Source organism: Saccopteryx leptura, chromosome 3 (genome assembly GCF_036850995.1).
Source record: "Saccopteryx leptura isolate mSacLep1 chromosome 3, mSacLep1_pri_phased_curated, whole genome shotgun sequence".
Classification (NCBI taxonomy): domain Eukaryota; kingdom Metazoa; phylum Chordata; class Mammalia; order Chiroptera; family Emballonuridae; genus Saccopteryx; species Saccopteryx leptura.
Window position 1 is genome coordinate 291,251,770 of NC_089505.1, and position 144,179 is coordinate 291,395,948.

The following is a 144,179-nucleotide window of genomic DNA, read 5'->3' on the forward strand; positions in this document are numbered from 1 at the left end:
TGGCGGGGACCAGGGGCGGAGTCGGGGCGTGTCTGGGATCCTGCTAGGACTGGAACTGGGGACAGGTGCACCTGGATGCAGAATGCCTCAAGCACACTACCCCGTCTGAGTTGGGTGGTGCGGGGCTATGTTCTCCCAGGCTCCCGCTCGCTCTTCATTGTGGTCCCTGATGCTATGTGTGCGGCCTACAGGTGTCCTCGTAAGAGTGCTCTGTTGACGTCAGGTTGTAGCTCCAGGGCACGGCCTGAACCTTTCTTCCTGCCGGCGTTCTGCTATTCAAGTTGGATTCAGCAGAATCCTCAAGTGTATTGGAGGCCATAGTGAGCCCGTACATTTTCTAGTAAAAAGGACCAAAAACCCATACTAATTGGTTAGGGTCCACCAAATCAGTGAAATTTAGGGATGCTGCGGTCCATGGCATAATTTTTCTATGTTCTGTTTAAAAAAGAATTGTGTCTTTTAAAATATATATTTATATTACTTTCATATTTAGATCTACGATGCAAATGGAGTTAATTTTTTTTTTTTTTTTTTGCGTGTGTGAGATATAAGATCAGTGTTTATTTCTTCTTTAGTGTTAACCGATATCCCCAGGATCATTATTGGAAGGAAATAAATAAACAAACCTTTTCGTCATTACTCAGTCTGTATTAATACTTTCGAAAAATTAAATTACTTTGTATGTGTGGATAGTTTTTGGGTCTTTTTATTTTGACTCATTTGCCTATTTTCTATCTTTGTGCCAATAAAACACCGGTTTAATAACTATAACTTTATAATACATTTTGTTATATAGTAGTGTAAGTACTTCAGCTTTTTCAAAAATTTCTTGTCTAGTCTCAGTCTATGCATGTCCATATACATTTTAGAATATGCCTGTTAATTTCCACTCAAAAAAATCTGCGACATTGAAATTGCATTCAATGCATAGATCAGTTTTGGGAGAAATGACCTCTTATTAGTTCATGAATGTGGTGTAAATAAATATTTAGGACTTAATTTCTGTCAATAATGTTTTATGTTAATATTGCTTTATATCACATCTTTTGATAGATTTATGAGTATTTGATGACTGATGCTATTATAACGGTTTTTATATGTCATTTTCTATTTATTTTCTCAAATAAAGGTATATAATTAAATTTTTATATAGACTTTGTATTCAGTAACCTTATTAAATTCACTTAATTTAAATAGTATGCCAATATATTTCTTTTAGATTTTAAACATACACAATCATGTCTTGTGAATAAGGACAGTGTGGTTCCTCCATTTTTAATTCATATGCTTTTTTTTTTTATCCTTTATTGCAGCAGTTTTCAACCTGTGGGTTGCGACCCCAGCGGGGTTCGAACGACCAAAACACAGGGGTCGCCTAAAGCCATCGGAAATTTCCGCCGGGGTCGCACCCCTGCTTTATTGCATTGATTTGGACATCCCACGCCATGTTGAAAATAAGTGGCAAAAGCAAATATGTCCTTGTTTTATTCCTAATACCAGGGGAAACATTCAATTCTTCACTTTAAGTGTAACATAGGCTGCAGTTTTTTCATAGAAGGCCTTTCAGATGAAGGATGCTCCCTCTATTCTTTCTTTGCTGATAGTTTTTTTCCCTCAATCAGGAATGGATGTTGAATTTTTTAAATGCTTTTTCTGCAACTAACAATATAATCGTATGATTTTTCTCCCTTTTGTTATTTTGATTAATTACATTAACTATTCCCCCCCCCCAACATCCACCCTTCCATTTCTGAAATAAACTCTATTTAGTCTATATACCATCTGACTCAGTTGGCTAATTTTGTATTTAGGATTTTTGCATCTGTGTTCATAACAGAGACTGGTAAGCCAGCCTTTATTTTAAGTGACATATTTCTTCTTATTACAGAATGCTTTTGAAAACCAGAACTTCTATGATTAGAATTGTGCTGTAGGGCAGTGGTCCCCAACCTTTTTTGGGCCATGGACCGGTTTAATGTCAGAAAATATTTTCACGGACCGGCCTTTAGGGTGGGATGGATAAATGTATCATGTGACTGAGACAAGCGTCAACAGTGAGTCTTAGACGGATGTAACAGAGGGAATCTGGTCATTTTAAAAAAATGAAACATTGTTCAGACTTAAATATAAATAAAACGAAAATAATGTAAGTTATTTATTCTTTCTCTGTGGACCGGTACCAAATGGCCCACAGACCAGTACCGGTCCGTGGCCCCGGGGTTGGGGACCACTGCTGTAGGGTGTTCACTTTGTCGAGTGGACAATGTGGAATGGATCTGCGGCACAGGCTGAGGGTGGTGAAGGAGTAGAGCAGGGGTCCCCAAACTTTTTACACAGGGGGCCAGTTCACTGTCCCTCAGACCATTGGAGGGCTGGACTATAAAAAACAACAACTATGAATAAATCCCTATGCACACTGCACATATCTTATTTTAAAGTAAAAAAAACAAAATGGGAACAAATACAATATTTAAAATAAAGAACAAGTAAATCTAAATCAACAAACTGACCAGTATTTCAATGGGAACTGTGGGCCTGCTTTTGGCTAATGAGATGGTCAATGTCCGGTTCCATATTTGTCACTGCTAGCCCTAACAAGTGATATGACGTGCTTCCGGAGCCATGAGGTGTGTGTCCCACATCACCGGAAATAGTACTGTACGTGAGCGACGCAGTGCTTTGCGCCACCATATACAGCAGGGGTCCCCAAACTTTTTACATAGGGGGCCAGTTCTCTGTCCCTCAGACCGTTGGAGGGCCGGAGTATAAAAAAAACTATGAACAAATCCCTATGCACACTGCACATATCTTATTTTTAAGTAAAAAAATAAAACGGGAACAAATACAATATTTAAAATAAAGAACAAGTAAATTTAAATCAACAAACTGACCAGTATTTCAATGGGAACTATGCTCCTCTCACTGACCACCAATGAAACAGGTGCCCCTTCCAGAAGTGCGGTGGGGGCCGGATAAATGGCCTCAGGGGGCCGCATGTGGCCCGTGGGCCGTAGTTTGGGGACCCCTGATATACAGCATCCACATCCTGTGCCCCTCACACTGACCACCAATGAAAGAGGTGCCCCTTCCGGAAGTGCCCGGTGGGATAAATGGCCTCAGCGGGCTGCAGCTTGGGGATCCCTGGAGTAGACTCGTGGAGTAGGTAGAGCAGAGGCTGCATCAGTTAGGTCAAAGTGGAAATGGAATGAATTCAGTTCCTGTTTAGATGCAAGTGTCACTTATGAAAAAGAAGTTAGAAATGTTGCTTTGAACTTGGAGAAGAGTAACAATAATGAGTTGACGGGTGAAATCTTTATGTTAATCATCACCATTAAGATGCTTACAAAGGAACTGAAATTTAAGATATTACAAACGCATGGATTTACACATGTGGTTAGTGTTAGTGTGTGAGTGTCTTTAAGTATAAGATTTCTTTACATTGCTTTGGAGTTCATTTTTAAAGCTATTTCAATTTACAATCAGAAAGATACAGATAACCTAATATTGGCGGATTCCTTAAAAAGGGAGCAATACTCCCACAGCACACTTCCAAAGGATTGAGCTATTTCCTCCTATCCACCAGGTGGCGACTAAGCGACACGCCACCCTCTGCCGCTGTTTTCTACGCAGGCGCAGTCTCGGGGCGCGCACGCCACGGAGCCCGCGAGATCGCAAGCACGTCTGGTAGCTGAGGCTTCGCAGCCGTACGTCACCCCGACACTGAGACCGCATCCATGTGGAAGCTACTCCCAGACGCGGGCTCGGCCGGAGGTGAGGCGGAAGGGAGGTAACCGAGGGCCGATTTCCGCGCGACACGCGGGTGGGAGTGGGTCTGAGCAGCGCTTCCGGCTCGGCCACGCCCCTGTTGCCATCTTCCGGCGACGGTGGGCGTCGGGCACGTGGTACGGGGTGTTAGGCAAGTCGGGCGCGGGGCTAGGCTTCAGGTGTGGAGGCTATGCTGTCCTCCGAGTCTTCCGCGCGGCGGTGCCCGGTGCCGCTCTGCGGGTACCTCGTTATGGCCCGGCCGCTCCGGTGACAGCGGCCCTTGCGGGTGGCTGTCCGCCCACTGAGTGTTCAGCCTCACGGGCGGGTTCGCCCGTGAGGAGACAGGCGCTCAGTGTGAGCAGCAGAGGCGGCGGGCGCCTGGGTTCGGAACACCTGTGGAGCTTAGACGTGAACGCGGTGAGGGTTCACGGTCCTCAGTGTGGTTTTTCACCTTCCGCGTCCTTCAGAGAGGCTTCGCTGGAACGCCACCAGTTCATGTATGGGTGCACCGTTCACATTGAAACAGCAAGATGAGCATACTCCGTTGAAGTACTGTACCTGTGCCGTCTGCACCTGCGCGCGTGCGCTCACCAGTTTCCTCTGTGATCCTCCCAGGGCCGCACCGACTTTTGACGGGCGCTGAGTACGAGGTGGGAAGGAAGAACTGTGGTATCCTCATTGAACAGGACAAGTCCATCAGCCGCAGTCACGCCGTGCTGACCGCCAGCTTCCCCGGGACCAGTGCGGTGTGTTCCTTTGGTGCTTACTCCACTTGGGGCCAGGGTGGTCCCGAGTGCCTTGCCTGTGGGAGCTTGTAGGAGCTTGCACTGTAAAAGCTGTTACAGAGTTTTTTTATCTTTTAACTTTTAATATCTTAGCTTAATTTTTTATTGACTTTTTTTTAGAGAGAAAGTAAGGGCAAGAGAGAAGCATCGGTTTGTTGTTTCACTTAGTTGTGAATTGATTGGTTCTTATTTATTTACTTATCTATTTATTTTGGGTGAGAGAAAGGAAGATAAGCAGACTTCTGTATGTACCCGACTGGGTGACTGGGATCCACCCGCAACCCTATTTGGGGCGAATGACGGAGTATACTAGGCTGATGCGCTCCAACTGAGTTATGGCCAGAGCCACTGGAACAAATCCAGCTACTGGCTTTGGGAAGGGAATAGAGGGAAGAGGGGTAGAGAAGCAGATGGTCACTTCTCTTGTGTGCCCTGAAGGGGAATTGAACTCTGGAGTCCAGGGGTGGGGATGCGCTCTATCCAATGAGCCACCAGCCAGAGCCAATTGGTTGCTTCTTATATGTGTCCTGACCACGGATGAAACTCCCAACCTCCGCAGATCCAGATGCTGCTCCAACTAACTGAGCTACCTGGCCAGGGCAGCTGTTAGGTTTTTGTTTTGTTTTATAAGTGAGAGCAGGGGAGGGAGGGAGGGAGACTCCCACATGGGTTCCTACCGGGACCCACCCAGCAAGCCCTCTATAGGATGATGCCCTGGCCATCTGGGGCCGTGTTCCCTGGAGCAACTGAGTTATTTTTAGTGCCCCAAGGGGGATGGCAGGGAGCCATTCTTAGCACCCGGGCAATCTCCCTCTAATTGATGGAGCCATGGCTGTAGGAGGTGGGAGTGGGGAGAGAGAGATGGGAGGGGTGGAGAAGCTGATGGTCACTTCTGTGTGCCCTGACCAGGAATCAAACCCAGGACTTCCACACACTGGGCCCAATGCTCTACTACTAAGCAAACTAGCCTGGATTTTTTAAATGTTAAAAAATTAAGTACATTTCAGTGGCCATACCAGTGGTGTTTGTTGGTTTTTTTAATAATCATATCTTTTTATGTCTTTGCACTCATTGCTTTCTCATTTGTTATTCACATCTCATCAACTTTCTCTTTCAGACTGCTATTTTCAAGATTTTACTTATTGATTTTTAGAGAGGAGAGAGAGAGAGAGAGAGAAAGATGGGGGAGGAGAGGAATTGGAAACATCAAGTCATGTTGCTTCTCATATATACCTTGACCAGGCAAGCCTGGGGTTTTGAACCAGGGACCTCAGCATTTCAGGTCCATGCTTTATGCACTGCACCACCACAGGTCAGGCTGTTTGTTTAGTTATTTGAAGTTCCTTTCCCAATATTTTACATTTATTTGAATGACTTAGAAACTCAGAGGACATAGATAACATACTTATATTTATTTACTTAAATGTTCAGCCTGGGGATGGAGCACTGAACAGATCCTTAGGCCTCCTGCTCTAAAGGGTTGTGCAGCCCTGTAAACCGGGGTATTTCCAGTACAAGGTGGGTTTGCACACTGGGAACCTATTTGTTTTATTATGGAAAACAGGTGTTGCTTGTGCCCTACAACTCCTTTGAATGGCTTTGACTTGAAGTTGGTTGGTTGGTTTAATTACAAGTTTGGGTGTCAAAGGTACAAAAATATATATACAAACGGCTGTGCTGGTGATAATACTGATTGTAATAAGAACGAAAACCCATTATTTTTAGCAAATGCATATCAGCAAATATTCCATCTGTTCAGTGATATTTAGGTTTTGTGTCTCTGTTCTTATAGGTATAGAAAAACACTGTTGAATATTGACTAAGTGGTAAAACACTCTAAATTATTTGTTGACTTTTTTTTTTCCAGAGTCAAACACTTGAAATCCCCATCTTGACAATAAAAGATACTTCCAAATATGGCACCTTTGTTAATGAGGAAAAAATGCAGAATGGCCTTTCTCGAACTTTGCAGACAGGGGATAGAGTTACTTTTGGTGTGTTTGAAAGTAAGTTCAGGTAAGAATTTTTAAAATTAATGTACAAATAGAGTACCTTATTTTATACTAACCAGATTCTGAATTCCCACTCAGTACAGTCTTGAACTTTGTACCACTCACATGTATCAGTGGGCTTTGTCAGTCACAGGAAGTAACAGAGGGAGGGAGAGTTTGACTGGGCCCTGGGTACCTTGATTTGGCACTGGTGAAAATATAATGTTAACTTGATTGTTGTTTTTTCTTAGTTGTAACTTCAGATTTAGACAATGATGATTTCATTATCCAGAAAGTTTAGTAATACATAAAAATTAAAATAATATGTGTTATGTGAGCCTCTAGATTAAAGTTCTATAAGTTGCCATTTCTGTACTTATGATAATTACTTATGTAACTCATTTACAGAGTGGAGTATGAACCTTTGGTTGCATGCTCTTCTTGTTTAGATGTCTCTGGGAAAACTACTTTGAATGAAGCCATATTGCGTCTGGGAGGACTTACTGTCAACAATTGGACAGAAGAATGCACTCACCTTGTCATGACATCAGTTAAAGTTACCATTAAAGTAAGCTGAATGACTTGTCACGTTAAAATGCATTCTATGAATTTAAGCTTAGTCATCCACTATACACAGTTGTTTTCAAAGTCATTTACTTTAAATCTATTACAACTATTAGTTGTAGATTTCTATATGCCAACCCCATGCTTTTGTATCCCATTTAGGGTAGAATGGCTTTTTGATGACATATTTATTATGTGAAACAACAGAAGCACATGAAATTGTATCTCACATTTTGACTTAGCATTTAAAAAAAATGACTTATGTTTTCTGTTCCCCAAGTTTACACAGTGGAGCAAAGTGACTAGAGAGCAACTGCCAGTCTTCAAAATTACTGTCTTCTGTCTCCTCATTAAGTCATCTTCCTCTACTCTCAGTCATCTCTTGCTCTTTTATTTGGTTTACGGCCCTAATCAAAAATACTTTTAAGCCTGACCAGGCGGTGGTGCAGTGGATAGAGCATCGGACTGGGATGCGGAAGGACCCAGGTTCGAGACCCCAAGGTCACCAGCTTGAGTGCAGGTTCATCTGGTTTAAGCAAAAGCTCACCAGCTTGGACACAAGGTCACTGGCTCGAGCAAGGGGTTACTCGGTCTGCTGAAAGCCCGTGGTCAAGGCACATATGAGAAGGCAATCAATGAACAACTGAGGTGTTGCAACGAAAAACTAATGATTGATGCTTCTTGTCTCTCTCCATTCCTATCTGTCCCTATCTATCCCTCTGTGTCTCTGTAAAAAAAAAAAAAACCCCAAAAAACCTTTTAAGTTCTTGTAGTTTAATATTACTCTAATGTATCTTCATAATCTAGAGATTTTAGGTATGTACCTTTAGATGATACTGATTATTCATTAAAACAGGAATATATTTTGGTATGCCTTCAGATTTTGCATCTTGATCAGATTTGGTTATATCCAAAGCTAACTGAAGAAAGATACAGGGAGATGATTTGTCTCCTTTTAAACAGGTTGATTATGGATATGTAGCATTGTTTTAGGTTAATATCTGTAGTGAAAAGCAACAAATGCTAAGATTCCTTTATTAGATAATAGAAAAATCTTTTGGTAGCTAATATAATTAAATCAGAATGTATGTATTATAGTTACAGAGGTGTTGTAGAGAATGACTTGCTGCTCAGATTGAATCTCATGTCAAACTTGTATCTTGGGTTATCTCTGACCAAGGATCATGTTATCTTCGCAAGTTTATGAAATTGACATAAATTTAACAGTACTAATTTATGTCAGTACACTCACAGATAATAAATTCATATATCAAATTGTCCACTTACTAGTTTGCAGTAGGGATGCATGCACCATTAAATGATCAGAATATTTATGTGTGGACTCTCAGAGAGCAAGGTAGCTGAGAAACAGAAAAGGTAATCATGACCTTGCTTGGCAGGTGTGAAATAGCCGAGTCTGTAACAGACCTGGAAACTAGCACCTGTTCACCAGAGCATACACTTCCAGTGATGGGTCCAGCTGCCATCATGTGGCTCTTCCCATTAGCAAGTCCTGGATGTATACCAATAAAGGTTTGCAGAATTGGCCTTTTCAATATTTCTGATCAATCATGTTCCAAAAAAAGGAAAACTTGTTACTTTTGGGATAAAATTTCCAAAAGTACAGGTTAGCTTATCTTTTTAAAATTGTTGAATATTAGAACAACATAAAACTTAAAGAATATTCAGTTCAATTTTTATTCTCTGAAGAGGAAACTGAGGCAAGAACAGTGAAATCCTTTGCCCAGGATTACATGTTTTGGAGCTCACTCGGTCCACTATGGAATTGCACACTTTTACTTCATACAAGAAGTCAGTTATTTCATCTGTTGGTGTCTTTCAGATTCCATTGATACCCCACCTTGCTCGCTCATATTTAGGGAGTACCCCATGGTTTTGGAAGCATACATAAATACATTCTTTAGCTGGATTATTTTCTAGAATTATGTTGAATCCTCTTCATTTTCTTGCCCATGATAGTATTTTCTGATATTTCTCAATTTTGTGGCTGTATCTTATATGAGACTTACCATATAATGCACTTGCTACTGAGAGCTCCTACCCCATCTGTAGATACTTATTTTGAGCTTTTACCCAACCACAAGCAGTTACTCCTTTGTTTACTTCTGTGAAACTACTTTATTCCATATCACAGTCTGTTGGAAAGGCAGTTAGATAAGAAGGTCTTTCCTCTCATGTTTATCTCTTGATTCTGTCTTCTCTAGGGCAGATGTTACATTACCTCAATCCTAACAGATACAGTACTTTGTAGCATTTTAATGGTTTTGAAATTGGAATACATTTTAACACTGATTTATATTTTGTCGTCTTGTTCTACTTCCCCCAAGAGGTTTTTAAGTTAATTATTTTAATGGGTGGGTTTTATATGATAATTGACTACATAGTGATTTGTATACTAAATTAAGCAGTTGACCGAACTGACTTCTTTTTTATAGATTGTGGCTTCTTTATAGAGAGATAAGGAGGGAAAAAGACTAGCCCCTTTGTAGTCTATAACTTTCAACTCTTTAAAATAAGCTTAGCCGGACTGGTGGTGGCACAGTAGATAAAGTGTCGACCCTGAATGCTGAGTTTACCAGTTTGAAATCCTGAAGTCGCTGGCTTTGAGCGTGGGCCCTTCAGTGCAGGGTTGCTGGCTTGAGCAGGAGGATTGTCCACACAACTCCAAAGCCCACCAGCTTGAGGCCAAAAGGTCTCTGGCATGAAAAGCCCAAGGTTGCTGGCTTGAACAAGGGGACACTGGTTCAATCCTCATCAAGGCACATATGAGAAGCAATCAATGTACAGCTAAAGTGAAAGCAACTGTGAGTTGATGCTTCTTACCCTCTCTTCCCTCCTGTCTCTCTCACTCTCAAAAAACCCATTTTTTAAATGGGTTTAATAAGCTTAATAAGTAAATAAATAGCATGAATATATGTATTCACACATGTTCTTTTCTTCTTTCTAGACAATATGTGCACTCATTTGTGGATGTCCGATTGTAAAGCCAGAATATTTTACTGAATTTCTTAAAGCAGTTCAGTCCAAGAAACAGCTTCCACAAATTGAAAGGTATATTGTGTACTTTAAATATAATACAATGTGACATATGAAGAATGATAGCACTAATTTAGGTTAGTTCCCTCTTTAATGACTGTTTCAGTATGTAAGGTTATAGTTCAATTTTATTGAAGTTTTTGTTAATATGTAAAAAAAGGTTCTCCACGTTTTTTGTCAGTTGTTTCTTAACAAGACAAATGTTATTTATGTGCCACTATTTAAAGAAAAACATTGAAGGACAGTGAATGGTACAGAGGTGCCGTCAGTAGAGCACATGGGCCAGTGCCACGTGCCCTGCATGTGGACACTCCGGTCTGTGGTGCAGAAGCAGCCTGTTCTGCAGACACATGGTACCAGGGCATCAGTCACACCATCGGGCCTCACTCAGCAGTACTTGACCTGCTGATGGTTTAAGTATGCACTGTTCTTAGTGTAGTATTGGGTTTTTTAAGTAATAGTATTTACAAAGCTGAGCACATTGCCTGGAATCATAGTAGGTGCTTATTGAAAGAAATGTCACTAAGTACAATATTTGGAAAGATTCATAATAGCTTTATTTGCTTATTTGGATGCCTTGCTAAATTAGTGATCCACCAGGCTAAAGGATATGGTATTTTTTTAGTAATGTTTGAAGTAATACAAACTATGGTTGAGGAGAAAGATACTTGGATTTTGTGTTTCAGATCGCATGGTTAAAGTTCTGGCAGCTAAAATGGTAGGTGTTTTAGTCATCTTAGCATAAGACCATGCTTCTTAAAATACATGTCAGTAGATTATCGTCTATATGGAGTAATAGAATGACAGTGTTTATAAGCTCATTTTATCTCTATAAGATAACTGAATGTTTGAAGAGATTAGAAAATCTAAAATATTATTCAAGTTAAGTATCATTAATTTTAAAACATTACTAGCGAGTATAAGCTATTTTGCCTAGTGCAGGTTTTTTTAGGGAATTTTTTTTTTATTTTTATTTTTTTAGAGAGGAGAGAGAGAGAGAGAGCAAGGAGAGAGAGAGACAGAGAGAAGGGGGGGGAGGAGCTGGAAGCATCAACTCCCATATGTGCCTTGACCAGGCAAGCCCAGGGTTTCGAACCGGCGACCTCAGCATTTCTAGGTTGACACTTTATCCACTGCGCCACCACAGGTCAGGCCGAATTTTTTTTTTTTAAGACTTGATTTGCCTGACCTATGGTGGTGCAGTGGATAAAGAGTTGACCTGGAATGCTGAGGTCATCAGTTTGAAACCCTGGCTTCCCTTGTCAAGGCATATATGGGAATCGATGCTTCCTGCTGCTCCCCCTGCCTTCTCTCTCTTTCTCCCCTCTAAGGTAAATAAACAAATTTTAAAAAATGACTTTATTCATTTTAGAGAGAGAGAGAGAAGGGGGAGGAGCAGGAAGCATCAACTCCTATAGTGCCTTGACCAGGCAAGCCCAGGGTTTTGAACCGATGACCTCAGTGTTCCAGGTTGATGCTTTATCCACTGCGCCAACACAGGTCAAGCTAGGAATATGGTAATATACATCTCCTTAAAGTAACTGAAAATCAGATTTTTCTTTTTGTTTTTATTTTTCATTTGGGAGGTCTCTTGTATTTTATAATCTGGTGAACAAATAATATAATGTTTTTTGACTCTGGAAAGCAATTTTCAGATTTAAAAATAGTGGATTACAAACTTGTTTTGAGTTTTAGGCTCTGTAAGAACATGCTCTTTCACTTGTGCACTCCCAGCTTGCGTGGCACTTCAACAGTTATATTTTCCCCTGAAGCCTGTGTATGAGCCTCCGCAGGGCAGGGGATTAATCCAGTAAATAACCACCCTTGTTACAGATAGTGAAACACTGTTTTTCTGGTTGACCTGGCAGTGCAGGGGACTGGGGCTTCCACTGCTGAGAATGTGTTTCATGGTCTTAGAGATTTTAGAATTAGTTATCGATTCCTGCTTATTGTTCAGAGTCTCAGATGGTTTTGACTTTAGGTTCAGTGTAATATGTTTTTTTTTCTGGCTTCAGTTTATGACTTTATTAATTTACATAGCAACGCTAAAATATTTCTGCCATGAGATTGTTCAGTAACTCCTAATTCATTGTTAACTAGAAGAGACCATTGCTCTAGCCCACATTTGATGATGGCAATTGATAATAAAATTTTTAATATTAATTTAAAATACACAGTTTTTTCCTTCATTTATTCCTGCACCTGTTAGGATCCGTTTGACATGCTTGCTGAAGACATTTAACTGCATGCATACTTAACTATTAAATAGAAAAAAGGTTACATTTGAGTGGTAGGACAGGTTACAAAGGGATATAAAATAAAGTCATATGGTTTTTTTATTACACAACTACCTCCTCTTTTAGTAGAAAGCATCATTACTAGTTCTGGATTTGAATTAGGAAGGCATACCGCAATGTTTTCCCTCATAGAAGGTCTCACCCTTCTTGGTGCAGTTATGTCTGCAACACGGCACTGTCACCAAGAGACGGGAAGACGGTTGAAGCATCCTGTACCCGACCTGATGTGTGAGATCTCGTTTTCCTGAACTGTCATCAAAATACCAGAGAAGATGAAGTCAGTGTTAGAAGACTCCAATTAAAAGGACTATTTCATTTTGATAATCTAAACTGATAAAGGAAGTTCATTAAAATGTGTATATAGCTGAATGTAAGGAAATGATCCCTTAGAAAGGAGAGGGAGTTACCATTTATCTGAATTTTTACAAAGTTGCAGATCATGGAGTACTCTGTAAGTTACTTTATTTCAGATTGCAAGGTTAGTTTTGGAAGAGAGGCCTTGCATTCATCCAGAACTTGCTGGATGTGCCAGCAGTGCAAGGTTCTGACCTGCCTGTGCTATGGCCGTTTCTCAGGATGTTTGCAGTGAGAAAGCTTGAGAGTTGAGGTAATAGTTCCCTCCCAGGACAGAGGCCATGCCTGCTTATAGACTGTTAGAAAACTGGTGGATTCCCGCACTCGGTATAACACACCCACTGTGTGTCCCTTCAGTGACATCCCCGGGATTTGTTTGGGGAATAGACCTGCTGTAAACATGCTGAGTCTCGCTGCTTGCTTTGTCTCTGACCCAGGAGTCTTGTGTCTTCTTCCAGCATCCATGAAACAGGAACAGGTTAACTTAGTAGCTTGTTAGACCCAACAAGCCATTATCCTAAAACAGTCTCAGTAAATAAAGGTTTAGAAGCTTATAGAGTTGATTTTACATCAGGCGTCCCCAAACTGCGGGCTGCATGTGGCCCCCTGAGGCCATTTGTCCGGCCCCCTGCCGCACTCCCCGAAGGGGCACCTCTTTTATTGGTGGTCAGTGAGAGGAGCACTGTATGTGGCGGCCCTCCAACGGTCTGAGGGACAGTGAACTGGCCCCCTGTGTAAAAAGTTTGGGGACCTCTGTTACATAATCAATTAAAATTCAAGGCAAAGAACTATGGCCCTTACTAGGAGTTTTTTCCTGGATTTAGACCTCATATTTATAAATTTGGATGGCAGCCTGACCAGGTGGTGGCACAGTGGATAAAGCATCGGCCTGGGATACCGAGGACCCAGATTTGAAACCTTGATGTGCTGGCTTGAGCCCAAGGTCACTGGCTTGGCTGGAGCCCCACCTTCCCCATCAAGGCACACATGAGAAAGCAATCAATGAACAACTAAGGTGCCACAATTACAGGTGGATGTTTCTCATCTCTCTCCCTTCCTGTTTGTCCCTGTCTCTCTCTCTCTCACTGTAAAAAAAAAAAGTTTGGCCTGACCAGGCGGTGGCGCAGTGGATAGAGCGTCGGACTGGGATGCAGAGGACTCAGGTTTGAGACCCTGAGATCGTCCACTTGAGCACAGGCTCATCTGGCTTGAGCAAAAAGCTCACCAGCTTGGACCCAAGGTCTCTGGCTCGAGCAAGGGGTTACTCGGTCTGCTGAATGCCCGCGGTCAAGGCACATATGAGAAAGCAATTAATGAACAATTAAGTTGTTGCAATAAAAAACTGATGATTGATGCTTCTCATCTCTCTTCATTCCTGTCTGTCTGTCCCTGTCTATCCCTCTCTGTGACTCTCTGTGACTCTCTCTCTGTCCCTGTAAAAAAAAAAAAAAAAAAAAAAGAAGTTTGGCTGTCAATATAATTCAAGCCTTTTACCTATCACCTAAAAAAGCAACATAACAAGTAGTTCTGGAGATTGTGAGCATATACCTGCAGGAGTGGTGCAGAAATAGCTGTAATTTGTTTGTAAGTTGTGTGAGAAACCACCAAACTGCCTTCCAGAGTGGCTCCACCAATTTGCATTCTTACCAGCAGTGAATAAAAGTTCCTGCTGCTCCATATCCTCATCAGCACTTGGTGTGGTCAGTTTTCTGGATTTTGACCGTTCTATAGGTATGGAGTGGGATCTCATCGTGGGTTTAGTTTGCGTTTTCCTGGTGATATATGATGGATGTGAGGCACGTCTTTCATGTGCTTATTTGCCATCTCAATGTTTCTTTGTAAGGTGTCAAAGTCTTTGGCTCATTGTTTGTTTATTTATTTTTAGCGAGAGAAAGAGGGACACATAGGGACAGGCAGACAGGAAGGAAATGAGATGAGAAGCAGCATCAGTTCTTACTTGCAACACCTTAGTTGTTTATTGATTGCTTTCTCATATGTACCTTGACTGAGGGGCTTCAGCCAAGCCAATGACTCCTTGCTCAAGCCAGCGACCATGGGGTCATATCTATGTTCCATGCACAAGTCAGCGACCTTGGGGTTTAGAACCTGGGTCCTCCGCATCCCAAGTCGACGCTATCCACTGTGCCACTGCCTGGTCAGGCTTTACAATTTTTAATGTAAAATTTTTATTGTACTTGGGGATGTAAAAGTACAACATAGGGAATGTATAGTCAACAATATGGTAATAACTATGTATGGTGTTGGTAACTGTGTCTGAGGGATCACTTTGTATAAAGTATGCGATTGTTTACTGTTGAAATTTAGGAGTTATTTGTATATTTTGGATAACAGTCCTTTATTATTTGTCTTTTACAAATATTTCAGTCCATGGCTTATCTTCTCATTCTCTTGATACTGTCTTTCACAGAACAGAAGTTTTTAATTTAAATGAATTCCAGCTTATTATTTTATCTTTTATACCACGTCTTTGGTGTTGTGTCTAAAAAGTCATCTCCATATCCAAGGTTCTCCAGGTTTTCTCTTGTGTTATCATCCAAGAGTTTCATAGTTTGGCGTTTCACATTTACGTCTGTGATCCATTTTGAGTGAATTTTTGTACCTGGTGTGAAGACTGAGTCTAGATTGATTTTTCTGCACGTGAATGTCAGTTCCAGCACCATTTGTTGGAAAGACTGTAAGCTCCATTGTACCGCCTTTGCTCCTTTGTTGAAGATCCGTGATATAAATGTGGGTTTGCTTCTGGTCTGTTCTCTCCTACTGGTCTGTTTGTCTATTTTTTCATCAGTTCCACACTGAATTGATTACTGTAGCTTTATAGTAAGTCTTGAATCCAGGTAGTGTTGGTCCTCTGCCTTTCTTTTTTTTTTTCAGTATTGTTGGCAATTCTGGGTCTTTTACCTCTCCATATAAACTTTATAATTGGCCACAAAATAACTTGCTTGTAATTTTGTTGGGATTATTTTTTGAGTTTATAGGTCAAGTTGAGAAGAACTGACAGCTTGACAATATTGAGCCTTCCATTATCCATGGACATTGGTAATTTTTGCTAGAAGGTAGAGAGATAAACTGAAAGGCTGTCACCTGTGAATAACTTAGAAATATCTGAGTATGTAGAAAGTTGAAACTGGACTGCTGAGAAACTGAAGAGTTATCTGTTGATTTTTTCTCTATTTTCTTTCTTTACCTCATTTCCATGGATGATTAAGATGTTTTTATAGCATTATGTTAAAGAGGTAAAAGATACTTTTAAATCTCACTTTGGAAATTGTGTTTAGCCTGACAACATAAGTCTTAATTTCCTGAATTGTCTTCAAAGAGATTTATAGCAACATTTACAGTAGAAATTCACAGAATTGGACTATGGACATTATTAATACATCTTGGTTGCTAGGCAAACACAAGATACTGATAAAATTTAATCTTTATGGGTGATATCTCTCTCAGCCTTTTGTAACTCATGTAACTTGAGCCATATATATTTAATTGTATGTTTTTATGATTGGCTACCCTTAGATTATATATTTCCAGGAAATTTCCGTGGTACCTGTCACCATATTTCTACAGAACGCATTTAGATACTTTCTGTCATTTTGTAACAGATAAAAACTTTTTAAAAATGATTTATTTAATGGTATTATGGAAAGCCTTTACAGTGTCTAGAGAACTACTCCATTTGCAAATTTATAATGACATAAATACAAAATAATTTATAATTAGAATATAGTTTGTTTGTTTGTTTTTTACAGTTTTTACCCACCTATTGGTGAGTCAGCCATTGGGAATAAAAATGTTGATCTGTCAGGACGGCAGGAGAGAAAACAGATCTTCAAAGGGAAAACATTTGTATTTCTGAATGCCAAGCAGGTAATGTTATAAGCTAAATTTTTCTAAAGAAAACATTACACTCTAGGACAAATTAGTAATGTTTTTAATAGTTTTAGTGCATTTTCTTTTGAGATTTTGTATAGAAGCGTGACATGGAATAAAACAATGTCAGGCACCAGCACTAGTCCTTTCTTCATGTATATGATTATAATTCTTAACATCTGTCAGTTGGCCTGTTAAGTTTGTATAAATATGTAAGTTCCCCAGTCTACAGACTGGTTTAAATTCTGACTTGTTGGGTTAGTAAACAGGTATTGAAATGGGGGTTTCAGGCGGCCCTGTCAAGGGGAGCCCTGCCAGGCGGCCCCACAGACCGTGTGATGTATGGGGGGATAGGAGAGGGGCCTGCCTGGCGGCCCCACGGACAGTATGATATCTAGATCCACAGAGGGCCCCACAGGACGTGTGATGTCCAGGTCCACAGAGGGCCCCACAGACCGTGTGATGTCCAGGTCCGCAGGGGGCCCCACAGACCATGTGATATCTAGATCCGCAGAGGGCCCCACAGGCCATGTGAGGTCCAGGTCCACAGAGGGCCCCGCGGACAGTATGATATCTAGATCCACAGAGGGCCCCGCAGGCAGTGTGATGTCCAGGTCCGCAGAGGGCCCCACAGACAGTGTGATGTCCAGGGGGATAGGAGAGGGGCCTGCCTGGCGGCCCCACGGACAGTATGATATCTAGATCCACAGAGGGCCCCACAGACCGTGTGATGTCCAGGTCCGCAGAGGGCCCCACAGACCGTGTGATGTCCAGATCCACAGAGGGCCCCACAGGACGTGTGATGTCCAGGTCCGCAGAGGGCCCCACAGGACGTGTGATGTCCAGGTCCGCAGAGGGCCCCACAGGACGTGTGATGTCCAGGGCTGCAGAGGGCCCCACAGGACGTGTGATGTCCAGGGCTGCAGAGGGACCCGCAGGCAGTGTGATGTCCAGGTCCGCAGAGGGCCCCACAGACAGTGTGATGTACAGGGGGATAGGAGAGGGGCCTGCCTGGCGGCCCCACGGACAGTATGATATCTAGATCCACAGAGGGCCCCACAGACCGTGTGATGTCCAGGTCCGCAGAGGGCCCCACAGACAGTGTGATGTCCAGGTCCGCAGAGGGCCCCACAGACCATGTGATGTCCAGGGCTGCAGAGGGCCCCACAGACCGTGTGATGTCCAGGGCTGCAGAGGGCCCCACAGACCGTGTGATGTCCAGGTCCGCAGAGGGCCCCACAGACAGTGTGATGTCCAGGTCCACAGAGGGCCCCACAGACCGTGTGATGTCCAGGTCCGCAGAGGGCCCCACAGACAGTGTGATGTCCAGGGGGATAGGAGAGGGGCCTGCCTGGCGGCCCCACGGACAGTATGATGTCTAGATCCACAGAGGGCCCCACAGACCATGTGATGTCCAGGTCCGCAGAGGGCCCCACAGACCGTGTGATGTCCAGATCCACAGAGGGCCCCACAGGACGTGTGATGTCCAGGGCTGCAAGGGACCCGCAGGCAGTGTGATGTCCAGGTCCACAGAGGGCCCCACAGACCGTGTGATGTCCAGGGCTGCAGAGGGGCTTGTGCAGAGGGGCCTGCGAGCCAGGACTTCTCTCAGAGTGCAGCTCAGTGCATCCTCCCAGGAGCAGGACCGTCTACTCAGCTCTTTCATTTTATCCCCATCACACTCGTGCCATTTCTAGAACATACTCCAGAAATTAATGGTGGCTGTTTTTATTATTTCTCTTCTTTTTGTTTTTAGCATAAAAAATTAAGTCCAGCAGTTGTTTTTGGAGGAGGAGATGCTAGGTTGATAACGGAAGAAAATGAAGAAGATGATAGCTTCTTTTCGGCTCCTGCAACTTGTGTTGTTGATGTAGGAATCACAGATTCGCAGACCTTAATTTCTGAATCTCAGAAAAAATTGATTCATTCAATTATGGATACACTACAAAGGTACTTTTTATTCTTTATTTGTAAAAAATATGTAGGTAGGAGGTTTTATATATAACTTTTGTTGCACTCTACATGACAATGAAAGTGTATATAAAATATTTATTACAAAGCTTATATCGTATATGGTACTTGTATTTTTTTAAATAATCTTTTTCTATTCATGGATAAGATTATTCACCTACAGTTTTGACTTGTATTTTAATGTTTTGAAATTTGTTTTATTCTACCTGGATTCTGTTTATACCAAACCTCTACTGATCAGCCATCTGTGTTGCACCCATACTGCATTAGCACCTTGGTGTCCAGCAGGACGGGCGCTGCATTCTCTTCTTCAGAAGCTCCCTGGCTGCTCTTGGCTCTTTTATTTTTTCGTATACATTAAAGAATCATTTTCAAAAACCTTGCTGGGAATTTGATTAGGAATTTCATTGAATCCACAAATCCATTTGGGGAGAATTAACTTTTTATAATTTGCCTGTAGAGATCTTAAATACCGTTTTTTAGATATTCCTAGATACTACATGTTTTCTGGTAGATACTGTATCTGTGATAATGTAAATATATGGTATTTCTCTAAGTATGATTTCTAGCTGTTTCCTGTTGGGTAGAAATCAAGTGAAGTTTAGATACTCTTCTATGTTGCTGCCTTGCTGGACTTCCTTGTATTTCTAATAATTTACCTATGGTCTTTTTTTGTATAAACCATATCAGTAGATAATGACATTTCTTTCTATCCTATTTTTAATCCTCATGTCTGTGATACCTCCCCCTCTCCATCTCTGTTATGTGCTCACTGGGCCCTTCCAGGCAGTGTTGAATGGGAGTGGTGACAGTAGTGACATGTGTCTCACTGTTGAATTTAACAGGCTCTTCCACTATTTCCCTATCTAAGATGATGTCATGTCTGTATAAGAGTTATTAAATATGTATTTTAAATGTTATTTTATACAGCCAGTCTTTATAACTAATATTTGTAGTATATAGTTTTAAAAACATTAGTAGTGCAATAAAAATTCTAAGTAGGTATATGTGGTCACTTGTTTACAATACTTTGTAAAAAATTTTTTAGTATATTACTATTATAATCACACATACAGCTGAACTGTTAACTCAATCAATTCATTCCAAAAACAAATGTTAAAGCATCTGAGAAATATCTTGCAGTGAGTATTAAAAAGTTTTGTAGTTCTTAAAATTTGAGGTGTAGTTTCTACATAACATTATATACTAAATTATTTTTGTTACATAAAGTTAGTCATTCACATTATAGAATAACAAAATTCAGGTTCAATAAGATTCATTCACTGACATTCAGCTCATGCACAGTTCTTTGTGCTTCTGTCCCCCTTCCATTCTCCCTGCTGCTGCTTTCCCAGGTGTTCTCTGAGAAGTTTAGTTATAGTCATGGGTCTGCTTATTACAATCTTTTTATTGCTTCAACTGGGTATTGCTCTTTCTTATTCTGAAAGTTACAGAATTTTAGAACTGAAGGATTTGTATCCTTTACCCCAGACCTTTACAGATGAAATAGCTGAGTCAGTAAAACGTGTGGACTTGCCCAGTCTAGCATGGTTCAGTGAATAAGCCCACAGGCATGTATTTGAGATTCCCTTCTTACCATAAAATTGCTGTGGCTTTTGCGGAGAAATGGGGTTTATTCAGCTTGACATCATCTTAATGAATTGGGTAGTTGGAATCTTATCATACTTAAGCCCTTTTATTCTAACAGGCAGGGTCTGAGGCCTATTCCTGAAGCAGAGATTGGATTGGCGGTTATTTTCATAACTACAGAGAATTACTGCAATCCTCAGGTTCAACCCAGTTCAGGTAACCAAAGCATCATTATATTGATTCTCTAACAACTTTATTATGTAAACTGATGGTAGGCTCTATACACATTATTCTACACTTGTCAGTGATGACCATTTTTAATGTCCTTTAAAACTCACCTTTTCGCCTGACCTGTGGTGGCGCAGTGGATAAAGCGTCGACCTGGAAATGCTGAAGTCACCGGTTCGAAGCCCTGGGCTTGCCTGGTCAGGGCACATATGGGAGTTGATGCTTCCTGCTCCTCCCCCCTTCTCTCTCTTCTCTCTCTCTCTCCTTTCTAAAATGAATTAAAAAAAAAAAAAAATTAAAAAAAAAAAAAAAAAACTCACCTTTTCCATTCAGTCATTTACTTATTTGATAAGTGTTTGTGTCCGCTCATGCTGGGTACTATCCTAAGTGCTGAAGATACTGTGGTGAGTAAAGTGCACACTTAACCTGTTACTGGGAACTTCGTATTCGAAGGTCAGGATTCAGACAGTTTACAAGTACATAGACAGACACTTCTGTCTGTCAGGCCAAGTACAAAGGGACAGCTGCAGTGCGGTGAGGTGATCATGACTGAGAGTGGGCTGTTTAGATGCTGGTTAGGAGGATCTCACTGAGGATGTCACATGGAGCCTCAGGTACTCTGCGTGATGAGAAAAGGCAGCATGGGGGATTTGGGGAACAGGATACAAGGGAGGAGGACCCCATCACGGTGGCGTCTGTGGAGACAGGACTCCTGGGCTGAGGATGGGGTTGGGAATACAAGTGGAAAGCCCTCATGGTGGCCAGATGGGGGCGCTGGTGCCTTGGACTTGCGGGGGCAACAGTGGAGAAGCAGAAGAGTCAAAGTATGTTTTGGAACTTACCTGGGGAGGAGTTGGAAACAGCTTGTAGCTTTTGGCCTGAGTCACTGGTGGCTCTGGAGCCATTTCTGAGGTGAAGGGTGCATGCTGTGGTCAGCTCAGTGTGGACTATCACAGCCTGTGGACCTGGAGACAGCAGCTTGCTCCATTGTGATTTAAAACACATTTCCTGCCTGACCAGGCGGTGGCGCATAGGATAGGACGTCAGACTGGGATGTGGAGGACCCAGGTTCGAGACCCCAAGGTCGCCAGCTTGAGGGTGAGCTCATCTGGTTTGAGCAAGGCTCACTAGCTTGAGCCCAAAGTCGCTGGCTCGAGCAAGGGGTCACTCCGTCTGCTGAAGCCCCTCCCTTCTCTCCCCCCCTCGTCAAGGCACATATGAGAAATCAATCAGTGAACAACTAAGGAATTGCAACAAAGAATTGATGTTTCTCATCTCTCTCCCTTCCTGTCTGTCCCTATCTGTCCCTCTCTTTCTCTCTGTCTCTCCTACACACAAAAAATAAAAAAATAAATCTAAAACACATTCCCCTACTTTTCTTGAAAGTGAGCGTGGTGACCTGTCATTCCAGCTCCTCGGGAGGCTGAGGCAGGGGGAGCACTAGAGCCTAGCATTCTAGACTGTAGTGTACTGTGTTGATCAGGTGTCCATAGTAAATTCGGCATCACTATGGTGGCCTCCCGGGAGTGGAGGACCACCAGGTTGCCTAAGGAGGGGTGAACCGCCCCACGTAGGAAAGGAAGCTGATGGTGCTATCCTGATAACTCACGTATTCTTCGTTTGCTTTTGGGCCTAGATATTTTTCTGTGTGTTCTCCCTAGGAACTCTCTCATCTCTTTGTCTGGCTCTAAGAGCATACATTCTCTATTCCTGTACACATTCATTTTTCTGTGGTTGCTTGTCAGCAGTTAATTGGATTTTGGATAAAGGAGGCAGCATTACTTCATCGTGCACCCAGGGGCTTTGTTTACTGGTGCCCCATTGAATGGCCACCGTGGACTTGGCCAGTGTTCCTCCTGAGTGGCTATACCTTGCATCCTGGTGTAAGCTGAAAGCAGATTAGGAATGTGCTAAAGTAGATTTTGGAAGGAGTGAGCCATTAGAGCCATGTGACCAGGAATTGATTAGGTGTGTAGGTCATTACTGGTAATGATTAGTAATAATGACAACTATCTCTGGAGTTTGCAGAGACTGAAGGAAATGATTTACATTGTCATCAAAATTTAATCTGCAAAACAAACCTTTTAGATAGATGACCTCATCTGCACTTTATAGATCAGGGAACGGATGTACAGAGAGGTTAAGAAATTAGCCAGAGTCACGCAGCAAATCATTGGGTTCAGACTGACCCTTAGTGAATGCTGTCAGGATCTCATTGCTCTGCAGGCAGATGGCAGGGACTCTGCTGCTTCCAGCTTTGAGAAATGGTGGTCTGGGGGATGGGAGTAGATTGAAAAGGATAGATGGTAAATGAATTTGATAGGCTAGTATTTTACTATGAATAAGACTGCTCATTCACATGATAACACTGCCTCTCCTGGGAGCACACCAGGTGTGTTTCTGTCTGGATGTAGCTGACCTTCAACTGCAAACAGTTGTAAGTACTTGTGTGAAGTTTTCAATATGTCCAAGTAACTCATTTTTCTCCAATTTTAATATTTAGAGTATTTCTACAAAACTCATGACTAACATTCCCAGAATTCACCCAGGGAGTTAGAAGCCTTCTGGAGAGAGCTGCTTCAGTGTGAGAAGCACACTCCAAAGCAGTGATTTTCAACCTTTTTTGAGCTGCGGCACATTTTTTACATTTACAAAATCCTGGGGCACACCACCTACCAAAATGACACTCTAACACAATACATATTATACATATAGTTAATAATATAGTTTCTAAATGTATTTATACTCACTTAGTGTGAAACCTGGGCCTGTTTCAATGAACACAAAAGGGATATCCTGGCAGGAATGGTAGAAAGATACACACGAAGCTCTTCCTCAACAGTTCTCAGTCTCTCTCTGTTTTTAGTTTTTATCACAGTCAAGCTTGAGAAGCTCAGCTCACATAGATATGTGGTTGAAAATGGGAGCAATGTCAAAATAGCTTTGTTGGCCAGAATAGGGAACTCCTTGGCAACAGATAACCAAAAACTGTCCAAAGGAAGATCAGCAAACTTGAGCTTGGATGCATTGTATATCACCCTCTGCGGGACGTCTTTTAAAAAGAAAAAGGTCAAGTATCTATATTAACCAGATGAGGCTGAGGCTTCATCTAGTGGTGGCAACATTTACCTCCAGTCCTGACCAGGATTAGAAATCAGGACCATGGGGAAGAGTAGCAGCTTCAACTACTCGCCAAGGCCACACAATGACAAGTGCGCGGCAGCCCCGATTGGGGACCTTTCTGGGTATGGATGAGAGGCGGCCTACTATTGGTTCATCGCTAGTGGTCGGGATGAATCCTAGAAGGTGATTGGTCAGTGAACGTTCCCTGTGCCTCCACTCCTCCTGTTGCTGGTAGCTGGAGGGATTGTGAGGGGAATGTTTATGTTCTGATGGAGGCGGCTGGTGGCGGGCTGGATAAATAGCCTCTGCGGGCCGTAGTCTGGGGACCCATGTTTAATTTCCCACAGCACACCTGACCATGTCTACGGCACACTGGTTGAAAAACACTGCTCCAAAGAACCATATTCTTGGAGGAACTGCACAACCTTCAGAAACAGCATGCGCTGTAGCTGTTATTTTGTTGACAATGGATTTCTGTTCCGTTACAGAAACAAACAAACCCATTGAATAATTTCAGGCTTTTAACAACACAACAAAAATGTGTGAGAACAAATAGAATCGTTGAGTCAAAGTGAGTAGCTCCCCTGGCCCAGCACCTTGTGTGGACAACTGTCCTTTCTTTTTCTTTTAGAAAACTAGTCCTCAGCTAGATAAATGCTTCAGAAAGATTTTTAAATGCAGATTCACATTCTTGGTAGTTCAGAATATTCTGGGATGTGGCCAGGTCATCGTGATTGGTTTTTTTTCTTGGTTTTATGCTCATGTTTCTCATACAAATGCCACGAACCACTGGGTTAGACTGTCTAGGGAAGGACTGGCTAGAGAGGAGCCTCCTTTTATGTGAACAGAGGAGACGCTCCTATTACAAGCTCTAGTCACTCCTCATTCTGACAGGAGCTGAAGTTCTCCGTCTGCAGAGACCTGCTCCTACCTCTACCACAGCCATACCGCATGTGAACCCTGCGTCTCTGTCTGTCCTGAGGCTCTGTATTGCCCCAGTAAAGGTCCTGCGTTCACATTCATCTCTGCAGTTAACATTTCACTTCGGCATCGCAGTCTCCCTCCCTTTAGAACCTTTTCTACTCATCATCTAAATTTGATAAACCATTCAGTAACTCCCTAACCCTCTATCTTGTCTTATGAGCCCTCAAGAGTTTAGCTACAGCCTGTCTCCCCTCATCCTCACCTTTTCAGATACACCTCCCTACAGAACACATGTGTTGTGTGGCTCATAGTGCCCACCTGCTGTGACCTTGCTCATTGTGGTCCCCGTTCCTGGAATACTAGCACTGCTGTGTTCCAGACATGACCCCGTCCACACCTGCTCATCTCCTTCATGGAGTTTCTGAGTTGTTTTCTCTCCCATAACTCTCCCCCAAGTCAGAATTGATGATTCTGTTTCCCATGCATCAGCAACCTATTTTTGCATTCCAGTTAGAGCTTCTTCCTCCTTGTAACATGGTTCCCATGGCTTTCAGCTGCTGGAAGGCTGAGCTCTCATTGGTTCCCCTGGCAGCACTGCGCAGCCTGCTTGTTTGCAGGACGCACACAGGTTTACCTAACTAGACTAAGTTATTAGTACATGAGATTATCTTTGCCAGTGTGGTGCAGCAAAACGTTATCATCCGCAGTTGGAAATTTATGGATTTATGGCCAAAAGGACCCTAGAGGTCATCTCATCTGTTGTTTATTAAAAGGTAAAAGAGCTCAAGGCCAAGAAAAGCTAAGGTCCCAGAGACACTTTATGGACAAGGCAATCCTAAAATTTGGGTCTATAGATTAGTACCTTTTCTGTTGTATCATTTCATATAGAAACAAGGTCATAAGGAATGGTCAAAATCTATATTATAATTAGTAGCATTACTTCTTGTACATAGTTATAGGGAGGTCTATGTGGGTTCCAAGTCATAGACATCTGACTTAGGTTTTTAGAAGAAAGCCAGTTTAAGGGGGACAGAGAGAATGAATTTCTACTTCCCTGTCTTTCCTTCCTTTTTTTTCTCACTTTTCTTCTGTATTCATTTGTTTTCTTATTCAACGAGTATTTATTGTACATTTGTTATATACCTGTAATTATTCTAAACACTGGAATAAATAGCAGATCAGAGCACATCCCTGCCTTCTGACATTTTTAGTAAGGAGAACATTGTAAATAGTCTTATGGTTGACAAACATCAGTTATTCTGGGTCATTTGATTCCAGTTATAAATGTTTCTTTAGGGATTATATTAGCGTCTGTAAATATTATTTTTTGCAAACTTCTATGCACGCAAAAATGAATGTTAGGGATAAGTGTGCTCAAGGAAATGCCAGTGAGCTTCTAAGGTGGTTACATAAGGACAGTGGCAGAAATCTAAATATCTGAATTTGGAATCAGTAGTATACATTTATTAAACACATCCTATGTCATGAGGACCTAACAATGATAATTTAGCTTAGACACTTAGTAAATGCCATTTAAAAAAATTTCCAGTTAACCATGTAATTCCATTAACTTATTTATTATTTATATCCACTGTATAAAAAACCTTGCTCAGACACTGGAGACAGAGGAATGAGCAGGCTCTGTCTAAAAGGAGGGTAGCGGGTGAATAGCGTGCATGGTGAGCAGTGGTGGCCCTCAGACTGCACAACGCGTACTGGGCACATTTTTACAAGTACTCTCACACGTCAGTTCATTTTGCTTCAAAGCAGCTTTTTAAGAAAGTATTATCATTTCCCCATTTTCTAGGTGAGGATATTGCAGCCTAGAGGGGTTAAATAATGCAGGCCACACAGTGGAGATGAGTGTGTTGAAGTTAATGAAGTGATAATGTATGGAGTGGCGTGGGCACAGGGAGCAGAAAACATTTGCAGGAAGGCGAACTGAGTTAAGTTGTTCTCCCAGTAAATACGGTGATGAAGTAATTGTGATTTTCTGTTAGTGCCCAAAATTTGTTTGAAACTGTTTATGTATTTTTCAAATAGTGTATTCCTTCTAATAATAAAACTTGCATTGACTTTGATTTGTGTAGATGGTAGGGTAAGTATACTTTGTATGGGGAAGAAATTTAATTTTTTTGGTCTATTGACTTTAAGCATTATTTGAATTAGGATTTAAGTTGATTGTTTTTATTTGTTAGTAATACTGTACTGTGAACATGTGATGTATCTGTAAAATTATTTAGTCCAGATAAGCTCATCACAGATGCCAACAGGCTGCCTGTAGGCCATTTCCTAATGGATTTGTTGGCTCCCCTGCCTAGAAACAGCTGTGTGTCTAACCTGTTAAATTCCCTTGGCGTGACTCAGTCTAACAGTGTCAGTGACCAGGTGTCCTTCTTGATTCTATGGTTGTGTTCTTCCTTCCACAGAGTGCAGGACAACGACTCCAGGGCCAAGCCTTTCCCAAGGCTTATCAGTCAAAGAGAAGCTCCTGCTAAGTGCCCCCCTGAACACCATAACACATGTAGCTGACACAGAGTCGGAGCAAGCAGACACGTGGTAAAGCTTAACTGTTAACAAACTGTCATTGTGATTCTGTCCAATTATGTTCAGTACCTTTATCAGGTCATCTCTTGGGAAAATAATATTTTAGAATAGGGATCAGCAAACTGTCCTTAAAGGACCAGAGAATAAATATTCCTGGCTCTGTCACAGCTTCTGAACTGCCATTGCAGCCAGGAGCAGCCACAGCAGTACATGAATGAATGAGAAGCTGTGTTCCAGTAAGCCTAGGTCACAGAACAGTGGCAGGCCAGGTCTGCCTGCAGGCCATTGTGGGCCCACCATCTGGTGATCAAGTTTTTTTATTTTGTTCCTTGCAGATGTACACGGAAGGCTATAAAGAATTATGCAGCTTTATTTGTGACAGGTGAAATAAGTTTGAAAGGAGTTTGTGTTATATGATGTTGCTTGTATTTGAGCATTACTTACAATTTTGGAGATATTTCATGTGGCCACCTGGCTAATCTAAATATAATTAGTGTATTTCATTTTAAATAATCCATAATGACCTTTTCATACTGAAAGATACCTATGATATCACTAGATATGACCACATTACAGTTTTTCTGCACCATGTTTTATATTGACACCAGATAGAACTTTTTAAAGAGAAACTATTATTTTGAAAGTTACTTGAGTGACAGCTTTACTTGTTTTTCTGTGAATTAAGAATAGCAATGGCAGAATCTATTCAGCTATACATTGCAGAACTGCACACACACATACGTGTATGGGTGTGTGTGTGTGTGTGTGTGTGTGTGTGTGTGTGTGTATAAAATATTTTTCTGACAGTCTAGACTTGAATTTTATTGTAGAGACTGCTATCTGGCTGGAATATGACCACATCATGTTATCTAAAGTGATCTGAATACCCTAGTACATGATACTGGAATAGTGGGAGATTTTTCTTGTTGTGTTTTTACAATTTTAATTAATTCTTTTTGTGTGGAAATAATTTAAGAGTCTTAAACCAAGCAAAAACTACAAACGATTACCATTTAATTTACACTAGGACAGTAGGAGTAATTTACACTACTCCACGTTTGCTTGGCATGTTTCCTGGCAATTGTGCTCGGGGAGGTGAAGAAAAGTGTCATTGGTCCTCAGGGAGTGACGATGACACAGGAGTTGGTTTCCTGGGGGAGTAAACACAGTCGCTGAAGGTCTAAGGTTAAGGGTATTCTAAGACTATGTGTATTACTATGTATAGGACTTTGTTTCTGGATAAAGTGCTTTGAACTTGATTACCTTACATTCTTTCCTTTTGTTACAGTATGGATTTGAGTGAAAGGCCAGAAGAGATGAAAATCTCTAGAATGGAACAGAAATTCAGACTGCCTTCACAAGAAACATCCACTCTAAAGGAACCCGCCCAAGTAAACTCTGGTAATAAAACTGCAGTCTCAAATGCTCTAGTTAGGACGAAAATCCCAAACTATCAGCTTTCACCAACGAAGCCTCCAGGTATAAACAGAGCTAGAGATCAGGCTTCCCAGCAGCTGCAGGCCAACTCCATCCTCAACTATTTCCAGCCATCCTCCAAGAAAAGGTACTTCTTTACAACAGCTCTGTGTCTGAGAAACTGATGTTAGTCATGTACTTTTAGGATGGCGTTTAGTCTGGAGAGCTGTGTGTGGCCTTCGACCTTGCTCCCTACCCTTCCCTCCTGCGCCCAGCCTCTCGCTGTTCCCTGGCTGCACTTGTCCTTCAGCTGCCTGTGTGCTTGCCGGCCTCTCATTCCCATCAGGTGATGCCTGCTCCATCAGTGCCCTTGCCGTTCCTAGTGCCTCAGTGTCTCCTGGGTCTTCACATTCACGAGCTCTGTCTCATTTCTGAAAACCTTCCCTGGACTTGTTTCTTCCTCTTGTGACCACCTGTTGTCTTTTACAGTCACTGTTACCCTTCTCAGAAAGGGAGGTGATTGTTGCAACTCCTGTTTCTGCATGAGATATTCTAAACCAGCAGTTTTCATCTTGACACAACATCCTTGAAAGTAACAACGGCATTATTACCAACATGAGTGGCCTGTTGGTGGCACGCAGCTCCTGAGCCTTCCTTCTCGTGTCCCTTCTCGGTAGTGTGCCAGTGGTTACTCTTTGGCTCTCTCCTTCTTTGTCCCCTTGCCCCTTTTTTGAGGACTTTCCCCCTCCTACTGCTTTTTATCCTTTGTATAATCTGCCTGCAGGGATTCATGACATTATTATAGATGGTCAGTACATTGGGCCCTAACTCATCCTTGAGGCTTCGCTTTTCCACAGGAATTTCCTGCTGTTTTCCCAATGATAGTCCTGAAACCTTTCCTTCCCTGTGACTGAATGTATATTTTTTTTGTTGTTAGAAATTCACTTTGTCAAAATCTTTGCCTTTCTTCTCTGCCCACCCCCAAGAACCAGTAGTTTGATTTTATTTTCAGTGTCTTATAAATTCCTCCCTTTCTGTCTGTTTGTGTTGCTAGCTCTCTAGTTCAGACTCTGACTACCTACTTCAGTTACTTCCAAAACCTCTTGATTGGTTGGTCTGTCCAGTGCCCTGACTTAAGATTAGAATTACTAAAATATCACCTAACTGTTCCAATGCAGTGTGAACCCAGGAAACTCAGAACCCAGAGACCTGAGCTTTTGTGTCCTCTAGGGTGGGCCTTTGTACAGTGTAAACGAATAGTGGTCATTTGGTACAGTGTTGTTAGAAAACGCTTAGTCATGTGTGCACAGGTCACATGCAGTGTGCAGTCTATACTGCGTTCTGGATCAGCCCCTCTGACTTACTGTCTGGGATCCAGCTCATTAACCCACCAGATTTCACCCTGAGGTGCTCCCACAAGTTCCCTGCATTATAAAGTGAGCTGTTGTTTTCTGGCAGCAAGTCCTTTATACAGTGTGTCCATAAAGTCATGGTGCACTTTTGACTGGTCACAGGAAAGCAACAAAAGATGATAGAAATGTGAAATCTGCACCAAATAAAAGGAAAACCCTCCCAGTTTTTGTAGGATGATGTGGCAGCATGTGCGCATGCGCAGATGATGACGTAACACCGTGTATACAGCGGAGCAGCCCACGGCCATGCCAGTCGAGATGTGGACGATACAGAGGAAAGTTCAGTGTGTTCTGTGGCTTGCTAAATTCGAATCCATGACCAAAGTGCAATGTGAATATCGGCGCGTTTATAACAAAGCGCCACCACATAGGAATAACGTTACTCGGTGGGATAAGCAGTTGAAGGAAACTGGCAGTTTGGTGGAGAAACCCCATTCTGGTAGGCCATCAGTCAGTGACGAGTCTGTAGAGGCTATACGGGATAGCTACCTAAGGAGCCCTAAAAAATCTGTGCGTAAGCCCACATCGAACTGTACTGAATAGGTATGAAACTGGGAGAGTTTTCCTTTTATTTGGTTCAGATTTCACATTTTTATCGTCTTTTGTTCCTTTCCTGTGACTGGTCAAAAGTGCACCATGACTTTACGGACACACTATATTGTGTTATATTTTCCTATTCTTCTTTCCTCATTAGTTTGTCAGCTATTGCTAATTCAGCAAAGATAGACATCTACATGTCGTTTTAGCTGTGCAGTTGGTCAGTCCTCTCAAAACAGTAGAGTAGGTATGAATTATGTACTGTTTTCAGGTGCCTTTTTTTAATTTTCAGGGTTGTGGTTAATTATAAAACTGAGAATACTGTGAATTAAGTGCGGGAGGGGTGAATATTGCCAAACTATTAAATTACTTAGATGTGTTCATGGTCTGTTCTTGTTTTTCCTCTTCTTTTTTAAATTTAAGGGAAAGGGATAAAGACAGCCAGGAGATTTCTTCGTGTAAATCAGCAAGAATGGAAATGTCCTGCTCTCTTCTAGAACAGACACAGCCTGCCACAGCCTCAGTGCGGAGAAACAGGGAGCCGCATCTGTCTCAGCATGGGCCTGGGGGGAAGAGACCAGACCACCTCTGTACAGATACACAGTCAGCATCCACTGTGGAAAGTTCTGCCAGTAAAACTCTCTCTACAGAAAGACTAAGATCAGAAAAAAGGAAAATCCTTGATTTAGACATAGAAAATGAAGTATTGGAAGAGTTATTTAAGAACACAAAATCAGAGTTAGAAACTAAAGTGAAAATTGAAAAACAAGAGGAAGATGTCAAAATTAGAAAAATGCCAAGATTGGATATAGAAACAAATGGCTCCTTTAATGATGAAACAGTACCAGAAAGTTGCAAAATATCCGTAAGTAACATGTTTAATGGAAAACATTGCAGATAGAAAATTAGAATGTTAAAAAGTAGTTTAGATGTTTGTGTTGATAGTATGAGCATCCATTATGTTTTCTTGAAAAAAATGAGTATCTTCACCTTGTATTAAGAATTTGAGGGTTGCCTGACTGGGTGGTGGTGCAGTGGATAGAGAGACGAACTGGGATGTGCAGGATCCAGGTTCAAGACCCTGAGGTCACCAGGTTGAGCACGGGCTCATCTGGTTTGAGCAAAGCTTATCAGCTTGGACCCAAGGTCGCTGGCTTGAGCAAGGGGTTACTCGGTCTGCTGAAGGCCCACAGTCAGGGCATATGTGAGAAAGCAATCAATGAACAACTAAGATGTCGCAACGAAAAACTGATGATTGAGGCTTCTCATCTCTCTTCGTTCCTGTCTGTCTCTGTCTATCCCTCTCTCTGACTCTCTCTGTCCTTGTAAAAAAAAAAAAAAAGAATTTGAGGGTTGATAGGTAAATGTTAAAAATACAGAAATTCTTTGACTATATAATAAATGACAGCTAGTAAAGCTATTATTCATGATTGTTTAATAGATTTCTAGTCTATACTATTGTATCAAACATTTGGCCATGACTATAAGTATAGGAGATGCCTAATACAGGAAGTAACGACAGAAACAAAGTATCTACTCAATAAATTTTTAGGATAAAACATGTATAACATCAGTAGGAGTTCTTTTTCATTTTGATCTTTAATGTCCTATTTTTATGCATGTTGATAATTGTCTTGCCCACTTTGTTCTAAAAAATCTTTTCATACTACTTTCTGTTTTATGCACCAGTTAAGTCACCTATCTGTAGACAAGTTAGCACATTAGATGAGAGCACAGACCTCATGAAATCAAAATGTCATGTTCTTATTTCCGATCTTGGTCTGTTAGCCCTGCTCCCATTCATGACTAGGCATGATCCTCCCTCCTAGAAACAGCTACAGGTTAAGGACAGGATTCAGTAACAGGATGAGGATTAAGTGGTTGGGAGGTATAGTGGTTATTGAGAACATGATGGGTATCATGCACTATATGAGTGAATAACTATTATTGAAAGAAAAAAGTGGCATCCTACTTGGCCTGTATATTGGCATCTTCACATGAGGGAGAGACTCCCCATTACTATTTCTCAGGAGTGGGTCCCAGGCGCCCTTGTGTGGAGCAGCTCCCTCAGCACCACCAGGTGAGCTTTCTACAGATGGCTTCCCAGACCAGAGCCCGGAGGTCCTGCCTCAGCACAGTGAGCTTTCTTCCCAGAAAAGCTCCCTTTTTGTATTAGTTAGATTTCCTTTGCGGTTTTTATATTCTAAAATCGGTGGCTTTAATAAGACAGGGTAATTTTTTCCCTCTGAAAGAAGCCCAGAAGTAACGACAGGAGGTGAGCAGTTCCATGCTCTGCGAGAAAGCTGCCTCAGCCGGAGGAAACACGGCGGAGAGAGGGCAGCATGAAGCCTTTCCCCTTGCATTCTCCCCACTTTCTAAGGAGCTTCATCGGAAGCCCTACTTGATGACTTGAGTTATTGGCCAGAATTTAGGCATGGTCTACTCCACTACCCATCCATACTTCTCCAGTCTCCAAGAGAGTCTGGGAGATACTTTAAGTTTGGCACATGGTTGTCCCTAAAGTCCCTAAGGAACTCATCATTGTAAAAAGAAAGAAGAGAGATACTGAGACACCTTCTAGCTGGATTGAGGACGTCAGAGACCAGGGATCTTTTATTAGAGATTTAGATTGACTGTCAGTGAGAGATTAATTGAACCAAGTGGTAAGGTATCCTATAGGTCACTGAGCAATTGCCACCACAGTGGAGAGCCAAGTTGTTTAACGTGGCATGTGGCGAATACAAAGGATGATTTTGTAGCCAAGTTCACTAAAATTATGTCTCCATAGAGTGGAGTTCATTCATCTTACGCTGTGAATTTACAGTGTCACATTAGCTCCAGCCTGTTCCAGAACCTGTTCAGGCTTGTTAATATGTTAATCAGGAGTCCCCAAACTACAGCTCATGGGCCACATGCGGCCCCCTGAGGCCATTTATCCAGCCCCTCCCCCCATGGAAGGGGCGCCTCTTTCATTGGTGGTCAGTGAGAGGAGCACTGTATGTGGCAGCCCTCCAACGGTCTGAGAGACAGTGAACTGGCCCCCTGTGTAAAAAGTTTGGGGACCCCTGTGTTAAATGTTTAGTTCTGTTACTGTGGCCTCACATTTGGGAGTACATTTGCCTCGTGCTACCATTTCTTCCTGTATTTGTTTCTAACATTTTTCTGATATGTTTTTGTTTTCTTTCTCTTGCCATCTTGTCCTGTTACATATGTTAATCCTTTTTTAATAGCCTTTTTTTTCCTTTTCCTTCAGTTCTTTCTGATTGGTCCACTGCTCAGTGGTCACATCTCTGTGTGAAATGGTTGTGGTTTTAGTCACAGAACTCTTTGGTGCTTCCTATACAACTGCTAATTAATCTTCCTAACTATCTCCTTTGACTGCTTTTTCTCCCAGGGCTCATGTCACCAGGAAGTAGGCATTAGAGCCAGGCTGGGAGAGACAGGAAGTGCACACCAGGCCCAGAGATGCGGGACCATTAGGTCTTTTGTGGACCTGAGATCTTTCACATTAATGCCAAAGTTTACATGATAGGTAATATATTAGGGAATATTATTTTCTTATTTTATTCTGTAGCATAATTTCCTTTGTCCTTATTTTACTATTTCAGAATTCATGACATTCTGAGTAAACATGGTACAAAATAAATATATTGCATAGACTTTTGGAGAGTGAATAGCAATTTGTGGCACACCTTTTGATATGCTGAAAGTTAAATCACTGTATTCTAGCACTGTAATTTCTTAGTAACAAGCTTATTACAAAAGTATTTTTACTTTCAATGTAAGATAATTTTTAAAATCTTTTTATTTTGAGGTAATTGTTGATTTATGTGCTGTCATAGAGAATATATAGAGATTCCATGTACCTTTTACCCTGTTTCCCCTAATTGTAATATCTTACATAACTACAGTATGTATCAGGGAATTGATGTGGGTACAATTCATTAACCTTACTCAGACAATGTAAGATCATTTTTAATTCTTTCATTTTTGTCACTTAAGAATTTAAAATGTCTGAAAGTCCTTGTGGTTGCTTGTGGATGAAAGAAATTGTACTTGCCCTGGCCGGTTGGCTCAGCGGTAGAGTGTCGGCTCAGCGTGTGGAAGTCCCGGGTTCAATTCCCGGACAGGGCACACAGGAAAAGTGCCCATCTGCTTCTCTACTCTTCCCCCTCTCCTTTTTCTCTCTCTCTTCCCCTCCTGCAGCCAAGGCTCCATGGGAGCAAAGTTGGCCCCGGGCACTGAGGATGGCTCCATGGCCTCCACCTCAGACGCTAGAATGGTTCTGATTGCAGTGGAGCAATGCCCCAAATGGGCCAGGGATTGCCCCCTGGTGGGCATGCCAGGTGGATCCCTGTAGGGCACATGCGGGAGTCTGTCTGTCAGCTGCCCTCCACTTCTCACTTCGGAAAAATACAAAAATTTTTAAAAATTTTAAGTAAAAGAAATTGCACTTAATATTCCTAGCTTCAGAAGTGATTATCAGAAAGAATCTTTTCATTTAAACATATTCTGCAGTTTTCAGAAGGTAGATTCCTTAGTTATATTTCGGAAAACCAATTTCTAAAGTATGTTGATGGTAGAGCTGCCATTTTCCTGTTTGGATGTAAACGTAGTCTGACATGTACATGAGAGTCTCTCTAAGCTGAAGTAGAAGCTATGGGCTAGACCAGGTGTGGCCAATGGTTTTTGCCCCCAGGCCAGATTAGAAAGAAAACTTTTTTCACAGGCAGGACGAAATATTAAAATTTAAAAATGTTAAATACAAAAATGATTCATTTAAGTAAACAAAATTTTATTATGTAATTTGTTTATGAATAAACGTGAGTGAAAAAATTTTAATATACACTATTATTTTAATTAAAATATAATTACATACCATATAAATATCCAAACTGTATCACAATCGAAACAATATTTAATTAATAGAATGAGCTTGAAGGGATTATAAGGCAAATAAAACAATTATTTCGTTTTACAGACAGCCTGGACACGTTTTCAGTTATCAACTGCAGCTATTGTCTATGCTACAGTGCCACTTGATTTAGCACACTTGACTACAAAAATAACGAATCGTTTGACCTTGGGTGCGCACTGGCAAACTCCGCCTAAAAGAATGTGGGTTTCAAATCGCCACTAAAAGTCAAACAGTTCATACCAAGTACAGATGATTACAAAAGTTGTAAATCTTTATAATGGAATTTTTTTAAAAAAATAAAGAAGTATCACGAATCCATTCGACCAATTTATTGTAAGTTAACCCTAGATTAGTCACACGCGGAATTCTTTTCCACATATCACTATCTTCTTAAATATCTCGATTTCCAATAATCAAAGACGCTTCCGCTTCTGAGTAGCTGAGATTTTAAAGTAGCAGAGAATATTAAAAATTTAATCACGGGCCGCATGTTGGCCATGTCTGGGCTAGACACTCCTGTGAGCTCATGCTGATGTAATTGACAGCTGGGCCTGAGCCTCAGCCTTACATTCAGTCTTTAGCTTTCATAAACGCAAACATGTCTTGGCACCCTTGTTAACATGCCTCTTCCTGACAGCACCCACTGTCTGCACAGTAGCTCTCTTTCACCTCATTCCACCTCCTTTTCCAAGTTAAGCTTTCCTCCCCTCCAGTAACTGTAGCACCTTCCAGCGCCCTCAGTCCTGGTACAGCAGGCAGCAGGGAAGCCTTGACGCACTGAACAGGTTGGGACGCTGACAGTAGGAGGTGTTAAGTAACTTGTCAGGGTGGTTACCCTGCTGGGGTAAATTCGAGTGACTGGGGTAGGTTGTAGTGTCTCTGAGAAAAGAAATAAAACCTGCTCAAGAGGATGAGCACATCTGAAGGTGTGGGGCAGGGTGGGGAGAAAGTGCAGGGAGTGAAACGTTGGCTTTGAAAACAGCTGGCATTGGGAGACAGCTGTGGGAGTGCTCAGGAAAGGCACCTGACAGACTGGGAGTAGACACTTCCAATCTCACCACTGGTCGACACAGATGTGAAAACTGTCGTCCCTAAGCAAGTGCAAAGTGCTCCTGTTTCCCTGCCCCTTCTTTCCTACTTTCTTACTGAAATGTTTCTTAATTTTTATTACTGAATCATTGAAAATTTGATGTAAAACAGTCTGCCCTCTGTTGTATCCAGAGGGATTGTAGTTTTCACTGAAAGTGTTAGAAAGCCATCTGTGTAAATACGCTCTAGAGCGCGGTCTGGGTACATGAATGTGAAGGAAAGTATGTACAAGGAGGTCTCCAGTTTATTACAGAGAAACAGCTCGAATGATTAAAGTAGCCCTGCTTTCTTTCATCAAGGGTGATTTAAAGTTCAGTTCTAAACAAATTTAGACAGGATCCCTTAAAAGTGTTCTTATTTTTAACTGTAAATGTAATATAAAATAATGTAGAAGTATAGAAAATAAAATGACAATTTGTTGATGACCCTGTCTGCGGATAACTGTAGTTATATTTTGTTGTTTCTCTTTTTAAATCATGTTTTCAAACTTGGAATCCACTGTTAATGCAATTTTATAGCCATTTTATGTACTTATATTGTGATCATTTCTCACATTATTAAATATGTCTTACATATATAACTTATAGGAACTTAGATAGCTTCCAGCTCTTTGCTCTTATGACTAACTCATACTACAGAACGTTTCTACATATATTTCTATTCCCATCCCATCATTTCTCTAGAAAGGTACTTGAAAGTCAAATAACTGGCCAGAAGCATAAATATCTGCGTTTTTCAGAAAGGTAACATTTTATAACTTTTCTGAACAATATTTTTTCTTTAGCAAGAAAATGAAGTTGGGAAGAAACGTGAGATCAAGAAAGAATTACTATGGTCAACAAAAGAAGAACTGTCTGTGAGGAAATATTTTTAATTTAATTTTTATAAAGATTTTACCTATATGGATCCATCATCTCAGCAGTTTCTGTCAGGGTACATTCTTGGGATTAATTATTTCTCTTCCTATATTTTGGTCTCATACCTCCTCTGGAAACAGGGAGATCATATAACCATAATATAGCAAAAAGAGCATGGAGAAACGCTTGAGTATAATTTCCTGCCTCTGCTCCATCATAAGTGACCTTGAACAAGTCATTTTTCACATTTATGAACCTCAGGTCTTGTTTATATAAATAAAATCAAGTTGACACTCTTCCAACAGGGCTGTAGTTTCTATCAAGTCGAGTAATGGATTGAAAATCTTCTAAACTCTACAACACAGTATAAAAGATTAAGACCATTGTTATTTCGTTAGAGTTCCTGGTTATAGGCTGATCAGATGAACCTTTTCTTTTGATTTTTCTTTTTTTTCCTTCTTTCCCTGACTTTATCTTAATCCTATTATCAGCTTTCTTATGAAAATACATAAAAGCAGTTTAAAAAACTGGTCAGCCTGAACAGCTGTAGCAATGTTGATGTGTAACTGTCAGTAACAAATGATACAGTCTCAGTGTGCCACAGAAAGGGACCTTCAGGCTGATCTGGTAACTATTCATTCAGAATGAAAAAGTGGCTCTCAGTTAAGAAGGTAGTGTGTCTAGAATTAATTATTGATTTTCTGAGGTGTCAGGAATAATAAAAAAATACAAATTACTAAATCTAAGAAAGCTTAAATATAGTAGATAAGAACTTGTGTAATGGATTGTATAATAATCTTGGAGTATGGTTTTAGCAGACATTGCAGACAGTACTGAGATTTCTTGCAACATGATAAATTGTTTGTTGAGATGATATTTATTAAAATAGGCTACTAAGTTAAAAATACTATATGGTTTTTAGCCTGTGATAGGTTAGTATGTTATAAGTGTTTCTAAAGTTATAAAGTACTTGAACAAACAGTTTTCTGGTTTTGAAATAGATATAATTTGATTCCAAATACCAGAGTTCAGGTGCCAGAAATAAACCTTTTTAACTGTTTTTTAAGGTATTTGGACTTCTGTTTTGTAGACCCCTAAATGACAAGTAATTTTTCTTTTTCTTCTGTCCATCCCTCTTACCCCATGTAAGAGCAATGACAGGCTTCAGGATGACGGGGAGATGCCTCCAGGGAAGGTGTTACTGACTGAGTTTAGATCGCTGGTGGTCAGCAACTCTGCCTCCAGAAATGCACCCCATGTGAGTGATGATTGTCATCCAGGAAAGAATTTCAAGAGATTCAGAAAGGTACATATTCCTCTAACTGAAAATATCACAAGTGGGCCGTGTTTGAAATGTTTTTAGAAGTGCTGTTGATACTAACTAGTAATAGAAGCAATTCATGTTGAAAACTGACGCTGTTACTTCTGCTTAAAACATGAACTGACAATTAATATATGGAATACCTAGAATGAAACAGACTTCATTAAGACTGGATTCTTTAAAGTTTGTATTTACCTCGTTTTTCCAATGTAATCAGCAGGCATTTGGCTGTACTGATAGAGTCCTTTCAGCCCTAATACTGATCTATGACTACCTGAAGGGATTCTTTATGAAGATAATGGGTTTGTTGAAAATACGGCATTCAATAAAAAAACTAGGCATTTTTTTATTGCGTGTATATCTAAAATAAAATGTGAATATGTACACTGAGTATCACTATCAGACCTGAGTTCCTCCTCTTTTAGGAACTGATAAGATCATTGTTTTATCCATGTGCTTAAAAGAATACTTCTGACCCAGTCTATTTTTCTATGTCTGTTCTGTGATGTTTGCTTCCATCTGTAACCCTGCTACTGACTGCTAGCTTTTGCTTATGCATTTGATGAGAATACAGTAGTGATTTTTTTTCAAGTGGTTTCTGTGGAAACAACTTATTTCTAGACCATGATCTTTAAGATTCTGGCTTTGACCATGAGGTATTGGAGCTTTTCCCTCTAATATGAGCCACTATTAACATTTCTCAGTTTAGTTACTTTTCTACCTACATGGCAAACGCTGCAGGGTTTTAAACTCCGTAGAAAAGAAAGCATCTCTTCTACTGAGAGTGGAAGATGGGAATCTGTCCATCACAAGGCTTGCTTACCCTTTCCCAGCCCACAACCCCAGCTCATGAAGAGCACGGGCTTTCTTGTCGCCTGCTTACTTCATGTTCAGTATCCTGTTACAGAATCTCATTGTTAAATCACATTCCAGAAGGCATACTATTTTTTGTTAATGAAGTTACCAAAGGAAAAGTAATACTCTTCACTGTTGGCACAGGGTGGTGAAGAGATATAAAGCAGTATGAACTTGTGGGAAGTAGTTTGGAAAAAATTAAAACCCTTAAAGGTATTAATATCCTTGACAAGGAAGTTTTTTGAGAGTAGAAGAGAAATTCAACCCAAAATTTGTAGAAAAGATGTTTAATTTGAATAGCTCTAATGAGAGAATTTGTCTGAGATTTTTTTTTTTAAGTGAGAGGAGGGGAGATAGACAGCTTCTCGCATGTGCCTTGACCAGAATCCACCCAGCAACTCCTGTCTAGGGCTGTTGCTCAAATCAACCAAGTTATCCTCACCACCCTTGGCTGATGCTCAAACCAGTTGAACCACAGCCTGCAAGAAGGGAAGAGAGAGGAAGAGGGGTGAGCGGAAGGGAAGAGAAGCAGATGGTCAGTCTCCTGTGTGCCCTGACCAGGAATAGAACTATTTACTGAGCCATTGCACCTGAGGTCTCCTTATATGCCCAGATCAATGACAGTTATATTTGTACTTTTAAAATACGGGATAATGATGGAACCAAATTTGACATTTTCTCTCCAGTTCCTATATTGGAAATTTAAATGTCCATAAATATTAAGGGTTTATTACTCCTTAAATACAGCATTACCAGTGTGCTTGTTCTGCATTTTCACATTATTTTTTAAGTACTTCTTTATTTGTAAGCAATTAAAATTTCAATTAAAAGTATAAACTGTTGCCTTCTGCAACATCTCTTTCTAGGGATGTATAAATTAGAAAGTTTGACTACTTGAATATTCATAAGGACTAGAAAGGACTTAAGCTTTAAAATCTTTAGAACACAATATAATACCTTATTGTGTCTGTGTTCACCTTGAGTCACTTTAATTGGATAATGAGCTAAGGTCATTTTTGAGTCAAACCTCCAAATTCAAAATCTTAAATTTTCTTGGAACATAAATCCCAGTTATGTATCTAAACCTGGGTATAATAATAGTAAAAGAATAGGGCACAAACTTGTGGCTCTAACAGTTACTGATGTCTCACGCACTGTCAGTGGTACCACATACACATCTCTCTGTGGACTGCCTGCACTTACGGTACATAAGATTTACAATCCTGGCTTTTTTAAAGCCTTTACGTAAATGTCTTAATTTGATAACGCATTTACCCTTCTATTTAACAGGTTGCATTTCCTGGAGCAAGACAACGTCCACAGGTCATTACAGGATCAGCTCTAATAGCTCATAATGCTAGAAAGAATACGGAGTTGGAAGAGTGGTTAAGGCAGGAAATGGAGGTGAGTAGGAAGTGAGACCTGCTAACTTGTTGATTTGCATTTTGATTCCCTGTAATTTCCTTAGAGTAAATTCTTCTTAAAACCAGACTTAAGTGACCTGAGGTTAGTTATTCAGGGAAATTCCTGAACTACACAACATTGAGATTAATTTGTGCCTTTCCGTCACACTTTTTAAAAGGACTTACAGATTTACCGAATTTTTCGCTCCATAAGACACATCCAACCATAAGTCACACCTCGGGTTTTAAAGAGGAAAATAAGAAAAAAAAAGTTCTGAACCAAATGGTGTGTTAAAATATTTGATAAAATACCATATTTTTCGCTTCATAAGACACAGGGGCATTTTCACTCTACTTTTTTTGGAGAAAAGTGCATCTTATGGAGTGAAAAAATACGGTATTTATTTTAAAAATGGGACCTAACAAATGAGTTAACTTTGCATCCTAATGTAAAAGGAGAAGAGGCTTAACTAAAAGAAAAAGAGAACTCACAAAAATTTAAAAAGAAACTAAAGGATAACTATTAAAAGGATGACTATATAGTCATTGAGGAATAGGCATTACAAATATGTCAATATAGTGAAAGGACTGGGCTTTTTAAATTTAGGAACTGTCAATAGTTCTGAGAATCCTCTTTTCTTGAATATTACCTTTTTTCTGTTTTTTTCTAATGTCTCTTTCTCTTTCCTTCTATATTTACTTTAAAGAATTTTATACTGTTTTCAATAGTAACTGCACCATTATACATTCTCACATTCCCATCAACAATGCACAGGTTCTAACTATCTAGCACTTGTTCTTTTCTGGGGGGTGGGTGTTTTTGTTTTTTGCTAGTAACCATCCCAGTGGGTATGAGGTAGTATCTCATTTGATGTGCATTTATTTCCCTAGTGATTAATGATATTGAACATCTTCTCTTATGCCTATTGACCATTTGTATATCATCTTTTGAGAAATGTCTATTCAAGTCTTTTCCCATTTTTAATCAGATATTTTGTTGTTGAGTTATAGGAGCTCTTTATATGGCCTGGATATTAATCCCTTTTCTGATATATGACTTGCAAATATTTTCTCCCATTCCCTGGGTTGCCTTTTCTCTTTATTGATTGTGTAATTTGATGCACAAAAGTAGTCCAATTATCTATTTTTTTTCTTTTATTGCCTATGTTTTGGTGTTGTATCCAAGAAATCATTTCCAAATTTGATGTCAGGAGGTTATAGTTTTGTTTTTTTTAAGTGAGAGGAGGGGAGATAGACCCCTGCATGCTCCCCAACCGGAATTCACTCAGTAACCCCTGTCTGGGGCTGATGCTCGAATCATCCAACCTATCCTCAGCACCTAAAGCCAATGCTCGAACCAGTCGAGCCACTAGCTGCGAGAGGGGAAGAGACAGAAAGAGAAAAGGGAAAGGGAGGGGAAGAGAAGCAGATGGCCACTTCTCATGTGCCCTGACCAGGGATCAAACCCGGGCTGTTCAGGCTCCAGGCCAGCACTCTATCCACTGTGCCAACCGGCCAGGGCAGGAAGCTCTAGTTTTAGCTTACATTTAGATCCTAGATTCATTTTGAGTTAATTTTTATATGCAGTGTTAGGAAAGGTCTAACTTCATTATCTGTGGTTATACGTTTATACTTTGGTTTAATGATACTTGAGTACAGCCTCTGGAAGGTGGGGGGGAGGGCTTTAAAGTCAGTTTTATACACAGCTGCTTGCTGAGGGAAACTTATCTTAATGCCCCCTTTCCTGGGTGGTTGTTACTGATTTGTCTCATTTTTCTCCAAAGAGTCTTTCTAAGTTTTGAGAAGGTAAGATAAATTGTTAGGTATTATTAATAGTTGAGTACTAATGAGCTATAATGTTTAGTTTAGGTTCTCAAGGTTTTTATTAGGAAAACTTTTCAAATACACACCAAGTAAAGAGAATAGTAAAACAGCCACGCACAGCTTCGGCAAGTGTCAGCACTTTGCACGTCTTGCTTTATCCACTCCATTTCCAAACTGCTTTTCTTTCTGGAGCATTTTAAGGCAAATCCCAATCATTTTATCATCTCACTCATATTTATATGCATAATGCAAGCAGAGAGGTTTCTGATCAAATATGTATTAGAGCTTTTCTGTGCACTTTATACTTATATAATCAATTCATACTGTTTTAAACCCTACAAGTAGGACCAGCAGCATAACTTTGATATTGAAATTGCTTTAGAGTTCTGTAAGTACATACCTGCTTTATGTTTCTGATCATTTCTGCACACTGTTTTCCAGTTCAGGCCTTTCCTCTTCTCTAATCTGGTTTGTATTCCATTTATTCATTGAGTTTTCATTTAACCTGTTACAGTTTTTCATTTCTGGAAATCTGTTTTACTCATTTCTAAATATTTTTTGTTCCTTGCTGCTGTTTTTAAACTCCTCTTATATTCTTTGCTGGATGATACCAATACCTCGAATATTTGTCACCTATTTCTGCTAGTTCTCCTTATGGTGCCTTGTTTCCAAGCATATACTCTGTGACCTATGAGTGTGTACTCTCATTTTCCTCGGAACTTGATCAGTGGGAATCCCTGTGTCCTGAGTTCAGGTTTATTTCCTCCAGAGAAGATATGTTTGTGTTTGGTAGTCTTGTTCTACCATGAGGCCAGTGTAGTCTCCACATTGGACGTTTTGGTCACCCCGGTGGTTTATGTGTGCTTGGCTTTGAAACCTGAGAGAAAGCTTGTCTCATGCACGATGTGAGAGTTGTTATTTTTCCCTTCACCCCATGCCAGGGTCCAGGACAGGTGTGTATCTTTGCCTTTTGTGTTGTGGAGTTTACCCCTTTGTCAACCTTGACCCCGTCTGGATTTTCCTTCATGTTGCTCCCCACACACACAGACGTCAGAGCAGAGCCCCACTGGTTGTGCTACATGGGAACTTCTCAGGGTTTCTATTTTGCTTTATTGTGGGTTTCATGTAGGCATCAACAAATTGTTTTCTAAAATGCTTTTATAATAAAAAAATTGTTAGGAAAGTCACTCAGAATATCGACTGTCAAAGATGGAAGAATGGAGTCACATCTTCTCTTTCTTTCTTGAAACAATACTTGGCTTTAGTAGTTTATAAATGTGCATTCCAAAGAATCATGGTGGTTCACAGAAGAATGAAGAAGCTAAAATCATACAGCCCCACATTTTCCATTTGATGATTACGTGAACGGTACAGACATCTGTTGACGGAGGGCCTGGGAGGTAGGGCCAGGAGCTGGGAGGGGAGTGGCAGGAGGAGGTGGCGCTGACCTGCTGCCTTCGCGGCCCTGCGCACCCTCAGCACGCTTCACCCCCTGAGCGCCCCTACGGCTTGGGTGTGAGAAACACTGCCGGCTCCGAACCAGTGTTTGTGTCCATCTGCATGTTTTGAATCTTGCAGCTGTTTTTTGGCCTCCTGCTGTGAAGATCAAGGTGTGTGTATGTGTGTATTTATTTGTTCCTCCTCCACCTCTGTCCTCCCTGTCAGGTGACCTGCTTGCCTGCAGTGTCCTTAGCCCAGAGTCAGTAACAGTCAGTACACCGCAGTGCGTCTCCTTGGTCCCTAGCGCTCAGCACGGTGTGCTCCCCTGCAGACACAGCACTTCCATCTCAAGGAACTTTTCTGATACACCTTTAACAACAGTTTTGTATTTACTGGGTTCTCTACATTTGAGACCCAACTATCCTCTTAGTAGCCCACTTTTAAATGAAGGAGGGCACTGAATAGTTGTTGAGTAAATGGTCCTTGAAACATGGTCAGGTGTGGGAAGAGGAGAGAAGAGGTAATCTGGGGATTGAGGGAGGGGCATGGACAAAAGCAGAGGGAGTCACAGGGCATTTATTAGTGGTGAGTCTGGGGTTTTGTGTGTTTTGTTGGTTCTCCCCTCTGATTCAGTTGTGACTGGCATGCGGGGTCACAAAGAGGAGCGGAGAAGCAAGGGAGCAGACAGGAGTGGCTGTGGGGGGGTCTGTCTGCTCTGGTCAGTGGGAGAAGGCAGCTGGCCAGGTCACAGCTGGCCTTCAGGAAGGGGCCCTAGCACAGGCTTTGCTGGCCCTTACTCTGGAAGGGCTTTAGGAGTGTGGCAAGTTTGAGCTTAAAATTGCTTTGTGGGTGAAGTAGGTCAGCAGTGTTGTAAAGTATCTAAATCCACAAATCCACTGGTGTTGTAGAGGCACGTAGTCCAAATTAAGTTTTTGAAAAATTTTATTAAAGGAGGAAATTTATTAAATATGCCGGCTGCATATGGCTGACACAGGGCAACAGACCCAAATTGTGCAGCCCCCAAAAACAGTTCAGGGGCTGTTTATATACTCCTAATTATACATGGGAGGGGAGAAAACCTGACATCACACATAAGTTTATACCTTTTGTTTAGAGATACATACATTAATTACATGCTTTCAGGAGAGGAAGGGTGGTTTCCATAGGGACAAATGCCTGCAAATGGTCCATTAGCTCAAGAAAAGATTTAATTCCTTTCTCCCTACACCTGGCTAGCCATTGACCCCTCCCCCATAGGGGTCACAAAATCCTTCTGCACGCTTAGCCCAAATTAATAAAATGTTCTTTAAATTTCCTAAAATATTAATATTCTGTAGCGTTTGGCACTTGACAACAGCAGCAGCTTCTGAGCCCTAGTTTGGGACAGTGAGGAAGGAAGCTGCTTGACCTGGAGAGCTGCTTTGGTCAGAGGTGGAGTGCGTATTGCCTGCTCAGCCCCTTCATCAGAGCTGTGACCTCAACACAGGTTTCACCGAGTGCAAGGGCTCTGCTGGGGACAGTGTTCGGAAACTCAGCAGCCAGCTTCCACGTCGCTGCCTTTGAGAGCAGATTGGCTGGTCGGGTTGCTTTATTAGAGGACTTTGCAGTACCCTTGGCAAAATGGGAGGGGCCTGTTGACGGGGGAGACGTAGAGCCAGAACTCGACCTGGAGCCTGCCTGGATGTGGAAACCCAAAAGTGACTGGACACCAGCATTGTGGTTCCTTAACTGCACACGCATCATTGAGCAAATGTTTGAAAGTATGTTAATCTTTACAGGTGCAAAAACAACGTGCAAAAGAAGAATCTCTTGCTGATGAACTCTTCAGGTAAAGTTGAATTTCAGCTTTCTCATGAATCTTAGAGAGATGTTTATAAAATTTAGTTCTGTTCATAGAGATTAAATATTTCTTTTTCTTCTGTCCTTAGAAATAAAGACCTAGTTCCTTTACCTACATATTTTTTAAAAAGTTGATTGATTTTAGAGAGACACAGAGCAGAAGGGGAGTGGGGAAAAGAAGCATTAATGTATTGTTTCACTTAGCTGTGCACTCGTTGGTTGCTTCCTGTACGTGCCCTGACCAGAAATCGAATCCACAACTTTGGTGTTTCAGGATGATGCTATAAATGATGGAGCTAACTGGCCGTGGTCAAGTGCCTTGTGTTTTTGTGTTTTGTTTTTTTTTAATTCATTTTAATGGGGTGACATTGATAAATCAGGGCACATATGTTCAGAGAAAATGTCTCTAGGTTATTTTGACATTTGATGATGCTGCATTCCCATCACCCAAAGTCCAGTTGTCTTCTGTCACCTTCTAACTGGTTTTCTTTGTGCCCCTCCTCTAAGTGCTTTGTTTTTAATGTTGCTTTTTACTACCTGAGCACCTCTCAGTTGGGTTTACTAGGTAAGGTTTCAGAGTTTGGGGTTGATTTCAGATGTACCATACCACACAGGATATTTAAAATTTGTTTGGAGGCATTCAGGTAAAAGAAAGTTACTGAGCTGGGTGAATTTGGGTGATACATTTGTGAAATTTTCACATCTGAGTGGAATTATGAATGGTTTTGAATTAAGTAGAATATCAGACCATTTGTTGAGTTTTAATTGGCACATGTATAAAAACTAGAGGCTGAATTAGAATTTCAAAGCAGGTTCTTGTGGGAAGTTTAGTGGAGTTATAACGCATAATTACAATTTAACTCTGATTTAACATTTTTAGCATTTTTACAGGCCCAACAAAGCTTAAAACAATTTGCTCTCACTCATAAAATACTCTATTGTAGGTAAATAGTGGATATACTGGATAGGGCAGAATAACATTTTCCCAAACTTACTTAAAGCAAAATGCAGAGGGTAATAAATTCTTTAGTCTGTTTTACAGCTGATTTGATTCTTTAATTTTATTATTGGCAATATTAATCATTGGTCAAAATGTTGACAAACAGTGCTGATTTTTCCTAAGTAGGCAAATGAGACGGTCTATTTGTCCAGCTACATTTGTTTAATTGCTATCGGAGAAAATTTTGTGAAATAATTATATTTGAGGCTCGTTATTGGTCTTTTGTGCAAATGGTATACTTTAATTTGGGGGGGTGGAGAAACTGTTTGAAGCCATGCTCAATAAATATAACCATTAATTTGAAACTTTTTAAAATTTATTTTAGTGCCTTTTATACATTTTGTTTGTTGATGATTCTTTATTTTTATTAAATATTCATCAAAGCAACATTGAAAGGATAAGTGAAAGTAAAAATATCAGTGCTTAAATACATGATTCCAGGGATAAAATTGGCACTCTCACTCTGTTTGCTAACATGTGACAGTATTTTGAAAGCCTTTAACTTTACAAGTGGAGGAACTTCATCCTTTATCCCATCTTGTTGAACATGTTTCTTTCTTTTGCAGATACAATCCTAATGTCAGAAGGAGACGATAACTGAGGATTTTATAAAGGAGGCCCGGAAAACATTTCTTGTCAAGCATTACTTCCTTTTTCCTCAGGATATAAGCATACAGCAAATACAGGGATTATGTTACAAATATTCTGTGACCTGAATTTGTTAAATAAAATGCATAAGCCTCCATTTCTCTTGTATGTGAAAAGTAGTGTGGTTTCTTGTTTTCAGTCGTTGTCATCTTACCTCTTATGGTAATTTTTTCATTTTTCAATTTGGTTTTTATTTGTTTATTTGGTTTTTATTTGTTACTGAGTAGCATAGTCACAGTTCATAATTCTAAAAGTATAAAAGGGTAAGGATTAAAATGTCCACGATACTCATTTCTTGTGAGTCTTTCCAGATATTTTTAATGTCTGTTCAGATGTCTGTGCCTGTCATCTCTCAGTGACTTCCTGTAACAGGGACAGCATAACACATGCAGGGCTCTGACCATTGCCCTTTCTTACTGCACAGACTGGAAGGTCATAGGCGCATTAGAACATAATTGTTTTTCTTTTCCATTATGCAGTAGTCTTTCCTGAGCAGAAGTGACTTGGATGAAATGGATTCAGTGGTGAATGTGTTGCCATGTGTGTAGTACTTCGTCGAGCTTGTGCACAATGAGAAAGAAGGGAGAGACCTCTGTGGTGGTCTCACTGAGCTGGGTGTCCCTCTGTTTTTGAGAGACCTGGGTTTTGTATCTGTAAAGTACAAATGGTAAGGTTGTCTTCTACCTTGAAGGGAGATGGTAAGGAAAACTGAATGCCTTTCCAGTTTTGTAATATAGCAACTTAGTGCATTAGAAGTGCTACACAGTCTTTCTTACCACTCTGAGGACTGGTGGGTCATGTCCTAGGAAGCAGAACAAGGTTTAGATACTCACTGAAAGTTTCCTGGGGTCACACAGGTTCTGCCACCCTGAGCAGCCGGCCGTGGTAGGCTGTTAGAGCGCAGCACGGAGAGTGACCCATAAAGTGTTTGTGCCACTGCTGGGCCTCCATGAAAGAGGCCCTGCTCCACACTCAGTGTCCGGCTGAGATACTGCACCAGTCCTCAAAACAGATGTCACTTCCTTTTAGGAGATAGTTTGTAAATGTCTTAGCTTTTTCTTGTTAGTGTTTTTGTTTCATTAGCCCTTCAAGTTTGTTTGGAGTTTTTTTTAGATTTATTTTACATAGAGAGAGTAAGTGTGGGTGTATGTGTGGCAGGGGGAGAAGCAACTCATAGCTGCTTCACTTTACTTGTTCATGGGTTGCTTATTGTATGTGCCTTGACCGGGCAAGCCCAGGGTTTTGAACCAGCGACCTCAGCATTCCAGGCCGACGCTTTTCCACTGCGCCACCATGGGTCAGTCTCAAATACTTTGTTTAGGAAATATTAAATATGTATCATATGCAAGACATTGCCTTCCACACACAGAAAGAATCCAAACATTAATGAGCAATGGGTCTCTACTTTCTAGGAAGTAATGCTCTGAGTCTTTAAAATTCCCATTTAGTATGTTCAGCTTAGAAGGCATTGCTGAACAGGCAGAAGTCCCCCCCCCCCCCCCCCCCCCCCCCCGCTCTGCATGGACTGCACATCTTCCCAAGGCTGTTGGCTCTGCCCTCAATAATTTGAGTCATAGCCCTGCTTCGGTAGGTCTGCACCTTCCCCCTGGCTCTTGGGGACACCTTTTTCTAGGCCTTTACATGTTTTAGGAGAAAACGGGGGAGAGGTAAGTTACTACCTCCCTTTCTTAGTTAGATGAATGGGAACTGCTCCCACTGCAAGCCTCGAGCTTCAGGAAATGGGGTTCAGCTCAGCTTCCTGATAGCAAGGAGAAAGTGGCCTGCCTTGGGCCACAGTCTCACCATGGTCCATTTCCCAGCAGTACTTGGGGAGTGCCGCCTCCTTCCCTTCCTCCAGGCATAACTCCCCGGAGCCTCTTCTCTCCAGACTGCCTCTGGGTCCACACGGAAGCAGCCTGCAGTTGGCCACTCTCCTGGACATCTATCTCCATCTGCTTATTTGAATGATGGTGATGATTTAGATTCCTTCTTAAGAGATTGAAGCAAGGTGAGACTTAAGCAAAGCCTTGTCCCTCAAGTTGAACAGGCTGCCTGTGTGACTTGCTGTTGACCAGTAGTGCCCTTTTTGTCAGGCTGACAACTGGGAGTTTATAAGCCTAATAATAATGGTATTGAATCACTCTGCTTCCTTTTTTCAGAGGATTATGTGGGGGTAGCATTTACTGCTCTAAGCCATGCAATTGAATGTCACTCAGATCTCTGCCACTACAGGCTAGCCTCCCAAACTAGGAACAATATTTCTAGAGTGGGTTTTGTCAGTAAATTGCAAGACCTTAAGTGTGGGCCAGGAGGTCTGGGTTTTATTTGGTAGGGAATGGGGAGCTGTGGAAGATTTCTGAACGGGAACTTCAAAGTCACTATGTATAAGGTATATTAAGAAACAAGATAGAGACATTTCCATAGTGAACTCTAGTTGAAGTAAACAAATAATAAGTATTTTAAGCAGGCAAGGGTTTAATACAGGGGATCAGCTGCTTAAAATATCTAGACTAGGAGCAGGTTCTAGTCTGGGCTTTCCAGGAAAACTCCCAGAACTGGGCAGAGCAGATCTTTCTGATTACTTCTAACTCCAAGGCCTCTCTGGGGCCATGTTCAAGAATCTGTCTGCACCCTAGATCCAGGCAAGAATTACCTGCTGCAGCTGCTCAGTTGTCTGGAGAGAGGAGTGGGCAGTGCTGCAGGGGAAGGCATCTTCCTGCAGCTCCCCTGTGAGCAGGACACACCTACCCATCTTCCCTGTCTCAGCAGAATGCACCTCCCTTCAGGCGGGACTCCCGCTGAAGGAGTCAGAAAATGTTTTAAGATTCTCAGCCTCTCTAGGAAGTGGAATGGGATGAGGCGATCTATAGTTTCTAGTATAGGCATCAAAACAGACGTTAAAAGCCATCAATAAGAGATTAAAATAGTGTAAGGGGTTATACAAACTTTAAATGGTGATGGGGGTGACACCACAGCAATCATGGACACGGTTTATTGATTGCTGCAACAGAGCCATTTGAGTCTCTGGATGGTCTTGCTGCGTAATGAGCAGAAAAGCTGATGGAATATATCTGGGCTCCATTCTTCAGGGGAGGAATGTAATTAATGGACAGGTTAACATTGGTCCCTGTCATGTCCACAGTCCCTAAAGAAGACTGCCCTATCTATACCAGTATGAGTTCTCCTGCCTGTAGATATTGGTGGTGTCACAATTTTTTCTTTTTATCCCTTATCTGGATGTATAGGAATGTCTCATTCTGATTTTAATTTGTGTTACCCTGACAACAATAATTTGAGTTATAGAAGTTCTTTATATAGAATATGGATATAATTATTTTGTCATATATACGTATTGAGAATATTTCTCCTAGCCTGAATTTTATTTTCATGTTTTACTCTTTTTATGAAATTTTCTTTTTTTTATTTTAATTTTTTATTTATTCATTTTAGAGAGGAGAGGGAGAGACAGAGAGAGAGAGAGAGGAGAGACAGAGAGAGAGAAGGGGGGAGGAGCTGGAAGCATCAACTCCCATATGTGCCTTGACCAGGCAAGCCCAGGGTTTCAAACCGGCGACCTCAGCATTTCCAGGTCGATGCTTTATCCACTGTGCCACCACAGGTCAGGCCGTTTTACTCTCTTTTTTTTTTTTGTACGATATCTTTTGATGAACAGATGCTTTACATTTTGATAAGGTCAAATTTATCAATATTATTTTGATGTTTCAGTATTTGTTCCAATATCCAGATTTCAAAAATACTGTTTTAGTCTATAAACTATATATATATATTTTTTTCTTTTTTTTTTAAAGATAAGAAATTTTATTTTATTATTTTTCAGAGAGAGGGATAGACAGGGACAGACAGACAGGAATGGAGAGAGATGAGAAGCATCAATCATTAGTTTTTCATTGCGCGTTGCAACACCTTAGTTGTTCATTGATTGCTTTTTCATATGTGCCTTGACCGTGGGCCTTCAGCAGACCGAGTAACCCCCTGCTGGAGCCAGCGACCCTGGGTTCAAGCTGGTGGGCTTTTTGGTCAAACCAGATGAGCCCGCGCTCAAACTAGCGACCTCTGGGTCTCGAACCTGTCCAATGCTCTATCCACTGCGCCACAGCCCAGTCAGGCTATAAACTATATATTTTTATATTTATGTCTGGTGCAGTGTAAATTAGTTTTGAGTATGGTGTGAAATCTGGGTCAGGGTTCATACTGTTATCTCTCTGGGTGGTAGCCACACAGCCTGGGGCACTAGATTTGCACTAGCTTTTTCAGAAGACACCAGCGAGCTGGAGCAGTTAAAGGAGAATGAAAAGATGACACCTGCTGGTCTTGGAGAGCATAGCAGTCTGTTGAGTGCTAGATTAGCAACTGAGGTGCCACAACTACGAGTTGATGCTTCTCTTTTCTCCCCTTCCTGTTTGTTTGCTGTAATCTTGTGGGTTTTGTGGCCACAAGCCCAGTTGGCTTTCAGAGCTAGGTGTTTTGGGTTACTGTCCCTCAAGGGGAAGTTAAAAGTTGGGGCACTAGATGTAGGGTCAGATTTCTTTCAGAGGTAATTGTTCTGTGTGTAGCTGTAGATTGAAGAGCACATTGTAGGAGGTGAACTCAGGAGCCTCATATTGTTATCATCTTGGACCAGAATATCCCTTCATATATCTTGAAACTCAATGTGCAAATACATTCAAAATTGGTTTGTCTTCCTGGATTGACTAAATCTTTTTTTTATGAAATACTTCCTTATCTCTGGTAATACTTATGTTTGAACTCCCCTTTCAGGTTGAAGTTTGCATTCTTTTTCTATCCTTTTATTTATAACCTGTCAGTATTTACTTTTCATGTGTCTCTTGTAAACACCATTATTGTTGCAGTTTATGTTTTACCTATTATGATGATTTTTGCATTTAAATTGGTGATGCCTAACCATTTACATGTTATATAATTATTGATGTGCTTAGATTGAAGTCCGTCATGCTTTTCTCTTTGTTCCATCTGTTCTTTTTTCATTTTCTGGCTTCCTTTGGTTTAATCAAATTTTTTTAGTGTGCCATTTTATTGCCTCTATTGGCTAAGCTACACCTTTTAAACTTTTTTTAGTAGTTGCTGTAAGGATAAAGTCTTTACTTCTTGCAGTCCACTTTAAATAAATAACATACAACTTCCTGTATAAATGTATAATATGTCTTACAAATATGTACTTCCAGCTATCCCATTATTTACATTATACTTATATATTTTACTTCTACATGTCCTAAGAGTTAGTTTATTAATTTCTTCTTTAAATTGTTTCTGGTTAAACACTATTATTTCCCTTTCTAGAGTCACTTAGATTTTAAATAATTTAAGGAACTAGAAAAATAATTTTTATTTATCATTTCTGGAATTCTTTTCCTTCATACAGATATGTTTTATCAGATATCATGTACCTTCAATGTGAAGAACTTCCTTTAACATTTCTTACTGCAGGTCTGTTACTAATTTTTCTCAGCTGTAATTAAAAGATATTTTCACGGGACATAAACTCAATTTGACAGGGTTGTTTTTTGTTATTTTTATTTCATCTGGTTAAAGACACTATTGTCTTTTTTATTACATTTTTTTCTGGTCAGCTTATTCATTCTTATCTTTGTTCCATTAGGTGTCTTATTTCCTGTTTTAGAAATTTCTTATCTTTGTTCTCTAGCAACTTGATTATGGTGTACATACTTGTGGTTTCCTTTGATTTATCCTGTTTGCAATTTGAGTCTCTTGGATCTGTGGGTTGCTTTTTATTTTTTAAATCAAATTTGGAAATATTTCAACTTGTATTTTTCCACATATATTTCTCTGCTGCGGTCCCTCTCTCCTGGATTAAAGCTATACGTGTTAGTTAGACTATGTGTTATTTATCCCGTCATTGAGTCTGTTTTTATTTTTTGATCCTTTTAACTCTGAGCTTTAGTTTGGATAGCTTCTATTACTTTGTCCTCAAGTTCATTAATCTTTTCTCTGGTAGAGTCCTATATTCCTATATATTTTTTACTCACCCAGTGAATTTATTTTAGAATGTATTTTTCAGCTGTAGAAGGTTCATTTATTTTCCTTCTGAGAGTCACCACTACTATCACTCATTGTTAACCTTTTCCTTTAATAGTTTTGAACATACAGGGCGGGAGGCAAAAGTAGGTTTACAGTTTGTATGGGAAATAATACAATAATTAATAAATAATACAAGAATAAACTTTTGAGTACTTACAACTGTAAACCTTCTTTTGTCCCACCCCTGTATTTACTAACTTTTAAAGTTCCTGTCTGTTATTTCTAACATCTGAATCTATTCTGATTGCTTTTTCTCCTGGTGATGTAACACTTTCTTCACATCTAATAATTTTTTATTATGTTTGGATATTGTGGTTGCTTAGAGTCTGGATTTGGTTGTCTTCCTTAAAGATTGTTTCGTGCTGGCAGGTAACTGGCATCAGCTTGATCTTCTGAGGCTTAGTGTTAGGCTAGCATGGATTTAGAGTAACCATATTCCAAGGGCTAACCTTTTTGGATCTCAGTTCGTGTCTGGTGTTCAGCAAGGTCTTGATACTCTGGCTGAACAGAACTCCAGTGTCTTACAGCAGTGGTCCCCAACCCCCTAGCCACGGACAGGTATCGGTCCATGGGCCATTTGGTACCGGTCCCCAGAGAAAAAGTAAATAACTTACATAATTTCCATTTTATTTATATTTAAGTCTGAACGATGTTTTATTTTTTAAAAATGACCAGATTCCCTCTGTTACATCTGTTTAAGACTCACTCTTGACACTTGTCTCAGTCACATGACACATTTATCCGTCCCACCCTAAAGGCCGGTCTGTGAAAATATTTTCTGACATTAAATGGGTCTGTGGCCCAATTTGGTTGGGGACCACTGTCTTCCAGGACGGTTTACCTTCAGAAAGTTCTTTCAGCCCCAGCTCACAGTTACTGATCTCTGCATGGCCCATGGTTTGTCCCCCTGGATTGTTTACTTTTGAGACAGATTTAAGGACATCATCATGCTGATTTCTGGAGCTGCTTCTCAATGCAGCTCCCTCCCTCCAACACCCTGCTCATCATACTGCAGCAGGCTCCAGAAACTGTCTTCTGGTGTTGTTTGGAAAGTGGCCTCAGGCAGAAAGTCAAGATGATAGTACACCTCCCCTCTCTTAAAATGCAGTCCTGGGTTGCTGTCCATGTTTTTGTTGTTTGTTTTTTTTTTGCCATGGTTGATTACAGTAAAACGCGTCTTAATTACCATTACTCTCAAAACTGAAAGAAGGCTGTTCTTTTAAATTTGAAGGTTGATTTTAGTTCTTTTCATGGTATAACTGTTACTTTTCTGCCCTGCTCCTTTCCCCAAAACACCATTTTTCTTAGATAGCCTGGTTGTAGGAATGTACAGAGACATTCAAAATCAGCACGTTTAATCTTACTGCAATGCTCTTTTTCAAGATAGGTTTAGCCACCCCAGCCCCCTTTTCGCCCCTGGGAATATATACAGTGTAGCTTAAAAGACTATGCTCTGTTCTGATCAAAATGGCCTTATGCAGTATGCATCCCTATAACCAAATTAGACTTTTAAGATGATGTCTAAATTGTCTAGTTTTGTTTGATTCTTTGTCTCAGTATTTCACAGGCTGGGACATAAGAGCTTTCATTTAAAACCAAGATTAGAAGAATTTTTCACCATTTCCTATTGACTACATACTATTTTTAAATACTTTTCAGTCTTTTTAAAAATCTGTTACCTAGATTTTGATTCCATGGGAACATTTAACAATGATAAACTTAGATTCTCAAAAAACTTAAGTTGAATGGCTAGCATACTTAACACTGCCTAAAATACTTAGAGGTGACTTAATCTTATTCTTGTGTACTTCTTTTAATACCCAGATTCTTTCCTAACCTATGGTGGCACTGACCTGGAACACAGGTCACAGGCTCAAAACCCTGGGTGTGCCTGGTCAAGGCAACAACAGGAAGCAATTCCTGAGTTAATGCTTCCTGCTTCTCCCCCTTCTTTTTCTCTCCCTTCTCTAAAAATCAATAAAAGAAAATTAAAAACAAAAGAACACCAGAGATTCTGCTTTTTAAACATTCTTTCAAGAGCTAGACTTTGAGGATGAAGGAGAAATGCCCACATCATGGTAGGACTAGTCAAATACTTAGTGCTTTGTCCTATCCCTGAATAGGTAGTTGACACTGAAGAGTAAGGAGAGATTAGAATTCTGGGGCAGAAATAAAGCAGCTGAGAGTGCAAGAGTATACAGTACATCTGATAAAAGGCTTTCATGTTCTAAGTAACCCAGGACAGCTAGGTGTGAGAGGGAATTGAGAAATGGGGGATGACTAAAGATGAATCTATTCACCAGACTTAGGGCCTCCTGGTACCTTTGTTTTCCTCGAATTATTTTTTCTTGATTAATGACCTCATCACAAAAATGATATTGGGTGGGTAAGAGCAAACTTTTGAGCTTTTTTTTTTTTTTTTTTTTTTTTTTACAAAGACAGAGAGAGAGGGGGATAGACAGGGACAGACAGGCAGGAACGGAGAGAGATAAGAAGCATCAATCATTAGTTTTTCATTGCGCGTTGTAACACCTTAATTGTTCATTGATTGCTTTCTCATATGTGCCTTGACCACGGGCCTTCAGCAGACTGAGTAACCCCTTGCTCGAGCCAGCAACCTTGGGTTCAAGCTGGTAGGCTTTTTGCTCAAACCAGATGAGCCGGTGCTCAAGCTGGCGACCTCGGGGTCTCGAACCTGGGTCCTCTGCATCCCAGTCCGATGAAGAGCAAACTTTTGCAACAAGGAGATGTCAACAGTTATCCTTCCCTAACCATCTTTGTAACAATGTCATTTCAATTTAGAAATGATATTAAAACATCCAGTCCAACTCATTCAGAACTCAAGAGAACTGGCCAGCGAGAGAGGGCTCAATCAAATAGTCAGGATATTACAGCATTTCCAGTAGAGGTGAAATTAATTTCAAACATGTTACCATTATAATAAAAGGATCTCATAATTTCTAAAATTATTAATCAGATGAGTTATCAAAAGAATTTATCAAAAACAAGTAGTTGTAAATACAAGTATGTTCTAACCAATTATATTTTAAAGTAAGTTATGATCCTGTTGAGCACATAACAAAGATGGACAAAAAATACTTACACTTTAGTCCATTTTTAATACTGGTAAAAATTAATTAGATCTCAATGAACACATTCTTGATGAAATGAATTCTACCAAAAAAGAAAGACATTCAATTTGCCATGGAGAACTTCAGAGGACTTTTTTGTCTAATACTAAAAATTCTGGGGATTTGTATGGAAATACAGACATTAAGAATAAGACCTGTGGTGGCACAGTGGATCAAGTGGCAACCGAGAATGCTGAGGCTGTGGGTTTGTAACCCTGGGCTTGCCTAGTCAAGGCACAGACGGGAAGCAACCACTACGAGTTGATGTTTCCCCCACTTCCCCCTGCCCTTTTTCTGTCTATACTGTCTCTAAAAAAAATCAATAAAAATAAAATCTTTAAAAAAGAACACCCTAAATAAAGACAGCACATACAATTCAATAAATAGCCACAGAATGAGCAGCTGTGTCACCTGTGAACAAAGTAGTCTTGGGAATGACAGATTTTAACCTTATTTTCAACTTTAATAATTCTGGCAATATCCAAATAGTATTATAATAGAAGAGCTTAAAACAGTAATTAAGTCAGGGATCACACAAGGAGTAGTTATTGCACTCAAAATGTACTGAATTGCAAATTAGATTGTTGATAGTTTAGGAGAGAATATATCTCCAAAAAATATTTTGACAAGTTTCTGGATGTCGTGTATGCCAACATTATTGGATTAAATTATTAGGAGCTATGAATATGAAGTATTTGTGAAGTTTTCAAGAATAAAAATATTTTAAGATTACCATATTTGGTAATAGACTTATACAATTGGTAATTTCAAAATAAGTAAAACCTGAGTTGTAGAAGCCTCCTATCCCCACCCCACCTCCAGCATACATACCTTAAATTCCATTTTCTTTTAAGCCAGTTGGCCTTTAATGAGCATACATATTTCTAGAGGATCTCATTGGGACACAGTTTCTGATGCAGCGAGTCTGTGGTGGGTCTGAGAGTCTACTACACTTATAACAAGCGACAGGTGGACCTGATGCTGACCCAAATTGGAGGACAACTTCTGGCCTAAGACCCAGTATGGAGTGAGGACAACTCCTGGCCTAATCACTGTATGGTTTTATAGATTGAGGCCATAATGTTTTGGAATTGATCATAACAACAAAAAATAAGCACAAAGAGTACTTTTTGGAAGAAGAGAATGTTTTAGTTAAGTGAGATCTTAAAGTATACTAAATTGGCGGTGTTCCCACTTATCTGACAGTTGACACCTTTGATACAGTACAGCAGTGATTTGTGCCACAAATAATTTTAAAACACGCAACTAGTTAGCCAAGGTCATTGACCTCTCTTCCCTTAGATTTTCAAATATAAAAAAATGACAACCACCACACAATAGCTGTCCATGTGAATGCCCCCCCCCTTTTTTTCCCCAAAGTTAGAAGCAGGGAGGCAGACAGACTCCAGCATGCACCCGAGATCCACCTGGCATGCCCACCAGGGGGCGATGCTCTGCCCACCTGGGGCATTGCTCCGGGGCAACCAGAGCCATTCTAGTACCTGAGGCCAAGGCCATGGAACCATCCTCAGTGCCCAAGCTAACTTTGCTCCAGTGAAGCCTTGGCTGTGGGAGGGGAAGAGAGAGAGAGAGAGGAAGGAGAGAGGGAGGGGGTGGAGAAGCAGATGGGTGCTTCTCCTGTGTGCCCTGATTGCAAATCGAACCCAGGACTTCCATACATAGGGTCAACGCTCTACTGCTGAGCCAACCCGCCAGGGCCATGAATGCCCTATCTTGAACCACACACATATATCAATATATAGGTCATATAAAAATTGCATCTTATTGGTTACATCACATAATAAGGTTGCGTCTGATTAATTCGTGGCATCAGAAATCCTATTGCAAATATAGATACCTGATATTTTAAAAAGTTACTTTGGACCAAAAAGGGTAGAAAATTCATATTTTCTTTTGTAAATCAATATTATACCTATATTTTTTGTCAGATTAGCAAAAAATATGTATTTCTTGGTGAGCTGCAGAATTTTTATTAGTTTGTGTGTGCCATGATAGAGAAAAAAGGTTGAAAATCACTAGTTTAGAGTATAAATAGAAACACCAAGTTTTATAACTAAGTTACCATAACTTGAGACTTTTTTCCAGTTAGTTCAAGTACAGAAAATTTAAGCCATGACACTGCAAAAAACACTGTTAAAAATTTTTAATAGTAAACTGTTCATATAAATTACTTATAAACCTGCTTTAGGCTATCCCATCTCCTCCTCCTCTTTCAACAAATAAATGCTTTTTCTTCAGTCTTGTTGCTAAACAGCGTGTAACACCCAATGCCCCTCCCTTTAAAAATCGAACAAAATTATCGCCAACTAAGGGACCCAGTGCAAAAAGGTGGGCTTCTTTAACACACTCATAGGTAAATGCATCTATTTCAACAGGATTACCCTTACAAGTGATTGGCTGACTTGAGTTATGGCCCAGGTAGCAGCCTTGCTCCTTCAGAAAAGAGAGATTTGGGTGAGAACCTATCAATACTACTGCCGCAGAAAGTTTAAATATTTTCTTCAATCCAGAGACGCTCTGAAGAATGCACTTCATGTCCGACCTAAAGGAGAGCACACGGTGCTCAGGAAAACTGGTATAATCAGATAGAAGACTGGAGTCTGCAGAACATGACTGAGTACACATCATATGATAGACCTTATGGTATTCTGGATACAGCTTTTTAGGAAGCTGTTTGAAAATTAAACCTGGATCAGTTACTCGTCTGCGAAACACATGGATCACTGGGATGCTGTTGTTGTACGCACACAGTATTGCATCAGCTGCAGCAAGCCCAGAGCCCACAATTAACACTGGGTCCACACTGCCACGCAACTTCCTTTTGCTTACAGCTGCTCCAAACTCAGGCACTGAATGAAACACAAAAGGAAAATCTTCCCCTTCAACCTCTAGATGGGCAGGAGAGTCCAACGTTCCAGTTGCCAGAGCTACATTCTCAGCAAAGAGACAGAAAGGAACATGGGAACCATCCGCTACTTGCTGATAACCCCGGATCTCCCAGTTTCTCTTGATAAACTTTGACTTCTCTGTCTGTAAACGCTGTGCTGAAATAGCTCTGTCTTGACCACCAGTATCATCCTGATCCCTGTAGAGTCTTGACACAGAGGTGATATAAGTGTTCTCTCTGAAATTCTTCTGAAGACCCATGACTTTTACATAATGTTTATAGTAGCGAGCTACTTCCTCTGGCATAACTCGATCCCCTTTTAGGTTCCTGTAAAAGGAAAAGGAAGAATATCCTATGAGAACAGAACTTTTAGTTTCCATGACTATTACTGGTACTTCTCCTTCTATGTAGTAAGCTATTATATCCTTTTTAATCCTTTGAGAGTACAAACGTTCACGTACATCCTCATGCCTCCTGACCATCCAGAGTACAACTGATTTATTTTAAAAATGTGTAAGGCAACATTAAAAAGGCCAATGTTATGTTGTTCTTGTTTCCATAAATTGGTTATCAAACAAACATGATTTTAAGTTAATAAAACTGGAACTAACTTCATTTTTTGAAAAAACACTCACTCCCAGGGGTCAGCAAGCATGAAAAAACTCATTACTCAAAGGGTTAATTCCTCTGAACTGTTTTTTTTTTTTAAATTTTTTTTTTTTTATTTATTCATTTTTTTAGAGAGAGGAGACAGAGAGAAAAAGAGAGGGGAAAGAAATAGAAAGAACAGAGGAGGAGCAGGAAGCATCAACTCCCATATGTGCCTTGACCAGGCAAGCCCGGGGTTTCAAACCGGCGACCTCAGCATTCCAGGTCGACGCTTTTACCCACTGCGCCACCACAGGTCAGGCCTGAACTGTTTTAGCTATAAATTATCCTACAACTTACAAAGAAAAAAAAGCTTTTTTCTTTTCAGTTAAAAAGAGGAAGCCCCTGCCTGACCAGGTGGTGGCACAGTGGATAAAGCATCAGACTGGGATGCAGAGGACACAGGTTTGAAATCCTGAGGTCGCTGGCTTGAGTGCAGGTTCACCAGCTTGAGCGTGGGGTCACAGATGTGACTCCATGGTTGCTAGCTTGAGCCCAAAGGTTGCTGGCTTGAGCAATGAGTCACTTGCTCTGCTATCCCCCCCCCCATGTCAAGGCACATATGAGAAAGCAGCCAGTGAACAACTAAGGTGCCGCAACAAAGAATTGATGCTTCTCATCTCTCTCCCTTCCTGTCTGTCCCAGACTGTCAAAAGATTAAAAAAAAAAAAAAAGGAGGAAGCCCCATGAGGGATAGAGACTATATTGAATGCACATCTGTTTCTCTAGTCTCTCTATAGTATCTTTTCAGATGAGCTGCCTTTATCAATAAACTTTTATTAAATAAATGAAGGGATTAAAATGTGGACACATAAAAATTTGACTCTTTTATAGTCTGTCACAATTTTAATTAAATAATTCAGTCTATAATTTTATTATTCGGTCATTGATTTTCAACTGGTGCGCCACAAGAATTTTTTTTTTTTTGTATTTTTATGAAGTTGGAAACGGGGAGGCAGTCAGATAGACTCCAGCATCCGCCCGACCGGGATCCACCCTGCATGCCCACCAGGGGGCGATGCTCTGCCCATCTGGGGCGTTGCTCTGTTGCGACCAGAACCATTGTAGCACCTGAGGCAGAGGCCATGGAACCGTCCTCAGCGCCCAGGCCAACTTTGCTCCAATGGAGCCTCGGCTATGGGAGAGGAAGAGACAGATAGGAAGGAGAGGGGGAGGGATGGAGAAGCAGATGGGCGCTTCTCCTGTGTGCACTGGCTGGGAATTGAACCCAGGACTCCTGCACACTGGGCTGACGCTCTATCACTGAGCCAACCGGCCAGGGCAAGAATTTTTAAGACATGCAATACCTTACTATTTAGTCAGGGGCACTGACCTCTTTTCCCTTAATATTATCAACTAAAAAAATGACAATAGCCAACACAACAATAGCGGTCTGGTGTGAAGGAATCAAAATTATAACAACTATTTTTCTTTTTTTGGTCTAGTTAGCAAAAATTTGGGGGGGGGGGCGTGCCACAAAGTTTTAGTGATTAGTTTATGTATGTCATGACAGGAAAGAGATTGAAAATCATTTCTCTAAATTATTTAGATTAATTTAGACTAAGTATAGACTAAATTATTTAGATTATAATTGTTGAGATATTACAGAACTATAATATATATACTTCTTAAAGATAATATATACCATCCTGACATAATTTTTAGTAAGTTGCTTTCTATTCTCCTAATGACCAAAAAAGGTCACACTAGTCTTCTGTGAATAAATCATCTTACGTCTGAGTAAATATAGGACATTTCTGCTTTCTCACTCATAGAGATATATAAATAAAATATCTTTATGAAAAAGTACATTAGTACATCTTCCCTTTTTCATTTGAAATATAAAACAATGGCTGTAGCACCCCTAAACACTGTGCCCCAATTAGAGATAAGTAGTAGGAAAAACAAACCAAATCACTTAATTTAATTCATTATAACTTGTATTTGGAAGAAATTCACAAACATTTTTCTTTTTAAGTTTGACTTGATAACTAAGATTCAGGATGTATTAACTTTCCATTTTTATAGAAATACTATGTAGTAGTTACTACTATTATTATCTCCATTTTACAGACAAGGAAATTGACAGCCAGTTTAAGTTCTGTGACCAAGGTCAAAACATAAGTTACAGAGTCAATCTCTAGAGATCTAAGAGTCTTCCTTAACTCTTAACATGACGCAAAGGCAGGCACTAAAGGTAGTATTTATCACAATTCATTTTCACAAAATAATTTTATACACAATGTCCCCACTTTAGAAGGATGAATTCTCCAGTACATCAAGTCATAAGGCTCTCCTTTCTTACCCACATCACAAAGGGAAGATTGCCGAGCAATCTTATGAAAATCTTTCATAAGTCTTGCTGGCTTATGAAAGTCAGGAACTTGTACAACTTGCCTGATTTTGCAACTTTACATTTCAAAACCATATACATTAAAAAAAAAGGATTAATCTTACTAATGCCGGTCTAAATTTGCTCTCCTTATATCTTGTCAAATTAAGAATAATTTCTGTAGATTAACATGCTTTCTGTCTAGTTGGAAGTCAAGCATTCAAATGTTATAGCTCTATTCTAATAAAGGTTAATTAACTTTCTGCTTTCATTGTTCTGTGAGTAATAAAATGAGATAAGGTAGGCTTTCTATATTAGTAATTTTTACCTAATATTTACTATCCTTGAAAATGATAGGGCTTTTCAAATTTTCTTTTTAAATTTTGGGTTCTTTCCCCCAAATAAACTTGTATTCTTCCAAGTTTTGAGATTTCCTTTCAGTTACTCAGACTTTCTTATTAAATTTTTACTTCTATACCCAAGTAGCCAATCATACCATCGGCTCTAGTTTATTTCATCACTCTAAATTATCATACACACTCTTCTACTCTGAAAGTCAAACACTTTACATATGTGTATATGTGAAATATACACACAAGAAATTATAGGTCCACTCACTGGAAAGGACACGGGGGTACATGAAAAAGTAAACAGAGTAGTTGAACAGGATGGGGTAAGCCCATGATTGTTAGAGAAATCAGGAATTCCATCTATAGACAAGCCCTTCCTTACATCTGTGCTTAGTCTATAACATCTATAAGTAAAAACTTGCTCACAGTCTGCTACCAAGAGGCTTTCTAATTGAGAGACAAAGACATTTATATTATTCATCTAAGACGGGATCACAAATATTGTGAAATTTGATGACACACTCTTCCTATTATACCAAAAAGTTTTAATAGTTTGATCTTTACCTTCGTTTGCTAGTTACCCAGTCTTTAAATTTAAGTCCAGGTAGCTCCATCCAATTTCCAAAGCTGATTGTCAACATGGAGCCTTCCATATTCTATTTGAATAAAAAAAAATGTACAATCAAAAAACACATTTAATTAGTGGTACAGCATCGGCCTGACATGTGGATGTCCTGGGTTCGATTCTCCGTCAGGGCACACAGGAGAAGCTGCCATCTGCTTCTCCACCCCTCTTCCTCTCGCTTCTCTCTCTCCGCCTCCTACAGCCATGGCTCAATTGGAGCAAGTTGACCTCAGGAGCTGAGGATGGCTCCATGGCCTCCACCTCAAGCGCTAAGAGCTCGGTTGCTAAGCAACGAAGCAATGCCCGGATAGGCAGAACATCGCCTCCTAGTGGGTTTGCCGGGTGTATCCTGATCAGGGCATATGTGGGAGTCTGTCTCTGCCTCCTCTCCTCTCATTGAATAAATAAATAAATAAATACAACAAAACACATTTAAGTAGTAACATGTTTTTTATTTTTTTTAACCAAACCCATCTATTTACCTTATGAGTCTAGATAAGGACAGCTCAAAGAAATTCTAAATGGTTGTATAAATTACCTCAAAGATTATTCCAATAAACTTTCAAATAATACTTTCATCATTTGGTTGTAGCTATATTCCTTCTTTCATATAGATATATATTTACCAAAACAATAATAACTGATGCCTACACAATATTGATAGCTTTGGCCTATAATCAACATAATTCAGATGTAGAATATCATGTTAGAGATACAAATCAGTATTTTCACTTTTTAAACAAAACAGTTCATTAATTTTCACATTTTAGATGTCTTTTCATTTTAATATTAATATTTTTAAAATGGGCAGCACAAAAGCTCCTCTGCTCCCCAGTTATAACTGTGAAGTCTAAGCTGGTTTGGATATAGCAGCATCTCTTTCTAGAACTAGGAAAAGCAGCAGTGGTTACTTGATTAAGAACAGATTCACTGCTAATGCTGCCTTTAAGGAAGTGAGCCCTTCAAGCTCCCATGTCCTACTTCTGCTTTGTTCAAAACAAAGCAAGAAAAGCTCAAGGGCCAACAGCCCCTGTCCCAATGACCTTAATGATCTCTTTTAGGATATAGCTTCTTTTCTCTTCTCTTGCCCTGTGTCTACACAGCCCAGTATTGAGAATGGGGCTTACTATTATTAGCTAATATTTATAGAACACTTACTAAGAGCTGGGCCTTATGAAGCCTATTATTTGTGATTGATCCGCAGAGGGAAAGAGCACAGCAAGCTGCTCCTGCTCTGAGCAGGCTGGGGCTAGGACCAGGATCAGAACCTAGATGGAAAACTAGGGTCATCAGAAGGGGAGCCGTTAAGAATTTATTATATGTCAGACGTTATCTGAAGCCACATCTCATCTGAAACTCAAAACCCTTAAAGCACTAATATTCTATTTCTGTGAACAATGTCTTAACCGTATTCCCACTGCACCAGTTCTTCCATCCCTTAATTTCTTCATGTTCCTCCCAATCAGCTCTTCTTTTTTCCTCGTGTAACCTACATGCCACAAGTGCCTGCTGTCACGGAAACGCAGTATATTAAGGGATGCAAACCTGACAGAAGTACTGCAGAAGCACACATAAAGAGACATTTCTTAAAGGACACAAGTGGACTAAAGAGTGCACCATTAGAAAAGGGGGACTATTCCAGGCAGAACAAATTATGCGACTGTTTAATAAAAATTTCAGCCTCATGAAGAAAAAGGTTAATAGGCTCAGGTTGTATAAGCCCTGCACACTACTAAGAAATGTGTATGTTCAGAACTGGCCCTTACCCACTTCCTAGGAGACATCCTCTGACCCCCTTGGAATATTCTACCTGATGATAGTGTTTTTCTGCAGCCAGAAGCTATGGGCCATCCTGTGCTGTGTTACCATGCATATGTATCCTAACAATGTAATTTATGATGAATACCTCTTGTTTGCTTTGGGAAATAGATCAGTCACGGGCCAGTCACATGGGAGCTGCTGGCCTATATGACTGATCTTCCTCCCCAGAAAATCCCCAGACACCAGTATGAGGATGAGCTGTCACTTGATAAGTTAAACAACTTTTAGACATATAACACTGCACTAATAGGAATATCCAACTGAAGTTCATGCTAAAGATTTGATATATAATGTTAAAATTTCCATGAAGTCTGCATTTCATAACAGTAAAATTTATTTAACATTTATTCGTACAACAAATGGGCACTCTCAACACACTGGATACTATACTGATTGCTAAGCACACAGAGTGAACAATAATTGTTAGTCGCTATCTCCTAATGAAATGAACTGAATTTTTTAAGTGACAGAGTCAGAGAGAGGAACAGATAGGGACAGACAGACAGGAAGGGTAAGAGAAGCATCAATTCTTTGTTACAGCTCCTTAGTTGTTCACTGATTGCATTCTCATACGTGCCTTGACTGGGGGACTAGAGCAGAGCGAGTGACTCCTTGCTCAAGCCAGCGACCTTTGGGCTCAAGCCAGTGACCATGGGGGTCACATCTATAATCCAGTGCTCAAGCCAGAGACCCTGCGCTCAAGCTGGGTGAGCTTGCACTCAAGCCAGATGAGCCTATGCTCAAGCCGGCAACCTTGGGGTTTTGAACCTGGGTCTTCTGCATCCCAATCCAATGCTCTATCCACTGTGCCACTGCCTGGTCAGGCTTAAATGCACTGACTCTTATGTTATCAGTTCTCTGGTTGGTTAAACCTGTGCTATGGACAAAACTGTTTCACCTCCAAATTCCACAGGAAGCCCTAACCACAGTGTGATAGTATTTGGAGGTGGAGCCTTTTCGAGGTCATCAGTCCTACGATGAGATCATGAAGGTGGTGCCCTCCTGATAGGATCAGTGTCTACATGAAGGAGGCAGAGATCATGCTGTACCTGCCATGTGAGGACGCAGCAAGAAAGCAGCTGTCCGCAGACCAGGAAGAGAGCCCTCACCACAAAGTGAATATACCAGCACCTTTATCTTGGACATCACAGCTTCCAAACTGAGAAATAAGTATCTGTGGTCTAAGTCACTGGGTCTATGGTAGCTTGTTATAGCAGCCCAAACAGACTAATACAACTTCATTCTTTTACAATATGTTTTTTCATTTAAGATTTTGAAAATATAGAGAAATAGTGGATATTAAATACTGCATAAAATTTTGTAAATTCTAAAATGAATAAATTAAAAAAAATTTTACTATGAAAAATATTAAAATATTTTCTATATAATTCTTATAAAATAGTATAAATGCTTAGTCTAGGGCTATCAGATATGGCTTAACTTCTACTAGTAATTAACCACATTTAATCGAACAGGATCAAAATCCCAGATAAAAATCCAGTGATCATATATAACATTCTATCATAATAGTTAAGAATCAAAATGGTCTTAATAAGACATATATAACTCACATAAAATAAAATGCTAAGAAAAGTATACTCACATGCCAAGCTCCACCAGGTGGACCTTTACCAAGAACCAAGTGAGGGATATAATGATGTTGTTCTAATTTCCAATGCAAAACAGATGGGTAGTCATACCCAAAGTCAGCATCTGGATGCAGAAGTGTGTCAAAAAGTACTGCAACTGGATTGGATGATCGACCCTCAAGGCCCTCAGACAAGTATTCCAGGTCCTGAGTGAATTTTTTTTTAAATAAAGAAAAAAAGGCAGGTAGAGTTTGAGAAAAGGAAAACACAAACTAACACTATCATAACAAAATTGAAGGCCATTACTGTGTAATCCAGCATTTTCCACTCAGTGTGCTACTATAGAACACTAATGTTCCTTGAGATTTAATGGAGATTTTGGTCAAATAAATATGGGACAGGCTGCGTTTCAATAAATCTAATCAGATTCCTGTAACTGTAAAACTCGAAGATGCCTTTAATATGCTAATACGCTTTAATACATCTACAGTCACACTGCAGTAGTAAAAGGCGGCACTTTCCAAACTTACTGGAGCACAGAGCACCATTAAAACATTATTAGGAAATCATTTGGAAAATTCTGCTCTTACACTGTAATTCAGGACAATAAATGGAAGTAACTCAGCAAAATGTATTTACAAATCTAAAATAAAAATAAAAAGTGTTATCGGAAGGATTTTCATTAAGAGACACAATGCTTCGGTAAGTACCAATTTTGTTTCAGTATAAAAAAATTAAAAGAATTGACATGCAAGAAATAGTACCTGATCAATAATGGAAAGATGTCTTGCTTCTTGTAATTTACTATGTAAGATTGTATTTGGATGTATTGCTTCTGATGATAAATATGGTCTGTAGCCTGATAACATATAAGAAAGGCAGATTCCTGAGGGCCCATTTCCTATTAAAAAAAAAGGTTGAGAGGTTATGTCATGCATCAGTACTTTTATTCCTTAGCTTTTGTCCTATTTCACAGATGTCTTTTCTCCCTCACCAATTCTATCTTCTCTAAACTCTGAAAGTATTCACAAGAATCTGACTTTTGTCTTCACTCCTGGTTTTTGTGGGGAGTTTCGTCTACTCAAAGCTTCAACTCTATGCTACAGATTTCCAAAATTAGATCCCTAGGAGGACTTCTTCCCCCAAAATATACCCCACATTTCCATACGCTCCTTCTTTATTCGTTCAGATAGACCCATTAAAAACCTAATCAAAATGTGTTCAAAGACAAATTCATTTAGGTGCTCTCTCCTAAACACCACCCCTTCTCAATACATGGCGCTAGCAAAATTCTAAGTTAATCAGGTTCTGGTTCTAAACCTATTTTGTCATCTATAGCCATTCAGTTGTCTTTGCTTTTTCCACTTTTATACTTTCAGAAGACAAAAGTTTCCTCCCGCTTCTCCTCCTTAGATTCATCTATTCTAAAATTATTTCATGTTCAGATGTGTTTTGGTAACACATGGTCTTCAGCATGTTACTCCCTTTATATTAAATGCCTTACCTGCTTGTTTCTGACCACACAGTGTTCTGTCCCAAATAAGCTCCAAGATGTAAATATTAAAAGTGAAATCATAATAGAATTAGTAAAGTGGGTAATATTTCTATTTATAATGCTGGAGTGTGAAGCCTTTAAACATGACACAAAACTCAAAAGACAGAGTAAAGTAAACCTTTTGCCTTCATAAAAATTATCAACAAATGATAAGTAGTGGTGTTAAGATCTGAGGCAAAGAGCTAATTTCCTTGAATCAAAGAGACAAAACTAAAGAACAAAAATCATGATAATATCAACAGATACAGAAAAAGCACTTGACAAAATCTAACACTTATTAATGACAAAAACTCTCATCAAACTATAAATAGAGGGGAACTTCCTAAGCTTGAAAAAGAGGATCTACAAAAAGCCTACAGCTAACATACTTAATGGAAAGAAACTATGTGCTTTCCCTCGAAAGGAAATAAAAGGTGTACAGATTGGGGAAGAAAAAATAAAACTGTTTATAATGCCATGATTATCTCCATAGAAAATCCCAAAGAACTGACCAAAAAAGCTCCTGGAATAGGCAACTATAGCAAGGCTGTAAAAAATGAGGTCAATATACAGAAGAAAAATGCTTTCCTATATATCAGCACCTAACAAATGGAACTTGATATGCAATACACAACACTGCTTTTATTTGCACACAAAAAAAATACTTGAGTATAAATCTAACAAAATACATGTAAGATCTGTATGAGGAAAACCACAAAACTCGGATGAAAGAAATCAAAGCATATCTAAATAGCTGTCAAGATATTCCATGTTGTGGACAGGAATACACAAGCTTGTTAAGGTGTCAGTTCCCATCTTGTTCTACCAATTTAATGAATCCAGATCAAAATCACAGCAGTTACTTTGTTGATATTGGCAAACTGACTCTAAAGTGTAAGTGGAAATGTGGAAAATCCAGAACAGCCAACACAATCTAGAACAAAATAAAGACTGAAACCATCCAACTTCGAGTCTTACTATGAAACTACAGTCAACAAGACAGGGTGGAAATAATGAAAGGACAAATCAATGCAACAGAATAGAGAGCCCGGAGCCTCACAAGTACAGTCAACTTATTTCTGACAACAAAGCAAAGGCAATTCAACGAAGGTAAGTCCTTTACTGACTTTCCCACATGCCAGTCAGAGAAGAGGACACTACTCTCTTTCCCACTGACTTTGAAACAAAATGTAGGCTGCCATCACTACCGGGACACTGTCCTATAATCAACACAGCTGATATTTTAAAATAGTGGAGCAATATCAACCCTTAGTGAATGGATGCTACATTCTAACACAAGACCTAAAATCAGAAACTCCAATTTATCTTTCCAAATATTTGGTTATTGTTTTTATTCCTATTTGTTTTTGCAGAGAGAGACAGAGAGAGGGACAGATAAGGACAGTCAGGAAGAGAGATGAGAAGCATCAATACATTGCAGCACCTTAGTTGTTCATTGATTGCTTTCTCATTTGTGCCTTGACCAGGGGGGGCTACAGCAGAGCAAGTGACCCGCTGCTCAAGCCAGCGACCATGGGGTCATGTCTACAATCCCATGCTCAAGCCAGAGACCCCCTGCTCAAGCTGGATACCTCAGGTTTTGAACCTGGGTCCTCTGCGTCCCAAGCCAATGCTCTATCCACTGTGACACCACCTGGTCAGGTGGTTATTGATTGTTTTAAGATATCAAACCTAATAATATATACTTTCAGTATAATCCTAAAAACTTGTAACTATGTAACTGTAAATTTATGAAAGTAGTAAAGACCATAACTGTAATTTTAAGAGATAAAATGCAATAACTTACCTATTACTACCACAGGCAAAGTCACTGAGGAATCTTCATGTAAAGAAGTTTCTTCAACTAATGGCATTGCTTTAACTTTTCGCCCCAAATTATCACCAAAATATTGCACTAAGGAATTATAAATCTCTCCTTCGGTTTCAGTGTCACCATAGTTTCTTTAAAAAAAAAAAAAGGGAATTAAAAAAAAGAGCTATATAGTGAATATAGCCTTTATAAAGATCTATCTTTATTCAGATTTTTATTTAGGCCAAAACATATTCAATATTTTTATAAAAGGAGAAAACCCTTCTGATTAATGCTGTCAAATTAGTAGCTTAGCTACATATCAACCTACATCACTTTGAATGTCTCTGAAACCCAAAAAAGATACCAATGTCTCTTTAGTACTTTATAGGAAGTCCTAAATAAGAAATTATCTTTAATGACTAAAGACACAGTATTGTAGAGATTCTGAATTTTCTGAGATCAAAGAATGAGTACTTTTTCTTTTACTTTTCTATATTAACAGAAAGTACATTTGAGGCAATATATTTAAAACAAAAGTCACATAATATTTTAAGGATATTACTGTACTTAAAATTATGCATTCTGGTAAAAGAAATTAGGTTTATATATTTTATTAATTCTCAGAGATACTGAAATATAGAAAAATCTTTGCGTTGATTTCCAATCTACCTTCTTTCCCAATTGCCTTCCTAGAAACTAGTTTTAGCATTGTGATATACAATATATGCTCATGCAATAAATGGACTAATGAAAACATCTTTTCATGTATTTATTGACCATTTATAAGTCTTTGGATAGTCAAATTCTTTGCCCACATTCAAATTGGGTTGTCGTCTTCTTGTTATATAAAGTTTTAAAAGTCCTTTATATATTCTGGATACAAGTCCCTTTCCAGATACAGTATTTCCCCATGTATAAGATGCACCTTAATTTTGGGGCCCAAAATTTGAAGGAAAAAAAAGTATTACAAAAAGTTACTGAATTCGTTTTACTCATTATAAAATTCATACTACTCAATAAGCACGGAAAAAAAAGGAAACGCAAGTAAAAAAAAACAACCACTGTATAAGATGCACCCAGTTTTTAGACCCCAAGTTTTCTGAAAAAGGGTGTGTCTTATACAGGGGGAAATACAATATGATTTGAAAATATTTTCTTCCATTCTGTGAGATGCCTATTCTTCTCTATGTTGTCTTTTTAATGACAAAAGTTTTAAATTTTGACCATGTCCAATTTATATCTTCTTTTGTTGCTGTGCTATTTGTGTCGTATCTAACAAACCAATACCTAATCCCAGGTCACAAAAATTCCAATACTTTCTTCTACACATTTTATAGTGTCAGTTCTTACATTTAGTTTTTCATTCATTTTGAGTCAGTTTTTGTGTATGGTGTGAGACAGGGGTCCAACTACATTATTTTGCTTGTGTACATCTGTCCTGGCACCAGTTGTTGAAGTGACGATTATTTCTCCTCTTTCTGAGGATCACATGGAAAACCAAATGACCATATGTAAAGGATTTATTTCTGGACTCTCAATGCTATTCCACTGACTATACGTTTTTCTTTATGCCAGCTCCACAATTCTTTTGTTTCCTTATAGAAAATTCTGAAATCTGGAAATGGAAACCTTCCAACTTTTTATCAAGACCGCCTCCACTCTTCCGGGTTCAACCTTCTTGGCTCTTCTGGGTTCTGTGCAATTTCATATGCTTTTCTGAAGAAAAAAAGGAGCTAGGATTTTGATAGGATTGCAGTGACTTTGTAGATCAATTGAGAAATACCGCCATCCTAAGTACATACATTAAGATACTCAATCCATACACAAGGAGTTCCTTTTTATTTACTGAGGCCTTCTTTAATAACTCTCATGACGTTTCGTGGTTTTAAGTGTACAAGTCTTACATTTCTTTGTTAAAAATTATTTCTAAGTGTTTCATTCTTTCGGATGCTAGTATGAATGGAATTAACTATAGTTGCTGATTCTGCTGGTGACAAAGTCACAAACATTACTTTGATTTGTTGCTTCTACTCATAATTGAATATTAGATTTCGGTTATTAAAATTTAGTGAAAATATTTCTGTACTTTCTTTACAATTAAGTTCGTGGGCCACGTCAATTCTACGGACCTCAATGTAAGAGCTCTTGATGAACGTTTCGAATCTGACCAAAACGAGAACTTATCCGTCATTACTCAGGTGCGGTCAGACACGGAGGGCGGGTCCCCGGGCCACCCCGTCGGCGACGGCCCGCGGCCCGAACGCGCCGCCCATCTCACACCGTCTTGCTCGCAGCGGGGCACAGGCCCGCGTGCCTTCCAGGTTACCGCAGCGCCGGCGGCCTCAGGTGACGGACATGCAATCCGTCAGAACCCGCTGTGACCGGACCCCCGCACTGCAAACTTGGTTCCCCGCCGCCTTCCCCGGGAACTTCGCTTTAAAGAAATAAAAAGCCTTCCGGGGCCGGCTCGCGACCCCGCCCTAAAACTTTGCGGCTGAGCAGCGCCTGGCTCGGGCCTGCAGGCTCTAGAGCGTGACCAGTGGCCAGGCTGCAGCGAAAGGGAGGCCTGGAACCCGGCGCCAGCCCGGCCCACAGACCCGGCCTGTCCCCCGCTTCTCGCGTCCGTCCTCCGCCCCCGCGTTCCTCTTTCCCGATGGGGAAGTTACCTGAAATGCCCGGCCAGGGAGCAGCGGCAGCACCACACCGGCATGAAGCGCGGCCCCGCCGCCCTCGGCGGGGCCGCCCGGCGGGGTCAAAAGTCGGGGGTCAGGAGTCGCAAGCCCGGAAGCCGCTCTGAAAGGCCGGCGGGGCTGGGAGCCCGGTGGTCCGAACGCAGCTTCCGCTCCCGCCGCGCGGACTCGACGCCGTGGGGACGCGCAGAACGCCCCGGTGGGCGGGGCGACGCCTCTCGGCAGGTGCAGGACCCGCGATTGGGCGGCGGGCATGGCTGCTCGGGGCGGGGCCAATGACCGGCTGAGGGGCGGTGCCGAGGGAGGCCCCATTTCGCCCGCGCGGCCCCCAGGCCCGGCACCGCCTCAGTACCGCCCCTCGACCCGGCGCCGGCTCAGCGCCGCCTCAGCACCGCCCCCGGCCCGGTGCCGCGGGTCCCCGTGCCTTCGGGTGGGTGGGGACAGCGGTTCTCAGCCCTCAGCAACGTAGTCGGGAAGGAGCCCAGCTTGCGAGGGGCGCGGGGACCTGGTAGGACGGCCACCCCCGCTGCCCACATGGGGCTCCCTCTTCTTCCCCAGTCTTCTCTGTTGTTTTCGTACTTAAAACGCAGATGCATACGTTTCTGTTTTCAAACAGTTGCTGTAAAGTCCTCAAGTGCTGCCGACTGTTTTCATTGACCAAACTCGCACCCGGGGGGGAGGGGGCAGACTGTGCGCGTGAACCTGCACACGCGCACAGACACGCACAGCAGTTTTGAAACGCGTGTCTTCTCTGGATTGTGGACACCTGACACGTGCACGTGACGCACTGTGGTTTGGGGAGGAGCAACCTTCTTGCTGGGCTGGTTACGGGAGTTTGACCAGCACAGGGCATGGGGTTGGGCTCCCCAGCCTGGGATGACTTTCCTCGCGTGGCAGTTTTCTGTCGCGTTTCCCCGCAGTATTTTCCCACCCAGCATGTGCATCACGGCCGTCCCTGAGTGGGTGAGCCGGCAGGACAGACAGCGTGTGTGTGTGTGTGTGTGTGTGTGTGTGTGTGTTCCCCCCCCCCCCCCCCCCCCCCCCCCCGCAACCTCACTCTGCGCGCTATGGGCTGACGCAGGCTTTCTCCGGGGGTGCTGGGAGCCCACTTTCCACCAATATGGGCCTTTTTGAGGTGTAGATTATTTGGGGGAGCTTACATTTAAGAAGCAGGAAACATAGGAGACGCTGTGAAACCAGAGTAGCAATTCCCTTAGAAAAGCGCATCTAGCCCTGGCAGGGTAACTCAGTTGGTTAGAGCATCCTCCTAAGAGCTCAGGGACTGCAGGTTCGATCCCTGGTCAGATCATATACAGGAATAGACTAATGTTCTTCTCTCCCTCTGTCCCTCCCTCACTCTCCCCCTGCCCCTCTTCCCTTCCTTCTCACCCTTCCTCTCTCTCAAATCAATAATTAAAAAAAAAAAAAAGGGCATGTGTGTCCACAAGGGTGGCCTCCCTGTCCCCAGACTTCCCTCTCTGTCAATGGACTTCTCTGACAACCACACGTGTTCGTTGAGATGTTCCTGGTGGCCCCCAGACTTGACTCTCCACCTCGGAGTCTTCTCTCTTTGGTTTAAAGAGATGGCCTCCACCATCTGGAGAGTTCCTCAGTGTTCCTTGGTCTCTCATGTGTATACAGGAGGCATACGTGTTATTAAATTATAATTTTTCTTTCTTGTGTCAATTTGATTGTTAGTCTAGCAAGAAGAACCTCAGAGTAGAGGAAGACTTTTCTCCCCAAAAGTTACCACTCATTTCTCTGTCTTGTTGCCTGCAGTTCAACTTGAAAGCTGTGTTTGTATTGTGACAAATTGGGGGAAAGGAGAAAAGCAAAGAAAGAGAGTTGGAGACAAAAAGTATGTCAGAAAAGGTAAATCTTACAGAATCCATGGAGGTTTTCAACATCAGGAGTGCCTGAAAGTAACAGCAGAGAAAATAGTTGGATGGAACTTATAAAAAAAAATTTTCATAACTAAAGGGAGACAGGAGTGTGCAAATGTGTAAGACCTACTGAGTTCTGTGCAGGTAAAAGAAAAAGGTCTACATGTAGGCATATTATGAAATTTAAGGATAGCAAGAATAAGGAGGAAACTCTGAAAGCTTCCAGAGAGTAAATATATGTCCTCTAGAAAAGAATGGGAATCAGGCTGACAATAGTCTTTTCATCATCAGATCTGGCTAGCAGGAGAAAAACAATGCTGTGAAAATCCCATGGGGAAATAACTTTGAACTTGGAATTCTGTACCAAGCAAAACCATCAATAAAATATGGGGCAGAATGGAAGAGGAAATTAAACTTATACTGAGAAAGCTTTGTCTCCCAGGTACTTTTTTTCAGAATGTGGCTGGCAAAACAAGGAAATTATTCAAGAAATTGAAGCAGGCTAGCTCTATGAACAATGGAGTAAATTTAGAAAAGCAATGAAGGTAAGTCCCAGGATGACAACAGTGTAGCAGGCCTGAGAGCCACCCATCCAAATTGAAAGGTGACCACAGGTCACAAGAGAACTTCCTATAGAAAAAGAGTTCATAGATGTTATCAGCACATGGAAATGTGGGAAGAACCTATTCTAATGATGCCATACAATTCAAGACAAAAGAAAAAAGGCTGTTAGAAGTCTAGTAAGGGAGGGTATAATACCAACAGTATAAAAAAATGAGTACTATAGTCATAGCCTACAACTTGCCTGGGCACAAAACAGTGTTTATGTAAGATGTAGATACTGATTTTCAGATTTATAGTCCATCTGTAACAAAGCAAGAATCCCTTATTTATGGTTGCAAAATATATTGTAAATGTGAACTGTGATAATATAAAAGCAAGAGAGATGAAGAGAAGTGTAGGGGATACAATAGTTTATATCAGGATGAAACAAGAAATAAGAGTTTATATACAGGGTGGGGAGGAAGTATGTTTACAGTTATTTGTATAGAAAATAATAAATAATAAACTGTGCTTCACGTGCTCACAACTGTAAACCTACTTTTGCCAAACCCTATATGTAAACCCTATATATAACAATGGTAATATAATTGATTAGGTGGTACAAGGAGAGAAAATCTGGAGTTAATTTAGTAAAATCTCTATATATCTTGGCAGGAAGTGAGTATGGAAGATGTAACATTGATCCATCCAGAGCTATCAGCATCGGTGTACTATTTAGAGAGGAGGGTAACAGTGATGTTAATGCCATTACCTCTGGGAACAAGATGGAAGGGATTGGGAAATAGTAGGTTTGTTTCTTTTTGTGTTGGGCCAATTTGAATTCATTCATTTATTCCTATAAAAAATATTTGTGGTGTGCCAGAAATGTGCTAGGCTCACATAAAATTAAACAGATTTGGAGAAGCAGGATATTTTTTGCCACGACAATGCCAAAATATGAAATGAATATTCAACAGCCTTGTTCTTAAAATTTGTGTTATGCAACTGATGCCACCACATTGCTCCCCTATTCTCTCACCTTTCCTCTGACATAGTCATTTTCTGACACCAACTTTTCAGTCATCTGACATTCACACCAGTCTTGTTTGTTTGTGTGTGGGAGCTTATGAATTGGGCAGCAAAGGAAAAGTGTGGCCTGTTCTACTTCTACCTTCCAATGGGGAGGCCTGAAAGGTCCAGGATTTCAATGACTGCGTTTGTGGTTTTGGAGTTTCAGGTGATGATGATACTGAGTGAGCTGGAACAGCAAGGATGATGAGCAAACTGAGCAGACTATATGGAAGCAGGAGGGAGAAAGGCCTTCTCTTTTTCACAAATGCCAGTGTAGTGCTTCCCAACTACTGCTGAGCTGCATATCAGAATCACTGGGAAGCTTAAATGTAACTCAGTACCCAGCTTCAGCTCCCTCAACTTCCCACCCCCAGTTACCGAATTAAAAAGTCTGGTGAAGGTGTTGTATGGGAACAGCGAGAAACAGACGTCTTGCTACACAATCAATTAGCCAAATTGGGAGTCTTTAATTAACCGGCTGTGTGAACCACAAGGAGGCCAAAGCCTTTCAAATCAGTGCAGCGGGAAACAGTTTGGGGCTGGCTTTTAAAGGGAAAATTACATACTGATTGAGGAGTGGGGAGGAGAGGAAGCATAGTAATAAAACAAAGCGGTAAAACAAGCTTTCTTACAGTGTTTATCTATAGGGTTAATTCAGGGAGAAACATTCTGAGAACATCTGCAACTTTGCAAAGCTAGCCCAAGGCCACAGTCTGGGAGACCAGCCTCAAGGAAAGGGTGTCTTTTCAGAAAAAGTAAGTTCTGCTAAAAGTCTCTGTTTTAGAGAGTAAATTTTGCCAAAAATTATTCATGTTACGAGCCTTTCTTTTCTACACTTCATTCCCTACTGGTTTTAATTAAATTTTAATCAAATCATTGATTTATTTTTGTTTTCATTGCTATCCTCTTGTATTGGTGTGTACTGATTTCTGATTAATATTAATTTGATAAGAGTTTATTCTTTCTCGAACAAATCTTTTTATAAAATTGATTAAACGTGGTCCTATTATCAGACAAGTTAAAATTAAAGAGGATCAATTGCTGCAGACAAAAGGGTAGTGAACTATGGTGATTAATTAAACGTTCTTTGGAAGCAATTCTCTGACTGTTCAAATTCTTTTCTTTTCTTTTCTATGTTTGCCCTAACTAAAGATAGGCTTTCTTTAATTACACTAGAATTTTTAGCATAGAAACAACAAGTTTTCCTTAATGCTGCACATAAGCTACCTTGTTGAAGGAAAAATAAATCTAAGCCTCTTCTATTTTGTAAAACTATTTCCTTTATACAAATAAACTTGAGGCATAACATTTGCTAGAATATATAATAGAGGCTTATTCTGTTCCCTAAACCTGTTTTTTTTCTCTTTGTATAAACTGCTTATAACCTGCACAAACCTGCAACTTACATAAACCCTTAGCTTTCATGAACTGTCTTATCTATTCAGAAATAACTAGCTTTTATAACAACTTACTTTTTATCTTTTCTTAAAAGTACTTTTATACCTTATACCTTTTATTATCAAAACTATACAATCTCTTTTAATCAGAACTCTTAATTTTAAAGATCCTAAACTTTAGTGACAATTTAAGTTAGTAATAAGTAATTTTCTTTTAAAATATGCTTCTTTTTGGAGGTGTCCTCCTTCTAAGTAGCTTGTCAGGTACATGATTAATATTTATACGTTACTTTACAGTGGTAGCTATGAGCACATATATTTTTTCATTTACCTTGTAGCTTCTCTCTTAGTGAAGGGACTTATACCACCCCCCCCCCCTTTTTCATGACTCATAGAAGCACATGTATTAAATCTTAAGTTGATTTACTCAGGCCTTCCCCCAACCCGAGCTCCCCCTCTTCCCAAAGTTTAATTATAAAGGAGTCCCACCATGAGGTTCCTCAACCTTTGTAGAGATTCCTCAAGCTTCTGTCGTATGTAGACCAACCAGCTTCCGATTTGTGGCTGGAGCAGGGCATGTCGTCCTTCTCAGGGTCTTAGTCTGTTTCTCCTCGAGGGTGTCTCTGTTACTATAAACTTTCTGAGCTATTTCTAACAATTGGGAAATCACTATCCCTGGGAAGCCTTCTAAATTTTTGTAGCTTCCTCCTGATATCTGGAGTGGACTATAACACGAAAGCTAAGTTAACTGCCCTAGCATTCTCTGGTGCTTCAGGGTCTAGCGGTGTATAGACCCTGTAAGCTTCTTGCAGTCTCTCTAAGAAAGCTGAAGGAGTTTCCTGGGGGCACTGAATAACCTTCAACACCTTAGACAAATTCATGGTTTTTTTTAGCAGCTCCCCTGATCCTGGCTAACAGAAACTGGTGAAAAGCGTTCAAAGCTTCCCGTCCCACAGTAGTGTTAGGGTCCTATTTAAGCCAGACAAGTGTCAACACCTTCTCAAGGTGGTCCCGATTGTCCTCCTCAGAGCCATTTCTCCCTAGCATGACAGTTTTTCTTGCCTCTGATTTGATTCTTTCTCTCTCTTCAGTAGTAAATAAAGTAACTAAAAGCTGCAGGCACTCGTCCCAGGTGGGGCAATGTATGTACAGCACAGATTCTAACAGTCCTGTTAGAGCCTGAGGCTTCTTCGAGGCAGATGGAGCCGACGGAGGAGGAAGATATGGAGGGGCAATCCTGAACCTTTCTGAACAGCTTGTAAAGCAGAGACCTTCTTTTCTGATTTTGAGGCTGTTGCTAGTAAAACATGATGACCGGCTCTGACAGCACTGCCTTTCAGTCAGGGAGGGGGATTCTCTGCCAGAGCCCTCCACTGATCTATATATGGGAACTGGTCTGGGTGGCCCAGTGACAGCTATTACATTCCATACAGCTCTGACATCCCTAGGATCTAATGAGCCCTGTTTTGGCCACTTTACCCCAAAGGATGGCCATTCTAGTTCACAAAGAGTTCGAAGTCTCCCCTTGCTTAATTTTACACCATAATTATCATAAAATCTAATTTTGAAATTCTTAAGCATACACTCAAGAGGAGTTTGACTCTTACTTTGCCCTTCTCCTATTGTTATAAACAATATGAGTACAAATGAACTTCCCAAATTCACAAAAGGGATCAAGAACCGAGGTTGGTGCCAGTTTTCTAAAATGCCCCGCATTGAATCGTATCCTGGAGAACCAAAGGACAAAGAACTTTTAGACAAAAGGAAAAGGGGTGCCAGTGAAGAGCCACAAACCGGAAACTTGGGCTCAGGTACCTGAGCTCTTTATTCACACATTTACTCAGGGGTTTTTAACACAGACAGAATAACAAAACAAAAGCAAAGAACGAGGTCTCTGCAGGAGTAAAATCAGAGAGGGACTCTTGAAAATAAAGTTCCTCTATCCAGTGAAGAATGCAGGAAGGAGATCCCAAAGAGGGACCAAAGCAGGAGATGTCCTTTAGGATATCCTGTAAAAACAAACAAAAGCGATAAAACAAGCAGAGGGAAAACATATGAGAGCAGATCCATACGTGTCCTGGGAAGCTTGAGGCGGGACCTAGTCCCAGCAACTGTCCTCCCAAGAGCACACAAATCCCTCTTCCATATAACTCTCTGCCAATGTCTTGGCCCTGGAGAGCCCATTGTGTGAGTTCGATCACGTCTGATCCTCAATCACAATAGTACAGATGGCCAGCCACAAACAAACCACAAATTGAGCAGATTGCAAATCTACTCTGCTCACCTCCAGAGGCTTTCTTGATGATTCCAAATGGGTGGATGGGCATGCTGATTGTCTTTGGTTGACTGTCGGCCAGACAGAAAAGACCAGTGGCATCCTGGAATGTCTCAGGTGGCACCTCCCTTGCTGGGTTTCTGCTCCTGGCAGTCAGGCCAAGGAGGTCAGCTGCCCCGCTTGTGTTGCAAAGACAAAAAGACAAAGGAGTCCAAAGGACTCTTTATCTTGCTGGGGCCTCCAATCATATGTTGTATCAGAACAGCGAGAAACACCTCTTGCCACACAATCAATTAGCCAAATTAAGGAGTCTTTAATTAACTGGCTGTGTGGACCACCAGAAGCCAAAGCCTTTCAAATCAGTGCAGCAGGAAGAACATAGTTTGGGGCTGGTTTTTGAAGGGAACATTACATACTGACTGAGGAATGGGGAGAAGAGGAAGCATAGTAGTAAAACAAAGCAGTGAAACAAGCTTTCTTACAATGTTTATCTATAGGGTTAATTCAGGGAGAAACATTCTGAGAACACCTGCAACCTTGCAAAGCTAGCCCAAGGCCACAGTCTGAGAAACCAGCCTCAGGGCCAGGAATAGGGTGTTCTTTCAGAAAACAAGTTCTGCTAAAATAGAGAAAGTAAATTTTGCCAAAAACTATTCATTTATGAGCCTTTCTTTTCTACACTTCAAAAGGATCTCAGGCATATTATTCAAATCATTAACGTACAATTCACATGCAATTTTTACACGATTGAGTTGACAAGTTAGAGCTTCAAAGTGCTTTTCATTCTAATATTCATAACACACTGAAAAATCTGAGAAAGATCTACACTTGTTCTTTGTTACCCTTGAGGGTTGTATTCTAAGACCCCCATGGGATGCCTGAAATATTGTATATAGTTTTTTCTTTTCCTATACACACATACAATGCTAAAGCTTAATGCCTTTTCTACCTTGACTAAGCACTTTTCACATACTGTGGCTGAAACTTTGGTAGTTTAGAGATTTCATCATGCTGTGCAGAATGGCACAATGTATAACTTGTTTGTTTCTAGAATTTTCCCTTTAATATTTTTGGACTGTGGTTGATTGTGGCTAACTGAAACTGTGGAAAGCGAAACTGGGTAAATGGGGACTACAGTATACTTCTTGTGTGTGTGTGTGTGTGTGTGTGTGTGTGTGTGTGTGTGTGTGTGTGTGTGAGACAGAGACAGAGAGACAGAAGGACAGATAGGGACAGACAGGCAGGAAGGGAGATAAATGAGAAGCATCTATTTTTCGTTGCGGCACCTTAGTTGTTCATTGATTGCTTTCACATATGTGCCTTGACTGGGAGCTACAGCCGGCGGAGTGACCCCTTGCTCAAGCCAGCTTTCTTGGGCTGAAGCTAGTGAGCCTTGCTCAAACCAGATGAGCCTGCACTCAAGCCCACTACCTTGGATTTTCGAACCTGAGTCCAACATATCACAGTCTGACACTAACCACTACACCAGTGGTCAGCTCTAGTCTCACCTTTTATTCTTAGTGTCCCCTATTCTGTTCTCCTAAACAGAATAGGCAGTCTCTCCAAAGAATTTTGTGTTAGCTATTCCCTCTTTCTGTAATACTCTTCCCACAATATCCACATAGCTAACTCGCTTACCTCCTGAGACACTACTCAGATATTACCTTCTCAATGAGGCTGACCCTGATCACTCTGTTTGAAATTGCAATCTGCCCTCCTTGTCCCAACTGGTATTCCCAATCTGACCCTGCTCTACTTTTATTTTCATCACAGAATTTATTACCTTCTAACATACTATACAATTTTCTTACTTAACATATCTATAGTGTAATTTTGTAAACCAATAAGAAAGGTTTTTTTTTGTTTTGTTCACTAATGAAGCATAAGTGTCTGGAACAGCTCCGATACATAGCACTCAGTAAATATTTGTTGAACTTCAGTGGTCTCTTAAATAACATTTAGGTCATTATATCCACAAAAGATATGTATTTAGCTATGTTATAGAATATGTGTTTGGCATGTGATAGCATTACACCGTTGCACAAAATCTTTGTGAGGTTAAAAATCTCTTCAGGCCAATGTTCTGTCTCCCTATGGAGCATCGAGGATATTGGGCTGGGAGTCAGAAGATCTGGGCTTTTGTCTTGCCCTGTGTTAAGTAGATATGATATTGGGCAAGTTACTTTCACCTCGCTAGGCCTCACTTAAGTAATCTATAAAAGAAGGAGATAGGTGTAACTGAATTCCAAATTCTCTTCCTCCTCCATCACACAGTATTTAATTACCAGTGGTGAGATGGAAACACAATATTAATTTTATGTTGTCTTCTGTTTTCTTATGAAAACAATTGAAACATGCCACTGTCTCCATATTTCAAGTTGAATTTGGTAGAGTGGTTAAGAGTTACCCTCTTTCGAATCAGGTTGTCTTTATTTTAATCCTTATTTATTCGTTAACTGTGTATCAAGTTAATTAACACCTCTCGCTTCAGTTTCATCTTTAAAATAAATGTAGTAACAGTACCAATTTCAGAAGGCATCATTATGTTTACTGTGTAATTAAATTAGGCAGTGCATGTAAAAGCATTTACTACAGTGCGTGGTTCATAATAAAGGTCAACACTTGTTAACTGTTACTTTTCTATGAAATACTAAACTTAACAATGCTTTCTGTGATGTGGGGTTGTGGACATAAATGAAGACCAACCAGATCAGAAAGGCAAAAGCTGTTTATTCTTAGCTTGCTACAGAAATGGAATCAGCCACTGTTGCTCACATTTTGGCAGAAACTCAAAGGCAGGAAGACCAGTGGGAAAGCTTTCAGTGGGAAAAAGGGAAATCTTCAAGCGTGCCCTGATTGGAGGTAGAGGCAAGCAGAAGGTTAACCAGAAGTGAGGCATCTCTGGTTGGGGGGGGGGGTATATATTTGGCCTTTTGTGCTTGGTACTAAGTTGGAAGCTGGGACAAAAAATAGGGAAACTGTAAGTTATTTATGAAGTTCTAGACATGTGGGGCTGATTGTTAAAGAAGTTACTGTTTAGCTTCCTGTATTGTTACTAGAGATAGCAGTCTGACTTCTTGCAAGTCTGACATAGCCTTGCTTCTTGGGCTGTTGATTATACATAAAGGGGTTAATTTCCTGGGCAGGTTGCTGTAGGTTGTGAGTCTAAGTTCTGTTTTATATATGGTCTGGCCATGGTCTGTTTGCATATTCAGTCTCTTAGGTTCAAAAGAAAAAAAGTGTTTTCTGCCTGAACTGTGGTGGCGCAGTGGACAGAGCGTTGACCCAAAATGCTGTGGTCACCAGTTCAAAACCCCAGGCTAGCCCAGTCAAGGCAAATTCAAGAAGCAACAACTATGAGTTGATGCTTTCTGCTCCTCACCCCCTCTTTCTCTTTCTCTCTCTCTTTCTTTTTCTCTCTTTCTCTTCCTCCCTCTTTCTCAGATCTCTAAAATCTCGGAATTTTGAACCTGGGTCCCAGGTCGATGCTCTATCCACTGCGCCACACTGGTCAGGCCATTGTTATTGCTTCTTGACATAGATTTCAGAGTCTTAAGAGGTACTTAACAAGGAACAAGTGACTTATTGGAAGATTCTCACTCCTATTGAGACATCCATTGCTATTTTGCATTTGCTTCTTACAGATTTGAAAAAAGAATTATACTGTCAAATATATCACAGTTCAGATTATTTGGAAAGAACCCGTGAATATCCACCATTACATAATTTATTCTTGATTGTTTCAATGGTAAAAGAAGAGGAATTGTTAACTTGGCATTTTAAGGCATTTAAAATTATAAAACTACTTGAAAATAAGACAGATGACCTGTAGTTATGTCAAAGTGATATTATCAGATATGCAGTATTACTAAGCTATATATTGGTCCTTGTTCTCAATCTTAAAACAGATTATTATAAATCCCTCAAATAAAAGCTTGAGTCATAAATGTGAACATATAGTTATATCATAATATTTACTTTAGAATATGTACCAGTCATGACGTAGTTAATATAATCATTTGATCAACTGTTTAATTGCCTGTTACATTGCTATAAATAGAATGTTTGATAGGGTTGTTCTTTTGAGGTGTTACCAAAGAATGTACTTATTTGTGTGCACCCTTTTTATGTAATTTATGAAACATAATAGAAGTCAATTAAACTCATGCTAAGTGTGTTAGAAACTTAGTATTGCATCCAGAGCTTAGAACTATAATTTATAATGGAGTTCTATAAAAGCATGTAAACACATATAGCTTTCTAGTGCAACTCTGTGCAACTCTCTAGAGCCAGGGGGATTAATTTCCTTCCCTATTTTAAACTACTGTGTATGCTAGAGTTTATCTACAGAGTTAACTAACAAAAGATTCAGCATTTTAGATAAACTAATTAAAGACATTCACAATCTATTATTTTTACTTCTTATGAGTATATATATTTTATTGGTAGAAAGATTCTATTTGGCTCCTTTACCAATCTGTCTACACTTAGGTAAAATACTGTTTTGTTCTTTCATTGTGATTTATATTCCTTTCTTCTTTATAAACATTTAGGTCAAAGTATCTTTCAGACTCTATTATACCCCTTTTCCTAGTTGTTGGTGTGCAGATTATTGGGTTTGTTGTGTCTGCTAGTCTTTCTCACAGTGAATCATTTCCTCAGATGGAGCATACTCTCTGGCTGTAAATCCACCTCCATCAGGGCTTGATTTGAGGGTTAAACCATGGACTCAGGATGTAGAATCTTTTTTTTTTTTTTTTTGACAGACAGAGACAGGGACAGACAGACAGGAAGGGAGAGAGATGAAAAGCATCAATTCTTCATTGTGGCTCCTTAGTTCATTGATTGCGTTCTCATATGTGCCTTGACAGGGTGGGGGGCTACAGAAGAACGAGTGACCCCTTGCTCAATCCAGCAACCTTGGGCTCAAGGCAGCGACCTTGGGCTTCAATCCAGTGACCTTTGGGCTCAGGCCAGCGACCATGGGGTCATGTCTATGATCCCACACTCAAGCCAGCGACCCCTCGCTCAAGCTGGATGAGCCTGCACTCAAGCCAGCAACCTTGGGGTTTTGAACCTGGGTCCTCCATATCCCAGTTCAACATTCTATCCACTGCACCACTGCCTGGTCAGGCAGGATGTAGAATCTAACCACAACCCAGTTTCACATTTGCCTCTGCCCAGCCTGGATGAGTTTTACCATATCTAGACTAGTTTTAATGAAAATACCGTACCTCAGTTTAGCCTGCCCAGGCAGTGGTACAGTGGATAGAACATCAGCCTGGGCCCTGGCCGGTTGGCTCAGCGGTAGAGCGTCAACCTGGTGTGCGGGGGACCCGGGTTCGATTCCCGGCCAGGGCACATAGGAGAAGTGCCCATTTGCTTCTCCACCCCCCCCTTCCTCTCTGTCTCTCTCTTCCCCTCCCGCAGCCAAGGCTCCATTGGAGCAAAGATGGCCCGGGCGCTGGGGATGGCTCCTTGGCCTCTGCCCCAGGCGCTAGAGTGGCTCTGGTCACGGCAGAGCGACACCCCGGAGGGGCAGAGCATCGCCCTCTGGTGGGCAGAGCGTCGCCTCTGGTGGGCGTGCCGGGTGGATCCCGGTCGGCCGCATACGGGAGTCTGTCTGTCTCTCCCCGTTTCCAGCTTCAGAAAAATACAAAAAAAAAAAAAAAAAAAGAACATAAGAACATCAGCCTGGTATGCTGAAGACCCAGGTTTGAAATTCCGAAGTTGCCAGCTTGAGCATGTGCTCATCTAGCTTGAGTGCAGGGTCACCAGCTTGAGCATGGGATCATAGACATGACCCCATGGTCACTGCCTTGAAGCCCAAGGTTGGTAGCTTGAACCCAAGGTTGCTGGGTTGATCAAGGGGTCACTGGCTTAGCTGGAGCCCCCCAGACAAGGCACATATGAGAAAGCAATCAATGAACAACTAAAGTGCCACAACTATGAGTTGATGCTACTTATCTCTCTCCCTTCCTGGCTGTCTATCCCTGTCTCTCTCCTTCCCCCCCCCAAAATATCTCTTTTTAGGATCATTGGACCCTGCTGAGACCAGCTTGGCAATGGGTATGCAAGAAAGGAAGGTGCTTTTTAAGAAAAACACACAAGACACAACATAGAGAAAAGATGGGTACAGGGGACTCTCAGCCTCTAGGACTGAGAGCCCAGATCTCTGCAGCCTCATTGTATTTACTCATTTCTTTACTCATCAAGCAAATTAGCAGAGCCTGGGTTAACCTGTTGAGTAATAAGCTTTTGTTAACCCTTCGAGTGAGGACGTACATGAACCTTTGTACTACTCAAAGGGTTAAATTAGCAGAGCATGGATTCAGATGCAGAGAAGGATGTTTAACTAATACCTTTTAGGTATGCAGAAAATGGCTATAGGGATCAGCTTCTTCCTTTAAAGTTTAAACAATCTTATCAGTGCTTGCCAGGGCAGCATTCTGCCCCTGCATGACTTGGTGTTCCAAAGTCTGCACCAAAGACTTGTTTCAGGGCAAAATATCAATACTGATCTCTGGCCATTTTCCTACAGGAGCCAAGCAGACAGAAAGAATTTGGATTCCACTCACAGGCTGCTGGCTTCCCGTGGGCAACTTCTTTTCCACCCAAGCTTCCTTGCAGTCCGTTAGGCAAGATCTGTGGCTGAATTTTTTCCATTCCATGAAAAGGTCAGCTCCTTATGACTCCCGGTTATATGTAGGAAGTTTATAGTTAGCTTTTTAGTACAGAACACTCATCTTTCATGTTTATGAGAATCCCAGCACTCCAGAGGTTTCAACATGCCCATTAGCTAGGAGTAAAAAGCCAGGTGAACAAGCTAGTGGCTTGTTCTCATGTGTTAACCTAAAATCTATTAATTTCTTTAATTTATAGAAGTCTTCCTCATCTTTCCTTGTTTCACTGTTTCCTGTGAGTTCCAATTTGGTTTATTAGTTATTTCCTTATCATTATAATTACATTTGCTTGAATCATGGGTCCAGAGATGAAAAGTAAAGAACTTTTCCCCTTTTTTCTCCCTTGAAATAGTTGACTAAATTTTGTCTAGTATTATATGGTTTCTGAATATTCATCATTCCTAAGATAAAGTAAAATAAGTCTTTGAACTTGAATTTCCTGCTGATATGCACAGTACTTAATAATAGTTTATTATTATTTGGCACCTCTTTACAGCCAACAAAACCCCTTTGGCCGTGGAATTTATATCTAATTGCTCATCACTTTAGTCAGGATTGCATTCCCTGAGAGTGAGACAAGGAAAAGCCCAGAAAGTTCTGAATAGACTGAAGTACCAAGAAAACTAACAGGAAATGACACTGACACATGGAACAAAGCAGGCTTGCTTTTTAATCTGAATTTTATTTATTTAATCATGTTGGGCACTAGGGTTTTGGCTTGCAACAGAAGCCTCGTTACCAGAATTGAGGCATAGGTGGATGAACTGAACCCATCAGACAGAGTCTCAGACATGCTGAGTTTAGATAGCCACACATGCAGTGGGGCCAAGTGGGTCATGAGCTCTTAGAGAAGGAGCAGATTCACTGTGTCACACTGACTCTTCAGTCCTGTACTTGTTCCAATTTCAGTATTCATGCTGCTGAAGCAAGCACCAATCCATTACTAGTTCATTCCTTTAGACATGGATCTCTTCCCTCCAACATGATCATCTGGTTGCCTCTTTAAGACGAATGGCCCAAGCAGCGCACTAAGGACTGCGAAGGAGAAACTTGGTGAAAAGGCAGCGGTTGGCGGTGAGCCTCCATGACTGTAACTTGGCTTTATTATACCTCTGGAAATTGCCACCCTGCTCTCTTCCACTTTTTTGGTCCCAACTTTTCCTTAGTGAACATAATCCAGCTTTGCTTCCTCCTTTCTGTTTTCATTTGTGGCACTCCTATCGCCAATCCATCCTAATGGGCTTTCCCAACAGAGCTTTCACTTCTTAAACTGAAGAGTTGTCTGTAAATCCTATGTGATCCATTGATATGTTACATTTCTTAGCTTCATCTTATGAAGGTGTACTTTAGAGAGAAAACCTGGAATAAAATACTGTAGAGTTAAACTTCATTTACACATACTTTCTTTCCTATTTACGGTATTGTATGTATCTCAGTACCTGCCTCTTTGCGTATCTTTCCCAAATTGAATTATAGAGATGATCCCTTCACCAAAAATATAAGCCTTAAGCCCTGGTGGAGCAGTGGTTTTCAACCAATGGTCTGCGAGAGTTAATCATCCTGATATTGTATGAAAGTTATATACCAAATGATTATAGACTCTTATTATCTTCGTGCAACATTAGGGTGATTAACTCTTTCATGGACCAGCACGAAATTTTTGGCAGACTGGAAACAGTCTAGAGACCAGTAGTTGAAAACCAGTGGGAGCTGTGTCATTTTAATTGCTGCCTAACCCCTTACACCAAACTTTCCAATAACTTCCAAATCCTAGTAATGACAGCAATACACCAAGATATTTCTTGTATTAAGATTTTGTGCCAGCTTTTTTATTTTCCTAAAAAGTCTTCCTTTTTATTACTGAGTGATATTTCAGTATATGAACTACCACAACTAATTTACCAGTTGATTGACTTTGGAGGTATTTTCAGTTTGGGGCTATTGTGGATAAATATTTTAAAAATGGCTATAAACATTTACATACAGGTCTTTGTGTAAATGTATGTTTTCATTTCATTTGAAGAAACACCTAAGAGTTGGGTTGCTGAATAATATGGAAGAGTGTGCTTACCTTTGTGAGAAACTTCTAAACTGTTTTACAAAATGACTGTATCACTTTTGTGAAAAGAACTCAAAAAGAGTCTGGGGGCTTTGCTAGAAATAAGCGATAAAGATTCATTTAAGGGTTTTAGGATTTGCAAACCAGAAATACAACTAAAGAACACCCAGAGTGTTCCAGGGAAGAAAGAAAAGCTGAATTCTCCTCAGGTGCACTGTTGAGGAGAATTTAGTCCTGCATTCTTAGCCTTTGGAGCTGTCCAAGATGGCGATCCTCTAGATCAGTGGTAGTCAGCCTGGTCCCTACCACCCACTAGTGGGCATTCCAGTTTTCATGGTGGGCGGTAGCGGAGCAACCAAAGTGTAAATAAAAAGATAGATTTAACTATAGTAAGTTGTTTTATAAAGATTTATTCTGCCAAACTTAGCAAAAATTCGACATAAAGCACTTGGTAAGTAATTATTATTATATGCTTTAACTTGCTATTACTCTGCTTTATAAATTTTATAAAGTAAAGTTACTTCCCTACTTTATAAATCACCATGACTGTGGAACCGGTGGGTGGTTAAAAAATTTTACTACTAACAGAGATACAAAGGTGGGCAGTAAGTATAAAAAGGTTGACTACCCCTGCTCTAGATGTCTCGTGGTGAATTCTGGATATCAGGTAGATAGGATACATGGACATTCATCCCTTAGTTTTTTTAGGGGGTAATCAGTGTTATCTGGAGGTTTGGTGTATATCCAGGCATTGAAGAGGATTAGAATGTTGAAACATTTCTATTTCTAGGCAAGTTAAAACAGGAATAGAATTGTTTCCTCATAACTTGAACCACTTGATTTTAGTAACTTCTCAGCTCCGATGTAGCAACTGCATTTTACTTCCTCACTCTCTCACTTTGCCTCCCCACCAGTGATGTATGAGAGTTTCAGTTTCTCAGTATCCTCAATAACACTTGATGTGTCCACCTCATTCTGGTTTTAATTTGCTTTTCATAAATGATGAATACTGTGAACATCTCTTTATGTGATTATTTAGATTCTGAGTATTAAGTCTTTATCAGATAGAGGTTCCCTGTGGAAGAATCCACTCAACCAGTTCCTTAGTATCCCCTGGTGCACTGGAGAGAATGCAATAGAATGAAGCCACACTCCCAGCCCTTAATGACTTAATTCTACAATTCATGTCAGAGGATCTGTTAAGCCATGGTTATTTTGGGTTTCTCTCCTGAGTAGTTGAACCTAATCCAAACAGATACATTATAGAATTTTGCTGGTTTCTTTTTAACCTCCTGGAGAATTGTGTTAAGTTCCTTCAAAACGCCAATATCAAAGCCAAAGGAGTTAGAGAAGAAATATTAGTAGAGTTCTTGGTTGATAGGAGGATCCCAAGGAAGCAACTTTTTGTTCAGCACAAGAAAACTTTCTAACAAAGCATCATGGTTAGTGTAGAAGGAAGAGGGTTGGGGTTTCAATTCAGTGCTGGGCTGACATTTGCTGACTCTGTGGTCTTAGATAAGTTGCGTAAACTCTCAGATTCTGTCTCCTCATTTATAAAATGAGCATAAGAATTTATGGTCTCCCCATGAAAGGATGTTTGTAAGATTCAGTGAGATAATATATGTGAAAGTTCTGTGCAAATATAATGAAATCAGTAGTAGTGACAATAGTGGTGGAGGAAGTGGTGATAGAAAAAAGAAAACAGGAGTAGAAAGTAGCATTGATCAGCAGGAAGGGCTGAGCTTCCTGCCTCCTCAGGTGGGGTTGCTCAGCACAGTGTAGAAAGGGATTTGTTGGCTGGGACTTGGACCACCTGTTCTAATGTTCTTTCTAAGTGTCAGCCTCTGTGTCTTTATTATCAACTCTGTGCTTTTTTTGATGTCAATGTCAATGTGCTGTAGTCAGTACTGCAGGAACCAGGGACACGGTCTACAGTAAAAGATAGTGAGATATTTTAAGTGTAGTTGGAAGCTGTTTAATTTCTACCACCTTCTTAAAAAATTATGGAGGTAAGATTCACTACTAGTCACTTTCAGGAACACTGAGCTGAAGTTCATTTTGTTAAAGATTAGTCATGGATTTAACTTGTGGACAGTGCTCACATTCTGGAATTCTTGTGAGCAAAAATTTTGGGGGTAACTAATATTTTTCATAATGTTCTTATGCTGATAGACTGCTACATCTAAGTAGATCAGTATTCAAGCAGCAAATTAAAATCATAAGCTAAAATGAATAAATTTATAAAAGTATAGTTTTTTTAATACCCTAAGACATGAACAAGTATTAAGGGGGGAAATCACATATCTCGGATACATGCAGTTCAGTGATTAAAAAAAATTATTGGAAACAGACATTTTGGGTTTATCAACTAAAAAAATGTTTTAAAACCTTTTATATTTAAATAATTTTCAAACATGTTTAAGCTAAAGCCGTGTCCCTTTATTTTTTATTTTAAATTTTTAAATATATATTGATTTTAGAGAGAGAGGAAGGGAAAGAGAGAGAAACATCGATTGGTTGTTCCACTTATTTATGCATTCATTGGTTGATTCTTGTATGTGTCCTGACTGGAGATTGAACCCAGAACCCTAGCATATTGGGACGACGCTCTAACCAACTGAGCTAGCTGGATAGGGCCTAACTCTGTCCCTTTAAAAAATAAATTTGAATTTCTACTTTAGAAGTAATTCCTGGTCAGTAGAGAAAATTAACAACAAGGGTATATGTTTCTGTAAAAAGAAGAAAATGAGAATCAACCACACAGTGTAACCACTCTTAATTAACATTTTTGTGTATTCCTTTTTATAATATACTACATATATGATATATACTTTAAAAATTCTGCTTTAATTAAATATTCCTTAAAAATAGTACTTTAATAGTTTCCTAAAAGTATATCCTGTACTAAACAAAAACTTTCATGGTCCAAAGCTTTTCTGAAAGAAAGGATTCATTGAGCCATAAGCTAGTAAGAAAACGCATTAGGTCCTGGGGCATGTGGTCCAAACCCCCAGCTGCAGGCGAGATGGGAAAGACATGTCTACTGGCCTGGAGTTGATGGTACTTTTATGGAAGCAGTTTGGGGAAGAAAGATGTATGTTGTTTTGATAGAATTTACTTAGATGAAGGGGTGGGAGGAGGTGAGAAGGGACCAGTTCTGTGACAAGAGCAGAGTCAGTAAGGAAGAAGTGTGCTTCTGAGGATCAGCTGTAGGCAGCAGCCTGGAGAGTTCATGCGTAAGCAAGATGCAGTGACTCTTGGCTTTTCGCTAGATAATCGAGGCACTAGCCACCAGAAAGGTAATTCAAAGTTTCAACATACATTCAGGCATGTTATCAGTCCTTGTTGGTTTTGGACTACAGCTGTTTACTGATTAACCCTTTTTTTGTCTCATCCTTATACCCTCTGGCCTGCTGCAATTTAGTAAGGTACCTCAGAATTTTCTCCTTGTTACCGGTATTTTATATTTGACATTTGACCATAATCCCTCTTGTTGAACATTTAGATGTAAATCATGGGATGTACTGACTTAAGTTTCAAAGCCAGGTAACTTACAGTCTGAACTCTTTGGTGTGTATGTGTGTGCTTTTTATTACCTGCCAGTGCAGTGTAGGTTTGGGTTGGCTCAGAGATTCAACTCTTTTTGTATCAGACAGCTGTCTTCAGAAAGCTAGATCATCATGGGCCTTCCTGCCACACTCTTGTCCCTCTCTACATACAGCCGTGGTCTGACAGAGATTTGTCCCAAAGAAAGAGGGAGAAGCTGTGTTCTAATGGATGCCACACACGGCCATTCACAGATTATATTAAAAATCAGGTTGCTCAATGCCTTAAGAACCATATTTTCCATATAGTTTTGGAAAAATCAGTCAGATAAGTAACAGAACTTAATGGCTAGCTAAACTAGGTCAGAAACAAGGTAACCCTAATGAAAACTTAGAAATATAGTGGGTTAGAGGGTTAGGCAGAGGGGAGGAGGTGAGGCATGATCCTTCATTCCTGAGAAATTAGAGGGAGTTGCTACCACTGGAGCAAGGACTGATTTGACATAGGCAACTGTAGCCTTCCAAGTAACTCAGTTGTTTTGCCCCAGGCTGAGCAAATGCAGAGCTGATTCTCTCCAAGACCTACTGTCAGATGCACACTCAAGTGAGACTGGGGATTATTTGGGAGTGAGACCAGTGGGACTACATCTTTGCATGGTTAATCTATTTCAACCTCATAACACCAAGGACATTTTTTCAGTATAAAATTTATTTCTAATTATATTATAATCATTCCATATCAGTCATTGGACAAAAATGAAGGAGGGGGACCTAATTCTTGAGTTACATGCAGGCAACAGAGGAGAGTATAAAAATATTGAGTTGTACACTTGAAGCCTATATGGTTTTGTGAACCACTGTTAGCCCAATAAATTCAATTAATAAAAAATATAAATTAAAAAAGTAGTTTGAAGCCCTGGCTGGTTGGCTCACTGGTACAGTGTTGGCCAAGTGTGTAGATGTCTCAGGTTTGATTCCTGGTCAGGGCGCACAGGAAAAGCATCATCTGTCCACTCTCCCCACCTTTTTTCTCTCTCTCTCTCTCTCTTTCTCTCTCTCTATCACTCTTTCACTTGCCCTCCCACAGCCATGCTCATTGGTTTGAGCACATTGGCCTGTGTGCTGAAGATGACTCCATGGCCTTGCCTCAGGTGCAAAAACAGCTCAGTTGCCAAGCAGTGGAGCAGTAGCCTCAGATGGGCAGAGCATCAGCCCCAGACAGGGGTTGCCAGGTGGATCCTTGTTGGGCCATATGCAGGAGTCTGTCTTTCTATCTCCCCTCCTCTCACTTGGAAAAGAAGGGGAAAAAACAGTTTGAAAGGTCAGTGGTTGATTGACTGCTTAAGGGAAAATGGGAGGGTTTGACTTGAAGAGCTAAGAAAATCACCAGGCTGCTCATTTATATTCTAAGAACAAGTGGCTTTTTGGCCTTTGACAAGTTATCACTGGTGAGGGATCCACTTCTACCCTCTGTATGGAGCGGCATCCTAGGACAGCTGCCTTCCCTTAGGTTATTCCCCTATTTTATAATGCTATCTGATTATTGACTTAAAGGTTAGGTAAACAGTATAAACTGGAAACAAAAATGTTAAATTTTCCTTTTTCTTAAAAATTATCAGCAGATTGGGAGATGCTAAAACATGGGGAGTGAACAAGACCAAACACAGGGCATGTCTGTTGATCCAGAACACTGTAGGTCAGTAAGCACACTGATGCCCAACTCAGCCTCTGGACATTCCCAGGCACAGCAGAGGGAGGTACAATCACCAAGATGACACAACTCAAACACTGTGAAGTCTAGACCCTAGCCCACACTCTCAGCCACTGTTCTCACAGGACTTGGGTCTGCTGTTGCTGGTAGCTTGTTTTATGTCAGTTTAAGTCTTAGACTTAGCTGGAGACCATAAGAGAGTAGAAGAGAAATTTTTACCTTTTCTGCATGGATCATGATTATGACTATCTTTCTATTACATTGACTCTAGGAGCAGTTTGTTTATAAAGGGTATAAATTATTTGTCTTACATGTTGCAAATAATTTCTTTAGGTCTTATATCTATAAAGTCAGGGATTTAAATATTACTTGAGTATAGAGGAGATTTAATTTTTTATTACAAATTGAGAATATAATGGTTAAAATCATGGGTTTTAAAAGTGCTTCCCGACAGAAAAACAATTTCAGGAGCATCTGAAATACACATACATCAAACAAAGTGTTATTAACAGTACCACTCTCAAATGCCATTAAAGAAAAAAAAAATCAAATATCTGGATACAAAAGACAGATATAGCTCAGATAGATAAGGAAAAATCTATAGAAAAAAATTTCAATAGCTTGGAAACCTTGGAGTTAAATGACAGAGAATTTAAAATTGAAGTTCTAAAAATACTCAGGGATATTCAAGAAAGCACAGGAAGGCAATTTAGGGAGCTCAAGAAACAATTCAATGAACAGAAAGAATACATCACCAAGGAAATTGAAACTATGAAAATGAATCAGAGATGAAAAACTCAATTCATGAACTGAAAAAATGAGGTAACAAGCTTAGCTAATAGAACAGGCCAGATAGAGGAGAGAATTAGTGACATAGAAGACAGGCAACTAGAGGCACTACAGAGAGAAGGGGAGAGAGACTCACAAATTTAAAAAAAACGAGAAAGCCCTACAAGAATTGCCTGACTCCATCATAAAGAGCAACATAAAAATAATGGGTATATCAGAAGTAGAAGAGAGAGAAAATGGAATGGAGAACATATTCAAACAAATAATAGATGAGAACTTCCCAAGCCTGTGGAAAGAATTAGAGCCTCAAATTCAAGAAGCAAACAGAACACTGAGTTATCTTAATCCTAACAAACCTACTCCAAGGTATATCATAATGAAATTGGCACAGACCAATGACAAAGAAAAAATTCTCAAGGCAGCCAGGGAAAAGAAGAATACAACATATAAAGGGAGGCCCATTAGATTATCATCAGATGTCTCAGCAGAAACTCTACAAGCTAGAAGAGAGTGGACCCCAATATTTAAAGTTCTGAAAGAGAGGAACTTCCAGCCAAGAATACTATATCCATCAAAGCTATTCTTCAAATATGAAGGAGAAATAAAAGCATTCACAGATACAGAAAAGATGAGGGAATTTATCACCAGAAAACCCCCACTTCTGGAAATATAAAGGGGGTTTTCTGGCCAGATACAAGAATAAAACAAAACAAAACTACAGGTAAAAGCTTCATCAAGATCACAATAAAAACAAGAATAATCTGTGACAACAAAAACAAAAAGAGGAGAGGACAAAGATTAACAGTAGCAAAGGAGGATGGAGTGCAGAAGCACTCATGAGATAATGTACTACAATGAACATGATAGTTATCCTTTCCATTACTCAATGGTAACCAACCCTGAAAAAATCACCACAGAAGCACATGGCTTGAAAAAAGAAGTAACAGAGGAAAGAAGTATGGATTACAACCAAACAAAAACAAATGATACAAAAACAAAAGAGAACAACCAAACAAGATACAAAACTATCAGAAAGCAATATATAAAATGGCAATAGGAAATCCTCAAATGTCAATAATTACACTAAATGTAAATGGATTGAACTCACCAATAAAAAGACACAGAGTAGCAGAATGGATTAAAAAAGAAAATCCAACTGTATGCTGCCTACAAGAAACACATCTAAGTTACAAGGATAAAAACGAATTCAAAGTGAAAAGTTGGAAAACAATACTCCAAGCAAATAACATCCAAAAAAAAAAAAGCAAGTGTAGCCATACTCATATTTAACAATGCTGACTACAAGACAGCAAAAGTAATCGGAGACAAAGATGGTCATTTCATAATGATAAAGGGGACATTGAATCAAGAAGATATAACACTTCTTAATATATATGCACCAAGCCAAGGAGCACCAAAATACATAAGACAGCTACTGACTGACCTAAAAACAAAAACCAACAAAAATATAATCATACTTGGAGACCTCAATACACCGCTGACGGCTCTAGATCATTCATCCAAACAGAAAATCAATAAAGAAATAGCCTTAAACGAAACACTAGAACAATTGGATATGATAGACATCTATAGGACATTTCATCCCAGAGCACCAGCGTATACATTTTTCTCCAGTGTACATGGAACATTCTCAAGAATTGACCATATGTTGGGTCACAAAAATAACATTAACAAATTCAGAAAGATTGAAATTATACCAAGTGTATTTTCTGACCATAAAGCTTTGAAACTAGAATTCAGCTGCAAAAAAGAAGTAAACAAACCTACAAAAAGGTGGAAATTAAACAACATACTTCTAAAAAATGAGTGGGTCAAAGAAGAAATAAAAGTAGAGATCAAAATATACATACAGACAAACGAAAATGACAACATGACATATTAGAATCTCTGGGATGCAGCAAAAGCAGTAATAAGAGGGAAGTTCATATCACTACAGTCCTATATGAACAAACAAGAGAGAGCTCAAGTAAACAACTATATTTCACATTTTAAGGAACTAGAAAAAGAAGAACAAAGGCAGCCCAAAACCAGCAGAAGAAAGGAAATAATAAAAATCAGAGCAGAAAAAAATGAAATAGAGAACAAATTATAGAAAAAAATCAATAAAACAAGAAGCTTGTTCTTTGAAAAGATCAACAAAATTGACAAACCCTTGGCAAGACTCACTAAGGAAAAAAGAGAAAGGGCTCATAAACAAAATCTAAAATGAAAGAGGAGAAATCTTACAGATATCATAGATATACAAAGAATTATTGTAAAATACTATGAAAAACTATATGCCATCAAATTTAACAATCTAGAAGAAATGGATAAATTCTTAGAACAATACAATCTCCTAGACTGACTCATGAAGAAGTAGAAAGCCTAAACATCCATAAGCAGGGAAGAAATAGAAATAACTATCAAAAGCCTCCCAAAAAATAAAAGTCTAGGCCCAGATGGCTATACTAGTAAAATCTATCAAACATTCAAAGAAGACTTGGTTTCTGTTCTACTCAAGTCTTCCAAAAAATTAAAGAAGAAGCAATACTTCCAAACACATTTTATGAGGCCAACATAACCCCCATACTGAAACCTGGCAAGGACAAGACAAAGAAAGAAAACTACAGACCAATATCTCTAATGAATACATATGCTAAAATACTAAACAAAATACTAGCAAATTGAATACAACAACATATTAAAAAAAGAATTCATCATGATCAAGTGGGATTCTTCCCAGAATCACAAGGGTGGTTCAACATACGTAAAATGGTTAACATAATACACCATATCAACAAAACAAAGAACAAAAACCATATGATCCTATCAAGAAATGCAGAAAAGGCATTCGATAAAAATACAACACCATTTTATGTTTAAAACACTCAACAAAATGGGGTATAGAAGGAAAATATCTCAACATAATAAAGGCCATTTATAAACCATCAGCTAACATCATATTAAATTGCATAAAACTGAGAACTTTTTCTCTAAAATTAGGAATAAGACAAGGCTGTTCACTCTCTCCACTCTTATTCAGCGTAGTGCTGGAAGTTCCAGCCAGAACAATCAGACAAGAGAAAGAAATAAAAGGCATTTATATTGGGAAAGAAGAAGTAGAGGTTTCACTTTTTGCAGATGATATGATCCTATACATTGAAAACCCCAAAGACTCCATAAAAAGACTATTAGAAACAATAAACCAATACATTAAGGTTACAGGATATAAAATTAATATACAAAAAAATCTATTGCCTTTCTATATTGCCAGCAATGAAACATCAGAAGACAAACTCAAAAAAATAATCCCCTTCATGGTTGCAACCAAAAAAATAAAATACCGAGGAATAAACATAACAAACAATGTAAAAGATCTATATAATGAAAACTACAAAGCATTGTTAAGGGAAATCGAAAAAGATACAATGAAATGGAAAAATATTCCTTGTTCTTGGATAGGAAGAATAAATATAGTCAAAATGACCATATTACTCAAAGCGATACACAAATTTAATGCAATGCCCATCAAAATTCCAATGTCATTTTTTAAAGAAATGGAACAAAAAATCATCAGGTTTATATATGAACTATAAAAAACCTCAAATAGCCATAGTAATCCTAAGGAAAAAGAACAAAGCTGGGGGCATTACAATACCTGATTTCAAATTATATTATAGAGCCACGATAATCAAAACAGCATGGTATTGGCAGAAAAATAGACACTCAGACCAAAGGAATAGAATACAAAGCCCAGAAGTAAAACCACATATATATGGTCAAATAATTTTTGATAAAGAGGCCAACAACACACAATGGAGAAAAGAAAGCCTCTTCAACAAATGGTACTGGGAAAACTGGAAAGCCACATGCAAAAAAAAATGAAACTTGACTACAGTTTGCCCCCTTATACTAAAATTAATTCAAAATGGATCAAAGACCTAAATATAAGACCTGGAACAATAAATTACATAGAAGAAAACATAGGTACTAAACTCATGGACCTTGGTTATAAAGAGCACTTTATAAATTTGACTCCAAAGGCAAGGGAAGTGAAAGCGAAGATAAATGAATGGGACCACATCAGACTAAGAAGCTTTTGCACAGCAAGAGAAACTGACAACAAAACAAACAGGCAACTAAATGGGAGATCAACAGCACAGATAAGGGCCTAATATAAAAAATATACCAAGAACTCATAAAACTCAACAACAAACAAGCAAACCAATAAAAAAATGGGAAGAGGACATGAACAGACACTTCTCCCAGGAAGAAATACAAATGGACAACAGATACATGAAAAGATGCTCATCTTCACTAGCTATTAGAGAAATACAAATCAAAACTACAATGAGATACCACCTGACCCTGTTAGATTAGGTAATAACAAATGTTGAAGAGGCTATGGAGAAAAAGGAACCTTCATCCACTGTTGGTGGGAATGTAAAGTAGTACAACCATTATGGAAGAAAGTATGATGGGTCCTCAAAAAATTAAAAAAAGAACTACCATATGATCCAGCAATCCCTCTACTGGGTATATACCCCCAAAACTCAAAGACATTGGTACATAAAGACACATGCAGCTCCATCTTCATTGCAGCATTGTTCTCAGTGGCCAATACATGGAAACAACCAAAAAGCCCTTCAATAGATGACTGGATAAAGAAGATGTGGTACATATATACTATGAAATACTACTCAGCCATAGAAATGATGACATCAAATCATTTACAACAACATGGATGGACCTTGATAACATTATACTGAGTGAAATAAGTAAATCAGAAAAAACTAGGAACTATATGATTCCATACATAGGTGGGACATAAAAATGAGACTCAGGAACATTGACAAGAGTGTGGTGTTTACTGGGGGTGGGAATGGGAAGTGAGGGGGTTGGGGCGAGAGGAGGGGCACAAAGAAAATCAGATAGAAGGTGACGGAAGATTATATATATGACTTTGGGTGATGGGTATGCAACATAATCAAATATCAAAATAACCTGGAGATGTTTTCTCTGAACCTGTGTACCCTGATTGATTGTCACCCCATTAAAATTAATAATAAAGGGAAAAAAATCCATCACTGAGGTTTAAATTCAACCTCAGAAACATAATCAGGATATTTTGTTTTCAAACATATTTACATACTGATTTTCTTTTGATAATGTAGGCATCATGATTTTCTATTCTATGAAAAATTCTCCAACTGATCATCAGGTTGTGAAGACCTTTAACTCTGGGTAGTTTTTAAGGCAAAGTTAGCCTGGAAATGCTAATCTATTTACATTTACTGAAGGGATTTAAATTACATTGTGGAAAAGGTGTTGCAAGTTGATCAGCTAAAACAGTGTTTTCCTTCTGAGGTAAATGGGCTGAAACAGATGGAAGGGGGAAAGAGAGCTTTCCTAGAGGCACCATGTCTGTGTGTCACCAGCTGTTGCTGAGAGATAATGTACAATGGTAAGTGATGTACAGGAGAAAATCCAAATGATGAGTCCTGTGCTTTGGACTGTTAGGAGAAAAGGGCCTCTCCTTGAGTCATTTTTATTGAGGTGGAGCCTAGAGTTTACAATGCCAACATAAAATGACACACCTTATTTGAATGAAACATAAAACAGGATTAAAAAATTACCTATTTTATTCTGCAGTGGGATTTAGTTAGAGCTGGATTCAAGCAAGAAGCCATGGGGAGAGTGGGTGGGTGGAACAGAGTAAAAGTAAAAACAGAACATATTGTTAATCATGATGTATATCCTAGAAACATTTTTGTTATATTAGATTAATATTTGTTATTTTAAATGTTATTTAAATACACAGAGAAAAAAATGTAATTTTAAACCACACACACACAAACACACACACACACACACACACACACAAAAGTGCTTCTCACTGCTACTGACCACCAGTGGTTCACACTGAATACCAGTCTGAGTCTCAATTTCCTCTGTGAACAAGGGAGAATAATATCTACTGCACTGAATTTATATTTGATGTGGTGTGTGTACTTGACCTAGTGCTATACATGGTTAATGAGAGAAAGTACTTTGTTGGTATTTTTATTGTCATGGTCTCTGGAACCTCCAGATTCTGCTTCATCTTGATTGAGCTCAATTGTTACTGTTCTGACAATTAAAAGAGGCACAGTTTTAGAAAAACTATGAGAGAATTAATTGTGAAGGGGATGAGGGCCAATCTGTTATTCGTGTTCTTTTACTATAAATACCCTTTTAAAAGAATAGTTCTATGTTAAAACATTTAATGTTTAAATATTACTTTAGTGATATTGTATTTTTAAATTGCAACCATAGCAATGAGAAGTACATCAACAACAAACATTTATTGATATTTACTTTATACAAGATGGAAGTTGTGTGGATATTTATATTTCAAGGAGTCTTTTATAAATTTTAACACAGTAGTAGAATTTCTATATTATATCTTACTCTATATTCTTATAGATTATAGATTCTATACTTAATAGTAAAAATTTTAAACTATTTGATCATCATCATACCTTGCTGGTTTGTAAATTGATGTAATACCTTTGAAAATTAATTTGGCAATTCATTGTGCTTTGTTGAATTAAAGATGTCATTGACCTTAACATGTAACTTTATCTCTCATAAAGAAAGAATTAAAACCTGCTGAATATTTTGATCTTTCATTTATATAATTTATTTTATTTATTATTTTAATTTATGTTTACATAAATTCAAGTGTCCCACCAAATATATCTGCCCCCACCCCCTTATTCTCCCTCAGCCCCCCCCTTTGCCCCTTCCCCCCAATGCCTTCTCCCCTTCCCTCTAGAATTTGCTGTCCTGTGCTCTATAATGCTGTGTTGTTTATATATAATTTTATCAATCTCTTTCCCTTCTCTGATCCCATCTTCTCTTCTACTTTCCCTCTGAATGCTTTCCCTCTGGTCCCTTTGATCCCGCCTCTGTCTCTATTCTGTTCCTCAGTTCACATTGTTCATTGGATTCCTCAAATCAGTGAGGTCATATGGTACATATTTTTCTTTCTCTGCCTGGCTTATTTTCTTAGCATAATAGTTTCCAGGTCCATCCATGTTGTTGCAAAAGGTAAGATTTCCTTCTTTTTCATGTCCCCATAGTATTCCATTGTGTATATGCACCACAGCTTTTTAATCCACTCCTCCACTGACAGACACTTGGGTTGTTTCCAGGTTTTGGCTATTCTAAACAATGCTGCCATAAACATGGGGGTGCATTTCTTCTTTTGAATCAGTGATTTGGTATTCATAGGATATATTCCTAAAAGTGGGATAGTTGGGTCAAAGGGCAGTTCCATTTTTAATTTTTTGAGGAATCTCCATACTGTTTTCCACAGTGGCTGCACCAGTCTGCATTCCCACCAGCAGTGCAGGAGGGTTCTCTTTTCTCAAAATCCTCGTCAGCACTTATTCTGTGTTGTTTTGTTGATGAGCGCTACTCTGACTGTAATATCTCTGGTGTGAGGTAATATCTCATTGTGGTTTTAATTTGCATTTCTCTAATGATGAGTGATGTTGAACATTTTTTATATGCCTATTGGCCATCTGTATGTCCTCTTTGGAGAAGAGTCTATTCATTTCTTTTGCCCATATTTTGATTGGATTGTTTATCTTCTTGGTGTTGAGTTTTACAAGTTCTTTATAAATTTTGGTTATTAACCCCTTATCAGACATATTGGTGAATATATTCTCCCATTGTGTGGTTTGTCTTTTTATTTTGTTAATGGTGTTTTTTGCTGTGCAAAAGCTTTTTAGTTTGATATAGTCCCATTTGTTCATCCTGTCCTTTATTTCACCTGCCCGTGGAGATAAATCAGCAAAAATATTGCTGTGAGAGATATCGGAGAATTTACTGCCTATGTTTTCTTCCAAGATGCTTATGGTTTCACAACTTACATTTAAGTCTTTTATCCATTTTGAGATTACTTTTGTGAATGGTGTAAGTTGGTGATCCAGTTTCATTTTTTTGCAAGTACCTGTCCAATTTTCCCAGCACCATTTGTTAAAGAGACTGTCTTTACTCCATTGTATGCTCTTACCTCCTTTGTCAAATATCAGTTGTCCATAAAGGTGTGGGTTTATTTCTGGGTTCTCTGCTCTGTTCCATTGATCTGTATGCCTGTTCTTATGGCAGTACCAGGCTATTTGGAGTACAATGGCCTTGTAGTATAACTTGATATCAGAAAGTGTGATACCCCCCACTTTATTGTTCTTTTTCATGATTGCTGAGGCTATTCGTGTTCATTTTTGGTTCCATATAAATTTTTGGAATATTTGTTCTATATCTTTGAAGTATGTCATTGGTATTTTAATAGGAACTGCATTGAATTTATAAATTGCTTTGGGTAATATAGACATTTTAATGATGTTTATTCTTCCTAACCACAAGCACGGTATATGCTTCCATTTGTTTGTATCTTTCTCGATTTCCTTTAACAATGTTTTATAATTTTCCGAGTACAAGTCTTTAAACTCTTTGGTTGAATTTACTCCTAGGTACTTTATTTTTTTTGTTACATTAGTGAAGGGGGACAGTTCATTGTTGGTGTATAAAAATGCCACTGATTTCTGAATATTGATTTTATATCCTGCCACCCTGCTGAATTCATTTATCAGGTCCAGTAGTTTTTTGACTGAGACTTTAGGGTTTTCTATGTACAGTATCTTATCATCAGCAAATAATGATAGTTTTACTTTTTCTTTTCCAATTTGGATGCCCTTTATCCCTTCTTCTTGTCTGATTGCTGTTGCTAGGACTTCCAGAACTATGTTGAATAACAGTGGTGAAAGGAGGCACACTTGCCTTGTTCCTCATCTTAAGAGGATTTCTTTTAATTTTTGCCCATTGATTATGATGTTTGCTTTGGGTTTGTCATAATTGGCCTTTATCATGTTGAGGTATGATCTTTGTATCCGCACTTTGCTGAGAGTTTTGATCATAAGTGGGTGCTGGATTTTATCAAATGCTTCTTCTGCATCTATTGATATTACCATGTGGTTTTTATCCTTTTTTTTGTTTATGTGTTGAATAACATTGATTGATTTGTGAATATTGTACCAGCCTTGTGTCCCCAGAATAAATCCCACCTGACCATGATGTATCATTTTTTCATGTATGGCTGAATTTGGTTTGCTAATATTTTGTTGAAAATTTTAGCATATAAGTTCATCAGGGATATTAGTCTATAATTTTCTTTCTTTGTAGTGTCTTTGCCTAGCCTTGGAATCAGAATTATGCACACCCCATAAAAAGAGCTTGGAAGTCTTCTCTCTTCTTGAATTTTTTGAAATAGCTTGAGAAGGATAGGCGTTAGTTCTTCTTTGAATATTTGGTAAAATTCGCTGGTGAAGCCATCTGGCCCAGGACTTTTGTTTGTTGGGAGTTTTTTGATAACTATGTTTCAATCTCATTTGATGAAATTGGTCTGTTTAGGTTTTCTGATTCTTCTATATTGTTTTTGAAAGATTGTATGTTTCACAGAATTTGTCCATTTCGCCTAGGTTGTTTAATTTTATGGCATACAGTTCTTTATAGTATTTTCTTACAATCTTTTGTATTTCTGCTGTATCAGTTGTTGTTACTTCTCCTCTCATTTCTAATTTTATTTATTTGAGTCCTCTCTTTTTTTTCTTGGTGAGTCTGGTTAAAGGTTCATTGATTTTATTTTCAAAGAACCAGCTCTTGGTTTCATTGATCCTCTATATTGTTTTTTTAGCCTCTATGTCATTTATTTCCACTCTGGTCTTCATTATTTCCTTCCTTCTAGTTCCTCAGGGTTTTACTTGCTGTTCTTTTTCTAGTTCTTTTAGATGCAGAGTTAAATTGTTTATTTGAACTTTTTCTAGCTTCTTAAGGTATGCTTCTAGTGCTATGAACTTCCCTCTCAAGACTGCTTTTGCTGTGTCCTGTAATTTTGAGTTGATGGATGTTTGTTTTCATTTGTTGCAAGGAAATTTTTTATTTCTTCCTTGATCTCATTGTTAACCCATTCGTTATTTAATACCATACTATTTAGTTTCCAAGTGTTTGAGTGTTTTCTATTGTAGTTAATTTGTAGTTTCATGTCATTGTGATCCGAGAAGATGCTTGATGTGATTTCAATCTTCTTAAATTTGTTGAGACTTGTTTTTTTGTCCTAGCATGTGGTCTATCCTAGAGAATGTACCATGAGCCCTTGAAAAGAATGTATATTCTGCTGCTTTATGGTAAAAGTTTCTGAAGATATCTATTAAATTCAGTTGATCTAGTGTGTCTTTTAAGTCTGATGTTTCTTTGTTAATTTTCTTTTTTGAGAATCTATCCAGTGATGTTAGTGAGGTATTGAAATCCCCTACTATTATAGTATTGCTGTTGATCTCACCCTTTATGCCCATCAAAATCTGCTTTATATATTTAGGTGTTCCTATATTAGGTTCATAGATATTTATAATGGTTATGTCTTCCTGTTGGATTGCTCCCTTTATCATTATGTAGTGACCTTCCTTATCCCTTACTATAGCTTTTGTTTTAAAGTCTATTTTGTCTGATATAAGTATTGCTACCTCAGCTTTTTTTTTAAATTTCCATTTGCATGAAATATTTTTTTCCATCTCTTTACTTTCAGTCTATGTGTATCTTTTGTTTTGAGGTGTGTCTCTGTAGACAGTATATGTATGGGTTCTGTTTTCTTTTCTTTTTTTTTAAAGAAACAGAGAGAAAGTCAGAGAGATGGATATGTAGGGACAGACCGATAAGAATGGAGAGAGATGAGAAGCGTCAATCATTAGTTTTTTGTTGCAACATCTTAGTTGTTCATTGATTGCTTTCTCATATGTGCTATGACCGTGGGGCTACAGCAGACCAAGTAACCCCTTGCTCAATCCAGCATCCTTGTGTCCAAGCTGGTGAGCTTTGCTCAAACCAGATGAGCCCACGCTCAAGCTTGTGACCTCGGGGTCTCTGCATCTCAGTCCTATGCTCTATCTACTGCGCCACTGCCTGGTCAGGCTGGGTCTGTTTTCTTATCCATGCAGCTACCCTATGTCTTTTGATTGGAGCACTCAATCTATTTACATTTAAGGTTATTATTATGTAGTTGTTTATTGCCATTTTATTCTTTTAATCTACAGTTCTTTTTTTACTAGATTTTCCCTTCTTTGTTCTCTTTACAGCAGGCCCCTTAAAATTTCTTGTAGCATTGGTTTGGTTGTAATGGATTTCTTGAGTATTGTTTTGTCCGGGAAGCTTTTTATTTCTTCTTCAATTTTAAATGATAACCTTGCTGGATAGAGAAGTCTTGGTTGTAGGCTCTTGTTTTGCATTACTTTGAATATTTCTTGTCTCTTAAGTTTCTGTTGAGAAATCAGATATCATCTTTATGGGGGTTCCTCTGTAGGTAATAGACTGCTTTTCTCTTACAGCTTTTAGTATTCTTTATCTCTTAATTTTTGTATTTTAATTATGATGTGTCTTGGTGTTGGCCTTTTTGGGTTCATCATTAATGGAACTCTCTGTGCTTCTTGAACTTGTGTGACGTTTTCCTTCATCAATTTAGGGGAGTTTTCAGCTATGATTTCTTCAATTAAATTCTCTATTCCTTGTTCCTTTTCTTCTTCTTCAGGAACCCCTATGATGCAGATATTTCCTCTTCATGTTGTCACAGAGCTCTCTTAGAGTTTCCTCAGACTTTTTTTTTTTTTTTTACAGAGACAGAGAAAGGGATAGATAGGGACAGACAGACAGGAACGGAGAGAGATGAGAAGCATCAATCATCAGTTTTTTGTTGCAACCCCTTAGTTGTTCATTGATTGCTTTCTCATATGTGCCTTGACTGCGGGCCTTCAGCAGACCAAGTAACCCCTTGCTTGAGTCAGCGACCTTCCCATTTTGTCTGTGTATAAGAAGGGTGTGGCCACAGGAGTCCAATGGGTGTGGTCTCTGTGTTCCCTAGGTGTAGTTTGTCTGCAGGTCTGCCATCCCCACTGTCCCCGCCTTTGGTGTTCGGGGATGGGCGTTGCAGGCGCTGGCTCACTGTGGCAGTCACTGTGGTTTCCGCCTCGCCTCTGCGGTGGGACTGTGTTCATGTGCCAGGTTACAAGCCTTGGCTGGCCTCAGTCTTCTCCCCGCCCCACGAGTGGGCTGTGCTTGAGCACTGGGGCCTCAAGCCTCAGTCCCACGGGTGGCACTGCACACCTGCGCTCAGCTGCAGGTCTCAGCTGGTTTCCCAGCTTTCGCCTTGCCTCTGAGGGCGAGACTGCAGGTGGGACTGCTCTCTCTCGCCTGGCCCACGGCCGTGGGTCGGACTGCTTTCGTGTGCCTCTTCTGTTTCTGTGGTCGCCCTCAGCCTCTGCCCCAGCCAGGCGGGACTGTGCTCTCACCAGGCCTCAGCCACAGCCAGCCCCAGCTTCCGCCCCCATGGGCAGAACTGCACTTGTGCCTGGGCTGCAGCCACTGCAGCCCCCAGCTTTTGCTCCCACCAATCGGACTGTGCTTCCACGTCCTGCTGCCGCTGCCATCCAGCAAGCATTCAGCAGTATGGGGGTGGGCAATGCAGCTCAGACCTTAGCACTCAATACTATATCCCTGATGGCTCCCTTCTTCTAAGCGACTCTGCTCTGAGTGTAGCTTCTGTTTGGCTGGTGACCTGCTTCCCTTTGCTGGTATTGTTGGCTCTAGGAAAAATATTCACTTTAGATTTGGGGAGTGACTCAGCCCAGGTGTTAGGTTGGTTATCACTCAAAGTGTCTCTCCCTGTGCCTCCTAGATTATACTCTCTTTCTGCTACTCCAGTCCTTTCATTTCTCCTTGTTCCCTGGAGTCCCGGGTGAGTGGTTGTGAAAGAGGTTTTCTGTGTGGTCCCTTTAAGAAGAATCCTGGGTTTGAGAAATCTGTCTCTTTCTGGCAAACAGTATCAGTATCCTGGCTTGTTTCACAACTACATACTGTCCATATGCCTCTTCTGGGCTCTGGGGCTACAGGCTGAGGCTTTGTTCCTGGGGCCCAGGACCCTCCCCTCTCTGCTAAACTCACTTCCCATCGCACAAGTCCTTCCGGGCTGCTGTTCACTTTCGGGAGCTGGGCAGCCTTTTCTGTGTTTCTGCTTTTCCTACCAGTCTCCGTGTGACTTCTTCAGTGTTCCTTGGTTAAAGAATCCTCTTAGTTTAGTCCAAAGTTGGTTTTTCCAGATTATTCTTAAAATTAATTTGTAATCCACTTTGTTTCTGGGAGGTGGAAGTTGGTATGTCCACCTACTCGATCGCCATCTTGCTGCCTGTTTTATTTTTTAAATCAACAGAGAGAGAGAGAGACAGAGACAGACAGACAGACATGAAGGGAGAGAGATAAGAAGCATCAACTTGTAGATGCAACACTTAGTTATTCATTGATTGCTTCTCATATGTGCTTTGACCAGGGGGCGGGGGGATTTGGGGGGCTCTACCTGAGTCTGTGATGCCTTGCTCAAAGCAACCTTGGGCTCAAGCCAGCGATCTTGATCTTCAAACCAGTGACCTTTGGGCTCAAGCCAGCTACCATGGGGTCAAGTCTATGACCCTACACTCTAGCCAGAGACCCTGCACGCGAGTTGGTGAGCCAGTGCTCAAGCTGGTGATCTCAGGGTTTCACTTGGGTCCTCAGCATCCCAGGCTGATTCTCTATCCACTGTGTTACCACCTGGTCAGACTGTATAACATTTACTTAAAAACTTACTGAGTTAGGGCCCTGGCTGGTTGGCTCAGTGGTAGAGCGTTGACCCAGCATGTGGATGTCCCAGGGTTTGATTCCAAGCCAGGGCATATAGGAGAAGTGCCCATCTGTTTCTCCACCTTTCCCCTTCTCCTTTCTCTCTATCTCTCTCTTCCCCTCCTACAGCCAAGGCTCCATTGGAGCAAGGTTGGCCCGGGTACTGAGGATGGCTCTAGAATGGCTCCGATTGCAATGGAGCAATGCCTCAGACAGGCAGAGCATCGCCCCCTAGTGGGTATGCCAGGTGGATCCTGGTTGAGCACATGCAAGAGTCTGTCTCTTTGCCTCCCCACTTCTCACTTCAGAAAAATAGAAAAAAAAACAAACCCAAAAAACTGAGTTATTTTTTTAACTTCCTTAGATTTGAAATTTTATTATTTACTAGCTGTACCCGGCCATGCATTGCTGTGGCTTAGTCTGGTTAAATGGAAAAGAAATAAAAAGAGAAAGCACACTTTTCTAATGTTTAATTTCACAATGCTTGTGGGTATACAATATTTTTTGTTGTTCCATTGTCTGTGCAGATATAGAGATTTTCTGGCTTGCTGACTCTATAACACACACAACATATAATTGTCCATGTGAGAAGCAATCTGTGTCTAGATCTAAACCGCACAATTCTAAAGATTGGCCCTGAGCTCTGTTGATGGTGATTGCAAACGCCAATCAAATTGGGAACTGCAATCTCTTAAATTGAAATGGCATATCCATTGGAATCATAGGAATGCGAGGAATGAGGACATCTTCACCTTTGAAAGGTCCTGTCAAGATTGTTGCTTCTACGATGTTGCTCATTAATTTTTTTACTGCCAGCCACGTGCCATTGCAAAGCTTTGGCTGGTTGATATTTCACAACATGATAATTGGCTCACGGATTTTTAATTGCAGTACCTTGTGGTGGCATCCCTGTCAGATCTAGTGAATTCAAAAATTCTGTTGGGTAATTAACCGCTTCATCTGCTTCCACAATAGTGTCGACATACTTGTATGTGACTGCCTCATTTTGAATGTTAGACTGAATAATATTGTTAAGTTCTTAGACATCTTTATTCTTGGCCGCAAGAATAGCTCGTTCACTCAGCCAATCGTGATTCTTATAATTGGTTTGAATATTGGGAAATACTTTTTCAACCAATTCTTCTTTTGATGTCACTAAATTGCAGAAGTTATGAGGCAATGAAATTTGTTCTGAGGTCAGATCAACCAGCACCTTTCCGTTCCCAGTTTTCAGCAATTGATGTGAGAATATCTCAGCTGATCGATCATTTTGCAGCTGGACAGGCATATTTGTAGTTAATTTTAACGTCTTTACGTGTCACCACAAAGGAGACTATTTCAGGCAAGCATTTATTTCATCTGCTGGTGTCAATGGAGGAATTCAAGGTAATGTTTGACTGAAATCTCCTGCAAGTAATATTAATGTGTTCCCAAATGGTCTGATGTTTCCACGCAAATCTTGCAATAATCGATCAAGAGCCTTGAGCGATTTTTTGTGCACCATTGTGCATTTATCCCAAACAATAAGTTTGCATTTCTGCAATACTTTTCCCATGCCAGATGCTTTGGAAACATGGGAGTTTCAATGAATTCATGATCAATGGCAATTTCAAAGCAGAATGAGCAGTTCTTCCACCTGGTAGCAATGTTATAGCTATTCCGGACGACGCAAGAGCTAAGGCTATGTCATTTTGGGATCAAATTGCTGCCAGAATCAATCTAATTAGGAACATTTTACCAGTTCCTTCTGGCGCATCTAAGAAGATTTCTCCAACCCCATTATTGACAGTTTGCATTATTTGATCATAACTGCTTTTTTGCTCAAGCGTTAGGTTAGGAATATTTGATTGCACATACAACAAAAGATCACCCATGTTGTAATTTTGTTCACAATGCAATTCTACATCGAATGAAGCAGCAGCAGATCTATTTGGTGATGGCATTCCCAATTGATTGAGAACTTTGTTCGCGATTTCTAAGCACAAATCTTCAATCCTTATCAACGCTTCGTTGTAGATTTCTGCTTTGAATCCATGTTCATATTTGAATTTTCCTTGCGTATTTGACAGAAAATATCTTCAGCCATGTGCAATTTATATTTCTCCCATAACATTGAAATGGAGGCCCTGGCCGGTTGGCTCAGTGGTAGAGCGTCAGCCTGGAGTGCAGGAGTCCCGGGTTCGATTCCCGGCCAGGGCACACAGGAGAAGTGCCCATCTGCTTCTCCACCCCTCCCCCTCTCCTTCCTCTCTGTCTCTCTCTTCCCCTCCCGCAGCCAAGGCTCCATTGGAGCAAAGTTGGCCTGGGCACTGAGGATGGCTCTGTGACCTCTGCGTCAGGTGCTAGGATGGCTCTGGTTGCAACAGAGCAACGCCCCAGATGGGCAGAGCATTGCCCCCTGGTGGGCATACCAGGTGGATCCTGGTCGGGCGCATGCGGGAATCTGTCTGACTGCCTCCCCGTTTCCAACTTCAGAAAAATACAAAAAAAAAAAAAAAGAAATGGAATCATAAAATATTTAGTATACCGTGTGTTGCTTTTGTGTCCAAGAGATGGCACTGTTTTTCAAAAACATATTCTTACCTGTTACAGGTGTGACATCTACATAATAGTAGGTATATAAAAATGCACATATTCTAATGCAACATTTCAAAATTTCAACGCAACTAGTGAAGAACTTTCAGAGATTTAAGATTTTGAACAAACGAACATTTACATTTTTATTTATATAGATGATTCTTGTGAACGTATGAAAAGGAAAATGTGAGAAAGCTTCTTTATATTCAGAGTTCAGCTCCTCCATGTCATTCTTTCACTGGGAGTGATGCCCATGCTTTTTAACATAATTTTGCCCTCTGTGCCATAAAGGGTAAAATGTTATATCTTCCTTCAGTGTGAGCTCCACATAGTTAAAATCTATTTTGTAAATTTTGAAACCTGTATTTTCTTCATCTCACCAGAAGATATTAATTAAAAGGTTTTTGAGAATAACCAGGAGCCTCCATCCTTCTTCAGATGGTCGCTAGCAGTCTTGCTGACTGAACTGGTGAGTGTCCCTGTGATCCAGCTGTTGCATCACTTTACTTGTTCATTGATTGCTTCTCACATGTGCTTTGACTGGGAAGCTCAGGCTGAGCCAATGACCCTTTGCTCCAGCCAGCAACCTTTGGGCTCAAGCCAGAGACCTTGGGCTTCAAACCAGAAACTATGGGATCATATTGATGATCCCATGCTCAAACTGTTAACCCTGCTCTCAAGTTAGTGAGTCTGTACTCAAGCCGAATGAGCCTGTGCTCAAACTACCAACCTTGAGGTTTTGAACCTGGGACCTCAGCGTCCCTGGTTGATGCTCAATCCACTGCACCACCATAGATCAGGCTTTCCATTTTCTATTTTAAGCTTACACATTTTCTAAAAGTATATACTACTTTCATTATTTTTTTTTGTATTTTTCTGAAGTTGGAAACGGGGAGGCAGTCAGACTCCCGCATGCGCCCGACCAGGATCCACTCAGCATGCCCACCAGGGGGCAATGCTCTGCCCATCTGGGGTGTTGCTCTGCTGCAACCAGAGCCATCCTAGCACCTGAGGCAGAGGTCACAGAGCCATCCTCAGTGCCCAGGCCAACTTTGCTCCAATGGAGCCTTGGCTGCGGGAGGGGAAGAGAGAGACAGAGAGGAAGGAGAGGGGGAGGGGTGGAGAAGCAGATGGGCACTTCTCCTGTGTGCCCTGGCCGGGAATTGAACCCGGGACTCCTGCACGCCAGGCCGACGCTCTACCACTGAGCCAACTGGCCAGGGCCTACTACTTTCATTATTGATTTAATATTGTTTGTTTTATTTTTATTTAATTAAAATCATAATCCCCTATTATATACAAATAGTTTTAACTGCTAGATTTTTTTTTGTTATTACATGAAGGCATTTTAGTGATTTTGAAACCCTGTAAATAGGAAAATGTTTGTCAGAATGTATCATATGTCCGTTCCTTTCCAAGATCTTCAGTTGACCACAAAGTGCAATTCTTTCAGAAACTCAGAATGTAACATTTCAGTGTGAAAGCACCCTTGCAAATTGATTCATTCAGCTGCTGTTTAGTTCTAAGCATTTGTCTTCATGGATGTAGGACTAGCAAACAGGTATCACTAAAGTATCACCTGCCTAGTCTAGAGAATGCATGAACAATAACAGACTTATCCCACATAATCTTGCTTTAACTTTCCTATGACATTTTCATTATCATCTTCCCTGTTCATTCCTGTTATATTTTACAGAAATGACAATCAGGTATTTATACAATCCTGATTTCAAATTTGTTCTTTTATCCTCTTAAATACATTCATCTCATTTTGTGGCCTGAAAATTCCAAATCCCAAAGTCATTGAAAAGGAAAGGGGTATGAGGTTTGCTTCTGAATCTAGATAGGTGATTACCTATCCTGAGCTTTGGGAACAAGGATTATCAGAATGTTAGCAATGTTCCTATCCAATACAAGTATAGAAATACATTCCAAAGTTTAAGAAACTTTTTTTTTATTCATACTCTGTATTATTCACATGGATGTTGCTTCCCATAGTGTGTGAATTAAACAGTAGTTACTTTCATTCAGTTAAGAAAAGTGTGCTGGTGTCAGTGTCGTATTAGGATATGGAATCACACGGTAGTTTATTTTCTTAGTCCTGGTTAGGTGATATCAGGGAGGTTATTTAAATTCTCCAAAGCTTGGTTCTACCGGTTATAAAGTGGATACAATTGTTGTAAAGTACCCAATCCACAATTATGCGGGTTTTCATAGAGGCACATAGTCCAAATAAGTTTTTGAAAAGTTTTATTAAAGGAGAAAATTTATTAAATATGCCAGCCACATATATCTTATATGGTGCAGATCTAAAGTCCCAAATCATGTGTGCCATTAATATTCTAGGGGTTGGTTATATACCATTAATTATACATGGGTGGGGAAGTAACCTGACATCACAGTGTAAGCCTATACCTTTTGTTTAGAGATACATGCATTAACTACATGCTTTCAGGAGGGGAGAGGTAGTTTCCATGGGAACAAATGCCTGTAAATGGTCCATTAATATAATAAAAGGTTTAATTTAATCTTTTTTTCTCCCTACATCTGGCTAGCTATTCACCCATTTCCCTATAGGTATGGGTGAAGGTCAGAGAATCCAAGTCTCCTTTCTCTTTCTGCATTTACAACACAATGTCATTAGCTATCTTGGATTTATGCTAATTATACAAGTACAGAGATCATTTACAAAATCTCTTTGTATGCATAGCCCAAATTAATAAAATGTTCTTTAAGCTCCCTAAAATATTAATATTAATTCTGTAGCCTTTGGTACCTTACAACAATCCCCACTGGTTCTGTTTCCTAAGTCAAATTCTTGACTTGGTTTACTGATGAGCATAAGGCTGTTGTTTAGGAATATTAACATATAACATGTAACAGATATTTAACAGCATTAATAGCAATACAGTTCATTAAAGAAGCAAATATTATTGATTGATTTCCTAAAAACTACACAAACCTTTTGCAATTTACATAAAATTAACTGGTTTTTATAACAATTTACTTTTAGTCAGAACCTTTAATTTAAAACCTTTAACTTTTAGTGGCAATTAAGTTGATTTTCTTTTTACCCTAGCTTCCCTTTACCCAAAGTCTGATTAAAAAGAGTCCTTAGTTTCTTCATACATTCACTGTATATAGACCAACCAGCTTCCTGTTTGTGGTTGGAGTAAGACATGCCTTCTATTTTGGCAGCAGTGGGAGTTGTCAGGATCAGGGTGTGTGCACCTGTCCACGTGGAAGTCAGTCCTAGGGTGATGTACTTGATTTTCTAATAATGCTGGAAGCGCCTCTTGGACAGTCTTTTGAACAGCTTGCTGAGTAACCTGTAAATTCTGCAAGTACTTAAGGAAGGGATGGTTATGTTTCTTTTACTATATGATTTATGTAATTAACTTGCCCCTGAACCTTTGGGTACCTGTGGGTACGATGTAACTTTTAATTAGCTTCTAATTAATATTGAGTTCCTTTCCTACTAGCTTTGAGACTGTGGACATGAATGCAGGTCCAATACTAGAATGGACAAGCTAAACCTGGAAAAAACCATAATAGCAATTTCCTAATAATTGTCAATTATTTAATAAAGTCTATTTTTAAATATTTACCTGAGAAAATTCCATTTTTCCCTGTTTTAAATCTTTTCTAATTGGTTTCAAATAAACCTTTGGCAATAAGGGTCCCAAAACCCCACTGGTTCTGGGTGGCATCTATTCATTTGAATTACTATGTTCCGATTTTGAGGTAGACTGGAAGAATATACAATTAACAATAAAATTCAAATAACTAGAAAAAAATTCAAATAGCTAATGTTAAATACTATTACAAGCATCTTAATACAATAAAGTGACTAAAGCCTACTAGATTGTTAAACAAAAATAAAATTCTAACTAATATAACAGGATTTAAAATAAAATCCTACAGTCACAAATGTTCTTAACATGTTAACATAATTTCACTAAATCTGTTGACACTATTGCTGTTTTATATTATTCACAAATGTAACCTAATTTCTATTTCAGTCTGAGAAATGTCCTAAAGAGCAGGAGTTACACACATTCAGGAAAAGTCTACAAGGTACTGGAACCGTGGTCACATTTCTACACTTTGCAGCTAGAGTTTAAGCCCTCATGGTCACTGCTTCTAACTGGAATTAGGAGCAGTTCCCAACCTAAAATAGGCATGGGGCATTGAGACAAGAGGAATAAAGGAGACATTATACATTAAATAAAGCAGTAGAAAATAAGACTATCAACACCCACAACAGAGATCTTCGAGGGATAAATAAAACTAAAATATTCAGGCAAGGCATAGTAAATGGCCCTTGTGTTTACAAGAAATGAGATCAGTTTACCTGCCACTTAGAATAAATACCTCAGGCTTATAAACAGTGTCATGAGATGGGGCCAATTTTTATTTCTTCAATGGCAAATCCCAGCTGGCTGGGCAAGGTCAGGTCACAGGTAGCTGGAAAGGGCTGGAAGAGACTGAACCCTCCCTCCGTGGAGCAAGGTGGCAGCTTACCTTCTTATGTCCTTTTTTTTCCACAGCAAAGACATGTCCCCCGGTGGGGCCGAGAAGCCTGGCAGGCCTCAGCTCAATGACCTTTCTTTCCACTCTTGACGCAAGGCCCTAATGGAATCCTATGAAGCTCCTTTGGGGCGCTGGAGCCTTTTAAGGGTATATGCCGAAAGCTGGTATTTTCCTGATCTCTTCTGGGCCTTATTTGCCTTTTCTATCTCCTTTCTTGGTTATTATAGACCTTAAAAGCCATGTTCAGAAGATCTCGCTGAGGGGCTTGAGAGCCCTTTTCTGTCTATATAAACTTTTGGAAGAAGACAAAAGACAGCATTATTAGCTGGACTAAATCAAGAAAAACAGGTTTTGGTGCTTTCTTTAGAATTCCAGAGTCTCTTCGCTGCTTATTAATTCAGTACATTAGCATTCAAAATAAATTTTAACAAAAGCATGATAAAATAGATTTGCAGGAGTTCCAGGATATGACTTCTTTGTTTTATATTACCTAATATTGTTTTAAAATGATAGTAAACTAAATATTATATAGTATAAAAAGACATTGTTAACAACTTCTAATTTTTAAACTAAGATTCTAATATTACAGGGCTATAAAACAGCAAATAAAGAATTAACAAAAAGGCCTTTAAAATAACACATACATTTTAGCATGGACAATACTTTTTTTTTTCATTTTTACACAACAGTGGGGGAACAATAAGTCATTATTCTTTACCCAGTGATAGGAAAACCCATTAGTTAATAGAGCCAATTACTAACAGTATAATAACTGAATTTTCTTTTAAGAGCCAAATTTTAAATTTAAACTGTATAAATTAAATATACTGTATTAAATTTAAACTGTATAAATTAAATATAAAGTGCCTACACTTGGCACTTCGTTGGAGAGCTATAGAGGGCAAAAGGCCTTCTGTGGCCTGTGAGCTGTTTGCAAATGGCAGTTTGCCAACCAGAGTTCTTAGGAGAGGGGAAAAGGAAGAGACATTCGACATGTTTGACCCTCTTTGCACAACTCGAGGGCTGACTTGAACCCTAGCCTGGCCAAGCGGCGAGGCTCCGGGCTCAGTCCCAAAGCGGCACTCTCTCAGAACTTCTGTTCCCTGCCGCTGGATTAGGGACACGGTTGCCATGCGAGAGGTGGCACAGACGGGCTGGCGTTTGGACCTAGTATTTCCAAAAGCCATGCTGACTTTTATTCCCTCCCCTGGCAGCTGTTTAGCTTTATTTCTTACAATAAAAGCAGCAAATAAAATAGAATTTTTATAAATTTACCTTCCTAAGGATGAGCCGGTTTTAGCCTATATGAGGTTTCTAATCTTTCCCACAATTCCCTGAAAATTCTTTTTACAGTTTTTACTATTATGGTTAATGCTGTGGGTCTTCCTTATGAACTCCATGTCTTCTTCTACGTAACTGAGAGACTTGGAGGAGATTCTACCACCACCTCGGCCCGCAAGAGAGTTTTAGAACCTTTTCCCTTATTTTTACACCAGTGGAGGACAACAAGCCATCATCCCCAACCCACGGCGAACTTATTTTTCATTCTATTCCCTATAATCCTATTATCCATGTTTTTATTACTCCTTCTGGAGTTGCAATTTAATTTAAGAAACCACCAATTAACTAGCAAGGTCCACACCTACAGTTTGTTCATTTCTAAATTCTTTTTCTCTTTTTTAAGATATTTTTTTAAAGCAAAGTTCTAATTTTTAATACTATTTCTACTCTGTATTTTCCAAATGGGCAAAACCTCCTTTGGTCCGCAGGTGGACATTTGAAACCAATTTTTATTCTATATTTTAGTTATTTTATTCTTTCTCTATTGCTCTATTTTAGTTATTTTATTCTTTCTCTATTCCTGTCGCTCCACACACAGCAGGCTGAATCCTAGCCTAACCGTGAGCCTGGAGGAGGTGGGCTGTTTACTGTTTGCCTGCCGCTCAGGTGCAGTGCGGGCGGAGACGGGGAACTGCGGAGAGGGGAGAGACTATGCTTACGTCTGCCTCTCCTCGGCCGCGGCCCCACCCCCTCACTCCACACACCACGCCGCCCAGGTTGGTTTTTCTCTCACTAAAACTGCATACTTACTAGTCCTTCAGCTTTAGAGGATGGAGGAACACTTGTAATTTGTGGGCTCCACTTTTCTCTTTCCCATGGCTGCTTGTAATATGGGACATTTAATTTTCCAATGTCCATTTTCCTTACAGTATGCTCATTGATTCTTTTCTAGCTTAGTCCTATTCTTTTTTGAATTTTTTCTTTTTCCTTTATTTTCATTTCTTTTTAAACAAAATTTACGTTAATTTCCTCATAATCATTCTCAAGGGTAGCTATGTCCTCATGTGCCTCGAAGAATTCTCCTTCCTCTTCCAAGGGTCCCTTATCCTTAGAAGAGTTTGTCTCTTGGAATGCTGCTACTATTGCTTTAGTTATTCTTTTTTCCTGTTTTTGACTCAAATTTTGCATGACCAAGAAGACCTGGCACCTGCTTTGTATCGAGCATGTTTTAAGCCACTGTGGTGGATTCATTATTAAATTAGCCACCAATCAATGTATGGAAACTGATCGGAACAACCTGGGTTCCCAATTACTATATTCCAGGGATTAGAATTTCTGGTTGTTATTACTTATTACAAAACTGAAAGTTGTTTCAGGAGAATCTAAGAATTAGTGTACCAATAAAAACAAAAAGATAAGAGATAATTAACTAGCACCCAGAGTAAAAGATGTTTGACTATAGGGATATTAATTATTACATAAGACAAGGGGAATAAGCCAACTGAAGAGAATGGTGTGTTTTTTTTTCAGAGAAGAAACTGACAGGGCACCCGAATCTAATTTGAGAACAAAGAGAGGACAATGATTCTCCACTTACGATTGCTTTTTAGTCAGAAGCTTCCAGTTTTAACACAAAAGACCAAAGCCAGGCTTTAAAACAGACACATTTTAGACATTAAACAAAGGACTTATACACGAGCATGCTTTCATAAACGAGGGAAGGACTTCCCTCGTGGCCTCTTAGGTGTAATGCAGGCCACGTCCTGCAATGACTTTAGACTTTAAACCCAGGATTTTTTTTTTTTTTAGGCAAAAGTAAGGAGAACAAAGAAGAATGAGATCTCAATAAATACAAAGGTGTCTCAAATTAGGTTTTCTTTGAGAGCATAACAACTAGCTGCCTCTGGAAGTACAGGGTCTCTACTCAGTCCCCTTTAATTATCTTGAGCAAACACAAAATTGCGATAGAAGCTGATGGACCTGGTCACTTCAGCTCCTCCTAATCGTCTTTCCAGAGTACAACTAAATGCAACCCAGAGAATCCTATTTAAGACTGACGAATCTCCTACTGACGTCTCGGTCTTTGGAGAGTCCACAACGGGACTAGATTCAACTCAGTAATGTTGGAAAGCTGGCTTTACCTACGTACTTCCGAAGTTACAACTCAGCGATGCAGGCAAACTGTTTCACCTACACACCTCTGGAGTTACAACTCAGTGAAAGGAACGGCTTTGCTTTACCTACAAAATTCTAGAGCTACAACTCAGCAAAACAAAAGATTTACCTCACCTACAATTTTTCGGAGTTTCAGCTCAGCAAAGCAGCTTTGAAGGCCCCACTTACATCACTGGAGTCACAACTCCGGAGTCACAACTCAGTGAAGCCCCTAAATTACCTACATTCTAGACCCAAAGAAATTTGACCAGTACCAGTCTCAGACAGAAAAGTGAAAGCAAGAGTTCAGAGGAAAACTAGACAATTCAATAAAGCAAAAAGAGTTGCCTTACTTACCTCCTTGATTTCTCTGCCGAATTATCCAAATTGTCGAATTTTGGAACCGAGAGGCCTCTATGGGGGAACTGTCCTGACCCCACAGGAAGACCAGGAGCCCTAGAAGTCTCAGCTGGTACGCTTCTCCTCGACTTTCAAGTGGGACCGGGCAGCTCCCCAAGAGTCTGTCCAATTTGGGGTGCCTCTAACTGGTGACATGAAACACCATATGCCCCACGTGGGCGCCAAATGTTGTAAGGTACCCAATCCACAATTCCGTGTAGGTAGAGCACAGAGTGCGTTCCTAGCAGCTGTGGCTGATGCAATGCTGTGAGAACACTCCAGCACCTGAAACCCTCTTAGGCACACCCAGGAGGGAGCTCGCCCACTGTAAGGAAGTAACTCAGTGCCAACCAGGCAGCTCCCTGACCTTTTCAGCCATTGGCTGTGAAGGACACACTGTAACACCCTATAGGCTGAACCTGGGTATATAAACTAGCTTACTTCCTGAATAAATCGGATCTGCGTCTCCAGAGATCCGAGATACAGAACCTGGTCTCTGAAGTCGGGTCTCTGTGTCTCCACTTTGTGTCTCTGTCGTCCTCACCCCCAGTGGGTCTTGTCCACAATTCTGTGGGTTTCATAGAGCATGTACTCCAAATAAATTTTTGAAAAGTTTTATTAAAGGAGAAAATTTATTAAATATGCTGGCTGCATATATCTTACATGGGGCAGTTCTAAAGTCCCAAATTGTGTGTGTCATTAATATTCTAGGGGTTGGTTATATACCATTAATTATACATGGCCAAGGAAATAACCTGATATCATGGTGTAAGCCTATATTACCTTCTGTTTAGAGATACATATATTAACTACATGCTTTTAGGTAGTTTCCATGGGAACAAATGCCTGTAAATGGTTTATTAATATAAGAAAAGGTTTAATTTAATCTTTTTTTCTCCCTACACCTGGCTAGCTATTCACCCATTTCCCCAGGTATGGGGGAAGGTCAGAGAATCCAAGTCTCCTTTCTCTTTCTGCATTTATAACACAATATCATCGGCCATCTTGGCTTTATGCTAATTTTACAAGTACAGAGATCATTTACAAAATCTCTCTGTACGCATAGCCCAAATTAATAGAATGTTCTTTAAGCTTCCTAAAATATTAATATTAATTCTGTAGCCTTTGGTACCTTACAACACAATGATATTTACCAGAGGAAATAGCAGGCCTTTGGGTGGATCACTATAATTTGCCTCAACAACACCTTGATCAAGCATCTTATCATTTGACAGTCTTTTGTTATGCTACCTCTGATCTAGAAATTCCACAAGATGCAGTCCTTACTGGCTTTGTGAGAATCTTCACAGGGTGCGGTATTAGAAAAGAGACACCAAATAATAATAATAAAAAAATAAGAAGAAGAAAAGAGACACCTGCCTTATGAGTAAGATAAAAGTTTCCAAACTAGTTTTGCCAGGATAATGCTTGAGGGCACCCTGTGTGCTGTTGTAGGTGCAGACATTGTGAGGTCAGAGACTTCTGAAAGTGGTGGTCAAGGCATTGTCTTGACTCTAGAACAAGGTGGGAGAAGCTGCATCTTCCATAACTTAACATGTATTATTGCCTTTAAATCTGTGAGATTACAACCCCTTTATGGTTAACCTTTGGATATTGATTTTATGGTGTGAAATTTGGTAGTTTGTGTCATTGAACATAAAATATATTGTGCAGTTTTCTTTGCAGTAAGTACTGTCATTACACAAACTTTCAGACTAAATTTCTTTCCATTTTAACTTGTGTTTACCTTTGATGGGAATACAAGTTCTGCCCAAATGTTTCACTGCCAACAGCAGAGTGAAAAGAACAGCCTTGAACAAACTGCTGTTGAATAAACTCTGTATTTGGGTCATAATGAGTATCACAAGTCTGTTGTCTCTCGGTTTATTAGATAAGCCACTTGAAGCCATGCCTTACTCAAGTCAAATCATTCCTAGTAAAAGATATAAGGGGAAAATAATATTTGTTTTACAAAATAGTTTTAAATTTTTATTAGCTGACCATTGACAGTGACTTCTGGGATTACATGAATCCCCTGTAATTTCAAAGGTTTCATGACTCACCCCTCCTCTGCCAAAAAAAGCAAAAAAAAAAAAGCAGTAAGTTCCCTCTGAATAACGGCCCTGTGTAACTCTGGGAATCTATTTTCCAAGTCAGCAGAATCAAGGGCAGTTATCTGGAATAATGCTGAAGTGTTGGCAACCTGAACCATGAGTCCTGGCCAGACTTCAGACTCTGATTATAACAAAGACAAAGCAACTAGTGGGCATTCCATTCCCGGTGGAACTGAGCCAGCTCATGACCCTTCCCCAGCTGTGCGAGAGTTAGATACTTTCTGCTCAGCTGTTAGGAAACAAAGAAAGGTTCTACTTTGTGAAAACTAGCTTGAGGTTTTTTATTTGTTTGGTTTTTTTGCAGGACTTTTGTTGATTGAGAAAAACTAAAAATTTTCAAAGTGCTTTTTAAAAATATTAGATATTTCTATATATTAAAAAATTCAAAAATTAGTCTTTTTATTGAGCTGCTTTATTAAGTACCAGAAATATGAAAAATGAATAAAACTTGCTTTCCTCAAGGAATATACAGTTTAGTGGACATGTATGTATTTTATGCATAAAATAAATGCAGTTTCTCTGATCATTACTGGGCCTTCCTACAGAGATCTGGGCTGCCTCTATCATCTGTTTCTTCATCTGTCAAATGAAGGCAATACCAGTCTCACCTACCTTAAAATGTTATTGACGGGATGAAATTATATATCTGCAAGTATGATGAATACATCTTTTACTAATATGTCTCAACTTGTGATTTACTTAAATTGTATCACCCAGAGGGTGAAGGTCCTTGATAAAGGGCAGGTTTCTGGGCTCTACCCCAGGCCTTCTGTATTAGAATGTCAGACTATGATCTGCATTTTAATAGCAGCCTTCAAATGATTCTTATGCACATGTAGTTTGAGAAGCTTTGCTCTTTTTATAGATGGGCAGGGTCATCTTCAGAACTAACATTTGGAGACAGTAACATGCCAAGGTTACTTGCTATGTGGTAGAGACTGGGCCCCAAACTAATTATTTATAATTCTAGTTCTCTTTCCATACACAAAATTGTTTCTTATAGGAAGGGATTATATTGTTATTTGATGGTTGTTGGCACCAATTCAATGCAACAGGAATCCTCAGTTTGGGATGCAGTGAAGAAGGAAATTTTATTCAGTGCAAACAGCTCAATTGTGATATAGTGTGGCTGTGAGGTGGTCCTGGGGCCAGGCCCCTCTCCAGCTAGACAACTCTGCTCTACTTCTCACTGGTCTGCTTTGCGCTGTGCTGCTCTGCTTTGCCCAGTCTACACTGGTCTGTTCCCCTCTGCTCCAGCAAGATATCTTCTGTGTTCCATCTTTGGTATTTCATCTCCAACTGGGGAAAGCAGTCTTTGATTTTGGGTGGTAAGGGAAAGTATGCTCCTAGAACCAGAGCTAGCTTATATAGACAGCAGTCTCCATCCCATGTCCCTGATTGGTCTGCCCTCATGCAAATGAGGACACCAAATCCTTGCTGTTTGATTGGTCCAAAGGCAATTCTGATTGGTCAGAATAGAACTGCTCTGATTGGTTTGAGCTGCACAGCGCCAATTGGATGGGGAAAGCCTCAGTCCCATTAGTTGAAATAGGACTCCAGGAACTCCTTTATAAGGGCTGCTCCTCAGTGGGCAGAAACACAGTGCAGGCAAGCAGTTTAGTGTAGGATTGTCCCTGATGAGAAGTTTGTGTAAGAGGGCCCTGTGTGGAAATGGCTTTTAGGATCTGCTTTTAAAATTAAGTCCAGTTAGCTACCAGGAGACCTTCTTCATAGGTGTCTTCTTTCTGAGAGTTCACAATATGGATGAAAAGTCTTACTATTTTTCTTAGTGGGAGACGTTAACTGTATTGTGGAAATTGTTACGTAAGTGGCAGACTGTTTTGAGGTAGGTGGAAAGATAGTGGGAAGGGAATTCTCTGCATAATTGGATTTTAGGACTTGGCTCCTGCGTCCCTTCTAGTCTTTGTTGTTTCAAGGCACTAATTTTGTGGTAATTTGTGATGTCTATGGTCAGATTAAATGCCTTTCCTGAGAACAAGCAAAAAGATTTTACCTCAGCCAACGGCAGAATTAGAATAAAACTACAATGTTAATTAGTAGAAAACTGATCAAAGGGTTTCTTTGTCAGAGTTAAAGCCCTCCCATGACAAGTGAGTCTGCCTTTATTGGTGTGGGGTCTGCTGCCAGCTTGAGTGTCACAGGGATCAGGTAGATGCAGGAGCCTGTGCAGGGAGGGTGCACACCTGCTCTGAGTTTCTCCACATCCCAGGGTTTGAGTGTCTGAACTTTGGCCCAGGATATACAAGTAACCATGTCCTTAAGTGACTTAAGGCTTTTGCTTACTGGCTCTTGCCTGGGAAAGTAGAAAGGAATGCCTAGATTTCTTATTTTTATGTTTTATTACTTTGCTAGAAATCAAGCTAATGAAAAAAATGTGTAATGTTAGTATTCTTTTCACTCTCATTTACAAAGCTCATTCAATTTAGTTATTTTTAAGACGCCTAAAGTTGTCTTTTATTTTTGTTCAAAGTCATTTAGCTGCACAACTTGGTAAATATTTACTGTCTTCTAACGGTTTCATTGAATCTTTTTTTTTTCTTTCTTTTTAAACAGCTAGAGCCCAAGTTTAATGACTTTTGGCCATAAATGGTGGTGACAACATAGAGGACTCCCTTGTTTTAAAAAATTCTTCCATCACTAGAGGGGCACTTAAGAGCAGTTCATGCACAATAACCCAGATTTGAAGGTGGAGCCTTGTCTGAGGTCTAGACCTCGTTGCTCTGGTTACTTGCTCACTGCCCTGCACAGACTTCTTGTGAGACACTGTGCTGACACATTTCGTGCACTGTGTTCCAGCTCTTCTCATCCGTTCTATTTTGGATTTTTGCAAAGTGCATGAGCCATTTCAGGGGGTATTCAAAGTGTATGTAGAGGTCATTCTGACACTGGCGCCACAGAGACAAAGGCATTTATATTTGCCCCAGATACTGTGAAAAGCATGAGAGCTAATGCTGTCGGGCACCTTTATTTTCTTAGGACAAATAATGGTGTTGGTTTACTTGGAAGCCTGCACACACTGCGCTGTGGGGCACAGACTGCTCTGTGCTGCTGTGATGCCAGTGTGTTGGATATAGAATACAAATTCCGTCCTGAGCTCCCTCTAGTGACAGTAACAGAAATGTATGTACGGACTGTGATCCTGTACATATTTGTAATTCAGTTCAGTTGTTTTTAATTCCACTGAGTTCAGTTACTTTCCATTACACTTAATTTTGTACAACAGGTATTTCTTGACTCAGAAATTTTGTTAAGGAAACATTTAGAAAAACTATAATTTGAAAATATTTTATACTAAAAATGGAAATTACAATAGAAAACATTTTGTTTTTTTTTATTAATTTTAATGGGGTGACATTGATAAATCAGGGTACATATGTTCAGAGAAAATAGCTCTAGGTTATTTGGACATTTGCTTATGCTGCATTCCCATCACCCAAAGTCCAATTGTCTTCCGTCACCTTCTAACTGGTTTTCTTTGTGTCCCTTCCCTTCCCCAACCCCCTCCCTCTCCTCCTTCCCACCCCGCAACCCCCACACTGAGTCCATGTCTCTGAGTCTCATTTTTATGTCCCACCTATGTATGGAATCATATAGTTCTTAATTTTTTCTGATTTACTTATTTCGCTCAGTATAATGTTATCAAGGTCCATCCATGTTGTTGTAAATGATCCAATGTCATCATTTCTTATGGCTGAGTAGTATTCCATAGTATATATGTACCAAAACTTTTTAATCCACTTGTCCTCTGACAGACACTTGGGCTGTTTCCAGATCTTTGCTATTGTGAACAATGCTGTCATAAACATGGGGGGTGCATTTTATGTTTTTATAGCCTACTGTGAAAAAAAATATCTTAGTTTGTTTGTATAAGACACCCCTCCCCACAACATACACATGCACATGCTCACACACAACCCAGCTCTTTTCAATACACTGTCCTGATCCCCAACACCTTCCCCAGTTGTTGGGTGGGGCCTTCTTTATTTGTGTGCTGAAGGTAAGATGGGTCTGGAAAGAATACCTTGTTACTAGTCCTGGATAATGAGACAGAGCATGTTGTACTGATACACCATTAAGCTATGTTCATTCATGTCTGTTAATTTGTTTTAAAAAGTCCAAAAACTTTTGTTGTAGACTGAGACAACTCATCCTACTTCCCAACTGTTCCCAAATTTTGTGTTTATACTTAAATGTAAAAAAATTGCAAAGCATGATAGGTACTAGAAGAGAAACATATTTGGACACTTGCTGTTTCTCCAGTGCCTCCCCTGCCTTAGCACTGGATCAACATTTTCAGGCCAGGTCTGAGTTTGTCACTTCCCTGCTTGAAGGAGGAGGCACAAGCCCATGCTGGCGCTTGGAATGAGAGCACACTGGGGAGGTTCCGTCCTGACTCTGACCTTTGCTAGTGGGTTTGGGCAATGAGACAAATCATAACTGTACCTACTTTTTAGGACAATGTAAGCCCCATGACACAGAGCAAAGCCCAATCAGCATGTCCTCTTGGAACATGGTTCCTGGGCTGATTATTCCACATGTCTCTCATGACTAGGCTTTTCTAAATTGTATTCTTCTACTTAAAGAATGAGGTTGTTTTGTGTCTTCTCAGTAATAAAAGCCATGCTTTATCCTACCTCATCATGCTGGCTCATGGCTTTTGCTAAGGTGACCAATCGTCCTCCTTTAGGGAGGACAGTCCTTCTTTTATAAGTTCTGTCCTCCCTCGAAAAGTGTCCTCCTACATGTCCTTTTTATTTTTATTTTATTTTATTTTATTTATTCATTTTAGAGAGGAGAGAGAGAGAGAGGAGAGAGAGAAGGGGGGAGGAGCTGGAAGCATCAACTCCCATATGTGCCTTGACCAGGCAAGCCCAGGGTTTCGAACCGGCAACCTCAGCATTTCCAGGTCGACGTTTTATCCACTGTGCCACCACAGGTCAGGCCCTACATGTCCTTTTTGATATTGGAAGACTAATCTGTAAATGTCTGTATTCGATTGATGCAGTCAAACCATTGCATGTGATGTGATGTATTTGTATCTAAATGAGTACTTTTTTCTTATAATTATTATTAAAAATTAATAGGGATGTAAGTATAATTACAATATAAAATATTACAAATGTTTTTATTATGCATTTATCATATTATAGTGTATTGTTGCAATGAATAAAATGTTTCTTTTATTTACAATATTGTTTTTTTCTATTTATTTTTGTCCTCCTTTTCATTGTAAAAAAGTTGGTCACCTTTTGCACATGGCTAAAATCTCTCAATCTTTCTGAGACTTACTTTTACAAACTTAACACTGATATTTTGAATATAAATTCTTCATTGTTGTCAAACTGGTTTATTCACTGTCCTCAGACACACCCTTCTTTTTTCTGATGCCCTTAGACTGGCCTATACTCCAACCCTTCCCCTTCCTGTCCTTACTGATGAGCTCAAACACCACCTCCTTATTTTCATAGAGTGTAAAGTATGCTGTATGCATCCCTCAGTAAATGACTTAAAAACACTGAGATGTGCAAGGCTGGGTTTTTTAGGCAGAACACACACTGAGCTCTCAGCCTCGTGTTCACTCATGTGATGGGAGACATGTCGGCTTGCTGTTTACCAGAAGTTAGTTGCCTGGCTACTGTCAAAGTATTTCCCAAGTCTCTGATTTTGTCCAAATTAATAGGCCCTGAGTCTGACCAGTTAGTGGTGTAGTGGCTAGAGTATTGGCCTGGGATGCTAAAAACTGAGGTTTGAAACCCTAAGGTTGCTGGCTTGAGCATGGGCTCACCAGCTTGAGTACATGGTCATGGACTTGAGTGTGGGATCACGGACATCACCCCATGGTCACTGGTTTGAGCCCAAAGGTCACTGGCTTAAGCAAGAGGTCACTGGCTCAGCTGGAGACCCCCAGTCAAGGCACATATAAGAAAGCAGTCAATATAATTATAGAAGTGTAATGTTAGATAAAAGGGCCCGAGAGAAAAGCAGGTGGCACCATAGAAAGAGAGTAAAAGAAGGAAAGAGTGTTCAGCAGGTGTGAGCATGGTGAGGCCCAGAAGCTAAAGAGGGGATGGCGGGGTAGGGGAGTAAAGAGGAACAAATGCGGTGATGGAAAATGATTTGACTTTGGGTATGGACACAATGCAAGCAATAGTTCAAATGCTGTAGAGATGTTCACCTGAAACCTATGTACTCTTATTGATGAATGTTACCCCATTATATTTAATTTTGAAAGAAAAAGAAAAAAAAAAAGATAGTACAACACTGTGAGAAACCAGGAGGGCACAAGAGGAAGTCAGAGACAGGGATCTTGGCTTTTCCTCGGAGGGAATGCGTGGACTTGGATAGCAGTGGGTAGCAAAGAGGAAATCCAGTGAGAGAAGAGCATTATTTTCATCACTGTTTTTGGAATTATACACTTAAAAAAATCTTTTAAAGATATCTTAAAATTATTTCCTATATGATGGAATTGGACTTCTTGTTTCTAAAGACAAGCTTAGGTAAGGAGGAAATCCAAGCATGGCCAGGATGATTCAGAATACACATTTCCCCCTATTGTGCAATTCCTTTCTTTTTTTTCCTTTTTGTCTAGAAGAGTTCATGCAACAGAAGTCATTACCTTTAAGATCTTTAGCTCCAGTGGGATTAACCAGTCTCATATGCTTTATCTGGAGGTTAGTGAAATCCCCTCTTTAAGCCCAATTAAGAAATTCTGTTTTAAGCCCTCACTAGCTTTATTTGTATAGGAAAACATGGCCCAAAAAGCTGTAACAAAATCTTGGTAGGAAGTGCTCTCTGCAAAAATAGTCAGCAGGGATAAAATTCACCAACATGACATGTAAACTTCCCAGCAGACCAAATGTGTTCTGTGAGCCAAAGGGATTAAGGGGTTGTACTTGGGATCTGAATAAAGGTCATTCTTGATACTGAAAAAAAAAAAAAAAAAAAAAAAAAAAAAAGAAAGCAGTCAATAAACAACAAAAGTGCTACAACTATAAGTTGATGCTTCTCATTTCTTTCCCTTCCTGTCTGCTTCTCTCTCTGTCACAGACACACACTAAAAAAATAATAATAAAAATAAAAAAATAGGCCAATATTTCTAAGAATATGACACAATAAAAGTGATTTAAAATTTTTCTTATGTTTAATTTTGGAAAATTTGGCATTTAAAATTAAGATTGGTAAAAATGACCAATTTTTGTTACTGTAGAACACAAATATAAAATGATAATTTATGCCTTTAAATTTTTAAAGCCCTTGCACAGCTGTCATGTCATCCTCTCTACAAATTCAAAGGAATTATTTTTCTTTATTTTATTTTTGTGTGTGTGTATATGGCAGAGAGGGACAGATAGGGACAGACAGATAGGAAGGGAGAGAGATGAGAAGCATCAATTCTTCATTGTTGGCTCCTTAGTCTCCTTAGTTCATTGATTGCTTTCTCATACGTGCCTTGACCCGGGGGGGGGTGAAGGGTAGGGGGGGCTTTAGCAGAGCTAGTGACCCCTTGCTCAAGCCAGCGACATTTTGGCTGAAGCCAGCGACCATGGAGTCATGTTTATGATCCCATGATCAAGCCAGCAACCCCGTGGGTTTTTGAACCTGGGTCCTCTGCGTCTCAGTCAGACACTCTACCCAATGTGCCACCACCTGGTCAGGCTCTTTCTTATTTTTAAAAGATTTTATTGATTTGAGAGCAAGGAGAGAGAGAGAGAAAAGAGGAATGAGGAGCAGGAAGGTAATAGTTGCTTCTCCTATGTGTCATGACTGGGCAAGCCTGGGGTTTTGAACTGGTGACCGCAGCATTTAAGGTCAACATTCTATCCACTGCACCACCACAGGTCAGGGCAAGAATTATTTTTCGAAAGGGCTTTAAGTGAGCAAAACTGAGACTCAGAACTGTACTTAGCTGTCTCTTTTCTGCAGGTTCCATGAGCCACTGAACAGACCATTCATTTTGAATGGTCCAGGACGATGGCTTACTGCAGAACCCCAGGCTGGCTTGGATGTTGTCTTGAGCGCGGGGCATGGCAGAGAAGGAAAGGCATAGGGAAAGAGGGAGACAGGTTCAGATGCAGGAGAGTCTGACACACACCAGACAGCATGTAAACAAAGGACTTTCTGCAGAAAGGAGGGACATGCACAGCCAGCACCCTCCCCACCAAGGGAGTGTGGCCGCCGGGCAAGCGTGGCCACTGGACAAGGCTGAACCCATCAGCATGAGAGGGCTCTTCAGAACTGAAGCCTCTCCTGCCACTCTTGGTGGAGGGCTGATTTCAGGAAGAGAATTGTCAAGAAGTCATTATTAAGTACAGGGAAAATATTCTTCAGAAGATTCAAAACTATATGAGTTCATACTAATATTCATCAGACATGAATTAACGATATGTCCAATTCTGGGGATACAGTGAGAAAGGACAGTCCTGCTCTCGAGGAGCGTATAGGCCCCCAAGGAAAAGAGAATGATGGTCATGACCATTGAACAAGTGCTTACCCTCTGTGGAGCTTATTTACCCTCTACATACTTAGTCCTCACAATAGCCCCGTGCTGAGCTTAGTGCTATTTTCACTTTGTAGCTACGGCAGTGAAGGTGCAGGAAAGGTGAGGTAACCTGTCTCAAGTTCCACAGCTTGCGAGGACGCTCTGTGGACCCCAGGAGATGAGGCCAGCAGAGAGACCGCTTTTAACCTCATACATGCTTTTACAACAGGCTTGGTGTTGGTATTAACTTTAATTGTCTTTCAGTAGATATTTATTGAAAATATGCCATTTGGTAAACATCTCCTAGACAATGGGGAAATATTGAATGCAGTACAGAAAGGTGATACTTCAAGAAGTTCACAATCTAGAGGGGAAATAATTAAATTAGCGATTCCTCTAACAGGTGATAGGCTTCTGTTAGCTTTATGATTCTGTCAGTCACTGGTAGGATGTTATTTCTTTTCAGGTGTCATGTCATGAAATCATTTATTTAATGGCTTGCTAGACTCCAGACAGACACACCCTATCACTGGCATTTCCCACTTACCAGTCTGATGACCTCGAGAAAGGAAATGACATCACTTGAGGCCTGCTCTGTGTGCTTCAGGAGTTTATGCGGACTTGGAGTGACCCTGTTTCTCTTTTCCCCTCTCTTGTCTTAAACATGTGAATAAAATTTATGAAACATCCTCATAAATTTTTAGTAGCCACGTGTATTTCATTTTTAATACAATAGGTTCATAGCCCCCTAGAATCTCTCTGAAGATACTAAATACATTTATTTTAGCCTTGTATTTTGTGTCTTATAGTGTGTTTTTTCAGGATTAGGTTCTGCTTATTGGTTCAGTGGTTTTCCCTCAACCTTGGTTGTTTGGTCGCAGTTGTGTGCAAGATGTGAACTTGAACAGCACTGGTGGCTGGGCGAGTAGGACTCTTGTTTGCCTGGCATGAAGGTCTAGTTTGGATCAAATCAGCTCTGACTCAGGAGTCATGTGTGGCACAAGGAGGATATGCTTCCCCTTAATATGTATCTGGGTATTGTATATAGATGTGCAAGTGTCCTCTGCCTGTGACAGGCCCTGGTTTCTGTGCTTGTGTGTGTTTCAGAGTCTCAAATGTGAAAGCTCTCCTGTACAGAGCTTGGGCACAGAGGTGTCAGCCTCAGGTGGTGCAGGACCGGCTCTGCCTTTGATAGTGACAGCCCTGTCCAGGCTCAAGTCTTCTAGGAAGACTGCAGATTTTACAGAATTCTGCTGGGAAAACTTATTTTCTGAGTCCCTGCTCATTGCTCTGGACTTGTGGCACTCATCTCTATCCCGTTTCTGCACCAGCACACACAGAAACTCCTTGCTGCTCTAGTGGACCATTAGCAAACCCTCCCAAATTTTCTAAAACTTACTTACCATATTTATCCATGTATAAGATGCTCCCATGTATAAGACGTACCTTAATTTGAAAAAAATATATTACATAAAGTTATTGAACTCAAGTTTTATTTATCATAAAATTCATACAACTCATCATCACTGTCAAAACTCCCATCCATTAGCTTGTCCTCATCTGTGTCTGATGACAAATCACTGTTTTCAACAATGTACACAAAAACAAGCGTGAAAAAGCGGAAAATGCAGGTAAAAAAATTTACAGCAGCTGTATAAGATGCAGTTTTTCCAAGGTTGCTGACAGTAGTCTGCCCACAGTGCTCGGGAGTGTTCACTGGAATCTGGGAAGTACTTCAGTGCTTGTCATTCCTAACCTATCAACACACTTCCCCACCGTCTAAAACGGGTCGGGAACCTATGGCTTGCGAGCCAGATGTGGCTCTTTTGATGGCTGCATCTGGCTCACAGACAAATCTTTAATAAAAAAATAATAATGTTAAAAATAGAAAACATTCTCATGTATTACAATCCATTCATTTCCTACCACTCATGTTCATGGTTGCGGGTGGCTGGAGCCAATCACAGCTGTCCTCAGGGACAACACCAAATTTTTATTGGATAATGAGTAACGTACATGGTCATTGTATGGCTCTCAGGGAATTACATTTTAAAATATGTGGCGTTCATGACTCTCTCAGCCAAAAAGTTTTCAGACCCCTGGTCTAAGAGGTGCATGTGTCAGAGCTCCTCATTGAAGATCTTGGTAGAAAGGAAGAAGTCAGAGCAAGTTGTACAGCTCTTGAAGCTGCCATCCCTGACAGAAAAGAGCCCCTTTGTCCTTATTATCTCTGACCTTTCATTCTTTTCTCAAGGTTGAACTCATTTAAAGCTTAGGCCTTCCAGATATTATACATAGAAGTCTGGCCTCTAAATTTGCTCCTCATTATATGCCCCTGCTACTCTTTTTTTGTACCTATCCTTTTAAAGTCTGCATGTTTGAAATAACTCTTTGCACAATGTGAGGGGCAATAAGCTACAGGGGTAAAGAAAAGGTCAAGGAATGAAGAATGAATCATGGGTGAAGAAAGTTTGAAATAACTCCTTGCACAATGTGAGGGGCATTTAGCTACAGGGGTAAAGCAAAGGTCAGGGAATAAAGAGTGAATCATGGGTGAAGGAATGTAGCAAATTCTGGAGAATGTGCTGGTGAGCAACCTCCTATGTGGCAGCTCCGTGCTGAGGGGCACGCTGTCAGTTGGAGTGACTTGTTCAGCTGGTCCCCTCTTGCATCGGCTCCATTAGCACTATGCTCCCTATGCTCCCTTTCTGACCTCAGCCTCCTCTGCTCATGCCTCTTTTTTTGCTCATTAATGTTGTAATCCAAAAGCTTGTCACATCCAAAATGATGTTTTTATGGAACTTAACCCAGAGCATTATTTTTCTCTCTGTGAGAATCATGTGCAGACTGTTCAGAATGAAAGCTGTCATTGGACAGGCCAGAAACCTGCTGAAGCCCCGCTGGGCGGAGCCGTGTGGGTGGCCCTTCTCAGTTCTAGAGAGGGACACACATTTGCGCTTTTACTATTCCAGCTAAACTCTTAGACCTTTCGAATTTATTTTCAAACATTTTTGTTACATTAAATTAGGGAATACAATTTAGAATAATAATAACCATTTGTAAATAAAGTTAGGGAGTCTGACTGGAAATGCTGAGAATTCCCTGGATATGTGCTAACAGCAGACCCTTCTCTCCCCACCAGTCTTGTCTGTCTGTCTTATTAGTGACACAAAAGGCCACATCTGACAAGTCTAAGATCTGTATGAATTTTAACTCTTTAATCATTTCAAATGAAGTTTATTATTTAACTTCCATGGTCATTTAGCAAGTCTAGTTAACTTTTTAGAGTTGAGTGTGAGGATGGGAGATGGGAAGAGGGACTGTTTGGGTAGACACTGGTTGTAGCTACAGCCTATTCCCAAGTCCTGATCAGTTATTTTAAAAAATGTTATTTTTTCACTAGGAAGAATGAGAATAGTATAAATAACTTAGGGAACCCTATACCAATACTTTAAAAACAATTAAAACACATCCTTCTGTTGGTCAAATAAGTTTGTAAATATGATATATAGGTTTGCTCTCTTATAGTTTGCATTGGGTGTGGGGGACAGGCTGTAAGCAGGCAGGGTCATTATAGCCTAAGGCTTAGTTTTAAGACTAAGCTTTTCCCCACACCCTTGACTGTTGCATGATAGGGGTGGTGCATTCTTATGAGGGATCCCATTTATGCCTTAGATAAGTGGCTTTGTATCAGAGACTTTCTTATGTGTAGATTGGCTTAAAGGTTTGGATTTCTGTACTATAAAATGGGGCAGACCGGGCCTTGCTCTCTCGCTCGGTTCCTGAAACTAGCATTACAGGAGAGCAGAGAAAGGCCACGTGGAGGAGAGGAGAAGCAGCCAAGATGGTGGAGTGCTGAAGGAGAAGCCAGTTTGTGCAGAGAGAAGGAGATGGGGAACAGAGGTGAATAAGGCTGGTGAGGTACAAAACTTTGATTCTAGGAAAGCCAGATAAGTCAGTGGCTTTGGGAGCCCTGAATGGAAAGAGAAGTGTTTTCCCACTGTGTGTATTTCTTGCCCGCTGGGTGCAAGCTAGGATTAAAGCTAATGGCCCACCAGTTCTTGGCTCTGTTGTTTCATTACCGTCTGTCTGAATCAAATGCGAACCTGCATGGGCCAGGCAGCTGTGATGGTGGCCGTGGCTACTGGCTTTACACCTTCTGATTATAATTTAATTTTTTTTATCATTAAAAATTATTTTTTTTTTACTTATGATGACAACACTTGTTGGGCAGATAAAATATATTATGCTTACTTTGTTAAAGATGGCGCTGCCCACATGGAAGCCTGTTGCCCAGGTGATTGCTTGGGATGGGTGTGATTGTATTAATGTGTGTTGGGGGAGGGCTTTTGCGTCAAAAGTTTTAAAAAGGAAGAGAGATCATGTTGTTCTGGAAGAAGAGGGATTACATTCTACGAGGAGCCCATGCAGTAGGAGAGCAGAGAAAGGCCACATGCAGAGGAGAGGCAGTCAAGATGGAGGAATGCTGAAAGAGAAGCCAGTTTGTACAGAATTTGTGCAGCGAGAAGGAGATGTGAAACAGAGGTAAATAAGGCTGGTGAGGTAGAAACCTTTGATTGTAGGAAACTCGGATAAGTCAGTGGCTTTGGGAGCCCTGAATGTAAAGGAAAGTGTTTTCCCACTGTGTGTATTTCTTGCCCACCGGGTGCAAGCTAGGATTAAAGCTCATGTCCCATTGTTTCATTACCGTCTGTCCGAATCTAATGGGAACCTGCGTGTGAATGGCCACAAAGACGGCTCCTGGCCTTACAGACACAATGGTGGCGGCCACTGGCCATACAGTGATGAAGAATTTGGTAAAGGGGGAAGGTCAGGGAAAGTTAAAAAGGAGGGTCAGGTTAGTTCTCATGGAGAAGAGGACATTTGTACTAAGCCCATATTTTTAAGATCATTTATACATCTTTTTAATTAGATATAACTTTTTAAAACTTCACCTCAGCACACATATGGCTTGAATAAAGATACATTTTCTGTTTTCCATGCTTCCACATTTCACCTTCTTCTTCCTCTGCAGTCCCAGGTGTAATCCTCACCCCTCACCCTATTGAACTGCATCAGGGCAAGGTCTCTCTTCAGGCTTCCTGGTGACATTTTTGGGCCCTTGCCCTGCATCCATCAAGGACAATGGGATACCTGGTTGCATTTCTGCTTTTGTTGCCATGCTCACCTTCCATTAGCCTTGTCTGTCTTTTGTTTCCACACCTTAGAGTGGGACATCCTATGTCTTCCTGGCCCCATAGGGCAGCCCACACTAATGCTTCATAGGAGAGCCCAGAGCAGGCAGAGGATAGGTTTGGACTGATGAATTCTTGTTAAATGTAATATTTCCTGGTCTGTAGTGGTAGAAGTTTCAGGCAACTGCAGAGAGCAAAGCCTGTGAATTAAGGAAAGGGCCCTGGTCACATCTCGGGACAGACTTAGGCCCAGACTCCAGACTCCTATTCCATGTGTTTTCCTCTAACCAGAGTCACAGTGTGGAGGGAGGAGCAAGGCAGGGAGGTAGGGAGGAGCTATCTCCATGATACACTCCTGGTTTGTGTAGAGGAGCAAGGAAGCATGACAAAGCATTTATCATTCAGTTTGGCAGAATTGCTCAAGTTCCTCATCTGAAAGGGTTTGCTGTGTGACAGCTGACAGTCCGGTTTGGTGTTGCACAGATTTACACTGTTTTTTTAAAAAAAACAGATTGGGGATTTTCATAGAAATTTGTATTTTCCTGAAAGCCTTTTATTTCTTCATCTTTCTTTCTGCCCATATATACATGTAAGCTCCTCTTTTCCTACTGTCTGCGCAAAAACAGTTTATTTGAGAGTAAATTGGACACCTGAGTGGAAAGAGTCACAGTGGGTATGACTCAAGTGGAAACCAGTGGAACAATGTCATTATTGCTAGAATTAAGAAAGCATTGGCAAAAGAACCTGATGCTGGTTCACAGTGAGCTGCTAGAAGTTACAGCTACCAGAGGGTTGAGCTGAGCTTTCATTTACTCGTTCAGTTTCCCAATTGTAGTGCTCCTTAGTAACTTTCTGTTCTTGAACCCCTCCTTTAAGATCATAAGTGGGGGCCCTTGATAGGAGCCGGGCATTTTCCTGCCCAAATTGTTGGTGTTGAGTGGACTTTCATATAAAAATAAAGAAAACTAGATACAGATCCAAAATATTTAATCACATAAAAAAATTCCAGGAGTAAGTAAACCAATTCTAGAAGAGAAAGGTTTATCACAATATAAGAAAAGAAACTGATAAGGAAATTAGGCTATAGACAAGTCCAAGCCATTTTAGGAAATGGTATGTGATTATAAATATCCATTAAGTTCTACTCAGAGTTTTCTTCTGTTTTTTCTTGTTCATCCAAATCCCTTAGGCAACAGTAGCCCAGCAACTGAATGTATTTTGTTGTTAAAGCTGCAACTTATACAGGAAAACATAACATGGAGATCACGTTAATGAAACAATTTTGGGAAATATTCACACTAAGTATTGTGAACTGTGTCTTCAAGAGGCATTCAGTAGGTGTTCTCCCCAATATACTCTAGGATGTAGAAGGCCTCTTATTAAAGATCTTAAAGAAAACATTCCATTATTTTTCTTTGGGCAACAAGTTTATTAAATTACTTAATTGTATAAAAGTTCTTCTGTCCCCCATCTTATGTGGTGCAATTTCTTCCTTTCCTCTTTGGAAGTGAAAGAATCTGTTTTGTCTTCTGTAAATATTTCAGATTATCTTCAGAGAAAGGGAAAACAATGAATACAGTTCCATTCTTGAGCCGTGGGTTTAAAAGAAACAATTCCCTTGTTTTAAGTAAGAACCTTTAATTTATTACTTGTAGTGCCAAGGAATAAGCTGTCACAGTTTCGCTATGAATCTAAGAATTACCCCAGACTCTGATGTACTGGGTTAATCTGGACATTCATAAACAAGACTGAGAGGAGACACCAAAATAATCAATGATTAGCTCTGTGGATAGCATGTAGACATTATTTATTGATTCTCCCTGTTGTGGTCTTGGCTAGAGTTTGCTTATCTGTCAGATCACAATGTATATTGTGTTTCATGGGATAAAAGAATGTTTCAAACACAGTATGTTCAAACTCTCACAACATGCATTAGAAAAGTACAGTTGTCCCCATTTGTGCCTACGAGTAAAGCCTTTCACAGGGAGTGTAAGCCAGCAGTGGGAAGAGGACTGCCCCTCTCACCCTGACTGCAGACTGGGGATTTTTCTTCCGTCCCACTTCCCTCCATTGAGAGTTGTGTGTCCTTCTCTCAGGCACCTCATTTCCAATTTGGAGGTGCGGGCACATTCACAGACACTTGCTGATTGATCCCTGACACATTATTTCTAGCCCCCTCTCCGTGTCGCCTCAGCATGAGAGGGCACAGATGGTCTCCTCAGCCTCTTCTCTGTGGCAGGGCCTTTCCTCTCTCCTCACCTGAGGACAGACAGACCAGGAGCTGACGCCTTCTTCCCTTTCCTCAGCTGCACCTCGCCTTCCTCTCCTTCCCGTGCTCCACCTTCCCGTGCTGACCTGCCCTGCGTGTCCTCACAGATACACTCTTTTTTTTTTTTTTTGTATTTTTTCTGAAGCTGGAAACGGGGAGAGACAGTCAGACAGACTCCCGCATGCGCCCGACCGGGATCCACCCGGCACGCCCACCAGGGGCGATGCTCTGCCCACCAGGGGGCGATGCTCTGCCCCTCCGGGGCGTCGCTCTGCGGCGACCAGAGCCACTCTAGCGCCTGGGGCAGAGGCCAAGGAGCCATCCCCAGCGCCTGGGCCATCTTTGCTCCAATGGAGCCTTGGCTGCGGGAGGGGAATAGAGAGACAGAGAGGAAAGAGGGGTTGGGGGTGGAGAAGCAAATGGGCGCTTCTCCTATGTGCCCTGGCCGGGAATCGAACCCGGGTCCCCCGCACTCCAGGCCGACGCTCTACCGCTGAGCCAACCGGCCAGGGCTGATACACTCTTTTTGTAGTATGCAATGTTAAAATGTTTTTATTTCTGAAAAACATAATATAAAATGTACCCTCTTAACGATTTTAAGTGTACAGTAGTGTTAACTATATTTGCATTGTTGTGAAAGAGCTTCAGAACTTTTCCTTCTCAAAAAACTGAAACCCAATACCCATCCACCAGCCCCCCATCCCACCCTCCCTCAGTCCTGCACCCACCTTATGCTTTCTGTTTCCGATTCATAATTCTGACTAGTGGAGGTATCTCACATAAGTGGAAACATACAGTATTTATTCCTTTTATGACTAGCTTATTTCTAGTTGTAGCCTCTGATAGAGCGCCCTTCTGTTTAAAGGATGAATCATATTCCATCGATATATAAACCGCATTTTCTTCATGTATTCATGTGTTAGTGGATATTTGGCTGCTTCCACCTCTTGGCTTTTGTAAATGGGCTTAGGAACATGAGTGTGTAGATATCTTTTTAAGATCCTGCTTTAAATTCTTTTGGATAAACACCCAGAAGTGGACTTGCTGTGTAGTAAGGTACCAAAAAGCTACAAAATTAATATTGATATTTTAGGAGGAAAGGTCAGGCTTTCCTGTCCTGTCCTTCCTTTGGGGAGGGGAAGGAGAAGAATGTAGAAGTTTCTGGCTTGCAAGAACAATGGGTCATTTAGTTTTAAAACTAAAATAAAGGTTAACTGAGAAACTTTTTCTCTTCCAATGGGAGACAGAATTTACATACCACCCTACATCAATTGTAGTTCCTCCCCCCTTCCTGGAATCCTGAGAGTAACATACTTCTAGGCAAAGGAGGAAAGATGAACCCTGAAAGATTATAAATATCTTTGATTGTGTTACCTTGAAAGTCTTAATGTTCTTGTGTATCCCCTAAACAAATGTTGTAAGCTTGTGCCATGATGTCATGCTCTCCCCAGCCCATGTGTGATCAAGGGTATATAACCAGCCCCTGAGATGTATTTGGGACACACGATTTGGGTCTGCAAATGCCCCATGTCAGTCATATGCGGCCAGCATATTTAATAAATCTCCTCCTTTAATAAAACCCTTCAAAATTCACCTGGACTTGGTGTCTCTACGTAAACCCGCAGAAGTGAGGTACAGTACTTTTCAGCATCTGGGGTACGGTACTTTACAACAGCTGGGTCATAAGGCAGTTCCATTTTTAATTTTTTGAGGAGTCTTCAAACTGTTCTCCACAGTAGCTGGACCAAGTCACATGCCCACTAACAGTGCACAGCAGTTCAGTTTTTCCATATTCTCACTAGTCCTTATTATTTTCTTTCTAGGTAGTGGCTCACTATGGTTTTCTTTTGCATTTCTCTAATGATTAGTGAGTATGGTCTTTTAAAAAAAATTTAACATGCTTTATTTTTGCAGTTGAGTATATATATATTGTATGCTAAACACTATGTTGACTGCTTTGTATGCAATAGCTTATTCCTTTTACTCATCCTGTGTACTAGGGGGCTTTATCCTTATTTTGCACTTGAGGAAACTGAGAATCAGAGTTTAAGTAATTATGCCATAAGGAAAATTAGCTAACTGCTCAAAACCTGTTCTAATCCCTGAGCTGCTCTGTCCCTGCCTTTTGCTTTACTCATTCATTCCCTACAGCATGTTTGGTCATTCCAGTCCATTTAGGTTCCACACTGTTCTACAGAAACAGGTCTGTGTAAGGCCATCAGTTGTCTCCATCTTCCTAAATCCAGTAGTCAGCTTGCATAATCAGGGGCAAGTAATTCATATTCTGTATGTACATGTACTGTAACACTGTAACAGGCCAGTACCCATCACATACAATTATATAGGATAATCCCTGTGAGGATAGATTGTATGGGCTACTGTGAGGAGTGTGATGATAATCCATGTAAACCTTTAAAACAAAGTTTGGCAGATAATGATACAATACACATCTATTAGTATTACTGTACTACTAATTACACATTACTACCATTACTAGTTATTTTTGAACCAATAGGTGACAAAAATGAGCATTTCCTTCCTCTTAAAATGACTAACCCCAGTCCCACATGAAGGAAAGGGAAAGTAACATTTTCTGGGTGCCCGCTCTGTGCTGGACACATTGCTTGAGGCTTGCAGAAGTGCAGTGGGATGTGTTGGCAGGGAAGTGAAAGAGAGAAGTCCTGCATTTGGCACATACGAGCAGTTACTCCATCCGCATGGTTAGTACTGTGAGTCAGACACTGCAGTGGGGAGAAGGCTGAGTGTGGCTTGCTGACAGACATCGTGTCTTTGCAAACCTAAGGTAGTTTTTGTACTGTAAACATACACTCAAGAAATGTGCAGGAATTTCAGAGAAGTTCCAGTTCTGATTAAGGACTTGATTGGCCCTGTGTGGAGAGGGAGTCTTGCAAGCAAGAGGCTGCACAGTGATAAACTACAGGAAAGGAGGTCCAAGCCAGGGATGGAAGGAAGGAAGAGCAAGTGACCATGTGGTACAGGAGCCACCAGGTGGGCTGTTGCCTCTTCATTCCCACGTAAGGTGCTCACCCCTGCTCCCAGGCTGGCTCCCTGTTTTGTGCCCAGTGCGACTGTGCTTCATGTTGGGTAAAAGCAGTGGGTCAGGAGCTATAGGTTCCATTTTCCTCACACAGTGACAGGTCCCGAGCTTACTGTGACATTTAAGATGACCTTAAACTCAGGAGAATTACGCCCTATGAAGACATGACTCTGACTGTGTATGGAAAATCCCCTATAATGAAATATTTAGCCCAATAATCATTTAGTCATGAAAAACATCAAGAGAACAGGAAACCAAAATTATTTTATCTGTGCCTTGCTTTTAAGAAACACATTCATTCCCACCCCCAATTATCTGGATCGAGATAGATTGGGACATATTACTGCAATGTTTCAAATTCGTAGTACCAATTATAAGCACAAATATGGTTAGGTAAAAGAATAAAGATCTCCCAATGAACTTATAGAAAAGGCACTAAAAATGACTTCAATATTTATAATCCTGCTCAGATGCTGCCACTGACACAGGAACAAATAAACGATAGAGTGTTTGTAACCCAGTGTGGTGCACCAACAGCCATCTATTGCTGAAGTAGGGGCCCTCCCTGTTGTTTGCTTTGTCATGTATTTTGTGTCTCAACCTTCAAGGGTAAACCAGCAAGCAGAAACAGCAAGCCATGTTATTTCTAAATGTTACAGATTTAGAATTGCTATGTTGAAATGAAACTCCTGAGTTTGTTGAGTGCTGCTCACAGATACCATGTCACATCTTCTGGATCATGTCTGGGAACATATGCACAGATTTATTACTCCATTTGATCTCTTCTCCTCAGATGTTCTTTTTTTTATTTTTCCTTTTTTTTTTTTAATTCAATGAGCAGGGAGGCAGATATACAGACTTCCACATGTGCCTTGATCAGGATCCACCCAGCAAGCCCCTTATGGGGCTGATGCTCTGCCCATCTGGAGCATTGCTCTGTTACTCAGCAACTGAGCTATTTTCAGTGCCTGAGGCAGAGGCCACCAAGCCATCCTCAGCACCTGGGCCAACTCACTCCAATCAATCGAGCCATGGCTACAGGAAGGAGAAAGAGAGAGAGAGAGACAGAGAGCGAGAGGGAGAGAGAGAGAGAGAGAGGGAGAGAGAGAGAGAAGGAGAGGGGTGGAGAAGCAGATGGTCACTTCTCCTGTGTGCCCTGATGGGGAATCAAGCCCTGGACATACACAGGCCAAGCCAGTGCTCTACCAATGAGCTAACTGGCCAGGGCCTGACGTCCTTTCATTGTTCTTTCCTTTTTCCTCTATGTGATTTATTTCCTTCTCTCACACTCTGTTCAGAGTTCAGTCTTTCTTGATTCTGAATGACACTTCATTATACCTTCTTTTGAATGAAAATAACTTATGATGGTAAATGAGAATGCAGTGCAAGAAAACAAAACGGGAAGTGTAACTTCTAGAGGTGATTAGCACTTTATTTCTACTGTGTAGTTTTAGTTCTTAATTTTTACTTGTCATTCACCAAGAAGATGACATAGTTACCAAGTCCAGCAAAGCACTTCACAACACAGCAGCAGGTTTTGCTGGTTGTTTCAATGATGAGACATGAAAGTTAAATCTGACATGTAAAGTTTGTTGCAAAGAAGGTGACAATTTTTTAGAGTAACTGACTTGCACATGAATATTTTTAATGGGGAATTTCAGTAATTTTTTTTGTAGGTGAATTCCAGCTTATGAAAACTTGTTCCTATGAGAATTGATATTTCTGGTTTAAAAATAAAGAAACAGGGGCTGAGTGAGATTAAAAGACATGCTCAAGGTCATTCAGTTGAATAGTAACTATATGGGATTTGGATCAGCATTGTCATCTTCCAAAGTCTGTTTTGACCCAACTTTCCACATCAGTGTTGCCTTGTTATATGTTAATTTCATTCAAATATTTTGTCATGCATATTTTTCAGTATTGTATATGGGTATAATTTTTATTAGCTATATAATTCACCATCAAGTTGATAAATATTTTTTTGTTGTTGTTTGGTTTTACTCTTACAAATAAAGGTTTAGCTGACATTGTTTGTAAGGCCAGTGGCCATGGCCATGCAGGTTCCCATTGGATTTGAGCAGACAGTAAAGGAACTGAGGAGCCAGAAAATGGTGGTGGGCCATTCTGTTTATTAGAGTCTTGCAACAGCAGACAAGCAAGCACTGCTTTCCTCTCTTTCTCTCTGGACTCACAAACAACAGGCAGGGGAGGGGGGACCCCTTCCACGGCAAACAATAGCAAACAATGGCCCCTCCCAAGCAGGCAGGTAGTCCTCAATTTGCAGCCTGCCTCCCTGAGGGCAAGCACCCATGGCCTTACATAGACTATACACACATGTCGCTGCCCCGTGCTCATGTACCAATCAGGCAAAGTATAAGCGAGCAGGCCTAACACACTTGTTATACACTTGTTTGCCCAACATTGTCACAGTTTGTTTGTGAAATTAATCCTTAGGATAAATTCCTAGATATGTAAGTATTGGGCAAATAAGTTTAATGTAATTTTTATGCTCACTTTTGTTGTTAAAGATGGCATTGCCCACGTGGATGGCCATTGCCTAGGTGATAATACTAATTACCTTCCTGCTTGGGAAGGGGTTTGGTTATGCTTATGTGCGCTGGAGGAAGGGGTTGTCCCAGGGAAAAGTTTTAAAAGGAGGAGCTAGGAGGCCATTTTGAGAGAGAGAGGCCATGTGGAGAGGAGGAGGCAGCCAAAATGACAGAATGCTGAAGGAGAAGCTAGTTTGTACAGGAGGAGATGGGAAACAGAGGTGAATAAGACTGGTGAGGGACTTTGATTCTAGGAAAAAAAACCAGAAAAGGTCAGTGGTTTTGGAAGCCCTGAATGGAAAGGGAAGTGTTTCCTGCTTGTGTATTTTCTCGCCTGCCGGTTGAGAGCAGGAATAAAGGAAAATGACCCACCAGTTCTTTTTTTTTTTTAAAGCTTAGTTTTTTTTCTTTAATTAAATTAATTTATTTATTTTATAGTTTATTTATTCATTTTAGAGAGCGGGGACAGAGAGAGAGAGAGAGAAGGGGGAAGGAGCAGAAAGCATCAACTCCCATATGTGCCTTGACCAGGGAAGCCAGGGGTTTCAAACCTGCTTTCAGCGTTCCAGGTCAACGCTTTACCCACTGCACTGCACCATCGCAGGTCAGGAGACCCACCAGTTCTTGGCTCAATTGTTTCTCTATGATCTGTCCGAATTAAATGCAGACCTACACAGGCCAGGCAGCTG

At 40.2% G+C, this 144,179-nt stretch overlaps 3 protein-coding genes and 1 non-coding gene across 9 annotated transcripts; 3 read left to right on the forward strand and 1 right to left on the reverse strand.

Moving 5' to 3' along the window:
• Nucleotides 1-3,644: 3,644 nt before the first annotated feature.
• Nucleotides 3,645-47,735, forward strand: NBN (nibrin). Of its 6 annotated transcripts, none has more exons than XM_066378765.1 (16): nt 3,645-3,771; nt 4,381-4,511; nt 6,418-6,566; nt 6,950-7,109; nt 10,074-10,177; nt 16,581-16,698; nt 18,458-18,651; nt 20,381-20,478; nt 26,967-27,096; nt 28,373-28,648; nt 30,873-31,314; nt 37,241-37,312; nt 38,464-38,619; nt 40,780-40,893; nt 45,935-45,984; nt 47,562-47,735. In XM_066378765.1, exons 1-16 carry the CDS (start codon nt 3,735-3,737, stop codon nt 47,590-47,592), a joined length of 2,262 nt encoding a protein of 753 aa, XP_066234862.1. In that variant the 5' UTR covers nt 3,645-3,734; the 3' UTR covers nt 47,593-47,735. The 6 variants fall into 6 exon arrangements, with proteins under 6 accessions (XP_066234862.1, XP_066234863.1, XP_066234864.1 ...); XM_066378766.1 differs by having other exon boundaries at nt 6,418-6,556; nt 6,991-7,109; XM_066378769.1 differs by having other exon boundaries at nt 3,651-3,787.
• An 11,264-nt stretch (nt 47,736-58,999) lies between these two features.
• Nucleotides 59,000-73,327, reverse strand: OSGIN2 (oxidative stress induced growth inhibitor family member 2). The gene is made up of 6 exons (XM_066378772.1): nt 73,139-73,327; nt 70,467-70,621; nt 67,890-68,026; nt 67,140-67,331; nt 63,655-63,746; nt 59,000-60,087 (listed from the first exon to the last, which is right to left on the reverse strand). Exons 1-6 carry the CDS (start codon nt 73,180-73,182, stop codon nt 59,058-59,060), a joined length of 1,650 nt encoding a protein of 549 aa, XP_066234869.1. The 5' UTR covers nt 73,183-73,327; the 3' UTR covers nt 59,000-59,057.
• LOC136398527 (uncharacterized) lies at nt 73,181-88,360 on the forward strand. Its single transcript, XM_066372734.1, has 5 exons — nt 73,181-73,361; nt 73,464-73,670; nt 74,942-75,034; nt 86,873-87,008; nt 87,924-88,360. The coding sequence occupies exons 1-5, from the start codon at nt 73,181-73,183 to the stop codon at nt 88,018-88,020; spliced, it is 714 nt and encodes a 237-aa protein (XP_066228831.1). The 3' UTR covers nt 88,021-88,360.
• Nucleotides 88,361-110,984: 22,624 nt separating this feature from the next.
• Nucleotides 110,985-111,060, forward strand: TRNAS-GGA (transfer RNA serine (anticodon GGA)). Its single transcript has one exon. It is a non-coding gene; the product is annotated as a tRNA-Ser (tRNA).
• Nucleotides 111,061-144,179: the final 33,119 nt, after the last annotated feature.

Excerpts from the sequence above, each read along its gene's own strand:
- OSGIN2 (XM_066378772.1), bottom strand. The coding sequence starts at position 73,182 with ATGCCGGTGTGGTGCTGCCGCTGCTCCCTGGCCGGGCATTTCAG. Across the intron at positions 70,622-73,138 it reads TCCCTGGCCGGGCATTTCAG|AAACTATGGTGACACTGAAA; the intron begins GTAACTTCCCCA and ends TTTTTTTTAAAG. Across the intron at positions 68,027-70,466 it reads TTTGCCTGTGGTAGTAATAG|GAAATGGGCCCTCAGGAATC; the intron begins GTAAGTTATTGC and ends TTTTTTTAATAG.
- NBN (XM_066378765.1), top strand. The coding sequence starts at position 3,735 with ATGTGGAAGCTACTCCCAGACGCGGGCTCGGCCGGAG. Across the intron at positions 38,620-40,779 it reads ATTTCAAGAGATTCAGAAAG|GTTGCATTTCCTGGAGCAAG; the intron begins GTACATATTCCT and ends TCTATTTAACAG. Across the intron at positions 45,985-47,561 it reads CTTGCTGATGAACTCTTCAG|ATACAATCCTAATGTCAGAA; the intron begins GTAAAGTTGAAT and ends TTTCTTTTGCAG.
- LOC136398527 (XM_066372734.1), top strand. The coding sequence starts at position 73,181 with ATGAAGCGCGGCCCCGCCGCCCTCGGCGGGGCCGCCCGGCGGGGTCAA. Across the intron at positions 73,362-73,463 it reads GGGACGCGCAGAACGCCCCG|GGAGGCCCCATTTCGCCCGC; the intron begins GTGGGCGGGGCG and ends GGCGGTGCCGAG. Across the intron at positions 87,009-87,923 it reads TTTTTCCATTCCATGAAAAG|TATTCATGCTGCTGAAGCAA; the intron begins GTCAGCTCCTTA and ends TTCCAATTTCAG.